Source organism: Canis lupus, chromosome 1 (genome assembly GCF_048164855.1).
Source record: "Canis lupus baileyi chromosome 1, mCanLup2.hap1, whole genome shotgun sequence".
NCBI lineage: Eukaryota > Metazoa > Chordata > Mammalia > Carnivora > Canidae > Canis > Canis lupus.
Window position 1 is genome coordinate 110,972,793 of NC_132838.1, and position 108,091 is coordinate 111,080,883.

General features: G+C 55.4%; 8 protein-coding genes and 1 long non-coding RNA gene across 22 annotated transcripts; 1 reads left to right on the forward strand and 8 right to left on the reverse strand.

Annotated features, from left to right (window-relative positions):
* Positions 1 to 1,485: 1,485 nt before the first annotated feature.
* Positions 1,486 to 3,672, reverse strand: APOC2 (apolipoprotein C2). 2 transcript variants are annotated; one of them, XM_072830290.1, is made up of 4 exons: positions 3,561 to 3,672; positions 2,483 to 2,567; positions 2,158 to 2,317; positions 1,486 to 1,724 (listed from the first exon to the last, which is right to left on the reverse strand). In XM_072830290.1, exons 1-4 carry the CDS (start codon positions 3,636 to 3,638, stop codon positions 1,634 to 1,636), a joined length of 414 nt encoding a protein of 137 aa, XP_072686391.1. In that variant the 5' UTR covers positions 3,639 to 3,672; the 3' UTR covers positions 1,486 to 1,633. The 2 variants fall into 2 exon arrangements, with proteins under 2 accessions (XP_072686391.1, XP_072686481.1); XM_072830380.1 differs by lacking the exon at positions 3,561 to 3,672 and adding an exon at positions 2,959 to 3,084.
* Positions 3,673 to 4,131: 459 nt separating this feature from the next.
* APOC4 (apolipoprotein C4) lies at positions 4,132 to 10,510 on the reverse strand. The gene is made up of 4 exons (XM_072830807.1): positions 10,417 to 10,510; positions 6,024 to 6,150; positions 4,714 to 4,843; positions 4,132 to 4,337 (listed from the first exon to the last, which is right to left on the reverse strand). Exons 2-4 carry the CDS (start codon positions 6,097 to 6,099, stop codon positions 4,178 to 4,180), a joined length of 366 nt encoding a protein of 121 aa, XP_072686908.1. The 5' UTR covers positions 6,100 to 6,150; positions 10,417 to 10,510; the 3' UTR covers positions 4,132 to 4,177.
* A 6,217-nt stretch (positions 10,511 to 16,727) lies between these two features.
* APOC1 (apolipoprotein C1) lies at positions 16,728 to 20,667 on the reverse strand. Of its 3 annotated transcripts, none has more exons than XM_072831557.1 (4): positions 20,557 to 20,667; positions 18,878 to 18,955; positions 18,235 to 18,382; positions 16,728 to 16,928 (listed from the first exon to the last, which is right to left on the reverse strand). In XM_072831557.1, exons 2-4 carry the CDS (start codon positions 18,933 to 18,935, stop codon positions 16,868 to 16,870), a joined length of 267 nt encoding a protein of 88 aa, XP_072687658.1. In that variant the 5' UTR covers positions 18,936 to 18,955; positions 20,557 to 20,667; the 3' UTR covers positions 16,728 to 16,867. The 3 variants fall into 3 exon arrangements, with proteins under 3 accessions (XP_072687658.1, XP_072687625.1, XP_072687548.1); XM_072831524.1 differs by lacking the exon at positions 20,557 to 20,667 and adding an exon at positions 19,735 to 19,803; XM_072831447.1 differs by lacking the exon at positions 20,557 to 20,667 and adding an exon at positions 19,092 to 19,157.
* Positions 20,668 to 22,266: 1,599 nt separating this feature from the next.
* APOE (apolipoprotein E) lies at positions 22,267 to 25,066 on the reverse strand. 5 transcript variants are annotated; one of them, XM_072831066.1, is made up of 4 exons: positions 24,961 to 25,066; positions 24,150 to 24,200; positions 23,445 to 23,655; positions 22,267 to 23,132 (listed from the first exon to the last, which is right to left on the reverse strand). In XM_072831066.1, the coding sequence occupies exons 2-4, from the start codon at positions 24,190 to 24,192 to the stop codon at positions 22,415 to 22,417; spliced, it is 972 nt and encodes a 323-aa protein (XP_072687167.1). In that variant the 5' UTR covers positions 24,193 to 24,200; positions 24,961 to 25,066; the 3' UTR covers positions 22,267 to 22,414. The 5 variants fall into 5 exon arrangements, with proteins under 5 accessions (XP_072687167.1, XP_072687106.1, XP_072687227.1 ...); XM_072831005.1 differs by having other exon boundaries at positions 24,150 to 24,211; positions 24,961 to 25,050; XM_072831126.1 differs by having other exon boundaries at positions 24,895 to 25,024.
* Positions 25,067 to 26,782: 1,716 nt separating this feature from the next.
* On the reverse strand, positions 26,783 to 37,609 carry TOMM40 (translocase of outer mitochondrial membrane 40). The gene is made up of 10 exons (XM_072831326.1): positions 37,520 to 37,609; positions 37,144 to 37,423; positions 36,333 to 36,400; positions 35,765 to 35,857; positions 34,790 to 34,891; positions 34,604 to 34,709; positions 28,921 to 29,043; positions 28,732 to 28,808; positions 28,508 to 28,610; positions 26,783 to 27,453 (listed from the first exon to the last, which is right to left on the reverse strand). Exons 2-10 carry the CDS (start codon positions 37,415 to 37,417, stop codon positions 27,314 to 27,316), a joined length of 1,086 nt encoding a protein of 361 aa, XP_072687427.1. The 5' UTR covers positions 37,418 to 37,423; positions 37,520 to 37,609; the 3' UTR covers positions 26,783 to 27,313.
* Positions 37,610 to 39,737: 2,128 nt separating this feature from the next.
* On the reverse strand, positions 39,738 to 65,944 carry NECTIN2 (nectin cell adhesion molecule 2). 3 transcript variants are annotated; one of them, XM_072831623.1, is made up of 9 exons: positions 65,639 to 65,944; positions 54,975 to 55,370; positions 52,101 to 52,397; positions 51,210 to 51,327; positions 50,659 to 50,807; positions 43,962 to 44,115; positions 41,015 to 41,078; positions 40,788 to 40,874; positions 39,738 to 40,128 (listed from the first exon to the last, which is right to left on the reverse strand). In XM_072831623.1, exons 1-9 carry the CDS (start codon positions 65,733 to 65,735, stop codon positions 39,865 to 39,867), a joined length of 1,626 nt encoding a protein of 541 aa, XP_072687724.1. In that variant the 5' UTR covers positions 65,736 to 65,944; the 3' UTR covers positions 39,738 to 39,864. The 3 variants fall into 3 exon arrangements, with proteins under 3 accessions (XP_072687724.1, XP_072687677.1, XP_072687689.1); XM_072831576.1 differs by lacking the exon at positions 65,639 to 65,944 and adding an exon at positions 61,383 to 62,811; XM_072831588.1 differs by lacking the exons at positions 39,738 to 40,128; positions 40,788 to 40,874; positions 41,015 to 41,078; positions 43,962 to 44,115 and adding an exon at positions 46,433 to 47,162 and having other exon boundaries at positions 65,639 to 65,927.
* Positions 65,945 to 72,713: 6,769 nt separating this feature from the next.
* Positions 72,714 to 82,087, reverse strand: BCAM (basal cell adhesion molecule (Lutheran blood group)). The gene is made up of 15 exons (XM_072774777.1): positions 81,934 to 82,087; positions 79,888 to 80,009; positions 79,188 to 79,416; positions 79,038 to 79,108; positions 78,748 to 78,844; positions 78,477 to 78,659; positions 77,913 to 78,049; positions 77,393 to 77,549; positions 75,365 to 75,480; positions 75,127 to 75,268; positions 74,844 to 74,980; positions 74,509 to 74,653; positions 74,261 to 74,405; positions 73,306 to 73,423; positions 72,714 to 73,203 (listed from the first exon to the last, which is right to left on the reverse strand). The coding sequence occupies exons 1-15, from the start codon at positions 82,013 to 82,015 to the stop codon at positions 73,198 to 73,200; spliced, it is 1,887 nt and encodes a 628-aa protein (XP_072630878.1). The 5' UTR covers positions 82,016 to 82,087; the 3' UTR covers positions 72,714 to 73,197.
* A 3,879-nt stretch (positions 82,088 to 85,966) lies between these two features.
* LOC140636630 (uncharacterized) lies at positions 85,967 to 90,059 on the forward strand. The gene is made up of 4 exons (XR_012033869.1): positions 85,967 to 86,400; positions 86,872 to 87,052; positions 88,563 to 88,629; positions 89,844 to 90,059. It is a non-coding gene; the product is annotated as an uncharacterized lncRNA (long non-coding RNA).
* Positions 87,527 to 104,312, reverse strand: CBLC (Cbl proto-oncogene C). Of its 5 annotated transcripts, none has more exons than XM_072831698.1 (11): positions 103,917 to 104,310; positions 99,732 to 99,941; positions 99,338 to 99,494; positions 98,948 to 99,069; positions 97,386 to 97,523; positions 94,301 to 94,388; positions 93,493 to 93,624; positions 91,458 to 91,619; positions 91,012 to 91,080; positions 87,916 to 88,031; positions 87,527 to 87,792 (listed from the first exon to the last, which is right to left on the reverse strand). In XM_072831698.1, the coding sequence occupies exons 1-11, from the start codon at positions 104,267 to 104,269 to the stop codon at positions 87,783 to 87,785; spliced, it is 1,557 nt and encodes a 518-aa protein (XP_072687799.1). In that variant the 5' UTR covers positions 104,270 to 104,310; the 3' UTR covers positions 87,527 to 87,782. The 5 variants fall into 5 exon arrangements, with proteins under 5 accessions (XP_072687799.1, XP_072687868.1, XP_072688006.1 ...); XM_072831767.1 differs by having other exon boundaries at positions 99,732 to 99,878; positions 103,917 to 104,308; XM_072831905.1 differs by having other exon boundaries at positions 99,732 to 100,054; positions 103,917 to 104,047.
* Between the last annotated feature and the right edge of the window lie 3,779 nt (positions 104,313 to 108,091).

Below are 108,091 nucleotides of genomic sequence, written 5' to 3' on the forward strand. Positions count from 1 at the left end.
ACAACCTCCCCCAAGGTCCCTGTTTTCTACTAGACTCACAGCTCCCCATCCTCAAGACCTGGGAAAGCTGCCCCAAGAACGCTGAAAGGCTGGCTGGAAGTTAATGCCAGGCAGATTAGGAGAAACACAGGCCCTGCATCCTCAGGGGCCAACAGCCCCACCCCTAGGACTTGGGGGTCCAGACCACCCTCTGCTCCCTCAGGACCCAGAAGTCCAGGTCCCCAGCCATCTACCCAGGGACCCCAGCACTGTTCTCTCTGACTGCATCACCTCTGTTCTTACTTGCTCATCCTGTGCTTTTTTTTTTTTTTTAAGATTTATTTATTTATTTATTTATGATAGACTGAGAGAGAGAGAGAGAGGCAGAGACACAGGAGGAAGGAGAAGCAGGCTCCATGCCTGGACCCTGATGTGGGACTCGATCCCGGGACTCCAGGATCACGCCCTGGGCCAAAGGCAGGCGCCAAACCGCTGAGCCACCCAGGGATCCCCTCATCCTGTGCTTTTTGCCTGCAATTCCCCACTGCCCAGATACCATTTCCCAACCACTAATCGCCCGTTGTGGACCTGGGGACCAAGAGAGTGGGCCCCCACTTTCCAGCAACAAAAGCCTTAACCACACTGCTCTGTGATGCATCCTCTGTGGACAGCCCAGCCAGGTTTTCTAGGGGACCCTCCCCCAGCCTAGGGGACTGTACCCAGGCCTTCAACTCTACACTTCTTCTTTTCGTTATTGCACAAATTGCTGCCTGAAGTCATCTCCTCCCTTGGTCAGCTTGCTCATCCTCAGCCTCACCGCCCCCCCTTCCCCCAGCCCCTCTGTTTGTGACCTCAAGACAGAATAGAGCTCCCGATTCCTGAATGGGAGCTCAGAAGATGTTACTACTATTGCTAATAAGGAGAGAACAGCTAACAAAACAGAGCACAAAGCCATAGTCACTAAAACTGTGTGGAATTGGGCCAGGGCCCAATCAATAGCTTTTTGAGGGGGCACAGAAACAAAATTCTCTGTCTTTCCCTTGCAGTGTCCCCTGGGCCTAGTAGGGTCTCAATAAATACATGTTGGACAAGTGTATAGGCATTATCACAGGGCACAGCTTTTGCAGATCCATCCCCTTGGGTCCCAGAAAACCTGGACACTGATTTTTTTTTATACTCCATAGTGACTCTGGGCACCAGCGTCCCCTCTATCACAGGACTATGGGACACCTCCCTGTGATGCATGTTCAAAGTATCTATCCAGGGCCTGGATACTGCCAGAGGCCACTGGAAGCTAGCTGTGTTCCTGGTTTGTCATTTTACATATGAGAAAGGCCAACCTCGGTGAAGGACAATCTTTAATTTTGTTGTTATGATTCTCAACTGTTATTCGCCTCTTTTATTCCCACTGACCAAGTTACGGCTACATGCATCCAATGAGCACTGTTGGATGGACGGCTCCATTCCCTGAGATCTTAGAAAGACAACCACATGAAAGAAAAGAAATGGCTTTTTAAATGTATTTATTTATAAGAAGACAGACTAGCACTGGGAGCAAGATGCTGACAGGTGCTGAGAAGTGGGGGGTTGGTCAGAGGAGCCAAGGGGTTGTGGGGTCTGGACTCTCCCCTCCCCCACGATCGGGGCTCAGCTGTTACGAGTCTCCCTTCAGCATAGAAAGTAGCTGGTCAGTGAAAATCCCTGCGTAAGTGCTCACAGCTGCTGTGCTTTTGCTGTATATGTCCCTGGAGAAAAAGGACAGAAGCTCTGAGCAGCGGGGGGAGGCTGGGAGGACCCCAAGTCTGAGGGAGGAACAGGCTGGGGGCCCAGAGTCATGTGTCCTGTGGGGAAAGGTGGATGGAACCCAAACTCTTGGATCCCTAGGGAGGACAGGGCTGGGATCTCAGAATCCAGGGTTCAGACAGGACCGGGGGGCCGGGACTCCTGATTCCCAGTGGCAGTGGGTTGATACCTGATTTTCTTTTTCTTTTTTTTTTTCTAAAGATTTTATTTGTTTATTCATGAGAGACACAGAGAGAGAGAGGCAGAGACATAGGCAGAGGGAGAAACAGGCTCCCTGAGGGGAGCCCAGTGCAGGACTCAATCCCGGGACCCCGGGATCATGACCTGAGCCAAAGGCAGATGCTCAACCATTGAGCCACCCAGGTGCCCTGATACCTGATTTTCTCATCCATGGTAGTTGGGTATGCCTTCTTGTACAGGTCCTCGGCAGCCGATCTGGCTGTGCCCCAGTAACTGTAGAGTGATTCCTGCATCTGGGTGAGCAGGGCGGAGCTGGTGGTTTCATCTTGCTGGGACTCATGGGCCCCCTGGACCTCTGCAGGGGTAGAATGCGTTAGGAGAGCTGAGGAGCATGTGGCAGGGGACAATGAAGCAAGGACGGAGGGGGACGGGTAGGGCCAGGTAAGAACTGGGCTGGGAAGATGCTGGGGGCTCATCTCATCCCCCTCACAGACCCTCCTCCCCGGCCGACCACACTCACCAAATCCCAATACCAGGAGGACAAGCAACAGAACCAGGAGGTATCGGGTACCCATGGCTTCGGAAGACCTGGACCACTGAGAAAGCTGTAGGGCAGGGTCACTGGTGACATCTATCCTGCTCTGCTCCCCCCGGCCCCCACCCTGTCCTGTCCTGTCTACTACCCCCCAAACTCAAGAGGAGGGTGCTGGGCTTCCCTCTCCCCCCCTCCTTCCCTGCTGATCCAGTTGCTGATGCACTGGCTTGGGCCTCATTGTCTAACATTTTATGATTCTACTCTGGATTTTAAGAACTTAGTTCTAGGGGCATCTGGGTGGCTCAGTGATTGAGCATCTGCCTTTGGCTCAGGTCGTGATCCCGGGGTCCTGGGATCGAGTTCTGCATTGGGCTTCCCTCAGGGAGCCTGCTTCTCCCTCTGCCTATGTCTCTGCCTCTCTCTCTGTGTCTCTTATGAATAAATTAAAAAAAAAAAAAGACCTTAGTTCTAATATCCATTCATTCTCTCAAGAAGCATTTCTTGAGCATGGAACTGTGCACCGATCCCAGTTCTGGGCGCAGCTGTGAACGCAGGCAGCAGCCCTGCCCTTACAGAGCCCACGTGAGAGAGAAATACAATCAACTATATTACATGAGGAAATCTGCAGCGTGTCACTGGGGAATAAGTACTCTGGCGGGGGGAGGGCGTGTCTCATAGCCTGGGAAAGCCTTGGCAGAGGGTGACACTTCTAATAGGACCCAGTCTGTACAGGGATGCATCCCCACAGACTCAGGGACAACCTGCAGAGGGAAGAGCATGGGATGAGTGCATTTCAGATGCTCCGAGTTCTGTTCTGCATTCATTCTGTCTGTCTTCACCCCAACCCTGTGACAGAGGTCCTCAGGCCCTACTGTCACCTGTAATTTGGAGATGAGGCTGAGATCCCACCCCAAGGGGCGTCGGCACGGGGAAACAGTCTAGGATTCTAAATTCCCCCCATTCCAGCGGAGGAACCTAAAGGGACTCTTACAGTTTCAGACTTCATCATCTTTGCCCCCTCCCCGCTGCCCCTTCCCCGTTTCCACTGGGGACCCTCTCTTACCCGACTCTGGCAGGCTGTCCTCCCCAGCTCCACACGGGCAGAGAAAGGCTTTATAGCTCTTGAGATCCACCTCCCCATCCACAGCTACCACCCCCACCTTGTCCCCTAGTCCAAAGTCCTAGCCAACAGGACCGCTGAGGGGGTGGTGCGGGCAGAGAGGACAGGGACTGTCCCCAAGGTCAAGCCACAGAGAGCCCCTACTCTGAAAATTTGCTCCTGAGAGGGCCAGGCTGGGCAGGGACTGTGAAGAGGTGGGGGGTCCTGGGCACCCAGCAGGAAGAGGTCTGGGGTTTCCCTCACGTGGGTAGCAAAGGCCAAGCTCTGAGTGAGGGGTCATTGGGAGAACCTGCTGACCCCACCTGCTCCCCCGCCTTCACCTTCCCGTCCCAAACTCAGTTGCCTGATGTCTCCTTCCCGCCACCAGCCCGTAGTGGTGGGTCCCAGGGGGCAGGGGGTCATCCCCCTGACTCCTTCCTCTCAGGGTCCCCCATTGTCCCTCCCTTGCCAGGTGTCGCTTCCTCAATTCATTAACTGCTGGGGGTGGCCACATTGGAAGGGATTGGGACAGGGACACAGAGAAGCATTTCTTTATTGTGGTGGCTGCAGAAACTTTAATCCTAATCACTGTCCCCACAGAAGAGCCGGGGGCACAGGCTGTGGGCCTGGTTCACAAGGCTGTCTTTGGAGCTGCGGAGCCAGGCCCGGGTACGGAGAGTCAGGTCCTTCAAGTGGTCATCGTAGTAGGTCTGCACAAAGCCCTGGAAGGCCTCCGGTCCCCTGTAGAAGAGGGGACAGAAGAGTTGAGACCCCAGCTATCCATAAGGCTTCTGCCCCTTTCATCAGTCCCTCCACCCTCCGACTTGGGAGTGACTGCTCTCAACTCTTACCCTCTGCTCTTCTCAGACCCAGCCTTATCCCACTCAGAACCCAAGAGTTCAAGCCCTGCCCCCCTCCCTCTGACCCAGGGGTCCAGGCCCTCAGCCCCCTCCTCCCTCAGACCCAGGGGTCCAGGTCCCCAGCCCCCTCTTCCCTCAGACCCAGGGATCCAGGCCTCCAGGTTCCTCCTCCCTCAGACCCAGGGGTCCAGGCCCCCAGGCTCCTCCTCCTCCTCAGACCCAGGGGTCCACCCCCCAGCACTGCTGCACACACTGACCAGAACCACTGCCACTTCTCTCTGGTCCTGGTCACCACCTCCTTCACCTTGTTGGGCACCAGGCTCCAAGGACTACTCACCAGCCTCGGTGGGGGGCTCGGGGATTCTGTGGGCGCTGCTTGCTGCCGTGCTAGGTGGGACCAGAGGGCAACATGGGTGGGCTGGGACCTGAGAATCCTTCCTCCTCCCTTTCCCTCCATGCTCACCATTGCCATCACTCCCGGGGTACGAGGGCAACCGCCTGACACCGTCCCTGCTGGCCTTCACCTCGTATGTCCCTTTGACCACTTGTCCCCCCTTTCCATCACCAGTCAATTTCTTGTAACCTTCTGTGCCCACGGCCCCTCCTGTCACTCCTCAGTTTCCCCCCTCAGTTTGTGACCCCACCTCCTTGCCCCCACCTCCCTCCTGATGCCTCCTTCTCTACCTGATCTCACTGCCTCCCCCCCTTCTCCTGTGACTCCCCCCAGAACCACCTCCACAGGTGGGGGAGGGTGCAGGAAGACTTTGTACCCCTCGGGATGGAGGTTAGCAGGGCTGTGCTGGTCATTCCTCCCAGGGGCTGGGGGTACCACTTCCAATCCCACTTCATCTCCTCGTTCCCACCTGCCTGTCCAGCACTCACACTCACACACCTGGGCAGAGCCTCACCCACAGATCCTTGGCTTCACACAGGCACATATGTGTTCATGCATGTACAGAAGCACGTGTGTGCCCTGCAGTGTGCCTTACCCAGTGACCAAACCTCTTCTATACTCAGTTTTCCCTTCTGTAGAATGGGTTGGTGATAGGCCCTGCACCAGGAATACTGTGAGAACCCAGAGTTAACACGCCTGAGGCACTGGCGATGGCACCCTGCACCGTGTAAGTGTTAAAACTTGAAATGCCCGTGCAGAATTCACACAGGCTCACAACCCAGCACGTACAGCCCCCCTCAGTGTCCACACACTCAAATCTTCTGCAGTGCCCCCAAATCTTTCTGCATGAAACCCCCATAAAGACACATGAGTGCACACACACATATACGTGTATGTTCACAGACACACGTTTGCCACGACGTCATATTCTTGTATGAATCCACACACCAACACACCTACACGACCACTGTCATTCTTGCCAACTCCCACGTTACCCGCCTCCCACGGGGCCACCGCTGACACGTTCTCACAGGAACGTGCACACATTGGTGTACGACAAAACACACAAACTCCACACCCGCATGTGTGCAAACTTGCGCACCACACAGACGGTCACACTCACAGCCCACAGCACCGCAGGGGCCCCACACCCGCCCGTCCACTCCTCCTCACCCACAACACAGGCCAGGACCAGAATGCAGAGGCAGAGGGAGGGCAGGGCCTGGGGCCTGAGTCCAGGAGGCAGCATCTCTGGGGGCTCTCCTTCCTTCCTCCTTTCCTCCGCGTTCAGCTCTCCTGGCTGGGGGAGGGGGGCAGATGGCTCAGAGCAGGGCCCTCCCCTGGCGGCCTCCCCACGCCCCTTGGCAGGGACTTCAGAGAGAGGGACCCAGGTAACAGTGACAAGCAAAGACCTTGCCCGCCCCTGCTGGCCTCCCTCCTTCCTACCCTGCCGGCACTCTGGCCCAACAGAAGACAGAAGCTCTCTGGCCCTCCTACGATGACAGGTGTTCAGATCCTGCCTCCACTTCACCTGCTGGCTCCTCTTTCTAACCTCAGTTGCCTTCTCTGACAAATGGGCCTACAATCCATACTTCAGCAGGACTTTAATGGAATGAAACCACACAGGAAAACATCTTAACAAGCTCCCTGGTAACGGTGGTGCTCGCAGATCGTGACTGTTTCTGTTTTTTAAATATATGTGTTTTTTAAATTTTTATTTATTTATTCACAAGAGACACAGAGAGAGAGGCAGATACATAGGCAGAGGGAGGGAGAGGCAGGCTACCTGCTAAGCAGAGACCCCAACACAGGACTCAATCCCAGGACCCTGAGATCATGACTTGACCCGAAGGCAGATACTTAACCAACTGAGCTACCCAGGTGCCCCAATTATGGATGCTTTTGGTTATTTTCTTTCTAAGATCCCTTGGGCACTGGACTACAGGCCAGACACCCTCTCACCATGTGACCTGGGCAATTACCACTCCTTCCCTGGGCCTCAATGTTCTCTTCTGTAAGATGGGGATGCTCATAAGTGCCTGCCTCCCAGAATGTGATGCACCATGTGATTTCACCCATGTGAAAGCTGGGTGAGGCTCCGTGAGAGAAAATTCCAGGTGCACCTAGTAGGAAGTTGTCACTATCAGGCTCAGGCCCAACACTAGACAGAAAGAAAATGAGCCTTTTTCTCCTGGAGGACCCAGCCTAGAGCCAGAGCACACATCTTGGTCAGCGGACCATGGACTGGATTCCTTAGTCTAGGGTTGCCAGATAAAATACAGGATTCCCATTTGAATTCAGACAAATAATAAGGTTTTTTAAAAGGTTTTATTTATTTGTTCATGAGAGACACAGAATGAGAGAGAGGCACAGACTCAGGGAGAAGCAGGCTCTGTGCACAGAGCCCGACGTGGGACTCGATCCCCAGTCTCCAGGACTAGGCTCTGGGCCAAAGGTGGTGCTAAACCGCTGAGCCATCCAGGCTGCCCAAGTTTTTCTTTTAGTATAAGTACGTACCATGCACTATTTGGGAAGTATCCTAAAAATTGTTTGTTATTCATCTGAAATTCAAACCCGATCAGGATCCTGTATTTTTATGTGGTGAATCTGACAACCCCACTTTGCTGGCCATAGCCTGAGCAACTTATACAGTAGTTCCCCCACCTTTAAAAATTATTTATTTATTTATTTGAGGGAGGTTGCAGGCATGAGCTGGGGAAGGGACAGAGGGAGAGGGAGAAACAGACTCCCTGCTGAGCAGGGAGCCCTAACGTGGGGCTAGACCCCAGGGCCCCGAGATCACTATCTGAGCCAAAGGCAGACGCTTAACCAAGTGAGCCACCCTGGCGCCCCTAGTATCCCCTGTTTATCCAAAGTTTCAGTTACCCAAGGTCAACCAAGGCTTGGAAGCAGATAATCTGACAATATGCCAGCAGGCTGGTCATCACTAAATACTATGTCACAGTGCCTATGTCATTCCCCTCACAGGGGCATTTTATCATTTCACATCAGCACACAAAAAGGGGTGAGTACAGTTCAACAAGATATTTAGGGGCAGAGGGGCGCCTCGGTGGCTCAGTCAGTTAAGCCTTTGGCTCTGCCTTCGGCTCAGGTCCTAATCCCAGGGTCCTGGGATCAAGCCCCACAAAGGCTCCCTGCTTGGTGAGGAATCTGCTTCTCCCTCTCCTTCAGCTTCTGCTTCTGCCCTTGCTTGTGCTCTTGCTCTCTCTCTCAAACAAATAAAATCTTAAAAGAAAAAAAAAAAAGATATTTAGGGAAAGAGGGAGACCACACTCACATAACTTTTATTATAGGATATTATTATAATTGTACTAGTTCAGTATTATTCGTTGTTTTTATTAGTATTATATTTTTTCTTTTCTTTTTTTAAAAGATTTTATTTATTTATGAGAGACACGGAGAGAGAGGCAAAGACAGGCAGAGGGAGAAGCAGACTCCCTGTGGGGAGCCCGATGGGGGACTCATCCAAGGACCTTGGGATCACCACCTGAGCCAAAGGCAGATGCTCAACCACTGAGCCACCCAGATGCCCCCTTTTCTTCCTTCTTCCTTCCTTCCTTCCTTCCTTCCTTCCTTCCTTCCTTCCTTCCTTCCTCCCTCCCTCCCTCCCTCCCTCCTTTCTTTCTCTTTCTTTCTTTCTTTCTTTCTTTCTTTCTTTCTTTCTTTCTTTCTTTCTTTCTTTCTTTTTCTTTCTTTCTTTCTTTCTTTCTTTCTTTCTTTCTTTCTTTCTTGATTTATTTATTTATTCATGAGAGACACAGAGAGACAGGAAGAGAAACAGAGATCCAGGCAGAGGGAGAAGCAGGCCCCTTGTAAGAACCCAATGCAGGACTCGATCTGGATCCCAGGATCACGACCTGAGCCAAAGGCAGCCACCCAACTGCTGAGCCACCCAGGCATCCCCCTCTTTTATTTTTTAATTTAAATTCAGTTTTCCAACATACAGTATAACACCCAATACTCAACACATCAAGTGCCCTCCTTAATGCCTGTCACCTAGCTACCCCATTCCCCCCAACCCCTCCCCTAGTCATTGTTGTTAATCTCTTACTGTGTCTAATTTATAAGTTAAACTTTATCATCGGTATATAGGGAGAGGAAAACACGGTAGATCCAAATCTGTGGTTTCAGCCATCCGCTGAGGGTCTTGGAATGCATCTCCCATTGATAAGGGGCGGCTACTGGTTTGGTGCTAACCCAGAGGCTTCCAGCAGAATGCTGCTCACTCCAGGGGCCCCAGTGTGGGCTCCCACACACAGTAGGTGCACAACAAATGTGCCCTGCAGGGCCAGGCTAGCAATAATTGGTAAAATGAAACCTCCTGGAGCTTCTCTTTTGGATGGCGAGAAGTTCCGGAAATGGATGGTGGTGATGGTTGCACAATTTGTGAATATACCCAATGTCACTGAAGTGCACCCCTAAAATGGCTAATGTGGTAGATTTTATGTTATGTATTTGACCAAAAGAGAAAAGAAAAAAGAGACACCTGGGTGGCTCAGTGGTTGAGTGTCTTGCCTTTGGCTCAGGTTGTAATCCCAGGGTCTCTGGATCGAGTCCTGCATTGGGTTCCCCACAGGGAGCCTGCTTCTCCCTCTGCCTATGTCTCTGCTCTCTGTGTCTCTCATGAATAAATAAATAAAATATTTTTTTAAATAAAAAAAGAAAGAAAGAAAAGAAAATCCTGCCATATATGGTGGGCAGGCATGAGATGGGGTTCAGAACCTGACTGTACATCTGCCCTACTGTGTGACCTGGTGCAAATTGCTTAACCTCTCTGGGCCTATTTCTTCATTGATGACTGGGAGTCAGGGACTACCTACCCTGGAGAGTAGAGGAGACTATTTATGTAAATTGCCAGTGCCAGATACAGCGCAGAGGTGCTCGGTCAAGGTCAGAGGCTATTTATTAAGCTTGTGTTTTCTGGCACTATGAAGTGGGGCATCTTTATCATTCCCATTTACAGATGAGAAAACTGAGGCTTGGGGGTGGAAGTGAGGCCACTTAGCTAACGGCTCCTCAACCAGCAGGTGGTGAATTTGAACTCGGCTCTCTCTCATCTCACTAAGCCAGGACAACCCCTGCGGTTCCTCCCCACCTGAGTCCTAGAGATCAAGAGGGAGGTTAAATCAGACCCGCAGTGGGGTGGGCCTGGGAGAGGTTTCTGACCCCTGCTCTGGCTCCAAGGTCAGTGTAGGGCTGTTTACTGTTTGCTGCTTGCAATGTTTGCCCATCTTGGGGACAGGAACAGGCTAAAGGTCATTCAGGGTGGACCTCAGAATCAGCTCAATAACAACTGGGAGCAGGGTGATGAGAGGGAGAGAAAGAGGTCACAAGAGGGAGGGGGGAGTGGGAGCAGTGGGAACAGTGGGAGCAGTGGACCCTGAGAACGGAGAGCATGTGTCTGGAGGCAGAGAGCATCTCTGAGCCTGCAGCTTTGTGTCAGAGAGACCACCAGGCACCCAAATCCCTCTCCCCCTGCCCAGACCCCATCCCCTCACTCCTGAATCCCAGAACCCACCTCCCCGCCAGCACTCCTGGTGCTCACCTCCCTCCTCTGCGACCCTGGCTTATGTCAGGGAAATCTGGAGCCAAAGAGATGTGGAAATGTTCCTTCCTTGATCTCTACTTTCTGCCTTCTGTCTGAGAGTTCTGCTTTCCTTTGTTGTTAAAAACAGAGATATTGGGGCGCCTGGGTGGATCAGTTGGTTAAGCCCGTCTGACTCTTGATCTCAGACTATTGAATTAGAGCTGCCCTCCAGCGTGGAGCCTACTTAAAACAACAGAGATATTCACATACCATAAAATTTATCCTTTTTTTCTTTAAGATTTTATTTATTTATTTGACAGGGAGAGGGAAAGAGAGTACAAGCTGGGGGTAGCAGGTGGAGGTGGAGGGAAAAGCAGATTCCTCACTGTGGGGCTCGATCCCAGGACCCCGGGATCATGATATGAGCCAAAGGCAGATGCTTAACCAACGGAGCCACCCAGGTGCCCAGAATTCATCTTTTTAAAGCATACAATTTGGGGCACCTGGGTGGCTCTGTTGGTTAAGCATCTGCCTTTGGCCCATCATGATCCTGGAGTCCTGGAATCGAGTCCCGCATTGGGGTCCCTGCAGGGAGCCTGCTTCTCTGTGTGTGTGTCTCTCATGAATAAATAAAATCTTAAAAAAAAAAACAAAACATTGAATTGTATGCTGTATTTTCTTTTAAGATTTTGTTTATTCATGAGAGACAGAATGAGAGAGAGAGAGTGGGGGGGGGGTGGGCAGAGACACAGGCAGAGGGAGAAACAGGCTCCCTGCAGGGACCCTGAGGTGGGACTCGAACCCAGGACTCTGGGATCATGACCTGGGCCACAGGCAGATGCTCAAAACGCTGAGCCACCCAGGCATCCCTAATTCAATGGTTTTTTAGCATATTTGCAAAGTTGTGTAACCATCACCACCATCTAATTCCAGAACATTTTCACCACCCTGAAAAGGAACCCCCATACCCGTTAGCCCATTGGGGTCACTCCCATTACCTTCTTCCCCCGGCCCAGTAGGGCCACCACTGATCAACTTTCTGTTCTATGGATTTTTCTATTCTGGACGTCATGTGATTGGAATCATACACTGCACGGCCTTCTGTGGTTGGCTTCTTTCACTGAGCATCGGGTTTTCGGGCTCATCCGTGTTGTGGTGTGTGTCAGTGCTTCCTTTTTATGGCAGAGTAATATTCACTGGGTGGGCTTCCATATGCACACACTATGTGGCTTTATCTGTTCATCAGCTGTTGGGCATTTGGATTGTTTCCACTTTTTGGTTGTCAGGAACAATACTGCCACGAGCATGCGTGCACACGTTTTGGTGTGAACCTGTGTGCAGTTCTTTGGGTAAGATGCCTAGTAATGGAGTTGCTGGATCACATGATAGCTCTGTTGAACAATTTGAGGAGCTACTAAACTGTTTTCCAAAGGGGCACTGTTCATTTGTGGCTTTTTTTTTTAAAGATTTTATTTATTTATTCATGAGAGACACAGAGAGACAGAGAGAGAGGCAGAGGGAGAAGCAGGCTCCACACAAGGAGCTGGATGTGGGACTCCATCCTGGGACCCCAGGATCACACCTTGAGCTGAAGGCAGACTCTCAGCCACTGAGCCACCCACTCAGGCATCCCTCATTCATTTTATCTATCTATCTATCTATCTATCTATCTATCTATCTATCTATCCATCATCTATCTATCTTTTATTTTTAAAATATTTATTTACTTATTTGTGTGTGTGAGAGAGAGAGAGAGAGAGAGAGGTAGAGACACAGGCAGAGGGAGAAGCAGGCTCTATGCCAGGAACCCGATGCAGGACTCGATTCTGGGACTCCAGGACCGCACCCTGGGCCAAAGGCAGGTGCCAAACCACTGAGCCACCCAGGGATCCCCTCCTCATTCGTTTTCATATTCAGTTTTTCATTCCGGTGGTTGTTGATGACCATTTCATGGGGACAAAATTGTGTTGCTTGTCATGCACTCCCCTACTTCTCTTTGATGACTTCTGAATTGTCTTTTGGGTTTCAGGTGCCGTGTCCACTCCTGCAGGGAGCCCTCCCTGACCAGCTACACTGAGTCTGGTGCCCACTGGAGTCCCCCATCCCCGCCCTCCCCGCTGTGTGGAGTGTGTGCCATGGGTGGGGCTGTCTGAATGTGCCATCTCTACTCCCTGAGTGTGAACATTTCTACTTGGATGTCTGGAGTTCTCCAAGTGTTTTTGTTCCTGGTGAGATCAGGGCTCTTTGCTCTCTGAGGTCTCTCTCTTTTTTATAATATTTTATTTATTTATTCATGATAGACATAGAGAGAAAGGCAGAGACACAGGCAGAGGGAGAAGCAGGCTCCATGCCGGGAGCCCGACACAGAACTCAATCCCAGGACTCCAGGATCACGCCCTGGGCCAAAGGCAGGCGCTGAACTGCTGAGCCACCCAGGGATCCCTGCTCTCTGAGGACTTGAAGGTAAGTTTGTAACCCTGAGAAGAACAAACGTATTGGCTCTAAATATAAAGTGTTAAAAGAGCCTCGGGGGCTCAGTGGTTGAGCGTCTGCCTTTGGCTCAGGTCCTGATCCTGGGGTCCTGGGATCAAATCCTGCTTTGGGCTCCCCGTAGGGAGCCTGCTTCTCCCTCTGCCTATGTCTCTGCCTCTCTCTCTCTGAATAAATAAATACAGTGTAAAAAGAAAATCTTAGAATGAGTGAGTTCATGAGTGGATAATGAATGGGAACCACGCATGTATATGTAAGCTGGTCCGTGGAATGCAAATGTTCATTCACTGATTCAGTAAGTATTGCCTGAGCGCTCACTGTGTGCTAGGCACTGTTCTGGGGACTTGGGGCCACTGCAGGAGACAAGACAGCATCCATGAACTTGAGGTCCCAGCAGCAGGAGACAGTGAACAAGTAAGCAAATAGATATATATTAGAGGGTAGCAAATACTGGAAATAAAGGTAGATGAGGGGCATTCCCGGTGGTGCAGCGGTTTAGCGCCGCCTGCAGCCCGGGGTCTGATCCTGGAGACCCAGGATCGAGTCCCGCGTCGGGCTCCCTGCATGGAGCCCGCTTCTCCCTCTGCCTGTGTCTCTGCCTCTCAGTCTCTCTCTCTCTCTGAATAAATAAATAAATAAAAAATACTTATTAAAAAAAAAAAGAAACGTAGATGAGGAGATGGGAGAGTGATGGGAGAGCAGTATGAGGGGAGCACAACAGGGAGGTGAGTGTTAAACAGAGACCCAAAGGAGGTGAGGGACGAGCAGGGCAGATATCTGGACATCTGCGGGAAGGACATTCCAAATGCAAAGGCCCTGCGGTAGAAGCCTGCCCAGTGTGTCAGAGGAGCCTGAGGAGTTGCAGGTGAGGGAGGGGGAGAGGCACAGGGCAGGAAGCACAGGGGTGACCAGGCCAGGTAGTGTGGAGCTGGAGACTTGAGTTGGTGGACTCTGATACAATCTTTGGGTTTTCCTCTGAGGGTAGAGGGAGGGTTGTGAGCAGAGGAAGGGTGTGACGTGACTTGTGTTCTAACAGGATCCCTCTGGCTGCCAAGTGGGAAGGGAGCGTAGCAGCTTGGAGGGCTGATTGGCTGGGGCGGGGGGCACTGAGTACACACACTTATATTTATTTATTTCCCACCTTTGTTCTCTACCCTCGTTCCTCAGATGTGCTTGGAGTTGTCCTCAGACAGGAAAGAACTCAAACCCACAAGGTGCAAGGTTCCATGTGTGTATGTTCTTTTTTTCTTTTCTAAGATTTTATTTATTTATTTGAGAGAGAGGGAGAGAGAGCATGAGCAGGGGAGGAGGGGCAGAGGAAGAGGAAGAAGCTGACTTTCCGCTGAGCAGGGAACCCCACACTGGGCTCGATCCCAGGACCCGGGGATCATGACCTGAGCCAAAGGCAGACTGAGCCTCCCAGGCGCCCCTATGTGCCTATGTTCTAATTTTACAACAATGGCACCACCCTGTGCGTCTTTTCCTGTTTCTTTCTTTTATGTTTATTTTTTTAAGACTTTATTTATTTATTCATGGGAGACACAGAGAGAGAGAGAGAGAGGCAGAGACACAAGCAGAGGGAGAAGCAGCTCCATGCAGGGAACCTGACGTGGGACTCGATCCTGGGACTCCAGGATCACACCCTGAGCAGAAGGCAGGGGCTCAACTACTGAGCCAGCCTGGTGTCCCTGTTTCTTTCTTTTAAATATTATTTATTTAGGGGATCCCTGGGTGGCTCAGCGGTTTAGCGCCTGCCTTCAGCCCAGGGCGTGATCCTGGAGTCCCGGGATCGAGTCCCACGTTGGGTCCCCTGCAGGGACCCTGCTTCTCCCTCTGCCTGTGTCTCTGTCTCTGAGTGTGTGTGTGTGTCATGAATAAATAAATAAAAATCTTTTTAAAAAAATATTATTTATTTATTTATTTGACAGACAGAGAGGAAGAAGCAGACTCCCTGCTGAGCAGGAAGCCCAGTGTGATGTGGGACTTGATCCCAGGACCCCAGGATCATGTCCCGAGCCAAAGGCAGACACACTTGACCAACTGAGCCACCCAGGCACCCCTCTCCTGTTTCTTTTTCACTCAGTGCTACACTGTTAGATCTCTCCAAGTTGTTGCATGAACATTTAGCTCATTTTTCTGCAGTTGCATGGAGTTGCACATTTTCTTTTTTTTATTCCCCTAGCGATCGATTGCTAGGTTGCTTGCAGCTTCCATCCCCACAAATAACACCGCAATGAGCAGCCTTGTCCGTGTTCCCAGATGCTTTTCTGGCCCCCGCACCGGGATTCGGGATCGCTGGGGTGGACACGGGGCACACAAATACTTAATGTCCCTAGAAACTGCCAGGTTGCTCTTCATTGTAGAGATCCAGTCAGTCCACTCTCCTGGGGAGGGTGTGCTGCTTCTCAGGTACCCATGTCCTCACCGGCCCCTGGTATTTTCCAATCTTCTTGCTGCCAGATGATGGGAAGCAGGCTGGTGTCTTTTGGTTGTTTTCGTCTTATTTTTAAAAATTGTATTTATTTATTCATAAGAGACAGAGAGAGAGAGAGAGAGAGAGAGGCAGAGACATAGGCAGAGGGAGAAGCAGGCTCCCTGCGGGGAACCCAATGCAGGACTCGATCCCAGGACCCTGGGATCATGACCTGAGCCAAAAGCAGATGCTCAACCGCTGGGCCACCCAGGTTCCCTGGTTGTTTTCATCTTACTGCCCCTGAGTTTAAGCCTCTCTTCCAAAGCGAAGGGCATACTCCATGAACTGTCCATCTTCTCTGTCTCTGCACCTCTCCAACCTGAGAGCTGTCCAGAGGGGTTGGGAAGAGTGCTTGAAAAATAAATTGGCCCCCAAATGCTGGAAATATGGCCAAGATGACTAATTGATTAAATCTGTACAGACTATACCTTTTTGCCAACTAGCCACCTGCAAGATGACTGCTTGTTTGAATTTTATCTGATGAGGGGTATGGGTGCATTTTAATATGCTGGGGATGATGCAGGCGAGGCCCTGGGCCAGGCTGTGTGTGTGTGTGTGTGTGTGTGTGTGTGTGTGTGTGTGTGGCTGCAGCCGGCTTGTCTGGCAGAGTGTCCCAGGAACCAGGAAAGCAGAGTGAGGAGGTGACCCTTGAACCACCCCCACCCCCACCTGCCCAGCCTCCATTCAAATCCCAGCCCTACCCATTTTTGGCTGCATAACATCACGTAAGTGATTTTAGACTTCTGTCTCAGTTTCTTCCTCTGTAAAATAGGGGCAGAGACAGCACCCACCTACGGGGAGTTTTGTGAAAAGGTAATGTTTAGGGTTTTTGTTTGTTTGTTTCGGATTGTGAATAATTATTCCACCAAGTATTACTGAGCGCCTACACCATGCCCAGTCCTGTGTGGGACTATGCCTGGGGACAGTGGTGATGACGTCCTGGCCCAGTCCTCCTGGGCTCACAATCCAGTAGGAAAGACAGACCCATTACTAGGCAGTGATGACCCAGCCTGAGGTCTAAGAAGGGCTTCCTGGAGGAGGGGCATCATCCATTTTAAGTATAATAAAGACCTACTGTTCATGGTGTTGAACCAACCCGGTCCCTCATCTTGGGCAGCCCAGTCGGGAAAGAATATAGCAGAGAAACAGCTCTCCCATTCCTGACAAGTGACTTCACCTCTGTGGGCCCCCATGCCCTCGTGGAATTAACAGGGCCCCTGCTCCCGAGGTTCTTGTGAGGATTTTTTTGAGACCATGAAGTTCAAAGTCCTTGGCACAGGTCAAGTAGACAACGTTCAATACATTTGAATCCTTGCCTCCTCAAAAGATGCAGCCCCCTCTCCCCCCCAGCAAAAGACCACTCAGATTTCTCTATAGGATTTTTATTGGAGGTTGGGGGTAGACATGAACATCATGAAGTCCTTGGCAAGGAGCCAGGGGATGGGAAATTTCAGAGCCCCCTCCTGGGGCACACAGGCCAGAGTAGAGGGGCGGCTCTCCTGGTGTTCAGGAGAAGGCAGTTTTGAGATGCTCCTTCACTTTCTTGAAAGCCTCAGAAAACCAGTTTCTGCAGGGAGAGATGGGGGAGGAGTCACTGAGTTTGGTGTTTCAGGGCAGGTCAGAGGGCCCAAATCCTGCCTCCTACCTGCCTCCCCCATCTTCCCTTTTCCCTTCCCCCAAGGACAGAGCATGGTTCCCTGTGGAACTGGGAGGAGCCCTGGGCTGGATTTCCCAGATGGGCCAGAGCCCTTTGAAGTCAGAACACTCCACCCTGGGCACAACTTTCAAGGCTTGCTATCTCTTGCTACCAAGCCTGCTCTTGGCACGCTGTCCCCTAGTTATTCAGGGGCACTCTTCAGCCTTCTTGTTTTTTGCCCAGGCTGTGTCCCTGGCCTGGATTATGTTCATATCTTCCTGGCTCAGGGCCTTTGCACTCACCCTCCACAGGAACATTCTTCCCATGTTTCTAGGCCTGGCTGGATTTTCCTAATCACTCAGATCTCTCTCTCTCTCTCTCTCTCTCTCGTTCTCTCTCTCTCTCTCTCTTTTAAAGTAAGACAGCCAGGCTTCATGTAGGTTTGAACTCACCACCCTGAGATCAAGACTGGAACTGAGATCAAGAGTCTGAAGCTTAACCTACTGAGCCACCCAGGCGCCCTGAAGCAATAACACTTTAAATTGAGATATGAAAAGGGGAGTCTGGCTGGCTCAGGAGGTATTATATACAACTCTTGATCTCAGGGTCATGAGTTCAAGCCCCACACTGGTTGTCTACATCCACCCTGTTTATTGTCTTCTCAGTATTTAGCCCCATCTGGGCTGACCTGCTGGAAATTCACTGGTTTACAATCTGTTCCCTGTGGGCTGGGACTTTATCTCATTCATCACTATTATTCCCCACACTGGAACAATCCTGGACATTTAGCAGATGCCCAATAAATACTTGTTCATGAATGAATGATCCTCTAATCTAAGTGGCCAAATGGAGTCACTGTTGGTTAAAAAGCATACTGAGCATTTACCATGTGTCAGGCACTATGCAAATCCCCTAGTTTACTTCTCCTCAGAACCATCCATGTAACAGAGGAGGAAGAAGGCTCATCCAGATCTATTCTGGAATCACACAAAGAGAACTGAGTCTTTGCTAGCCTGTGGACCTGGGGTGACTCGACACCCAAGCTCGGCCTTTTACCACCACACAGGACCACTTCTACACTGTGGCCTAGGTAGGAGTCAGGAACCTGTCCCCCACATCTGGGCACCCTGCGATCCAGCCATGACCACATGGAAGCTGTCAGCCTCTCCAGGTCTCAGTTTCCCCAATCTGTTAATGATATACCCCAGCCCTCCCAAACCCTGAGAAGGTTCCTAACCGGGTCTTTGCAGGAATGTCGCTCTTCTTGATGCTCTCAATGGCTGCCCGGGCCTTGTCTTCCAGGGTGTTACCAAACTCCTTCAGCTTATCCGGGATGCGCTCAAAAGTGCTGGAGATTTCTCCGGCCGCCTGGGCGGGGGCTGGACCTGCCCAGAGACGGGCAGGGGTACAAAAATGTCAGTATTGGGAAGCCTCAGGCTGAGATTCTGGGGACGGGAAAGGAGATCTTTAAATGATTCTTGGAGGTCATGGCTTTAGGCTGGGAAGGGGAGGGGGGAAGATGGACTAAGGCGACCAGATGGAGCTCAAGCTGCCGGGAATTAGCTTACTGTCAGGCCTCCCTCCTCCCCCTCCCCTTTCCAGGTTGTAAAAGCAGGACAGCCAATCCTGGAGGGGCAAGTCAATACATCATCTGTTGCTAGGGCTTCCTGAGGTAGACTTGCCACCTGCCGGCCCTCCCCTTAGAGCACCCTCACCCACCTTGCCCGGTTGGGGGTGGGGTGATTGGTGAGAGATAGGAAAACCAGGGCACAGAAGGGGCCCCAGAGCTCTCAAGCGTCCTCCAAGCTTGGAGCCCAGGCACGTAGGCAGCTTCAAGCTTCCAAATCTCAAACCCCCAGATTCTTCTATCCCGCTTTTACCTTCCAAAACCATCGACAGAACCACCACCAAAACCGGGAGCGACAGAATGAGCCTCATGGCGGGGCCGGAGGGGCTCTCTGGAAGCAGAAGCAGGGGTGGGAGCGATCAGTGACACCCCTCCTCCCTCCCCGGAGTTCCCTCCACCCCTTTTCTAGTGTTCTTGGAGGGGCAGCCCTCCCGGGGCATCAGGGGCATCAGGTATCGAGCACCAACCTGGAGCGGTCTCGGAAAGCGCAGGTGGGAGGTCCTGGCCTGGCCCAGGCCTTTATCGGGCTGGGGTGGAGGCGGGGCAGGTTAATCCCTCCCCTTAAGCCTCCGGGCCGCTGGCCTCCCCCCACTCCCGTGCCCACCCACCATTTCCTCTTCCCTGCCTGGCTGGTGGGCTGCGGGGGTCAGGTGGGCCTGGGCACATCCCTTGTCCCTTAAGCCACTTGCTGTTCAGCACCTGCACCTCTAAATCTCCCTGTTGGTGGATCTCAGCCTGCCATAGTCCCTTCCCTACATGTGAGGGCTGGGGGCGTGTTTCTCCTGCTGAACTCAAGGGTCTCTCTGTCACCGAGCATCTCTGTAATTTGCTGGAACTCTCCAGGCCTCCTCTTCCATCCCCTTTCTCTTCTTAGCAAGCCTCTTCAGCGCAAGCAACTCCCAACTCCATGACTCCAGGGTCACCCAGTCTACCCCCACATTCCTAGACCCTGGCCACTTCCAGTCTCACTTGCAGACCAGCCCTCAAGCCCCCCACCTCTCTGCATCTGGGAGCATCCCAGACCTCCACGGATGTGCTCTGAGGTCTTCATTCCACAGCCCCCTCCCCTGCCCCATGCACATCGATCTTTGGGGCAGGAATCTTTGCAACCTGTCTCAACTGCAAAACCCCAGCTGCAAGGATCCCAGGGTGTGCGCCTCCATCCATTCCACCAGGCCCCTCCTAGCCCTTTGCTCTCCCACTCTGCGAGCTTCCGGGCCCCCTGGTAAACAGTGCATCTGCCCTTGCCCCTTCGGGCCCCTCCTGGCACCAAGCTCTCCCCCCCTCCCCTGTCTCTCCTCCCACCACATCCGTCCCTCAGGGCTGGAGTCCAATGCTTCCCCCCTTCCTCTGGCTGCCTTTGACCGCCAGTGATCCCTGGCAGCTGTGGGGAGGGTGGCCCTGGCCTCAGACTTGAGGTTGGCTGGCCTTGTGCCCCCACAACCACGTGTCAGCCTGGGGGTGGTGGTGGGAGGGGACGGTTATGAAAGGGACGCACAGACATGACCCTGGCAGGATTGCGACAACCCCTTGGCTGGCTCAGTGCATCCAGACCCTGTCAGCCCTCCAGCTGCCTTCCCAGACATCTGCTTCCCCTGCGAGCCTAGCATTCCCCAGACATCCACCCAGAGGTCTCTTCTCCTTCCTTCCCCACCCCACCGGAATAGAAGAATGACTTGGCTTTTCCAGTCTCCTCCTCCTCATGCTAGCTACAGGGGTTTCCATTTACAGATGGGGAAACCGAGGCACAGCCAAGAACATTCAATGGCTCAGCACCATTGGGGCGAAGGGAGGGGTGGCTCTCTGTCTGTCCCCTTTCTGGACTTCAGGCTGCCCCTCTGAATCTCTGAGGGGGATCAGCTTCTGCCCCACAGCACCCCCTGCCAGGCTCTGTTCCCCAAAACTTCTCCAGCCCTGGTGCCATCTCTAGACCTGACTGCTGTCTTCATCCATGAGAACCCAAGATTCAGTTCTTCAAGGGGGAGACACGGTTGATCCCAGGCCGTGCATTGACAGCTGTGGCTCAGAGGGCTTGGCCCCAGCTCCAGGGCATACAGTGAATCAGCAGCACACTTGGCTGGAACTAGTCCCCCTGCCTCTAAGCCCACTGGCCCTTTGCTCACCAAGCCTAGGGTGAGTCATCTGGGGGGGTGGGGAGGACAGCCTGCCCCCAGAAGGGCACTCAGGGCAGCTGGTGAAAGCTCGGAGTTCAGAATGTGCAGGAGCCACGTGGAATAGTGCAGCTGGGCCTAGGAGTTACAAGCTCAAGCCCTGGCCTGTCCTCTGGGCTGGAACCCTGCTCCCCTCCTCTGGGAATTGAGGGGGTGGGAGTGAATGCCAGCAGGTGGCCCCAGGCTCCTGGCTTCAGTCTGCACCACTCTGAAGGTCAGCTCCCAGCTGTCTCCCAGACCTGGACCCCAGTTCTTCATGGGGGCGTGGCACCCCCTCCTGGGGGTGGGGTGGGGGAAGGGCAGCTTCCTCCTCTCCAGCCAGGACCCAGCACCCAGTAGGCTTGTTGGGAGAGACCAGAGGTCAGCAACCCAACTGGAGGGTAGAGGAGAGGATGAGGGCAGGGGGCAGGGAAGATCAGATGAAGAGATCTGCGGATCCAGAGGGAACTGGAGAGGCAGAGAGGGCCCAAGTGCAACAGAATGGTGGAGAGGACCAACCCAGAGGGCAGGAGAAGAGAAACAAGAAACAAGCAGGACCAGAAGGTGTGTGTGTGGGGGAAACAGGAGGAGAAAGAGATAAAAGATAGAGGTGGAGGAAAACAGGAAGCAAGAAAAATGAAGCCTCTCACTCACCCAGAGGAGGCGGGAGGCCAGGAGGCAGAATCAGATAAGGCCGGGGAATGCCAAGAAGGGCTTAACCAGGGAGGCCTGGGTGGTTCAGTCCGCTAAGCACCCATGCCTTGGGCAGCTCTGGTCATAATCCCAGGGCCCTGGGATCGAGCCCTGCATCTGGCTCTCTGCTCAGTGGGGAGCCTGTTTCTCCCTCTGCTGTGCTCTCTTTCAAATAAATAAAATCTTTCTTTTAGGGACGCCTGGGTGGCTCAGCGGTTGAGCATCTTGCTTTCATCTCGGGGCATGATCCCGGGGTCCTGGGATGAGTTCTGTATCAGGCTCCCTGATACAGCCTTCTTCTCCCTCTGCCTATGTCTCTGCCTCTCTCTGTGTGTCTCTCATGAATAAATAAATTAAATATTTTAAAAAATAAAAATTAAAAGGGGGAACTTAATCATAATTGCAGTGGTGTCAGGTCTTTGGGGTCACAACTCCATGAAGCCAGTATCCTGAAGCTGAGCAAGCTCAGGCTGAGAGGTTGCTTCCCCTATCCCTCTGCCCACCACCTCCCCGGGCATAGTCAGGGGCAACTGCAGGATTCACCCTAGGGGTGGATCTATTCCAGAACCTTGTCTCAGAGCCAGAAGGGACAGGGAGGCAGGGAAGAGAGAGATTGAGTACTGCTGAGCAGAGACAGAGCAAGAAGGGAGACTCTGAAAGGAACAGAGGGAGGGATCAGAAGGGACCAAAAACCAGACACACAAGCAGAGGGGACCGGACAGAGTGGTGTGGCCAGTGTGGGGAAGAAAAGAGAAACTGAGGCAGAGCCGGGAGTAATCACACACAGAAGTCCAGCAGCTGCTGTGGAGCTTGGTGAATCTTTATTAAGCTAGGGCCCTTTCAGGAGGACAGCTGGGGGCAGGGGCAGGCCTCCTGGAGGCCGGTGGGAGCAGGCAGGGGGCACGGGAAGGAGTTGGGGGAGGCCCAGCAGGTGGCATGCGGGGCGCTCATGGTTCCTCCACAGGCTTAGAGGTGGGGATGGTGGCCACGGCCGCCTGCACCTTCTCCACCAGCCCGTCCCACTGGCGCTGCATGTCTTCCAGCAGGGGCTCGAACCAGCTCTTGAGGCGCGCCTGGAAGGCCTCGGCCTTTTGGCGTATCTGGTCGGCCTGCTCCTCCATCTTCACCCGCACCTCCTGTATCTGCTCGCGCATCTCCTCCAGGTGGCCGCGGGCCCGGCTGCTCATCTCCTCCAGCTGCCCGCGCAGCTGCTGGCCCAGGGCGTCGGCCCGCTCGAGCAGCGGCTGCGTGGCCAGGGCGCCCACCTTGGCGTTGCGCTCGCGGGCCTGCTCCAGCAGCGGCCAGAGGCGCTCGCGGATGCTGCTCACGCTGCGCTCGGCACCCTCGCGCACGCCGGCCTTGTAGACGGCCAGGCGCCTCTGCAGGTCCTCGGCGTCCCGCAGCACCCGCTTGCGCAGCTTGCGCATGTGGGAGGCGAAGCGCGCCCGCAGCTCCTCGCTGCTCTGGCCCAGCATGGCCTGCAGCTCGCCGCGGTACTGCGTCAGGCGGTTGCGCACGTCCTCCATGTCCGAGCGCAGCCGGGCCTGCGCCGCCTGCAGCTCCTTGGCCACGCGGGCCTGCGTCTCCGAGGTCATGGGGCCCAGCTGCTCGTCCAGCTCCGCCTTGTAGGCCTTCACCTCCTTCATGGTCTCATCCATCAGCGCCCTGGGGTCCGAGAGGGCGGGAGCATGTGTGTGCAGAGCTGGGGGGGGGGGCGGGGAACAGGGAGAAAACCCCGTGGTGCGGGAGGGCATGGTGGGGGCAGGGACGGCCAGACGCGGGGATGAAAGGGAAGGGTGCGAGGGATTGAGCTAGCCTGACGGAGGGGTGGCCAGGGGCAGGAGGAGCTGAGAGAGTCAGAGGGGTCCATAGCCAGGAGCTTGAGATGGAAAGAGGGATCGAGACATGGGCAGAGATGCCCAGACTGGCGGACGCTCCAGGAGGAACTGCCCAGCGGGAGTGTCAGGGGGCACTCACGTCAGTTCCTGGGTGACCTGGGTGTTGAGCACGCCCTCTTGCACCTGGTCAGACAGCGTCTGCACCCAGCGCAGGTAATCCCAGAAGCGGGCCAGCGCCGCCTCCCAGGGCTGGCCAGTCTGCCACCCGGCCTCTGGCTCCAGCTCCTGCTGGACCTTCGGCTCCAGCTCGCGCTCCAGCTCCGGCTCCGGCTGCACATCGGCCCAGCATCCTGCACAGAGCAAGTTCGCGGCGGTCAGCCTCCCGGCCCGCTCCAGGCCCGCAGTGCCTCGTATACAGCAGGTGCTCCACATATGCTCCCGCGCTTGCTTTAGAGCACTGGCCGTCAGGGAGCCGGTGGGGGGATGCCCAGTTCACCTGACAGGCACATGTGGAGCATCTGTGTCTGCTCCGTGCAGGGCCGTGTTGCCGTGAGGAATAAACCTACTCACGGCAGACACGAATCTAAGGCTCGCTACCTGCCTGACAACAATGCATTAGGAACTGTTGTTAACTCCCGGTTTAAGGATGGGGAAACTGAGGCCCAGAGAGAGTAAAACAACTGCTCAGAGCCAGTGGATGGGAGGCCTCAGACCTGGGCCTCCCCTCAAGGGGAAGACAGATCAGCTGAAGGTGGGACCCAGGGATGAGAGAAGGGCCCACCCCGGGGTGCAGGTGAGGATGCGAGGAAGGGGCAGGGAACCTGAGCAAGCCCCGCCCACCTACCTGCCAGGAGCGTGACCACCAGCGCAGCCCACAGAACCTTCATCTTCCAGCCTGCGATTGGTCAGTACGAGAGAGGGAGAAATGTCAATCTGGGCAGCCAGTGGGGACCCCTCCCACCCGGAGCCCCGCCCCACCCGCTCGCGGCCCACCGAGTCTTGCCCGCGCCCCCAAGTCTGCATCGGGCCGAATCCAATCACAAACATTTACCGAGCGGTCCCTCCGTTGTTGATTTAACTCCCTCATTGTCTCCTCCTATCTCCCCATCACCAGGTCGGCCTCCGCCGCCCAAATTCCATCCCCCTCTCCCAGGGGTTCAAATTCCACTCACTCTGCCCCGAGTTGCATGAGAGCCCCGACCGTGGCTTCTAAGTTCCAACCTCGCATTCCTCGTCCTCCCTTCACATTCTAAGCCCCAGCTTCACATCTAAACGTCATGTTCCACCCATGAGCTAACTTAATTCTCATTGACAAGTCCTCCGGTGAGCGCTCTGGCCACCTCGCGCCGCCCCTGGGCCTCCAAGCCCTGGAGATCTGAGGGGTCACCCGGGAAGCGCTCAAGGAATGGCAGTGACAATTCGTGGCCTGGCTCATCCGGTTCTTCGAGAGGTCCAGCTGCTCCCCCCGCCCCACCTTCCAGCCAGGACGGGATGCTCTTGCGGCCCACTCCTCCTCCTAGGTCCGACCCCTGCGTGCATCCTCTTCCCCGGCTGCTGCCTTTGCCCCGGTCCTCGCGTCTGACAGTCACCTCGCCCCAGCCCGTCGCTCCCGGGAGCCCTGAGCTGGTCTCTGTGCCCTCAACTCGGTTTCTCACCGGCTCCCGGGAATCCTCCTCCTTCGCCTCCGCTCGGGCTGAGTAGGACTCAGGGATACCAGACTCGTCCAATTATAATGTTCCCCCTGCCCCGCCCACTCCTCCCCGGCCCGGGAGCTGGGCCGGCCCCCAGTCACGAGGTGGGCTGTTCTCCCCCACCCCTTCCCACACCCGGCAGGGGGAAGGAGGGGGGTGGTTGGAGGCCCTGTGATGCCCCTCCACCCCACCCTGGCCCCCACGAAGGGAGGTGACATCTCAGTAACTCAGGCCCCCTCCTCCGCTCGGAGGGGCTAGGCACGCCAGGGAAGGAGCTGTGGCAGACCCCGGCACCCCTTCGCGCCCCTTCTTTTCTCTGATGGATGAATCAAATTTGGAAGAGGGGGCTGGGGGCTGAAATCCTGGGGCAGAGGCGAAGAGAAGGCTGGGGTTTTGGATTCCTGGGTTCCAAGGGGAGGTGGCTGGGGGTGCTGCCTAGACTCCTGGGACTCAGGGAGAGCAGGACCAGAGGCCCAGACCCAGAAGGGATGGGGGGGCACTGTGTAAACCTGGGTTTTAATCCTAGCTTCCCCTTTGGCTGTGACCTCGGGCACAGGCGAGCACCTCTCTGAGTCCCGCTTCGCATTTCCAAAATGCAGATCCAGCCCTCCTCCCTAGGAGGAACATTGTAGGTCCCGGCGCGCCCCCGCAGGATGCCCTCCGCGGGGCTATGGAGCCCTCCGGCTGCCGGGTTAGGACTGCGGACTCTGGGCCGAAACCGGGTTCCTGCCAGCTGCATGACCTTGGGCAAGCGATCGAGCTTCTCTCACCACCCTACTCCTTGCTCCACAAAACCAGGAAAATGGTCCCACTTACACCACCGTTCGGTGATGCAAGCTGCTGAGTGCACGAAATCCCGAGAACTGTTCCTGGGGCAGACGGGGCCAGCTGCTCTGATTGGCCACGTCGAGACCCGTCACCTTGCTAGCAGCCCGCTTGGAGTCCTGGCTGTTCCCCAGAGAAGCCCAGGTTGAGGTGGGTGAGGCCACACGGCAAAGTAGGGCCGAGCTTCATGCCTGCTGCCTCAAGGGTGCGTGAACACTGGGTGCCGTGGGGTCCATGGAGGCCCAAAGACTGGTCCCAGGACAGCAGCCAGGCCTGGGCCTGTTTGCTTTGGCCTCAAAGGGCGCCGGCAGGAAATGAGCAGGGGTGGCTTCCCTGGGTGATGAGGGGTCATCTCTGCTCAATGGCCTCCCTCTCCAAAGCCCATTATGTGTGTGGTTTCAGTTCCGGTCTGGAGAGGTCAGGAGTGTGAGTTTACTGGAACCTGAGGTGGGCACAAGCCACACCTCTATGTCCTCCCCGTCTCCGTGCCAAGGAGGCATCTGGAGCCAGCCTGGAGTCAGACTCCAGCGTCCCCCCACCCCAGGCCCAGAAGCCCTTTGCCCCCTGAGGAGTAGCTAATGGATTCTGAAGTCTTTCCAGGTGCTGGAATCCTTCAGAAGCTTCTGAAAGCTCCAACCCTCCAGTCACGAAGAGGTCCCCCGCACATCAGCGCCCCCCCACCCCCAGCCATCAGTCCACTGCTTCAGGCAGCAGCCACTGGGGCGGGGCCAGGCTGGGGTGAGCGACCACAGACCCGGCCCTGCCGGTGAGGGAAGGCCTGTGATGTCCCAGCAGAAGTCACAAGTCACGGGGAGGATGTGTGATCTCTGGCCAGGCCGACTCCCTGGCGGTTAGGAAGCCTTCCGGGCTCCGCCCCGCAGCGCCCCCTCCTGGCCACCGAGAGGTCGGTCTGGACGGGCTGGCAGGAGGGGCTACAAATAGCAAATCAGACGCCTCCTGGTTCCTTTTTTTTTCCACGTGTATTTTTTGTTGGTTTTTTTTTTTTTCTGTAAAATGTCCCGGTTCTTCCATAACTTATAAACATGATTTATACTGAGGGCTGGGTGGGAAGGAGGGCGCGGGCTGACTGACCGGGGACGGGGAAGCTCCTCTTCTTGCGGACCCCTCAGGGCCAGGCCCAGGGCCCTTTGGGGGGAGACGGGGATGCCCCAACACCTCCCTGAGGTTGTCTGGCCACCTCTGCCCCTGGTGCTCAGAATCTGGCGTGCCCCTCGATTCTGGAATCCCTGCTGGGACTCCAGGCCCACTGGGCAACCCTGCCCCTAGTGCTCCGAATCCTGAAGCGCCTGTGGTTCCAGAATCCCCCCCCTCAGCTGCTTGGGTGATGGGTCCCCTCCTTTCCACTGCCCCCCTGGCCCCCAAGGAGGGAGGGAAGGGAGGGGGAGGAGGGCTCAGGTCTCCCCTCCACGGCAGGGGGACAGGGAGGTGGGATCTGGAGGAGGAAGGGTGGAAGGCGGGGGCCAGGAGGGGCTCAGCCGATGGTGAGGCCAAAGCCACATTGGAACTTATTCTTCCGGTGATTCAGGAAAGCCCCGAGGGCCAACGTCAGGGGCAGGGGCGGGAGCTTCTTCTCCAGAGTGGCACCCACAATCCAGTTGCTGTCCACGGACCCTGCAGGTAAACGGCTAAGTTGAGACCCAGCTTCCCGCCCTGTCCCTGTGGAGTCACACTCCAGGCCGCCTCAGACACCAGCAACCAGACTGCCGGCTTCTAGACCTCTGACGGTACTGTTCCTTCTACCTGGAAACCTCTTCCTGAACCTCCAGGTTTTGGGCCCCGGGAGCCAACCAGCTCAGTTGTCCTCTCCGCCCCTCCCCTGCCTCAGGTTAATGACCCCTTTCCTGCCAGAAGCCCCCTCCCACACCATGGGCCCCCCCCATCCCAATCCCATCCACACCAGGTCTTCACTCTCTGGGAATGGGTGGGTCACATCCCCAGCTGTGAGCCTTGTGAGGACAGAGCCCGGCAGCTACTTTATTCCCAACATCCCGGCACGAAGGCTGGGCACAGAGCAGGTGCTCAGTAGCTGCTGAAGGAAGACCAAAACCTTCCCTCGGAGTTGTGCACCAGAACCCTCCTGGTGTGCGAGTGTGGGGGGACCGTCCCCACACCAAAGAAAGGGCCGATCATCACTCATCTCATGGGAGCAGAGGAACAGCAGAGCTGGAACCCACACCCAGCCTCCGACACCAGGCTGAGTGCAGAGAGAGGGGTCAAGAGGCAGGCACAGGAGGTCGGCTTCAGAGGCAAACAAGTCCTAGGCCTCATCGCCGCCTGGAGAAGCCCTGCCTGAAGCCTGGACGCCAACCTGAGAACCACTGAGGTCCGAGAAGAAAGACTCCAGACTTAACATAAGGACCCGAGTTGGCCCAGAAAGAGGCTCTGGATTGGGCTGTGACGGCACTCACCAGGCAGAGCCTGGCCCCTCCTGTCCGATGAGCAGGGTGGCCCAGATGCGCTCCAAGTTGCCTCCCACTTATCAGAAAGGAGGAGCAAGAGGGGGTGGGGAGCAGGCGTGGTGGGTGCCTCCAGACCCAGGGCCGGGCATCTGGCTTCTTAACGAGCGTCTCCAGGGAACTTGGGGGCCCACAGAAGTGCGCGCAAGCCACCCCCCACCAACTCCTTTGGCCGACGTGTCTACAAGTAGGGAAACTGAGGCCCGTACCTTTGAAGAGGAGGTTGGCCTTGGGCAGGTCCAGCTGGTACCCGAAGGAGACACTGGTGTCCTGCATCCTCGTGCTGGCTTCGAACTCCACGCCTACCTGCAGCTGAAGGGGCCAGGGCAACATGCACGAGTCAGCTTCCCGGCCGGAGCCCCCGGGCACACCGGCCCCCCGCCACCCACGCCTGCAGAGCGTGCCCTCACAGCCGCTCCCCGGCCCAGCGCACCTGCTCACTGGCTTTGTGGTAGTACGTCGCGTGCATGCCTGCCTGGCCCAATGTCACCGTCGCCAACCAGTTGTTCACTGTAAGAGAGCAGGGTGGCGTTAGGTGCGTGTGGAAGCCAGGTCCCTCTCCTCCCCCAGACCTGGAACCCTGGGCCCAGCCCCGTACCCTGCCCTCAGGCCCCGGGCTCACATGTGTATTTCCCAGCTAGAGACATGACGGTGCCTTCCTCCCCGGGCCGTCGGTGGTAGACAAGCTCTCCACCCAGGGCCAGACACGGCGTGATGCTCTGGAGGTAGTGGGCCACGAGGATTCCTGTGGGTGAGACAGGGGGTGGGGGGTGTCAGGGAAGGGGTCACCTTGGCTTGGTGGTTGGTTTCTGTCAGGCCAGACTCCTGCTCCAGGCAGCCTTCCAGGTTTGCCCCTGCTGGAGGCTCAAGGCCTGCCCCTGAGGCCTCCAGCACTGGCTCCTTGCTTAACAGTTCAGAGGAGTGAGGTCAGCCTCTCGGGCCGTGAGGCAGGCATTCATTTGCCACTGTTTAGAGTCCACGGAGGCTAGGGGAGTGATTCACTGATCTGCAGTCACAAGACATGTCAGGGGCAGAAATCTGGGCTTCTTCTGCCTCTCAGGGGTTCTGAACCCCTTTGCTGCTGGGAGAGGCAGGAGGGTAGGGCTGGTAGGAGCACGCCTCTGGGGGCCAGACAGCCTGGGTTCAAATCCTAGCCCTGCCACTTGCCGGGGGAGTAATAGCAGGCCACTGGTGTCACTTCTCTGGGAACAGGACTACCTCTTGAAGTTGTACTAAAGTCTCAAGGAGTAAATGAGGCACAGTGCAGTGTCCAGTGCTGGACTGGTCATGCTGAGGTCGCCATCTGGCTCCCCCCTGCCTCTTGGCAGTGGGGACAGCCCTGAGCCCCCTGGGAGTGGCTAACAAGCAACTGTCCACTGCTGGGTTGGATTTCTGGAGCCCAAGGGCTGACGCATTCATGCCTGTCTTTGGAGCCTAGGCGAGCAGACACGGAACAGGGTGGGGCGCGGGGAGAAGAGTCGGGAGACAGAGTGATGGTGAAGGAGAAAATAGGACATCTACATGGAGAAACGGAAACAGAATCAGAAAGGGGGGGGAGAGGGATGGAAGACTCCCAGGGGAGACTAAGCAGATGCAGTTGGGCTGGGAGGTCACGACCCAGCGAGGAAGAGGATTGGGGGTAGGGGGAAGGCAGGGACAGAGGGACATGGGGAGAGCCAGGAAGGTAGGACAGGGACAGGACAGAACAGGGATGAGCACACAGGGTCAGGGACCTGTCCCATTTGTGAGCACAGCTGGTGAGGGCCGCCAGCGGGGCTGGGGAGGCTCACGGCCTTGGCTCTGGTGCAGGGTCTTCTGTGGAGGGTGTGGTCAGGGGTAGGCTGAGTGGGGCCCTTTGGGCTCATGTGGGCCACAGTGTGCATCCCTTCCCCACTAGGGCAGGAGACTTGGGGTCAGCCCCCACTGCCAGTGCACCCCTGGCTGGGTTTGCCCTCATGCAATGAGGAGGAAACTGTGGCCCCAGAGGGAAAACTAAAGGTGGTCAGAGAGGCTGGCACTTCAACTCAGAGTCTCTGGTCTCTCAGCTCTGGCACCTATGTGGCCTCAGGGCTGGGGGACCCCTGAACTTGCCTCCCATCTCCTGGCCTGCCTTGCCCTCTCCAACTAATTATACCTGCAGCACAGAGGGATCTAATTCATGCACACACCTAACCTTATTCTCTTGCTCAGAACTTGACATAGCTCTAGTGCCCAGGAGACTCAGCAGCAGGGTCCTGCATGGCTGGGCCCCAGCTTCAAAACTGAGCCCCTCCCTCTTCCCAAGACACAGCCACCACCGTCCCTGCAGGCAGCATGAATACGTGGAGCATGCTCTTCCCCATGCACATCCTCCCCTGCTTAGTCTCCCCAACTACACATTCGCCCCTAAAGTGTTTCCTGGATTGGGGTACTTTTCTCTAGCACGCCCTGTGACTGGAGCCAGGGTCACCATGGGATCGAGGCCCTCACCCTGCCCCAGGCTCCCTGCTTTTACCTTCCCCGCCCCTGCAGTTGGTGGGGGGGGGGGGGTGGATATAAAAGCCACTGGGAGTCTGAGGACTAGGATCAGAACATGCTCTCTGCCACTTGTCTTTCTTGTTCCCCATGGAACCTGGCTTGTTCGCCCCATCCTTCCTGCTCGAAGATCCTGACTCCTCCTTGTACCTAGAACCCAGTCTGTCCTTCCCACCTTGTGTCCAGACCTAGTTCCCCAAAGGAACAGGGGCTCCTTGAGGCAGGACCTCTGTCAGGACCAGGGGTGCCCAAGTGGGGGCCATCCTGCGGCGTCTAGAGCAGCCGGGAAGCGGGAAGAAAAGAAAGTGAGTGGGGTCTGTGAGCAGAGAGGTGGCCTTGGGCAACTGGCAGAGCCAGGCAACCTGGTTAAGTTGTACCTCCAGGTCCACCTCCCAAACCTGCTGGGCAGGTAGCAGGAGACAAAGATGGGGCAGCAGGAAGGTTTGGGCCCACTCACTCCCCCTGGCCTTTTCCCTGCTTGTCTGGGCCCCACACCAGGAGTCCTCGGCCCCAGCCAGATGGGACAACCTTCTGCTGTTCATGTGCTGTGCCCCACGGGCCTTAGGAGTGCCCTCCTCACCCTCCTTTGACCAGACACCAGTTTTTGAGAAGCTGTCCCTGTCGCTCTAGGCGAAATGGTGTGTGTGTATGTAGTAGGGCAGCGGTAGTTATAAGCTCTCCTGGCAGTCTGAACTTTTCCCGGGTAGGATTTTTCACGTTATAGAAGTCACCCCATGATCATTTGTTTAAAAGCAAATATCCTGGGGCGCTTGGGTGGCTCAGTTGGTTAAGCACCTGCCTTCAGCTCACGTCATGATGCCAGGGTTGGGGGATCCAATCCCATGTTGGGCTCCCTGCTCCGTGGGGAGTCTGCTTCTCCCTCGCCCTTTGTCCCTGCCCCGGCTTATGCTCTCTCATTCTTGCTCGCAAATAAATAAAATTTAAGGAAAACAAATAAATAAAAGCAAAGGTGCCCCCCCTGCACTGGGCTGGGAGCCCCGTAATAGGATGGTGCTGTCACTGCTGCATCCTGGCACTGCCCTGCTGAGGGCCGGGCATATGCGAGGCTTTCCTGGGCTCCAGGGAAGAAGCCGAAGCCACAGAGAGGGCATGGAGAAGGAATACAGACCCTCGCGTTAGACCACAATTCAAATCCCAGCTTCTCGGTTTCCTGGCAGTGAGCCCCCAGGCCCCTGCTCTCACCCCTGGGCCTCTATTTTCCTCACCTGTGAAACAAGGGGTCAGAGGAACAGTGACATCCCCCTGCCTGCTGCAGGACAACACGCAGCCCCAACACAGACGGAAGCCCAACTGCACCTGGCCTCTTCCTCCCTAAATCATTCACCCAGAGGTGATCACCGTTTTGGTGCCCTTGTGACAGATGACGTCACAACTGTTGCTAGATGGGACGAAAAGAACTAAGAGACGAAGGGTGTCCCACGGCCTTGGGCTCCAGGGCAGAGGGACCCAGAAGCTAGCGCCAGGAAGCACAGGACGATGCCAGTGAGAGCGCACAGGGGGTGTGCCTGGCACCATAGAGGAGCACCTGGGTTCTGGACGTTGACCCGCTATGTGTCCTTGGGAAGCGCTTCCCCTTTCCAGCTCTCAGGATAGTGGCAGTACCACACGGGGCATGCCGCTACTGCCACTTGCTCCCTGTTCAGTATTTTCTGAGTGTTTACTCTGTTCCTGGCATGGTTCCAGGCACACAGTGGCAAGGGAGATGAGCAGGTTCCTGCCCTGAGAGGGCTGCCACCCTAGTGGGCAAGGCGGCTGATCAGAACAAGGAGATCCCAGGGCACCTGGGTGGCTCAGTGGTTGAGTGTCTGCCTTTGGCCCAGGGCATGATCCAGGGGTCCCGGGATCGAGTCCCACGTCGGGCTCCCTGCATGGAGCCTGCTTCTCCCTCTGCCTGTGTCTCTGCCTCTCTTTCTCTCTCTGGGTCTCTCATGAATAAATAAATAAGTCTTAAAAAAAAAAAAAAAAAAAAAAGCCCAGAGAGAACTTTAAGCAATGGAGATAGCATGTGAAAGGGTCATAGGGTAGAAAGAATGTGGCAGCTCCAAAAAGTCTCAGCAAAGCTCCTGTGGCCCAGCTGGAGGGAGCACATGAACAGAGCCAGGTGATGATGTCAAGAGGTCAGCAGGGGACACGTTTCTTCTTCCGAGGTCCCTCTATCCCCTGGACTTGGCGGGATGGCCCTCCCCTCTCTCCTCACCCCTTCCCACTGCTCCCGGCCTCCCTTCTGGGGTGGCCCCTGCCCTTCCTTGGGGAGCTCGGGCACCACCTCCTCTGAGGAGGCTCTCTGGCCCCCCAGCAGGCAGAAACGAGGGCTCTCCCCAGGATTCTGGCTTCCTGCCTTCACAAAGCCACTCGATGTCTAAGAGCCAATGACTCTCCAAGACCAAGCAAATGGCAGAGCGACAGATACAAATGTTGGAACCCACACTCCCATCCTTCCGGTAATTCAAGCCCAAACCTATGGAGTCATCCCGACTCTTCTCGCTCACCTCCCACACCCAAGGCCAACCCCGTGGGCTCCACTTTCAAAGTACATCAGGCCTGACCATTCCTCACCTCTCCACTGCCCCTAGGGGAGAGCCCCTCATAGGCTGCTCTCCATGGGGCAGCATGGCGGGTCCCATTAGAAGCTACATCAGCTCCTGTCCCTGTTGTGCTTACAAACCTTTGGTGTGGCCCCTGACTCATTCAGAGTGAAGGCTAAAGTTTTACTACAAAGCCTCAGCTGACTTGGCCCCTTCCTTGACCTTCTGACTTCTAGCTCTCTCTCCCCACCCATTATAGCCCCCCCTCCACCTTCTGGTGTGGCAGTAAAGCATCCTCCTGCCTCAGGGCCTTTGCACTTGCTGTTGCCAAGGGCCCAAGAGCTCTTTCCCCACAGATCTGCATGGCACCTTCCCTCAAGTCCTTAATCTTTAATCAAAGAGCACCTAGGTAAAAAGGCTTTCTCCAAGGACCCCACCCACCCTTCCAAAGGTGCTAATCTTTCCAACCCCCTCCCCATCACCTGACATTTTTTTTCTTTTTGTGACGCTTTCCTTGTGTCTAAGTCCTCTGGAATGGAAGATCCCAGAGGACAAACCTAATCCTCCTTTGCTTGCCACACCTTATCTTCAGGGCCTGGAATGTAGGCAATACACACCCAAGACACTCCTGATGAACGGTCAAGTAGAGAAATTGAAGACAATACCCAGTAGACAAAAAAAAAAGGGAACCAAGAACAGACTAGACACGCACGAGTTATGCGGTTGTTGCCCACACCCACCCAGACAGGAACTTTCCTTGTCAGCTTCTGTCTCAGATTCAGACTACCTGCCCCCACCCAACCATCGCTGCCTCCCGAATTGCACATGGACCCACCCACGCTGGGATCTCTGCCTCAAAACCACCCCAGAGCCCCACCAAGTAATAAGAGCAGCCCACATCTCTCTGGGACCCGTTATGTGCCCCACGCCACTTGAAGTGTTTCACACGAAAGAACTTAAATAACCTCTTCAACCGCCCTGTGAGGTAGCCCAATGATAACAGAGGAGAAAAGAGGCCCACGGGGGGTGAAGGAACTTGCCTACAGTTGCAGTGTAGCCAGTGGCAGAGCTGGGGGTTTGAACCTACTTGCTTGTGCCTGATGCTACATTGCCAGATGTTTCAAAAATCACTCCTGGCCCCTGACTATTTCTAGACAGTGGAAAAGGAGATCCAGAGGAAGGAATGGATTTGCCGGGAAAGCTGGGACTGAGATTTGACTGCCCTCCAAGCCCTGTGCCTCTTACCTGAACCCACCAGGACATCTGGGTTCCCCAGGGTGACGGCTGCTGTGAAGTCAGAACCCCGGTACTCCCCATCCACCTGCCAGTTCACAAACTTCGACTGCTGGGTCTGTAGGGTGAAGAGACAGTGTAGAGGGTAGTCGAGTGCTCAGGGAGGTTCGGGGAACAGCTGACTTGGCTTCCACTCACCTGGATGGCCATCTTGGACCGGAGGCCAGGGCCCAGCTGGTGAATGACCTGAGCATTGAGGCTGCCACTGTTGTCCATGTCACCCACCAGCACGGGGAATGCCTGTGGTGCAGAGGGCAAGGTCAGAGGTCAGAGGTCTAGCATTATGGAAATACATGCATGGTGAGCCTATGTGAGAACCCTAGCGTCAGAAAACCTCAGATTGAGGTCCCCTCCTCCAGGACGTCCTCCCTGACCACCTAGGCTGTTAGGTGTCCCTCTGGGCTGCACCCATCCCCCACCCCTGGCATTTCAGTCCTGCCTACCTCGGACTGTCACTCTCTGGGGACAGGTCTGTTCTCTTTTTCTACTAGACTGTGAATTCTGTGGCCATTTCAGTCACTGCTCTGTCCCCAGCACCATCCAGCACAGGGCTGGGCACCGAATGCAGTACAATGAAGATATGCTGAATAAATGAATTTACTGAATGGCAACAGCTGATAGAAGCAGAGACCTAATTCAGGCCCTCACCTCCACCTGCATCTTGCCCAGCCTCCTACCAGGCCTCTAGTTTCACCCCCATTCCTTCAACTCTGCCTCTGCATGGCTGCCTGAGGGACAGCCCTAAAGCCTAAACCTGACCATGTCTTTCCCAGTCCAAATATTTCCGTGGCTCTCCACTGCCCCCTAGAGCAAGTTCAAATGCCTTGTTTGGCATTCAAGGCCCTGTATGATCTCCAGTTCAGCCCTGCCTACTCTGGGTCCTCACAATCTGGTGACCCCAAGCCAGCACAGGGCTGGCCGAGGGCAGGGCCAAATGGGATGAAGGAGGGACCATATTCCAAAGCACCTTGGAGAGGCAGTCCCCCCACCTGCCAAGACCCTCTGAGCTCCCTGGGCAGCTCAGGCCTCCTACTGACAGAGCCTTCTTTGCAGGATACTTGGCTACATGCTGGTTAGAAAAAAGATACAATGAAAAGACAAAAGGAACCTCACCTCTGTAGGACTCAGCTGCTTTGTTCCCACATACGTGACCCCGAAGTGGTAGTTGGACTCCCCAACTGTGCTGAGGGCTACTGTGTGGTTCACCTGGGAGAACATGGAAGGCCGCAGGGATAAGCCCGTAGGCCACCCCCTCCCCAATAAACCCAGCCGAACCTACCCCCAGCAAAGCTCCCTTCCAGCCTGGGATGGGATACTTGCCAGTCTGGCTTCCCCACCATGGAGGAAAAGACGAGCGGCTCTGGGTTAGGGCAGGGGATGGGGACTGGGAGGTTCGGCCTGACTACTTAGACGCCCAGAGAAAAGACAAGCTGGAGATGCGACTACGTACCCGGTCCTTCACTCCTGCCTGGATGTTAAGGGTGGTGGGGCGTCCCCGGGTTCTGGGTCCCTAAACACTTCCACTGGGACCCAATGAGCAGTCAGCCTGGCACTGTGTCTCTGAGTCTTTTCAGGTGCCAAGGAGCCTAGCCCTTTAGGGGGGAGCGAGGGGGTTGCATGTGTAGGTGCAGGGGGATGGTTGGGATGACCTCAGGGGAGTAAGGGCACCAGGAAGGCTCACCTGGAAATGGTTACTCAACCCTTTGTTGACTGTGAGCTTGACACCTTCCATCTGAATGGGAAATAGCTCTGAAGAAGAGACTCGCTGTCACCCTCCACACACATACACACACCCCTACGCAAACACACCGACTCTCATCCCTTCCTTCCCTACCATCCCAGCTCTCCCACCCACAAGCACAGCATCACAAAAGTACCCCAACCAATAAAGAGCCAGTCTAACCAAATCAGGGGCCAGGACCAGGCCTTTCTTTGCCTGCACCCAAATCCCAGTGCCACTGTTTACTACCCATGTGACCCAAGGCAAGTCACTTTAAGTCTCTGTGTCAAGCTTGTCACCTGTAAGATGTCATCTGTAAGCTCACCACGTGGAGACATTGCAGGGATTTAATGAATTAACTAACGTACACTGAATGCCAGTCAGTCAGCGCCACTTTTGCTATCCTAACTCGTCCAAGCCCAGTTCCAGAAGACTTGGGTTCCACCCCCACTGGACCCTTGTTGACACTGTGACCTTGGGCCTCAGTTTCCTTCCCGATCACGTAAGAAGGCTGGCCTGACGGAACCCCGGGGCTCCTTGAGCTCCCTAAGCCTTTTCTCCACCGCTCTGGCATTTCGTCCCGAGGTTCCACCATTCGATCCCATCGTTCTATGCCCCAAGTCCAATGTTCCACCATTCGATCCTAACGTCAACTCCTAACGCTCTGTTAAATGTTTCCAATGGTCGGTGCCAATTCCCAAGGTCCTCGGAGCGCCCCCCCTCCCCCCGAGATCCGGGCCCTCACACCCCCGCCGGGTCCGTCGCCCCTCACCCTTGCACTTCCGGTGGCACTCCTCGAACGTGCCCGGGTTGGGCAGGCAGCCGCAGGCCCCATCGTCCGCGGTCCCTGCGGCGCTGCCGGCGGCAGCACCGGGGGTCCGTTCCGAACCTCGACCCGCACCGGCCCCAGCGCCCAGACCGCCCCCGAGCGGCGGCAGCGTGAAGCCGGGAGGAGAGGGCGGAGGCGGCGGCAGTCCCACGAGGGCGGGCGCAGGCGGCGGCGGCGGCCCTGCGGGCGGCGAGCTAGCGGCCAAGACGTTCCCCATGGTCGCCTGCAAGGGGAAAGGTCAGAGGGCGAAGGTCAGGGCCCGTGCGCTCGGGGTCCAGTCCCAGCCAAACCCCGCTCTGCTCCGGGCCCCGGTTCTCACTGGCGGCGGCGCCTGCACCCGGCCTGGGCTCCGCTCCCACCCCGTGCGCCACGCGCAACCGAACCCGCTGCCGCCGCCGCCAGCACCGTCGCCCCGCCCCACCTAGCCCATTGGTTCAGCATGCCCTGGGATCCGCCCACCAGCTTCAAGGCCTGGCCGTGCAATTGGAGTCAGGGCTGGGAGTCCCACCCACCTCTTTGGGACGTCCTTTTCTATTGGCTCCCACTCACAGGCAGGTCAAGGCACACACCCCCGCCTCTCCCATTGGCCCGCGGAGACCGCATCTATTGGCTCGCAACGCCGCGGGTTCCGGTGTTCGGCTGCCATTGGTCTGCGCTGCGTACTTTGAAACGCCCACTGACTCGCCGCCTCCGCCCCTTTCCAGAGGGCGCCCTTCTTTCGACTCCGCCCCGCGGCGAAATTGCCACTGTAACTGGCCGGCTTTGGCCCTCGAAGCATCCTGATTGGCTCTCGTGGGTACAGGAGGCCGATCCTGGTGACGTAATCGGTCTGGTACGTTCATTGGCTAACGTGCCAGGGTCGAGGGACACGGGTAAAGGTGCGTTGCGCGGCAGAGGCTGCTAGGCAGCAAGGTCAGGCCTCTAGTCCCACCAGGCACCGCGGCAGCGGGGCAGCGCCGGAGTCCAGAGCCGGCGACCGAAAACCGGAAGTGCTGGCCCTTCCCACAGTGCCTCGGGAGAATCCTAACCGGTTATGTGAACCCAGTCAGGCTGCTTCTTACCCACAATGCCCCTTAGGTGTTTAACGCGACAGTTGCCGTAGACCCACCCCTTTTGTTACCCATCATGCCTTCTGTTCCCCGCCCCCCCTTGCGTCACTGCGGCTTCTATCTTTGGCCCATTCATTGCCGTCCCATTACCCAGCATGCCTCTGCCCCATTCATTTCGGCTTCATTTCCTGCACTACCTTTAGCCGGTTTCTGCCTGTTTGCTTCCATCATCCTTCTAGCGCTTCTTTAATTAGCCGTCGCGTTCTTGGGTCCACTACCCATCATGCCTGCCGGCCCTATTCCTCTATTATCCCTCTGCCTTTGGCTCATTCATTCAGTTCCATTACCCACAATGCCCCGAGCTCCTATTATTCGCAATTTTGCTTTTGGTCTCACCTTACTTGCCATTTATCCTTTAAACCGGAGTCCTGCAGCCTGAATTACTGCCATTTCGGTCTCTGTTCCGTTTATTTCCGTCCATTGCCCATTCGACTGTCGTTCCTTGTCATTAACCACCGTGCCCTGGACTCCTCCCCCTTTCCTTCCATTATCCATCATTGTTTTTGGTTTATGAATTTTTAATTCATTATCCCCTCACTTAATTTAAAAAAAATATCTTTGGCCCTTTTGCTTTTTGCCTGTAACCCACCTTGGCTTCTAGCCTGCCGATTTCCTACAGCTCCAGACGCCCGATTGGTCTCCCATCGTGTCCCCACCCCCACCCCCTTCACATCCCACAGAACACACAAGTTGACATCCGGTCAAAGTATAAACTCAGTTTTTTGTAGGAAATGCTATATTACAAAAGAGTATTGTGTCCCCAGCCTCCAACCCCCCCCCCCCCCCCCCCCGCGAGATGTTTGGGTTGCATCCCACAGGGCAGGAGTAAAAGGACTCAGTAGTCTTCAAAGTAACAGCAAATTCTTCCTCCAGGGCTGGGGCCGGCAAGGCATACTGCATGAGGCTTACCCCTTCTCATCCTGGGCTAGGGCTTAATTCCCTGTAGACAGGAATTGGGGTAGTGGGGGCTCAGGGAAGGGTCTGGACCCTGAGACTCCTGCCTGCAGGAGGGAGAAGATGGGGAAGCTCTGCCTCAGGCTGGGGTATCCCTTCCCTCTTGCCTTTGGGGAACAGACAGGGTGAGGAGGGGGCTCTGCTGCCTGGAGGGCTCAGGTCTGAGCAGCAGGGTACCCCCAACACCTACCCCAGCAGAACTATTGAGATTTTACTGCCTGAGGACAACTTGGAGGTTTGGGGTCTTTGGGGGGATTTGGGGGGAGTCCGGAGATGACGGCACATGAGAGGTATGATCTAAAGATCACAGATCTTTAGGAATCCTTGGATCAGATGTTGTGCAGGAACATACTCCACCCTCACGTGAGATATGGTTATCAGGTTTCTGTTGTCATGGCTGGTTTCTCTGGGTCAGAGATCATGGATTAGAGGTCATAGTGGAGTCACCAAGGTAGAAGTCACAGATGAGACACATTTTGTTGTTTTTTTTTTTTTGTCTGTTAACTGACGGTGGCCTGGCCAGAGGTCAGGGGGCACTAGATCCCTGGCAGAGAGTTGAAGGATCAAAAAGTGAGAGCTGAGAGGCTAGAGCCATCGCAGCTCACACATACATGGCTCGGGACATGACAAAGCCTTTGCTCTGGTAGGAATCAGAGGGGCTGGAGTAGGACAGGGCATCATAGATGGGGCTGATCTTATCTATATAGTCTTCCTCCTCCTCCTCATCTTCCAAGTCTAGGGAAACCCCTTCCATAGCAGGTGGCCCCGGAGACACCAGCATGGGGGGCCCAAGGCCTGTGGCCCCCAGGAGCAGAGGCCCTGACCGCTCTTCCAGGGTGGGCAACTCATGATATCGAGGCATATCCTAGGGACAGGAAAGGAAAAAGAGCCCAAGGTCATCTCCTGTGCACGATACAGAATCCCGGTCTGCCCCCTTGATCCCCACATCTTGATCATCTCCTTATGCCAACCAGACCTGACCTCATCCCTTGTTGGCCTGGGTGGAAATTACACTGGAGCAATCATACGGCTTGTCCCCAACTCTAAGCCCAGAGCCTGCCAGTCCTGGGCCTCTCCTTTGTCTTTTGATCCCTGACCACAAGCCTTTCTCCATCCACCTCTGGCTTCAATCTTGACTTCCAACTACTTAACTTTAAGCCCTAAAGAGCTCCATGAACCTTGATTTGTCTTAACTTCAATATCTGACCCCTGACATCCAATAGACCACTGAGGGGAATGACAGTTGGTTTTGTCTCAGCTCCAGGCAGGGTATCTGGCAGATGTAGATGTTTAACCCATCTTCACTAAGTGACTGTAAACTCTAACCATATGTCCTTGGACTTTCTCAACCACGATCTCCCCCTACTGAATCCTAAATACATCTCGATGTTCTCCCCTCTGATCAGAGATACAGCGTTGACTTGGAGTTGTGACCTTTAGGGTTTGACCTTTTATGTCTAGAGCTGATCCCTGACCCTTAAACCCAAACCCCAAACCCACCCCTACCCTCCCCTGAGCTCCTACCTGCTCAGCACACGGGATGCCAGCATCAAAGTAGGGGGTCTTGAGTGGGCTGTGCTCTGAGGGCCCAAGAGTGAAGAGCTGAGAGGGCTACAGGGAAGGAAGAGGCAGGTCAGGACCCTCTCACAGTTGGCCTCTCCCCGAGAGTCCCCCCCCTCCTAGCCCCAGCCTCAGTGGGGAAAGGTGGGTGTGTAGGTGGGGGCAGCCCGGGCTCCAGGGGAAGTGCTTACCATCTCTGGCTCCTCCAGCTTCGCCTTGGGGGCTGGTGGCTTGTATGAGGGAGGCCCCTCCAGACTGTTGGGTAGGAGGTAGGTCAAGTGGAGGCTCAGACTGGAGAAACCCTCCTAGCCCAGGACCACTGCACATGCTCTTCCTTCTGCCTGATTTCCCTTTCCACTGCCCCCCCCAACCCCCAGCCATGCCCCCTTGCACAACTAACTCCTATTCATCCCATGAATTTCTCTTCCAGGAAGCCTCCCTGATTCTCCAGGAGGTTTAGGGATTCCTGATATCTGCTTATATCTAACTGTTCTTCCCTCTCAGACCCTTACTGAGTTTATATTTGAAACATTATTTCTGGGCAGCCTGGGTGGCTCAGCGGTTTAGCGTCGCCTTCAGCCCAGGGCCTGATCCTGGAGACCCGGGATTGAGTCCCACGTCAAGCTCCCTGCATGGAGCCTGCTTCTCCCTCTGCCTGTGTCTCTGCCTCTCTCTGCCTCTCTCTCTCATGAATAAATAAAATCTTAAAAAAAAAAAAGAAACATTATTTCTGATATCAGTTCAATAACTATCACATGTGGTGAGCAATGTGAGGGGAAAAAATGAGATCTGTGTCCTCAACAGTGTTTTCAGGACTCACTACGCGGGAGTCAGCAAGTATTTGTTTAAAAAATGAACAAGGGGCGGGCGTCTGGGTGGTGCTGTTGGTTGAGCGTCTGACTCTTGGTTTTGGCTCCGGCAGTGATCTCGGGATCATGGGATTGAGCCTCATGTGGGGCTCCACGCTCGTGTGGAGTCTGCTTGGGATTTTCTCTCTCCCTTTGCCACTCCCACTAGTGCGCACGTGCTCTCTCTCTCTCTCTCTCTCAAATAAATAAATCTTTGTAAAAAAAAAAAAAAAGAAATAGAATGAATAAAGGAAATGCTTTCCTGGCCTCCAAACTATGTTAATGCTTTCCTGGCCTCCAAACTATGTTAAAATTCTCTTGTTATACATACCCACAGACCAGAGCATCCCGTATATATCACGATGAGTGTTTGCTATGCCTCCAATCACCAGCTCAGATGTTGCCTCTCCCAGAAAGCCCCACTTGACCCTCCAGGCCTCCTCTGCCCTCTCACAGCTACATCAGCTTTTCTAGCCCATCCTTGGCCAACTGGACTGCCATTATCTAGGGATGGGTCTATATCCTCCAGACTGTGAGCCCCAGGAGGGCAGGGCCAGGGCCATCTCAGGCACCACTAGCTCTCAGCACTGGGCTGGGCATAGGAGAGAGTGACAGCAAGTTGTTGGTTTAAATTGATTAGATGTGGGATGCCTAGGTGGCTCAGCAGTTGGGCATGTGCCTTGGGCTCAGGGCGTGATCCCGGGTCGACGGATCAAGTTCCGCATCGGGCTCCCTGTGGGGAGCCTGCTTCTCCATCTTTCTGTGTCTCTGCCTCTCTCTTTCTGTGTCTCTCATGAGTAAATAAATAAATAAATCTTTAAAAAATATTTTTTAAAAAGTAAAAAATAAATAAATTGACTAGATGTTTAAGACAGTGGGTCAGAAAGTTCCTTGTGCATCAGAGTAACTCAGTGAGCTTATTAGAAGTACAGATTCCAAGCATGTCTTTTTTTATTTATTTACTCATGAGAGACACAGAGAGAGAAAGAGGCAGAGGGAGAAGCAGGCTCCATGCAGGGAGTCTGACATGGGATTAGATCCGGGGTCTCCAGGATCACACCCTGGACTGAAGGTGGCGCTAAACCGCTGAGCCACCTGGGCTGCCCCCAAGCATGTCTTGTAAAAGTTCTGATTCAGTAGGTTTGGTGTAAGCTCAGGAATCTGCATTTTTAACAAATGTCCCTACCTATCCATGCCCCCTCCACACACACACACACACACACACACACACACACACACGTTGCCAAAATGCTCACTTGATGGATGAATTTCAGCAAGTGATTTCAGCTCTCTGAACCTGTTTCCTCTTTGATGAAATGGGTATCACTAGGTCTTTCTATGATGTATTTACGTGTACAAACACTTTAAAAATGTTTGTCTCATCATTGTATTCCTAACATCTAGTGCCTGGCCATAAATGGCTCGCTCTTTCTTTCTTTTCTTTTCTTTTTTTTAAAGATTTTATTTATTCATTTGAGAGAGAGAGAGCAAGAGTCAGAGGAGAGGCAGAGGGAGAGGGAAAGGGAGAAGCAGACTCCTCACTGAGAAGGGAGCCAGATCCAGGGCTCCATCCTAGAGCCCAGAGATCACAACCTGAACCTAAAGCAGAAGCTCAACCATTTGAGCCACCTGGGCGCCCTCTTAGTATTTTCTAAATACTCCTTGAATCAATGAATGGATGGCTTCATCAAGGTCATACATGTAAAATGCATTTCAACAAGCCTGGCATTGAACAAGTGCTCTACACAGATAAGTCTGGCTAGTGCTCACCCCACCCCCCCTTCCTTCTTTCTCATGTGAGATTTTAGCTGGGTATGTGGCTGCCCAGACTAAAGACTACATTTCCCAGCTTTCCCTGTAGTTGGTGCACCATGTGACCAGGTTCTGGCCAATGCGAAGTAAAGGGAAGTTATGGGTTCCTTTTCAGGGCAGCTCACTGCCCTATATTTGTCTCTCCCCTCTCCCCATGGAAGGAATGGGGGCTTTGAGGCCACAACGGATGTATCTGGTGGTCAAGGAAGTAGACAGTGCTAGAAGAGTGGGGAGCCATCTTGGAATTTGAGAGAAGTGAAAGTTGAGCAACAAGGTAGCAGGAGCCTGGGCTCTGATGGCTTCACAGAGCATCACTATCATACCCGCACTTTACAGGAGACAGAAATAAACTCTCCTCTCCACCCCATTTAAGTCATAGTTATTTAGGGTCGGGCCCCTCCCCCCCGTTTCTCCCACCCCTTGAGCTCCCCAATTCTGGGACTCCTCCTCCACCCACTCCTCGGGACCCATCACTCACTCATCCTCCTCCTCTGCCCCCTGAAGCCTCTGCTCTTTCCGCTGCTGCCGACAGATGAGGATCCCTGTGGCGACCACAGCGGTAGCAATGATGGCAGCGATGATGCCTCCAATGATGCCACCCGTGGCTCCTGCTCCTGCTGTGTTGGGGGTCTCTGCAAGAAGAGGGACAATGTAAGGGGGTCTCCAGGAGGAAGCTCCTTACCCAGGCGCCCTCCTCCCTAAGCCATCTCCCACCTGCCTACCTCCTCTCCCTAGTCCTTACTGAGCATTTGTTCGGTGCCGGTGGTTAACGAAACATACAGAAGTCCCCACTGCCATGGAACACCTGTCCTAGCCGGGCAAGGAGAACAGCAGCACAGATGTGAATACAATAGCTAATGTACCAGGTGGCAGTAGGGATAGAGGGTTAAAACAGCGTGGGGAGGGTAGCAAGGAAATGAGAGAGCCAGGGACCCCAAGGGTCATCAGAGAGAGACTTACTATGACGTGACATTTGAGCAAAGACCTGAAGAAGCTGTAGGGGGTGAGCCATGAGGAAATGAGAGCATTCCAGGCAGAGGGAACAGCCAGTGCAAAAGCCCTGAGGAGGAAGCCTTGTGTTACTTTGAAGGAACAGCAAGGAGACCATGTGGCCAGAGAAGAAGGGAAAACAGGGGTGGGGGATGGGGAGGGGAGGGAGGTGACGGGGCAGAGCTAAGAGGCACAGAACCGTGGATATTCTGGAATCGGGATCAGAACCCTTCACGCATTACAGGGAATGGAGTCATCCTGGGCAGAGGATGTAGCTCGTCCAACCTAACAGGAAAAGGAATTGAGAGAAGCTACAGCCCCCTGGGCCTCTCGGTTGTAGCCCTTCTCACTCCCTGAGGTCACCTGTCTACTTGCCAATTTCCACACTACACTGCGAGCTCCAAGGGGCAGGGTCTGGCACATGGTCGCTGTTTGCCAGATGTGGAGGGGGGCGCCCAGCGTGGGTGCTCAAGGACCTACCCTATGCCAGACTGTCAAAATTCCACCCCCCACCCCCCGCCTGCTGGTGCTTCCTTCCCATTTTGGGGAGGAGGGATGGGGGACCCAAGGGGGTGACAAGACAATAAACAACCAGAGGAAACCACACGTGTGCAAAAGCCCCACCCACAGGTTCCACCCTCCGTTGGCCCCATTGCTCATATGGGGAGATAAAGTTGCCCAGAGGAATAATGTCTGCGTCCCTGGTTTCCAGAACTTCCTGCTCCACAGCCTGGCATCCTCGGGAAGGCTCCAGGGTTGGGGGAATAACAGTAGCTGCTGCTGACTCCGTCCACACCTAGCCATCCTGAAAGTACTGTTATTCTTGTTTTTGTTGACTGCATGCCCAGAGGGGGACGGGGCTACATCTGTCTGAGTCACCTCCGAGTCCCTGGCAGAGTAAGTGGAAGTCGATACTGGTGGGAAATGCACTCCCCAAGCCTCACCTGGCTGCTCAGGGGGGGCATTCGGGGCACACCCTCTCGGTGCCCCGCAGCAGCTGCTGGAGCAGAGGCAGCTCCACCTGCGTCTTAGAGAGGTGGCCACGGTGGGCGCAGGACAGCAGAGGTGACTGGCACGGAACCCTGCCCCTCCCATCCTACCCCCCACCATATTCCTGGGCCTGGGTTTCAGAGATTTCCTAATTAGTTAGGGGCCAGGGAGGGACGCTTGGGTGGCTCAGCGGTTTAGCCCCTGCCTTTAGCCCAGGGCATGTTCCTGGAGTCCCCAGATCGGGTCCACATCAGGCTTCCTGCAGGGAGCCTCTGCTCCCTCTGCCTGTGTCTCTGCCTCTCTCTGTGTGTCTGAGTAAATAAATAAAATCTTAAAAAAAAATAGTAGAGGCCAGGGAGGAGGGGGATACAGAGTTGCAGCCCCTCCCTTTGCATCACTGAAAACCCGCTTGGGACCAGGGCAAGGAAAGAGGAAGGAGACTGAGTAAGGCCACTGCCCACTGTCATCCAGGTGAGACTTTTCTGGTTCCTTAATACCTCCACCCGCCCTGTATCTTCAGCTCCCCCCCCCCAAGAGAACACAGAGGGTGGCCTCCCTCCCTCCCTCCCAAGATCCTCAGCAACCTCAGAAGCTCAAGTTTGAGCTTCGCCCCCTCCCCAAAAGGGCCCAGGAGTTCCGGTTCTCTGTTCCATTCTGGGGAGCTCTGCGCTCTCACCAGTCTGGTTATTCCACATGGAAAGGTAGCCTCGGTCCCCCCGCCCCCCCAAGTCCAAGCTTCCCAGCCTCTAAGCCCAGAAGCCAGCCACCCACCTCCTGGGGGCACTGGCCTCAGGGGTCTCAGGCATGCAGTATGTCCTTGAATGATCCAAGTAGTCAGATCCCCCTACCTACCCCCCACAGCCCCAGCCTCCCAAGTCTAGCCCCCATCAGGCTCCCACCCCCTGGGACCTAGCAGTCCCTGTCCCGCCCCCCAGTGAGGGGGTCTGATGTATTACAAGACACCCCCGATGTTTTCCTCCAAGGCGTTTATTAACTCCTGAGTGTCATGGGGTTGGGGCAGGCCAGAGCCAAAAACCAGTTCTCTGGGGGGTCCTCTCCGGGTCCCCATTACCGAGCTCCCCTGGGGCCTCCCCTTCCCCATGCAGCCCTGGAGACAGAAGTCCAGTGTGTGTGATTCCAGCTCCCTCCCAATTCCAGGGAAGTGGGAGGTAGCATTTGAGCTCCAGTGTCGTCCAGAAAAACGAGTCCAACCAGTCTGGAACCCTTGGCTGGCGTGGCTGGCTCTGTTTCTGTCTCTGTCTATCTCGGGGTCACACATAAATCGCCCGCCGTGAAATGAGGGAGCCATCCAGCTGGGACTCCATGTCGTCCTCGAGAGCCTTGGGTGGAGGCAACATGAGACCTTCCTCTGCCTTCTCCTCCTCTTCCTCTTCATCTTCCTCATCCTTGCCGTCTGGCTTCAGGGGACCAGGGGCGGTTGGTGTCCAGAAGACTGGGCCCCCATTCCCAAACACCTGAGTTTTTGGATCGTAGGATCCTCCTCCACTGTTGTCTCCTCCTCCTCCTCCTCCTCCTCCTCCTCCTCCTCCTCCTCCTCCAGGGCTCTTCCTTTTCCTCCTCACCCTCAGCAAGATGAAGGCCAAGGACCCCCCAGCAAGAAGCAGCAGCACCAGCAGTGTCCCCCCCACGGCCCCCCATACCACTGGACCCACGTCTCGGGGCGAGGCCCGGGGTGTGTCTGAGGAGAGAGAAGGAGGGGTGAGAGAAAGGGAGACACGAGGTCAAGAGGACACATCTGGGGGGATACATAGGACACAACAGGGGTAGTGATGGGAAAACAGGGGAGGTGACTCTGGGCAGAAGGTAGAGGAGGGGGAGGGGAGGGAGAACCCATTTGCTCTGCGCTACACACTGGGCACTTTGTATGGGGCTCAGGGGGTGTTGGCGTTGCCAACTGGTGGCCCCCAGATGTGCTTCCTTAGACCTGCACGGGGTTTTTCAAAAATCAAACTTGCTAACATTTCAAAAGCCAGGCAATTTCACCAAAAAAAAAAAAAAAAAAAAAAAAAAAAAAACCCAAAACAAAACCCCCCACAACAACAAACACAAAACAAAAAGCTCACAAAACCACCCCAGACTTTTTTTTGGAAAAAGAAACTCGGATTAGGCAACACCAATCTCTCATCTCCCACCTGGCAATAGGCAGTAGCCGGGTATAGGCTGGCTGCTTGGGGTGGAACAGGGTTCCACACCTGGTCACCTGGTCACTTGCCAGGACCCTGGAGGCATCTGAGTTTGTGACCCACTCGGGATGTGCCGGGCGGTGGGCGGGGGGTGGGGGGATCTTTGCAAAAGCTCTGAGGTTAGAGTCATGGATGGAGTCTTGCCCAGGAAGAGGCAGCTGGATTTGGGCTTAAGATTGTCAGATTCCAAAGTGCTCCAGGCTTGAGAGAAGGGGGGAAGGGTGATGGGGGAGGAAGGTATCCTCCTCCCGCCTTGGGAGTGGCTGGGAGCACCTGGGCCAGGTGAGGTGGCCTGCCTCCCCTGTCTGGGCCATGTCCCCAGCATGGAAAATGGGGCTCCTGAAGCCCACTGCCCGACCTCTGCTAGTGCTCCTGGCAGTGGCCCAGCAGCTGGGAGGGGAGGGGTCTGGGGGAGATGGAGAAGGAAGTCAGGGGGTGCTAAGGATGCAAGGGGCTGGAGAGATGAAGGAGGGGGAGCAGTCTGGGCCCCACACCAGGACTAGACATCGATGCAGGTGGAACCTGGAACCGTTTTATACATGCCCTTCCCCCACCCCTGCATGCGAGCCCTGATGGGGAGAAGGGGATCCATTTACACCTAAACCCTTCCTCCCCACACCCTGTATTTGGGAGGGACTCCTGAGGACACCTGCTTCTCCAGGCGCTTCTTTTAAGCGCTTTTTTGCAAATAGAGCCACGACCCCATGGGCTCTCAAATCAATTTAGTGATTCACAAGGAGCAGTAAAAATAAAAAAATTAAAAAATAAAGAACAGAAAAAGCGTATCTCAAGGATGAAGGGTAAGTGCTATTTTGTGGAACTTTTTTTTTTCCTGGAATATACATCTATGTCCATAAACCTGGTTAGGGGCGTGAAAAAGTTTTCTTACTGTGAATCCCAGCAAGAACATCTGGGAACCTGTTGCAGCACATGTCGGAATGTTTATCTGTGTTTCTGGAGGTGGTTATTTTAGAGACGGTGGGTGTGTTCAGGAGCCTGTGGGTGAAAAGTTCTCCAGTCTCCCTGAGGCGATGTCTAGCCTGTGGCACCATCTGTATACCTATGGTTTGCACTAATGTGAACCTCAAACTACTGGTCTATGACCGCATGTCTGGGCTATGTCTTGGGTGCATGTGGGAACGTGACGTGTCTCAGAGACCCCTGGGACGTGACTCAAGACATGTGAGTCTTGTGTCTGGGGGAGGCTCTGCGGGGGCACCCACCTCCCTCACTGGGTGTCTAGGGTCCTCAGAGCACAGGCCCCCTTCTCTTGGTGTCCCTCTGGAGGTGTGTGCCGTTGCCCAGATGTGACTCTGTGGCTACCTTTGGGGGAGTTTGGGAGGAGGGGGCCTTTTCAGTGAGCTGAGTCTCTCAATCAGGGGTGTGACCCTGTGTGCACTACTCCCCTCTGCCCCCCACCACACCCCAATTCCTGACACTGAATATGTATCTTACAGGGCGAATATTGATGGAGGGCTTAACTTTGAAGCTGGTGTGTTCCTCTCTGGAGCGGGGAGGTTTCCGGAGGGGGGATATCCCTGGGATTTCTGTGTGTTTTAAGGGGTTTTAGGGGGTGTCCATGGTTTTGCGGTCATGTGTTCCCCTGATGAACCTCAGGTATGACGGCATCTGTGTTCTGCGGGCTCCACCCGTCGCAGGTGCCTCCTGACCAAGCATGGACGGGGAGACGAGTTTGCTGGGTGTGTATCTGGGGTAGAGGTTCAGGGGATGTATTTCCAGTTGGGCGTCCTGCTGGGGTGGGTGGAGCTGACCATCCTCTGGGTGTGTCTTCGAGGGCAGGGACTGTGTCTCTGTGCACCATTGTATCCCTAACATCGAGGACAGAGTGCTTGGCAAAGAGGAACCCTCGACAAATATTTGTCAGATGACGATATGTTGAAAGAAACTGGGTTTCTGGAGAGTTTCGGAGGGCGTGCACCTCTGAGAATGTCCTTGAGTAATTCTTTCTCAGCATCTGTGCGTGAGTTGACGGTTTCTGCGTGTGGCAGCGTTGGTGTCTGGGGTCTCCCCGCTGTCGGCCTGTCTGCATGCTGGTGTCTCCCTCCAGAGGTGTGTGTTTGGCACCTGAGTGTGTCAGCCTTGCTGAGGGCAGGCCAACTGTCTCTCTGGACAGGTGTCACCTGGCTTTGTCCAGCATGTGTCCCTGTCCTCTTGGGGGCCGTGTCTTGGTGACAGTGGGTCTGAGTGCATGGGTTGTTAGGGGTGAGTTTCTGTTTTGATTTCAATGCCATCTCAAAGCACAGAATATGTCTCTGCAGATGTGGGTCACGCTGGCTGTGACATGGAAGGGACTCTGTCTCCTGCCCTGGGGTCCACGTGTCTGTGAATCGGGGCACATGGCCTTGTAACATTCCTTGCCTCCCTCTAGGTGCATGGGTGTACAGTTGTGGGATTTCGACCCTATTTCCATCAGCCGGTGCCACAGGCCTAGTTTTTTTCCTCTTCTGTCTTGGGGCCTATTTGGGTTTGAGTTCCTATCAGGGAGACTCAGAGAACTTTTGGCCCATCGACACCTCAGCCGCCATTTCCAAAATACCCCCTCTAAGAACACAAATGTGTTCCAACACACACTAAAAACAATTTCCTAACGTTACTTGACCAGCACTCACTGTAAGAAATCAGTATGCAAATGTGTTTTGTGTCTGTCTAGCTGCCTGATGGGTCTCTCCAACTGGAGCCTGGGGCACTGTTCCTCGGTCTCTTCCTGGACACCCTTTCCAGGCCTCTAGTTTCTAGAAAGCCCTCAGCAGAGGCCTCATCCTCCTGGTTCTTCTGCCCAGGCCTACCCTGTCATCCCAATCCAGATCCCACAGGAGGCAGGAGAGAAAAACCACGCTGACCTCCTTTCTCATCGGAGAGGCGGGTCTGAACCCCTCCCCAGGCCGGCGGCACAGCCTCCCCCAACACAGCCCCAGAACCCAGAAGGGAGGAACACTTGGGGAGCTGACCCAATCTCCAAGACCCGCTCACCTCGAACGAGGACCACCTGCTCAGCACGCCCCGTGCCCACAGCGTTGGTGACCGTGCAGATGAACGTGGTGTTGACCAGTCTGTCCACAGAGTGGATGATCAGCTGGGGGCCCTGGGCGACTGCTGAAGCTGGGAAGACGCCTGCTGTCCTGGAAGGGGAGGGTCCATAGGGGGGACGCATCAGGGTCCGTAGGGGACACAGGCCTAGTCATTCATGACACAGCCATCACAGTCCAAGCTCCAGGGACATAAAACTCAATGCTCAAGACCTTATATTGCCAGCTCTTTCCTTCTGGAGGACTCATGGATTCAGGTCCCTGCTGCAACTCCCTCAGACCCAGGGGTCCAGGCCCCCAGCCCCTCCTCCCTCAGACCCAGGAGTCCAGGCCCCCAGCCCCTCCTCCCTCAGAACCAAGGGTCCAGGCCCCCAGCACCTCCTTCCTCAGACCCAGATGTCCAGGTCCTCAGCCCCTCCTCCCTCAGACCCAGGTCTCCAGCCCCCAGCCCCCTCCTTCCTCAGACCTGGGAGTCCAGGTCCACCCAAGACTCACGTGCTCCAGTCATAGCCTGTGGGCTCTGGTTTGCTGCGGACATCGCAGCTCAGTGTGGCCTCACTGCGGCCAAGGTACCAGTTGTCATCATAGCCAGAGATGGAGACCTCAGGAGGGTCTGGGGGAAATGGGGGAACGAGCTTAGAGACAGGGAGAGTCCCAGAAGGGCTGATACATCAGCAGAGACATGAGAATCCTAAAGAAATGAGGTGGGTTGACAGGAAGCAGACCCATGGAACCTGGCAGAAATCAGTTCGAGCTACTTCTGCAGGGGTGAGCACAGACACTGTCCAGGCATGCTGCCTGGATGATTTTGAGGAGGTTATTGTTCAATGCAGGCAGTGTCTGAGGGAGCCGCAGAGGGAATTGGTTTAACCAAAGGCACTGCCTGGGGAGCTAGTGTAGAAAGTGCTGAGTTGGGGGCTAGGCTGTGTTTGGACAGGGTGAAGAAGAGCTGGTCAAGTTACTCTCTGGCAGGGTCCACAGGGAGAGCGGCGGGGGAGCCTCTCGGGGTAATACTGGGGGTGTCGATATAGGCAGTTTTTGGGTGTTTGCCAATTTCCTTGCTGTAAATACTCCCCAATGGTCGATTTCAAGCTGTCAATGTCACTTCGCTGAATGTGGGATCGGGACAAGATGTCTAAAATTGGTCCTTGCAAACCCATCCCAGCTCACCACCGCCTGGCAGGAAGGAGGGAGCCTAGCAAAGCCAGCGTAGGCAATGAGAGGGCAGGGTGTAGATGCTGCCCAGGGAAGCCAGTATAGACAATAGGCAGGAAGGCGGTGCAGAATTTGGCTAATGCAGACAACACGCAAGCATAGTGTAGACAGTGCCCTAGAGAAGCCAGTGTAGACAACACTGGGGATGCGGTCGCATCCTGATACACTCACAGCGCACGGAGAGGGTAACAGGCAGTAGGATGGGCTCCTCAAAGCTCTCGTGCTCCACTTTGCAGGTGACCTTGACCCCATCTACTCGGCTCAAGGGCACCAAGGTGAATCGGCTGGTGACAGTGACTGTGCCAGGCACAGGCCCTGATATCTGGCTCTCTTTGGCCTCCCCGTCCAGGGGCGAGAACCAGGAGATTCGGGCGGGAGGGCGGCCCCCCTCGGAGACGCAGCGAGCCACGGGCACAGGGTCCAGGCTGAGCGTGACCTCCTGTGTTTCGGCGTGATTCTGGGGCTGTGCTGGGGAGAGCAACAGAAGGGGTACGTCACTCCTCACCTGCGACCCTTCGACGGACACCTCACCCATGGAAGTGAGCAGTTAAAGCCCCGACAGCCCGGGCTCAGATCCCATTCTGCTTCTTAGCAGCTGTATGGCTTTGAGCAAGCCATTTCTCAGCTCAGTTTCCCCTTTTATAAAATGGGGAGAATTAAAATGCCCACCCCCGAGGGTTTGTCAGGCAGATTAAACAAATTGGTATATAAAGCCCTTTGGACGGGACCTGGCACTCCCTGTGGCTAAGTGGGTGCCATATTATTCTGTCCCGCTCTGTCACAAAAGTAGAAACAGTGTCCAAAAGCCTGGAAGAGGCTGAGATTTTTTTTTTTTTTTCCAAAAAGCCAAAGCAGAATAATGGGGTTCAAAGGTCCAGCTCAGAAGGCCTTCCACTTCTTTCCTGTAATCACCACTAGATTGTGGTGCCGGAAGTGGGATAAAGGTTGTGGAGATTCCCAAAGCTGGAAATTTTTTGCCCTTTTCACCCATCTTCCTGGAAAACATGGAAAGACATTGGGTGGGAAACAATAGTAAAATGTCCAGGAGGAATAATCCGCAGTTATAGCTGGACTGTGTCGGGTTCTGCCTCAAAGCTCTGGCTGCCTTGGGGACCTCTCTGGGTTTCTCCTGAGCTCATCATGTTCCTCCTCACATCCTCTCTGGTCACCTGGCCATCTGTCCTCTGATGGCTCCAGGCACCCGCCCCATGCCCCCTTGGGCCCCTGCTCCCACCCACTGCAAGATCTTGGTGACCATGTGCCTGGAATGCTCTGGCCTCCCTTCTCCTTGGCTTGCTCTTTCTCCTCCTCCAGATCCGGGCTTCACTTCCACAAGGGAACTTCCCTGACATCTGGCTCTCCGTTTAGGGGCATTCACGTCGCCTGCTCCTCCTTGAAAGCTAAGGTTTGGCTGTTCTGTGTTCCTGCCCCAGGAGTTCCCCTGGTGTGAAACAGCTGCTTTCTGCATACCTTTGTGAGGGGTAGTGCAGTGAATATCTGCTCTGAATTATGCAAAACAACTGTGGTCTCAGGCTCCTTTAAAAAAAAAAAGGAAGCCTTTTCCCTTAGAAAAGGTAGACTTTCACACCCTCTGGGGCTGAGAGAAGGAAAATTGTGTCCAGAGTGATGTGGCTTCTGGGTCCCAGAAGCTGGGACCCCAGGCAAATGCCCAAGATTTAGCAAGAAATAGCATCATCCAGGAAAAAAAAAAAAAAAGCCCTCCCTAAGTCTTCCCCATTGTGTCAAGCGGCTGTGCTGGTCACCCACCCTCCTGCTGGAGCCAGGTTTTATCCCACACGGGTCCTCCCCATCCCCACTGCATCTGCCTTCGATGAAGTCCAGCCACCTCGCCTCTCTGCCCAGGAGGCCCATGCAATCTGGCCCTGTTGGTTTTCCTGTCCCTTTGAGGGCCACTCAAGCCCTGGCCACCAGTCTCCTTTCCGTTCCTGGAACATGACAAGCTCGCTCCCGCATCCTGACTCTTCCATTTGCTGTTCCCTCTATGTGTGCACCCATTCCTCTGCTTGAGGGCATATGTCCGAGGGTGACTCCTTATACTTCAGGACTTGACTAAGAGGCTTTCCCTGACCAGTCTGTCTAAAGGGGACCCCCGGGTCCCTTACTCTCAGTATCACAACATCCTGGTGTTCCCTTTGTTTACTAATTTGATTATTCCCGGCGTTATCTCTAACATATTTCCAAATCCTACTGCTTCTTGCTACCCCAATCGCCTCCCCTTGCTCTAGTTGCCATGACCTCTCACCCTGTAGTCCCTGGGCTTCCACCCTTGTTCCCAACATGCAGCCAGAAGGAGCCTGTGAAAACCAAAGCCAGATCACACCTGTCCCCCGCTCAGAACTTCCTAGAATTCTTATTCTTTCAGGGCAAAAGCCGAAGTCTTCATGTGGTCCGTGAGGTTGCCTGTGACCTGTGTCCCCCATCATCTTCTTGACCTTGTCTCCTCCTACTTTCCCTTTATTCACAAGCCTCTGGCCACACTGACTTCCTTGCTCTTCCTCAAATGCACCCTGCCTCAGGGCCTTGGCATTTGCTGTTCCCTCTACCTAGAATTCTCTTCCCTTAGATAGCCCTACAGGGCTCCCTCATCTCCTTCTAGCTTTTGTTCGGATTTCACCAGGCCTCCCTGCCCCCCAAAACTGTAACCTGCCCCCCTCCGGCATCCATAGCACCCATAACCACTTGACCCACTCCTATTTTTCTTACTGATGCTATTTGTGCTCCGGCACCCCTTTATTGAAGGGTAACCCCAGTAGGGCAGGGAGCTCTGTCTTACTGCTTTATTCCTAGAGCCTAGAAGAGTGCCTGGCACATAGAAGGTGCTCAATATCAATTTTTGAATGCCTTGCGGCCTGTCGTAGCCTCCACGTGCAGAACAGCATCAGCCATGCAGTAGGTGCTTCATGGATATTTGCTAATTGACTGAAGACCACAGGGAAAGTCAATACTACAGCTGAAGCAGAGAGAGAAACAGATCCACAAGGGGGGCTTTCCCTCATTGCGCCTCTCCCACCCTGCCCTGCTCACCTATGGCTCTGAGCCAGGTCACCCCCCGACTGGTGCCACTGGGGAAGGTGGCAAACTCGCAGGTATAGTTGCCCTCATCCTCCACTGTCAGTCCCTGGAGGGCCAGGGTGGCATCTCGCAGCTCCATCTCTGTGCCCTGCCTGGTCCCGGTGCTCTGCCCAGCAGTGACAAAGGACAGCCGTTCTTTGCCAGGCTGTGGGCTGCGGAAGCTGGGACCATACGAAGGGTGGAAGGCGGCCACACTCCTGCTGGCTCCAGTTGCATCCACGTGCAGCCACGTCACCTGTGAGACTCGGACTTCAGGTCCTGTAGGCAGCAGGTGGCACGGCAACTGCACGGTGCCCCCCAGGTAGCCCCGCACCTCGGATGGGACTCGAACTTGCACATCCTGGGCTCCTGGAGAGAAAGGAGAGAGAGAGAGAGATAGGTAGGTGGGGGAAGGACCCGGACACCTCCAGGCCAGGCGGGGCCTGAAATGCCACACCGAAGCCTTCGTGAGGTCCTAATTCCAAAAAGGCCATCCAGAAAACATATTTTGAGGAAAACTAGGGATACAGAAGTCTGGACTAGATTATGTGCAATTTTGGAATTTTCATTACTATTAAGCATGGCGATTAAATTGTAGCCATGCAGCATTCCTGTTTCTTAGGAGATACAGGGTTGAACGGTCATGTTTGCAACTCCCAAATGGGTCAGCAAAACCAAGACAAGCTATAGAGAAAGCCATGAAGACAATGTGACAAAATGTAGCCCACTGTCAAGTCTAGCGGGAGGAGGGGAGGGAGGCTCCTGAGCTGGTCTTCCAACTGACCCCTATCTCTATGTTTGAAAATTTCCATTGTAAAATGTGTAAAGAGGGGCACCTGGGTGGCTCAATGGCTGAGCATATCTGCCTTTGGCTTGGTCGCGGGGAGCCTGCTTCTCCTTCTGCTTATGTCTCTGTGTGTCTCATGAATAAATAAATAAATAAAATCTTTTTTTTTTTTAAATAAAATCTTAAACATAAAATGTTTGAAGAAAAAAAAGAATCTCCTTCAAAAAAAAAAAATCTCCTTCAAAAATAAATCAATAAAAAAGAAGCCTCTCACAAAATAAATTCCTAAATTTTTAAAGGACAACCTTCACTTTTTTCTGCATTGAATTATATATACTTTCTCTCACCTTTCTAGAAAACCTATAGCCCTCTTGGCCCATCCTTTTTTTTTTTTTTTTTAAGATTTTATTTACGTATTCGTGAGAGACACAGAGAGGCAGAGACATGGGCAGAGGGAGAAGCAGGCTTCCCACGGGGAGCCCAATGTGGGACTCGATCCAAGGACCCTGGGATCATGACCTGAGCTGAAGCAGACGTTCAACCAGTGAGCCACCCAGGTGTCCCCCCCCCACCCCTTTAAGCTTTATTTCCCTGACAGAGAGAGAACATGAGTAGCAGGAGAGGGAAAAGCAGCTCCCCACTGAGCAGGGAGCCTGATGCGGGGCTCGATCCTAGCATCCTGGGATCACCATTGGAACCGAAGGCAGACGCCCAATGAACTGAGTCAGCCAGGGGGCCCCTAGACTTTTCATATAAACGGAATCATACACTATGTGGCCTCTATGACTAGCTTCCTTCACTTAGCATCATGTTTTCAAGGTTTATCCGTATTATAGCATGTGTCAGTGCTTTGTTCTTTTTTATGGCCAAATAATATTCCACTGTCTGGATGCAACATGTTCCATTGATCTGCTCATCAGTTGGGACACTGGGGTTGTTTCCCATTCTTTCTCACTTATCTGTTTTTTCTCACCTTGTTTAAAAGAACATGATTTATTTATGAGAGAAAGAAAGCATCTGAGAGCAAGAGGAAGGGCAGAGGGGGATGGAGAGGGGCAGAGAATCTCAAGCAGACTCCACACTGAGCACAGAGGCTGACACAGGGCTCGATCCCACAACCCTGAGATCAGGACCTGAGCCAAAACCAAGAGTTGGACGCTTAACTGACTGAGACATCCAGGTGCCCCTTCTTTTCTCACTTTTTTTTTTTTTTTTAAGATTTTATTTATTCGTGAGAGACACAGAAAGAGACAGAGACACAGACAGAGGGAAAAGCAAGCTCCCTATAGGGAGCATCATGTGGGACTCAATCCCAGGACCCCAGGATCACAACCTGAGCCGAAGGCAGACACTCAACCACTGAGCCACCCATGTACCCCTCTCACTTTTAATAAATACCAGGATAAAGGGGAATATCACTCTGTTGTGCAAGGCAGGACGGCCTGGTCATTGAGGGTAGGTTGCCTGGGTTCAAATCCTGGCTCTGCCACGCGCTGCCTATGTGACTTTGGGCAAGTCATTTCACCTCTCTGTGCCTTGGTTTCCTCAGCTGTAAAATGAGGATAATCATAGGGCCTACCTCCTAGGGGTTGTTATAAAGATTAAAGAATATTTGTGGAACACTTAGCACAGGGCCACAGGAAACAGGAGATGTTTGTCAAATAAACACGGGCCAGGTAAGTAATTACAAGTGGTCCTTGACACTCAGCCTTGAGGCAAGGCCAAGGACACAAGACCTGTCTCAGGAGAGGCAATGGCTGCCCCACCGTCTTCGACCAAGAAGGGGGGTGGGAAGCATGTGCAGCCACTGGCCTCAAACAGAAACCCAGGCAATGTAAACAAGAGACCCTAATGAGAGAGTCCCCCTGGAAGAAGGTAGTCCCACAAGCAGGGCCAGTCCCAAATACTTCTGGAAAGAAGCCAACCGTCAAGACCACTGTGTAATAGAGGGGTGCCTGGGTGGCTCAGCGGTTGAGCATCTGCCTTCTGCTCAGGGCATGATCCTGGAATCCCACAGTCCTGGGATTGAGTCCCACATCGGGCTCCCTGCAAGAAGCCTTCCTTTCCCTCTGCCTGTGTCTCTGCCCCTCTCTCTCTCTTTCACAAATAAATAAGTAAAATCTTAAAAAAGAAATAAAAAGACCACTGCATAATAGATATATCATCTCATGGAATCTGCATGTGTATCCCCAAATAGTCCAAGAGCAACATTTTGGGAAAGGGGCATTCCCCCTTTGGACAGGCCACACTAGAGTGGGGGACCCCTAAGCAGGCTGCCCAGGGATTTCCTGCTGGCTCAGTCCCTTTCCAGGGGGGCGACCATATTTCTGAGCCTAAATTCCTCCATCTATAGAATGAGGATGTTCAAGCTACCCTCCCACAGGGTCCCCTGTGACGATCCCAGGCAACGATCTGTTTCCATCAGTGCTCTGCAGGGCCTGGCACGGGTGAGTCAAACAGAGGCCGTCAGCCGCCCGCCGTAGGCCAAGTCTGGCTTCACTTGTATTTACTTTTGGCCCACACAGCATTGTTTCAAACATGAACTAGAATCATCTACTAGCGGGCCAAAGGGTCTGGTGATTAAATGTCAAAATCCAGACAAAAATCAGGATATGGGGCTCCTGGGGGGGAGGGAAGGTGGGTCACTACTTGGGCAGAGCCGAGGAAAGGCTGCTTCTTCCTTCGGGTGCCAGCACCCCTCACCCACCTGGCCTCCAAAGGCACTGAGTGTGGGACAAGTGTTCCCAAAGGCTCTGCCCCGTTCTAGCTGGGTGAGGGGGGACGGGCACTCTGTCAGGAAAAACCATCCGACCTCGGGAGCTCTGAGAGAGCCAAGGAGGCTGGGGCCAAGGAGTTAGGCCCTCTCCTTTGAGGTGAGAGGGAGCCACTGAGTGCAGGGCAGGAGGCTGACCCCTTGAGGGGGCCTTAGAACTGGAAGGGATTTAGTGTTGGGGGCTGCTGGGGACGAACTGGAATTGGCTCCCATCCCATGCAAGTCCATGCAATAGCAACTCAGCAAAGAGGTGCTGGGGGCTGGAGAGTCAGCCCCTGGGGAAGAGGTGCCGGTCTTGTTCCCTGTTGTATCCCCACAGCCTCTGCCAGGGCCTGGCATGTAGTAGGCGCTCAATAAATACCACCAAGTGGGTGCACCTGTGTGGCTCATCAGTTTAAACATCCAACTTGATTTTGACTCAGGTCATGATCTTAGAGTCATGAGGCTGAGCCCCAGGTGGGCTCAGCCCTAAACCCTCAGCAAGGAAATGGCTTGAGAGTTTTCCCTCTGCCCCTTCCACTGCTCATGCATGTGCTCTCTCTGCCCCCATCTCAGATAAATAAATAAATCTTAAAAAAAAAAATCACCACCAAATTAACATCTGGTTCTGTGCTGGGTATGGGTACTGCAGGAGAGACAGGACAAGGCAGGTTCTTGTTCTTCAAGAGTTGACAGTGTGGTGGGGAGACAAATGTCACACCAATTGGCATCATCAAGGATGCCAGGAAGACTGAAGGGGATGGGGTGTGGGGGAAGAACCCAGAACCGAGGCCTGACCCTACCGAGGCAGGCTGGGAGGGCTCCGAAGGAGACTTAATTCCTTTTCAAGGGAAACTGAGCTCAGGTCCAGAGAACCCCACCCCCACGCCCACCCTTGGGTCCCATAGGACTCAGATTTCTCATTCTAAGGGAGTCCTTATGATCGCATGTTGCCTGTATCTTCTGAGGGAGGTGGTCCTCCCAGATCTAGGGTAGTGTCTCAGCACTGCCCACTTCAGAGGATTAAAAAAACTCACTCTTAGCTTCTTGTGGGGTAGGCTCCTCAGGCAGACCTTCCATCCCCAACATTCTGCCCCAGAGGGCCCCGCGCCCCTCCCCCTGCTCCCCATCTCCTCTGCAGAGCACTTCTCATCTTCACCCTGGATTTTCACGACTCCCTAGAGCTTCACCGGGGCGGAGATTCTTTGCCCAGTTAGGCTCACAAGCTATGTCCTCAGTATCTACAACAGACACTGGCTCCTAGTGGATGCTCAATATTCGCTGAATGAAGGAGGTTCTAAAATCCTCTGGCTTGGGGCGCCTGCGTGGTTTAGTCGGTCAAGCATCTGCCTTTGGCTCAAGTCATGATCCTGGGGTCCTGGGATGGAGCCCAACGTCAGGCTCTCTGCTCAGCAGGGAACCTGCTTCTCCCTCTCCCTCTGCCTGCAGCTCACCCTGCTTGTGCTCTCTCTCTCAAAAATGAAATAAATCTTCAAAAAAAAAAAAATGAGTAGGATGATTTAAAAAAACAAATTCTATGGCTTGAAGATCCATAGCATCCAGGGGCTCCCCTCACTCAGGAAAGAAACTCAAACCTTTTTACTGGTCCACAAGGCCCTGCATGATCTTTGCACATCCTCACCTCCCACCCTGTCCCCTGGGTTCACCCTGCTTCAGCCACACCAGCCCCCCCACTACTCCTCAAACATGTCAGGCAAGCTCCACCTCAGGGCCTTTGCACCTGTTGTTCCCTCACCCTAAAGTGCTTTACCCCACTTGTCCCCACAGCTCCCCCCTCACTGCCTTCAGGTCTTTGCTCAGCTGAGCACCATAATGATGATCACAAAAACCCCCTTGGCCCTGCTTCATTTTTCTCAAGGCACCTGACATGTCTTCCCCACGAGAACATCAGGGCCCAGGGCTAGAGGTCTTTGTTCACTAATGTAGCTCCGGAGTTGAGAATGGTGCCTGGCACACAGTAGGAGCTCCATAAATATGATGAGTGAATGAATGAATGAGATGAAGGTGGGGTATCAGTGGTGTGCCAGATTACACAGGCTGAGGCTAAATTATGAGTTTGGGCTTTTTCCTGAGGTCACTGGGAAGCAGGGAGAGTTACACCCAATAACACGGTTGGGTGTGTGCTGCTGCTGCTTCTTCTACCCAGGTACCTTGAGGTGTGTGCTTCTCAAAGAGCCCTTAGAATGGGATGGGGCAGGGACACGGGAGTTGGGACTAGGAGGAAGGATAAGCCAGATTGGAAACAAGTTCAGAAGGTTGGAAGGAGGGATCCCTGGGTGGCGCAGCGGTTTGGCGCCTGCCTTTGGCCCAGGGCGCGATCCTGGAGACCGGGGATCAAATCCCACATCGGGCTCCCGGTGCATGGAGCCTGCTTCTCCCACTGCCTATGTCTCTGCCTCTCTCTCTCTCTGTGACTATCAAAAATAAATAAAAATTTAACAAAAAAAAAAAAAAAAAAAAAGAAGGTTGGAAGGAGGGACATCTGGGTGGCTCAGTGGTTAAGTGTCTGCCTTTGGCTCAGGGCATGATCCTGGGGTCCTGGGATCGAGTCCCACATCGGGCTCCCTGCGTGGAGTCGGCTTCTTCCTCTGCCTATGTTTCTGCCTCTCTCTTTCTCTCTCTCTGTGTCTCTCATGAATAAATAAAGGTGGGAAGGTTGGGACACAAGGCTGATAGGCTATGGGAGTTAGGGGCACAGGGGTGGGCCGATGCCTAGATGTTCTAGGTGCTAGGTGTAGGGAATTGAAGCCAGGAGGATGGCTGGCCTGGAATTAGAATCCTAGTTACCAGCATGCTGCTGGGCGGGTGCCGGTGCCCTGACCTTGGCTGGGACGTAGCTGGCATCGCAGTGGGGGAGAGCATGGCCCTGTGAACATGGACCTCCCTCCGCTTCCCTCATCAGCAAGCCAGACTGGCGACAGCTTCAATGAGGAATCAGCTGGGTCCCCAGACACGCTTCCTCTCCCTGTGGCCTGGGCCTGAAGGCTTTCTGGTAGCAGAGTGGTGGCAGCCCCTAGGTACTGTGCGAGCCCAGGAGAAAACTGTGAGGGACAGAGACACAGAGCCTGAGACCCTGAGATCTGCAGAAGGATTGATCAAGGCACAGAGTGTGCATAGGGACTTGCGGCATCCCGGAGGAGTAGGGGGCTGGGGGCTTGGGCTCCTGCCTGGCTGGCTCCCCAGGGCTTGGCTCACCTCCTCCTGACCCATAAACACTGTGACTTGCCCTGTAGGGCGCGGCAGGACTCCAGCAGGCCCTTGAAGGCCAGCGTGCTCTGGGCACTGGCTTCAGCTGCTGCCTCAGCCACCTTGCTAATTAATTAATTGCATTAATCACAGTGCCCACCCCCACAGCGGACATCCGGGAGCCGGTTTTGGTTGGGGGGGGGGGGTTGAGCAGTAGCAGCATCCAGGATATGGGACTCTCTGGCTGTGCCCAGGATTTCTGCACCTGCCTCCCTGCCTCCACATCATCTCTCAGTGGTTATCACTCCCTCCCAGGCTAAGATTTCCCTGCCTTTCTGCAGGGGCTCAACCACCCTGAAGACCTCCCCTGTGGGGTCTATTATTTCTGGGGGTGAATCTCTAGGACTGCTCTTCCTGGCTGAGCCCCTCAGACAGAAAGAAGCACCTCTGCCCAGTCAACATGTACCCCAAAATGTTTCTGGCCACGAGACTCTGGCCACAGGCTCTTGTAGGTCATGGCATTGATCTCTTGTGTCTCTCTCTGCATCTGGTTCCTGGGCCCTAAATCTGTCCCTACTTGTCTGACTCCTGGGGTCTCTGGTCTCTCTGTGTCTCTCATATTCTCTCCAACAGGTTTACTGAGACATAATTTCCATACCACCCAATCTGCCCGTTCGAGGCAGAGTTCAGCGGTGTTAGTATATTCATATGCTACATATTCAGTGGCAGCATGTTCACAGGCTGGGGTCTCCATCACTCTGCAGCCCATCTCAACATTTTCACCAGCCCAAGAAGATCGCCCACATCCTTAGCTGTTCTCGTATCCTCTTTCCTCATGTCTGACACCTGAGAGCCCAGGCTTTCTGGTCTGGGTCTCCTCATCTCCGGAATCCGGCTCCCTGCATAGACTCCTGGGGTCTCTAATCTCTCGAGGTTTCCGGAGGTACATCTCTCAGGGTCTCTGACCCCGGTACCTCCCTACTTCCTAGGTCTCCCCATCTCTGCCCATCTCTTCACTCTCTAACACCCTTTCCCTATGCTGGGGCCATCTCGCTGGGTCTCTCTCCTCCTCCCCCTCCTGCTCCATTTCTCAGCATCGTTGGGACATTAAAAATGTAACAGCATCCCTGGCGGGGCGGAGGAGCTGGTCCGCATGCCTGACTCCCTGTCCCTCCTATGTCCACCACTCCCTGTGGCCCCCACACACCGCTGGCCTTGAGGCTCGCCTGTGCCCTGACCTCCCTGGGTCGTGGCATCTCCATCACTGACAGCTGGGATCCCCAGCAGGTCACCAAACCTCTAGGTCTCTCTCCTTAGGCTGTTCTTGCCCTGATCCTGGTGTCTCTGTCCAGCTCCCTCCCCCTCCCTTTCTCTATCCCACCCCTGTGGGCTGTAATTCCTTCTCCCCATCTCCCGGTTCCATTCTCCTGTTTGTCTCTGACCTCATCCCTAAATTTGTTTCAGATGCACGCTCCATCGGCTTCTGTCCCCATCTCTGTATCTCTATCCTCTCCGCGCATTCCCTTCCCCCCCACCCCTCCTCCCTGCCTGTGAGCAGACCCACCCCCACTTTGCTGTCCAGTCCCCCTGCTCTAACAAGAAGAGACAGCAGGCCCGCCATCCCCTCTCCTCCCATCCCCCTCCACTACTGTGGGGCCGCAGGGCTGACAAGGATAAGCAGTGAAAGCTGGGGAGGACCCAGCTGGAGGCCCAGGTGGTGCCCCCTCCATCCACAGAGGCCAAGGAGGGGGAAAGCAGAGGAGCTAGAGACAGGTAAAGAGAGAAGGATGGAAAGGAAAGCGGGGAAGAGCTCTGTGAGAGCCAAGAGAGCCAGAGGAGCAGAGAGAGAGGTGAGAAATGAGGAGGGGAGAGACAGAGAGAGAGAGAGAGAGAGGGGAAGGGAGGGAGGCAGAGAGAAAAGCAGGGAGTGTAGGCTCTAGGAAGAGAGGTCAGGAAGGGGGAAGGCCCCCCTCCCCCAGGTGCTAAGAGCTTTCACACGGGATCAGCAGGACCTCTGAATCCTCTCAATGGCCCTGCAGGGAAGGGGTTACTATCTCCTTTTTTTTTTTTTTTTTTACAAAGGAGGAAATGGAGGCTCGGAGGCACCCGGTGGAGCAGAGCCAAGAAAGGCTCTGAAGTCTGCAGTCCGGCTTCCTGGGGACTGGCTGCGGACCCTGGGAAAGAGGCTTGCCCTTTTGAAGCCTCTGTGTCACCATCTGAAAAATGGGAACAGGAACAGGATGGGTCTCCCAGGGAGATCTACAATCCCGCACGAGATCTTGCATCCACGTCAAAGCCTGGCTCAAGGTCAGGTGGGTTCTCGGCATTCCTCCAGAAGTGGCAGGTTCTGACCTCATCTCCCTATCTCTGACACCAAGGGAAAGGCAGCTCTGGATGAAGGCTGGGATACAACTCAGACATGCTGGGGAAAATGAAGTCAAGGGGTAACCAGAGTTCCCCCCGGCCCCCTCCCCCCCACGCTCCCAGGCCCCCGCCTACACTTTCTGGGCAAACCCTTGGGAAACTCCAATATCCAGAGTTGGGAATAAACAGCCCGGTCACCTGCAAGGGGCGGGGCCGGAGCCTCCTTTACCTGTTTCCTCCCAGCCCCTCCCTCCCCTGAGAGCTGCGCCCTCCCTCAAGGGGTCTGAGGGGAACGGGAGGGGGTTGGTGGGCTGAGCAGAGGGAGAAGCGGGGGATTAGGGCGGTGGCTCCGCGCGCCCACCCCCTCCCTCCGCCCCTCCCCGCGGCGGCTCCGAAGGTTAGGTCGCGACCAGAGGAAAGATAAGGTCCCGAAACCCGGGAGTCCGGAACCGGGAGCCTGGAGAGCGCCCGCCCCTCCCGCCCGGGTTCAGCTAAAGCGAAACCGGTAAACTTCCCCAGGGACGTCCCAGCCAATGGCTCACAGGGCAAGGGAAAGGTCCCAGCCTGCGGGACCCGGCCTTTCTTTCCGCCTGGGACACCCCTGACCGAGCTCCAGCTTCCACATAGAGCCTGTGGCCCTTGATTACGTCTAGTAGCCAGGAACGGGGTCCCCCGCCCACATTTATATCTGGATTTCAGGAGACATTTCAATGCTCACAATTAAATCCGACGTCCACCGGCCCCCCGACTTTACCCGGGACCCAGGAGACAGAGGCCCCCGCTCACAATCTGGAACCAAGTTTGAGCCCTGCCTGCCCCCCCGATCTGACCAGGACCCTAGCCTTCATTCCGCCTGGGACACAGAAGACAGAGCCCCCCAGGTCCTAATTTCTCCGGGGCCCAGGAGCCAGGCCCCAGCCCCTTGTTTTCTGGGTCCCAAGAGTCAGAGCCTTCAGCTCCCCGAGGCCCAGGGTTGGAGTCGTCAGGCCCTTCCCCAGGTCGCCCTCCAAGGGACCCAAAGTCCGAGCTCCCGGCCCCCTTCTAGAGGACCTGGGCACCTGGCCCCCTGCCCTCAATTCTCGCAAGGCCGGAGACGCCCAACCCTGGGAGGAGGAGGATGGGGATGGTCCTGCCTCCACGCCGCGACCCTCCCGCTGGGGGAGGGCGGGCAGGAATTCCCCACATGCCTGAGGGGGTAAGCGGAGACTACACCCCAGATCCGGCTGACGGCGTGCTGCGAGGTGGGGAGGGGTCGCGAGACTGGGATTTAACCCTTCGGGTGTTAGAATCTGAGGAAGGGGGAGGGGGCGGCGAGAAGTCCGGCGTAGGCTGGGGAGTTGAAATAAAGGAGGGTGATGGGGGGCGAGGCTTGCAGAGAGAAACCGGTCGGAGTCGGTAGGGGCCAGCCTGGAAGAGGGCTCGAGAGAGGGGGCCCGTGAACTGGGAGTGGAGCGGGGAAGACGCTCGGAAGGTGGGAGGGGATGGGGTCCGCGCGGGCGGTGGGCGGCTGCCCAACCGGTTTCTCACCGGTTTCCCGGAGCAGCAGCAGCAGCAGCAGCAGCGGCGGCAAGAGCGGCAGCGGCGGCGACGATCTCGACGGCGGGAGGGCTGCGGCCCGGGCCATGGGGGGGCCCCGGGAGGGACTGGGCCCGGGCGGGGGCCTGCGGGCCACTCCGTGAGCGCCGATCGCTGGGCGGTCGAGCAGGTGCCTGAGGGGCTCCGGCTCCCGGCCGCTTCCCGCCCGCTCTACTCTCGCCGCTCTCTGCTCTCGGGGCCGGGCTCTCCCCGCTCGGCGCCCCCGGCCCCAGGCTTCTCTCCGGCAGCTCGGACTCGGTGACGTCACAGGACCCACCCCTTCCCTCCCCCCCCGCGGAGCCGACCTTGGGCTTCGGCCCCACTGGCTCACGCCTGTCCCGCCCCCTCTGAGATTCCACGCTGGACCTCCCCAGATTCTACTCCCGCCCCGCCCCGCCCCGCCCCGCGCTCTGCCGCCGCCCCCTCCCAGGGTGCTACACCTGCCGCTCCCCGGGATTCGACGTCGCCCCTCCCCTAGGATCCTATCTCCGCCTCTCCCGGCGCTCCAGCCCCGCCCCCTCGGCCCTCCGGGCGGCCTCCCGCGCCCCGCCCCCCGTCCCTGGCTGGCTCGGCGCCGTTCCGCCACGCCCTCCCCGGGCTCCCGGGGTCTCCGCCCCCGAGGCCCCGCCCCCGAGGCCCCGCCCCTGCGGCCCCGCCCCCCGCTCTCCCGGCCGCGGTCCAGCCTCTTCCCGGGAACTCCGTGCAGCCCGGTCTCGGCCCCGCGCGAAGTTCTAGCCCCGCCCCTTCAGCATTAGCTGAGGCCTCGTCGTCACACCTTCGTGAGGCACGTGGGTGCCCCTAGGCCCGCCCCCCTTGGAGCCCCGCCCCCAGGCTGAGACCACCTGCCCCCACCCCGATCCCCGCCACGAGGCTTTCCTGGTTCCCGCCCCCTGGCCCAGGGCCTGTGTCACATCTGGGTGCTCTCGGCTAATCCTGCCTCATTCCAATCTCTGCCTCGGGCTCGGGGCGTCGCTGCCTCGTTCCTGCCCAGATGTCTCTGTCTCATGATCTCTGACTTCGTCCCTTTATTTCTCTATCTCTGGATCCTTCAGTCCTCACGTCTCGGTGTCGCGTTGTGTTTCTGCTCTTTTTGTCTTTCTCCCACCGTCCCGATGTCACTTGGTTCTCGCGTCTCTTTCCATCCCTTTGACTCTGTGTCTGTCTCTCTGAGTGTCTCTGTCGATGTCTCTGTTCTCTGTGCCTCTCCCGCTCCCCGCCTCCCGGGTCCCCTCCGGCATCAGGTCCGCACCTGCTTTTGTCCGCGGCCTCCCGCTAGGGGGCGCCACAGACCGGCCCCCGCGCTCCGCGGGCCCTGCCGGGCTGGGCTAGGGTCCGGCCTCTGGACTCCGACGGTCCCTCCCCTTGTCCTTGTCCCACTTCTCCTATCTTCCCAGCCTCCTCGCGTCTTTGTGTCTCTAGTTCTGACTCGGCCCCTTTGTCTCTCCCCGGCGGCGCCTGCTCCTCCCCACCCCCACCTACCTCTTCACATTCCTAGGGCTGACGGGGGGAGCTGGTGAGGCCGCCCAGTGTGTTGGGGTGAGGGCGGGAAGCGGGCGGCTGGGGGGGGCGGGGATGCCACTGAGCGCCTGAAGTCCCTCCGTTCCAGTTCCTCCGGGGCGAGGGGGCGAGGGTGCCGATCAACCCGCGGCAGACGCTTGAGAGGGTCTCGCCCCAGCCAGAGGACCGCCCTCCCCCATGGCCCTCCCTTCCCACTCACCGCACACCTGAGCTTTCCTCCCCACAGGGCAAGGTCTCAGGTGGTAGGGATTCTTACTGGCCTGCCTTCAAGTCTTGGTAATAATACTATTAATAAATATATTTATTTATTGTGTGCCGGGTACACATCTAAATGCACTATAAGTATTTGTCATCAATACCTATAGTGAGATCAATACCCATAAGTATTGATCTCAAATACTTATACCCACCCAGGACCCTATAAGAGAACTGAGGCTCAGAGAGATGGAGTGACTTGGCCCAACAGAGTCACAAAATGGCAAATCTGGGACCAATGTATCTTAGTTTATTCCTCACAGGAATCCAATGGGGGAGGGGCACCTGAGTGGCTCAGTCACTTAAATGTCTGCCTTGGGCTCAGGTCACCATCTCAGCGTCGTCGTCGTGGGCTCAAGCCCCGCATCAGGCTCCCTGCTCAACCAGGGAGTCTGCTTCTCCCTCTCCCTCTACTGCACCGCCTGCTTGTGCTGTCAAATAAACAAACAAATAAAATATTTTAAAAAATAAAAAAGAATCCAATGGAGGAGACATTATGATCCCTTTTCAATGCTGAAAAGTACATTGAGGGTCATTTGCCCCAAGCTACCCAGCAAGAAGGTAGCAAGCAGCGATCTGAACCCAGGCAATCCGAGCTCTTACCCTTTCTACCCTACATGTCTTCCAGATAATGTGTTTTCAGGCTTCCCACAAGCCTGGTATTAGCCCAGTTGGGCAAATAGGTGCATAATAAATGTGATCTCTTTGTTCTTTCCCCAGCCTGGGGCCAGACTAGATGGCCAGCATGTCTGGGTTTCAGTGCCGCTTTGCTACTAATTTGCTTTGTAAAATCGTTGCCTCCCGCCTCCCCTCCCCGCCACACACATACACCCCTTTCTCCCCTGAACAGAATGCCCAGTCCCCAGGGAGATTTCTTCTAGGAAGGCCCCCTAGCACCTGCTCCTTTCTGGGCCCTGTTGGTGAGTGAGCTCAGCCTCCCTGGCTATTTTTCGTGGAGCCCACGAAAGAAGCCCTGGGAGGGTAAGCCGGAGTTTAACGCCCCCTTCACATGAAGAAGGGGACATGCATCTGGCTGTGCACTGCCATGTTTGTTGACAAATGCCTGGGTGGGTCTCATGCCTGAGAAGCCGGCTTTCATTGTAGACAAGCCCCAAGGCACTTCACTGAAGAGCCATAACCACCGGGAGGAACAGGCACAAGGCCAAAGTCTTCCTGACGGTGCTTTGGAGTTGGTGCCAAGTATTTACCTGCCTGGCAACCTATAACCTCTTTTCCTTCTTCCAGCAGTGCCCTCATCCCACCCCACCACCAAATTTCCCTGCACAGAATCCCCTACTGAGAGTCCTTATGGTGGGAGTGAGCCTCTCCCTGTCCTGGCCAATCAGAGTATTTGATCCCCCAACCACCACCAGGATTGGTTCAGGGATGGGGGTGGGACCCATTCCTGTCCAATGGGAATTAGCTCTGGGACTCTCTCTTGATTAAATAGGAAAAGGATACACTCTTTTTTTTTTTTTTTTTAAATTTAAGATTTTATTTATCTATTCATGAGAGACACACAGAGAGAGGCAGAGATACAGGCATAGGGAGAAGTAGGCTCCCCACGGGGACCCCGATATAGGACTTACCTGAGCCAAAGGCAGATGCTCAACCACTGAGCCACCCAGGCACCCCAAGATTTTATTTTTTAATTAAACTCTACACCCAACCTATCACCTTGATATCAAGGGTCACATGCTGTGCCGAATGAGCCAGCCAGGGACCCCGGGATACACTCTTTTAATGGGGGTTGCTAAGCTGGTAGGGCGGAAATCTGGCACGAGGGTGACACTTGAGAAAAGAGTGCTTGGAGGACAGCAGAGCTGTGAAATGGAAGAGGAGAGCTTTTTTTTTTTTTTTTTTTTTTTTTAAGATTTTATTTATTTATTCATGAGACACACAAAGAGAGAGAGAGGCAGGCTCCATGCAGGGAGCCTGACATGAGGACTCAATCCTGGATCTCCGGGATCAGGCCCTGGGCTGAAGGCAGGGCTAAACCTCTGAGCCACCTGGGCTGCCCTGACAAGAGCTTTCTAATGAGACTATTTGAACTCCTGGATCCAGCTATGCCTGAAAGTAGTCATCCTAATTATATGAGTGAATAATTTTCCTTTTCACTTACACAAATTTTTTTTACTATCCGTCCCCCACCCCCGCTTTTTTCTTTTTCTTTCTTTCTTTCTTTCTTTCTTTCTTTCTTTCTTTCTTTCTTTCTTTCTTTCTTTTTTTTTTTTTTTTTTTTTTGTCATTTGCAACCAAAGTCATGGAATCTATAAGAGTCCAGAAGAGGCACAGATTCTTGTAAAGTTCCCAGGGCAGGGAAAGGAGAGTGAAAACTTTTCAGAATCCTTCAAGATGTCCAGGCTTGGAAGGACAGGTGAGCTTTGTGACAATGGGGGAGGACATTCTGGGAATAGTAAAGTCATGAAGGCATCAGGCAGGGGCATGTGTGAGGGGGGAGCAGTGGGTTGTGAGTGAGAGGCAACACTGTAGGTCCCAAATGGCAGGTGAAGTGTGGCTCATGCTCTTGAGAGCAACAGGGAGCCACAGAAGGTTGATAAACAAGGGTAGTTTACTCCAAACTTGCTTTTACTTCTTGGGGATCCAGAAGTGGGGGATCCCCCATTTCCATTCCCCCAGACCCTTGGCCAAGGTAGGAGGGGTCAGATTGAGAGCACAGGCTACCATCTGTATGCAAATTGCCTGGGATGCCATGCAGAAGAGGGACCTTAAGCAAATGCATGCCCTCCTGGGAGGCAGGCCAGGACCCTCCCCTCATTAACTTGGGGACCAGGTGCTGAGCATAGAGAACCCCTTCCTCCCCGGGGTCCCCCTCCATCCCCTCCCCCAGCCATCTGTTCACTCCCCCTCTAGCTCCCCAGAATCCCCCCTCACTGATGTCTGTTCTTACAGTGGTATCTCTCTCCACCTGATCCCTTCCCTGGACCAAGGGACCCTATTTTGCTTTTCTCTCTGTCCCTCCATTTCCTTGGATGATGATACTACTAATAATAAACATGTACTTGTACTAAAAACATACTCTGTGCCAGGCTTTGTATAAACACTTTCCATGGTTATCTTATCAAATTCTCTCAACGGCTCTCTTGTGTCTGCTGTATTTTTAAAAAAAGGATAGTCACTTCTGCCGTACAGAAAACAAGAAAGCCACACACATGAGCAGATAGAAGAAACAAAGAATGAGTTTTTAAGAAGTGACCCACGGGGCCTGGTAGACATATTAAGAATGAGGGACACCTGGGTGCTCAGTGGTTGAGTGTCTGCCTGTGGCTCAGGTCATGGTCCCGGGGTCCCGGGATCGAGTCCCACATTGGGCTCCCCGCAGGGAGCCTGCCTCTCCCTCTGCCTCTCTCTGTGTCTCTTAAAAAAGATTTTATTTATTTATTCATGAGAGATATATAGAGAGAGGCAGAGGGAGAGAGGCAGAGACACAGGCAGAGGGAGAAGCAGGCTCCCTGCAGGGAGCCTGACATGGGACTCAATCCTGGGACTCCAGGATCATGCCCTGGGCTGAAGGCGGCACTAAACCGCTGAGCCACAGGGGCTGCCCCCTAAATAAAAATCTTAAAACAAAAAGGATGTATTAAGAATGATTTAAACATAGGTGGGAAGGATGAAAGGAACGAGTAAGCCCCATGTGTCCATGTGTCAGCGAGGGGGCTCCCTGCTGGTGACTCCAGCTCTGTTCCCGGAGTCCTGTGCCCAAGCCATGTAGGTAAAAGCCGTGGCTGCCAAGCACGTTTTCAGACCTATAGTGTGGCCAGGAGCATTTGCCCTCACGTGGGTCTGGCACCTCGAGGGTTCAAAAGCCACTGGTTCACCCTCCTCTGTGGGCATCAGAGCCACACCATGCTGAGATAGGACTCGGGAGCCATGTGTACCCCAAAACTCAGGTGGTGGGGACCTTGATCACTTGACCTAGGTGTGTTAACCCCTCCAACTCTTTTCTCTGGCTTCTCTCATGTGTTTTAAACTGATTCAATGGGGGCGCTTGGGTGGCTCGGTCCCTTGAGCATCAGCCTTCAGCTCAGGCCATGATCCCAGCATCCTGGGACCCAGCCTGCATCATGGGGCTCCCTGCTCAGCGGGGAGCCTGCTTCTCCCTCTCCCTGCCACTGCCCCTGCTTGTGCTCTCTCTTTATATCAAATAAATAGATAAAACCTTAAAATAAAAAAAAAATAATTCAATAAACAGTGGGATTTGAGTATCTTTTTTAATTTTTTTTTGAGTATCTTAATTAGTCCGGTGAACTCTTCTGCTCCAGGGACCCTGGGCATGCTGCCTAGTCCCCCTACCAGGCAGCTCCTATAGCAGCTCACCACTTTCCGGGGGGTAACAGATCCCACTTTGTCCATTTTGTGGATGAGCACACCGAGGACAGAGAAGCAGAGTCACTTGCCAGAGACCCGAGGTCTGAGCAGAGACCTCCAGGTGCACGTGTGCCTTACGCAGCCCTTCGCTGCCCAAGAGTGGTTGGGCTCAGGGAGGTGGCCACCATTTGGCCAAAGTCACACTTGCCTCCCCTCCCACCACCTTCCCCCTGCTTCTCAGCTGCTTTCAACCTTTTTTCTTTCCCTTGCTGACTGTAACGATCTTTGAGTCCCAGTTGTGTTTCTCTTTGTCCCAATTTCTCTGTCCCTGCCTCACTCTCCCCAAATCTGTATCTGACTCTAGCTAGGGCTCTCCCATCTCTGAGCTTCTGCAGTCCATCCCCCCATCTCCCCATCTTTCCATCCCTCTCTCAAGTCGCTCTTCCTTGACCTCAGTAAGTCTCTCTAACTGGCCTCACTGTTTCTACTGTCTTGCTTTTCCACCCCGAAACCCTTTTGCGGGTTCCTCCAAGCCACCCCTCCTTCCCTAGGGAATCGTCAGTGGCAGGCACCATGCCTTTCTCAGAGGGAGCGGCTCCATCCCTAATTCCATCCACTCCGTAGCTCACAGAAAGCTTTCCTTCTGGCCTGCAGCTTCAATTCCCTCTTGGGCTCTGCAAGAGAGGCTGAGAATTTTACTTAAGGGAACAGCACCCCCACCCCCACCCCAGCACGCACTGGTTCTCACCACCCTCTGGACCTTGGCACCTCTCTCTTCCACCCTTGGCCAGCTGAGTCTCTCTCTGCTCTCTCTTATTTATTTCTCTATGACATCAGACTTCTCCCAGGTCTTGCAGGGGGGGATGGGAGCATCACCTGCACCCCCTTCTCTCATCCTCCGGAGGAGGCTCTGGCCACAGCATGGTGTGATGTGACAGACAGCTTTTATTCTAGACTCCAGTGTCCACAGATGATGGGGTGGAGGTGGGGGCAGGGATGGGGATCCAGTGTCAGACTATGCAATAGGACGTCAGGTGGGGCAGGGGACCAGCAATGCAGGCAGGAGGTAAAAAATCGCCCTGGCCCGCCGACCCTCAGAGCCTTGGAGCCTCGGAGCCTCGGAGCCTCGTCCTGTCCCGGGCCAGGCCCTGGGCTTGGGTCCAGGAGCTATTCTGGGGCCTGAGAGTCACATTCCCTGGAGGAAGGTCCCCTCCTACCCACCCTCCCTCCCTCCCTCCCCGCAGCAGTGGCTGCTCTAGGTCCCTGCCCAAGCCTGCAGAGGAAGGAAGGGAAGGGAGGGCCCAGAGGGAAGAGGGAAGGTGGGGGCGGCAGCCGTGTGAAGAGGGCTGGTTATCTGATGCTGATTCTTTGATGTCAGGTCCAGTAGAGCCTCTTGGAGGTCCTCAGGCTCAGCACTGGGAGAAGATGGAGAGGTCAGTCTGTGGCTGTGCCCCCAGAGGCTGTCCTGCCCCCACCCCCCAGTCCCACCACCATGGGGTGACAGGGCCCTTACCCACCTCATCTCCAAAGCCCCCGCTGCCATGCCTGGCTCCTCCAGAGGCACCTCCCATAAGAAGGCCCGTCTGCTCAGGCCGCTCTGACCCTGAGTGGCTCAGCTCTGGCTCCCCAGCTGGCCTAGGGAGGGGAAGCAGTATGTTGAAGGAAGTCATGCCTGGGGAAGGGACTGGGGATGGGGTTGTTTGGGATGAGGATGGCCTTGGGGGATGTGGTGGGAGTGGTGATGGCATGGGGTGAGGGATGGGTGGGTCGGATGCTGTGGGAGTTGGAGATGGGGACTTAGTTGGGGGTCAGCTCCAGGGATAGTGGGTGGAGGAGGGGAGGGTGGCCACGTGATCAGGCTCGGAGAGGTTAGATGGAGACAACGGGACTGGAGTTGGGAATGGGAATGAGATGGGGATGGAGGGGTCCTGGGGCTGGGGTTGCAGTTGAGGGAGACACCGGGGTTCAGGAAGAGCTTAGGGGTGTGTTTGGGATTGGTGTTGAGGATAGAGATATGGTCAGGGTTGGAGAGGTTGGATGCAGACAGGTCTGAGGCGGGCTATAAACTGGAGTTGGGGTTGGGGACGAGGATGAGATTGGGGTTACAGAGGAGACCGGAACTGCAGATGGGGTGCAGATGGGCCTGGGGATGGGGTCTGGGGATGGTTATGGGCTGGGTGGGGTGGTTGGGGATGAGGGTGGCTATGGACCAGGTTTGAGGTTGGAGATGGGACTGCATTTCATTCGGCGATGGGGTTGGGGCTGGGATGTATTTGGGTTTGGGGCTGAGGATGGGATGCAGTCGGGGTTGGGCTTGGGGCTGGGGATGTGTCTGGGTTTGGGGTTGGGGACAGGAAGCAGTTGGGGTTGGTCATGGGCTAGGCTTAGGGCTGAGGTTGGAGGTGAAGTCAGAGTTGGGGGTAGGGGTGGAGGGGCCTATGGAGGTCAATTTCAAGGTTGCAGGCCACTCACGGAGTCCCCTTCTCCCCCCGCCGGCAGCAGCCAGGGCGACCCTTGCGTCTCATGCAATAGAAGGCAGCAACCACGAGGAGCAGGAGGCCCACGCTGACGGCCACGGCCATGACAGCCACTCCGGCCTGGGCGGTCTGGGGGGTCACTGCAGGGACAGGATGGAGGGACAGGATGGAGGAGGAGGGGTCAGCCAGCAGCGCCCCATCTGCTCCACGCCAGGCTCCTCTCCCAGCCCTGCAGCTCCTCACCAGAGCCGAAGTGGAAGACGTGCTGCTTCTTCCCGTGGGGGTTGGAGGCCTCGCAGGAAACACCGTCTCGGCTCAGGGCACTGGTCACTTTCAGGGTCAGGGAGCTGCTCACCCAGCCCTGTCCTTGGAGGGCCGGCTCTGCTGGCTGTGGAGGCTTGGGTTAGCCCCCGCCCATGGGATCACGGGCTGGGGTGAGGGCTGAGGTGAAGGCACCCAGTCCCCCAGGAGGCGGAGGGGCACAATTCTCAGATCAGTGAGGGGGCAGGGTCCCCGAAGGGGCTTTGGGGAGGGGGCTGGGTCCCACAGGGCTCAGGGTGGAGAGGACTGTCCCTTACACTGCCGCCCAATTGGCTCCAACTGAGTTTGGGCTCCGGGTAACCGCGGGCAGAGCAGACCAGCCTGACTTCTTCTCCTTCCATCCAGCTGCCCTCTGTCTTGGGCTGAGTCTCTTCTGCCCTCAATTGAGGTGGCCCTGAAGGTGGTGGGGAAGGAAGAGGAGGAGGTACATCGGAGAAGGGGAAGCAGGGGGAGGGAAAGAGGAATAGCAGGCGGAGGGGCCAGCCATTTGTCCCGGCGCCCCACCCCACTGTCCCCATCCAGACCTGCCCCAGCCCGAACCTTGGACCAGCAGCCTGAAGCTCTGGGTGCGGCTGAGGAGGGGGACGGTGGGCATGGAGGCCTCACAGATGTAGGTGCCCGCGGCGTCGAAGGTGATGGAGCTCAGCGAGAGTGTGGGGCCGGTCCCCAGCGGGACGGAGTCCTGGCAGGGAGAGGAGGGCGAGGCAGGGCGGGTGTGAGGGTGGGGTGGAGGGAAGGGAGCCAGTTCCAGAGGCTCGGGGACCCCTTTTCTTCTCACCTTGGTCCAGCGCAGGGCAGGGGTGGGCAGACCTTGCACGGAGCAGTTCACGGCTGTGCTGTTGCCCAGGTGTAAGGAAAGCTCCTCCCCGGTGCTGAGCTCAAGGGGGTCCAGGTCTGGAGAGGGGTACAGACTGTCACCTTCCCCGGACCCTCACCCATGTGGTTAGGGGCTCTCCAGGGCTGTTGGGGTGCAGATGTGAATGCACAACCGTAAGCAGAGCATGTCAGTGTTCCTCCTCGTTCTCCCCGCCCCCAAGAACTTTCCATGCTCCCATCCCAGCCAAGTCTTGAGCCCAAATCTAACTCAAAACGCATAGCCCACTTAACCATGTTCCTCCAGGGCGGCTGTCTGGGCCCACAGGTCCCGGGAGGGGTGAGGTGTTCCTTCACTGACTTACCACCCAAACCCCACTACCCAGCCTTTCATCCAGCTTTGTCTGCTCTGTCTCCGAACCAGACCGTCCCACTTTTCTCTGACCTCCAGGACCAACTGCCTTGACCCCTGCAGCCACCTCCCCACTGGTCTCCCTACTGGCCAGGGTTCTCAACCCCTCCAGTCTATCCCCCCGCCCTACCTCCGAGCTGCCAAAGGGATCTTTTCAAAACACACCCTGGTCAGTTCTGCCCTTGTGCAAAATCTCACAGGGGTTCCCTAATAACCTTGGCCCAGAGGCCAGAGTCCTTGACGGAGCCTAGAGGATCCTGTCTGGTCTCACCTCTGCCTACCTCCTCAACCTCACCTCTCATCCCCCCACCTTTTATCCTGAGCTCCAGCTACCCTACTCTCTTGCCGTGTTTCTCCAGTATGCCATGCTGGGTTCTGCCTCAGGGCCTTTGCACTTGCTGATCCCTCTTCCTCAAAGCTCCTCTTCAGGCTCTTCGTATTTCTGATTCCATTCTTTGGTGTCCTACCCAAATGGCCCCTTCTCAGAGGGGCCTCTCTGCCCCACCCCCATTATGGACACTCATATTTCCCCTCCAGGACTAAAGGATCTATTCTCCCAGCTGTTGAGAAGGATGTCAGCTGTCAGCCCTCAGCTGTCAGCCTTCTCTGGGAACTGCCTCAGCTGCAGAGAGCCCCTCGCTCAAGGTCATGTCCCCTTTCTCAGGCAGCCCACATGCAATGACTGGTTGATGTGGGGCATAAAGCCCAGCCCCTTGCCCCAACTGGGGACGAATAGGAGAGGCCATCCCAGCGTCTCAGTGCCCTGTCTTCTGCCTCTGCCCAATCCTATCTCCTTCCCCTTCCCAGCCTCCGTAGATGATCTCAAGGCCCTTCCCCCCAAACTTCCTGCCTACAGATCTCCGAATCAGAATTGGCTTCCCGGGATGGATGAGACATCCTCCGATCTAAAATAGTCCCCGCTCTACTCGCCAATCCCGTCAGTCTGGGATAGGCCCTATAGATGCTCCATCATACTCAAAGCCTCCTGTCTCCCCTACTGGACTCTGCGAAGGTGGGGGCTGTGCCGCCTAATTCAAGATGCCTCCCCAGCACCAGCCACAGGGTCTAGCCCCAGGAAAGCAGGCAGAGGAGTGCCAAGGAGGAACAGCCTTTGCGTGGGGCTCGGGGGCAAGCAGACTGGAAAGGTTTTCTAGAAGGCCCGGACCCTGGAGACTGGCTAAAAGTGGATGATAGAAAGCAAGGGAGTTAACCTAGGAATGAGAGGAGCTTGGCTGGGATGAGGAGAAGGTCTTGGTGGGGAGGAGAGTCAGCCAGAGGTGAAGCCAGCCAGGTGGGTCTTGAAGGCCGGGGTGGATCATGTGGCCTTTTTCCCCAGGGCGCTGGGGAGCCATGGCAGGTTCAGAGCAGGGGAGGCCAGGTTTGTGCTTTGGAATGAGCTCTCTGGCTGCCTTGTGTGGGAGACTGGAGAGGGCGGGAGCAGGCACCTGGGGGTGGAGGGGCCATCTGGACCAAGAAGGACCACAGAAATGGAGAGAAAGGGTTGGCGGCAGGGCTGCGGGGGTGAGGGCAAGGGGGCCGCTGGTGCCAGGGCCCCCCTGCCCGTTCTCCCGGGACGCTCACAGGCCACGCGCAGCTCCAGGGTTTTGGAGAGCTCCGCATCATCAGCAGCATCGTAGTCCTCCACCCTGCAGCCGTAGGTCCCGCTCTGGCCCCGCTGAACCCCCTCCAGGGTCAAGTTCCCCTCAAGATTTGTTTTCAGCACGTCCTCCTGCTTGTCCTGGGTGACCAGGGATGAGGAACCCGGCTCAGGAGCTGCCCTGGTCCCACGGGGTCAGGCTGGGCTGGGGCCACCCGGGTCAGAGTCAGGCATCTTGTAGGTCGGGGTCACCAAGTTAGCATCATCCTAGCTCAGAGCCCCCTCGAGTAACAGGGCAGAGGTCCTGCTAGGCCAGGGGTCAGGTATCACGCTAAGTTAGGACTCTCTCAAATCAGGGCTCAGAGGTCCCGTTAGCTCCTGGGTCACCAGTATAGTCGCCTTGCTAAGCCAGGGGCCACCCAGGTGAAAGGTCAGGAGTTGGTGGAGGCCAATGTCACAGAGGTCAGGGGCCGGGACTGCCAAAGGAACGATGGGGTGAGTCACCTGAAGGCGGAAAAATGTGTATTCTGGACTGGGGCTGCCGTCCCCCCGGCAAAACAGCTGGACAGAGTCACCCTCGCGCACCCAGCCCTCGGTGGTAGACGGGCTGCCCACCCAGAACTGCACACGCTCCGTGGGATCTAAGGGAAAGCACAAGAGGGAGCAGGTCAGGGCAGACTCATGATCATGGTCAAGGGTAGGTCAGATCAAGGGTAAAAGGCAGAGCTGGGTTCGGGGAAAGAGATCAGTGCCACAGCAAAGGGGCAGGCTAGGGTTGGCCAAAGGACAGAGGTCCCATCTTTCACAGCTCAGATTCACACTTATTCTGAGATCAGAGGTCAGAGGTTGAGCTGTGCTGAGAGTACAGGTCAAGGGTCAGAGGTCAGCAGGGTGACTGGTCACTGTGAGATTCCAGGGCCCAATGTGGTGTGAGAGCATGTGGAGCGTGTTTAGTGGGGAAACTCCATGGGGTTCAGAACACTGGGGGGAGGGTCAGGAGTCAGGGCGAGGCCACCGGACAGCTTGGAGGGTCGGAGGTCGGGGCGGTGGGGACCAGCAGGGACTCACAGTGCAGGGTGAGGTGGAAGGCCGGGCTGTCCAGGCGGCCGTGCTGGCCCGTGGGCAGGTGGTAACGGACCGAGCAGTGGAAGCTGGCATCCCGGTCGGCCTTGTGGAGCCGCAGGTAGAGGGTGCTGGTGAGAGACTGCAGGCCCGAGGCCTCCCGGACGGTGCGGATGGTCATGTAGCCCTCTGGGAGACGGGGGGAGGCCAGGCGGTCAGCCTGCCGGGCCACCGCCTGGCTGCATCCCACGCCGAGCTGGGGTCCTGCGCCGCTCACCTGTGTTCACCTCCAAGGGCACCTCTAGCGGCTGCCCGTTCCGATACCACGTGATCTGGGGGGCCGGGTTCCCATTGCGGCTGTTGCAGGTGGCGATCTGAGGTGGACACAGGTGTGGCTGTGGGCTCTGACGCAGGACCCGAAGCCTGGGCCCCTCTTTCCTCAGGACTTCTCACTCAGATACAGCAGTCCGGGCCCCCCAGGATGCTGGAGTGCAAACCTCCCGGCCCCCTCGTCCCCACCCCCGCCCCCATGCAGGACCCTGGGATCAAGGTCCGGCCCCGAGGTACCTCCTGGGCAGAGTCATCCACCACAGACAGGATCCCTCTGTTGGGGGAGACCTCCGTGGCCTCTGGTTTTGCTGTGGGGGAGACGGGGAGTCAGGAGCCCCTCTCCCGGGCTCCCCCCTGCCCTCCCCTGCCGAGGTGCCCCGCACTCACCGAACATTTGGAGCCGCGTGGTGGCCTCGGCGGTGCCCGCCGCGCCCGCCCTCACCACGCACACGTAGTTCTGCTCATCACCCACCTGCGCCTCCGTCAGCACCAGGCGGCCGCGCGAGTCCAGCTGGTACGGGGGGCTGCGGCCCCGGGAGTCGAGCACCCGACCCTGCAGCTCGGAGCCCTGCAGCTCGGCCGAGGCCAGGCGGTGGCGGACCCCAGAGCGGTCTGCCTGTGGGCGGGGAGGGCCTCAGCTCCGGGCTGCCTGGCCTGCCCACCGCTGTCCCTTTGTGCCCCTCCCCTGACCACCACCTCTCTGATTGTCACCTCCCTCTGGTCTGTGTGGCAGGGGTTTCCTCTCCCTAAGGGTCCCTCATTCTCCACCCTGCTCTGCTCCCGTCTCTCCTCCTCACGCACCCTGTCCCTTGGTCTCTTATCTCCTGGCTATGTCTATCTCTGAACGTTCTCTCTCCGAAGGGGGCCTCCTCCTTCCAGTCTCAGCTGTGCTCAGATACCCGGGGACCTTGGAGAGTCCTTCCCCCTGGCTGGGCCTCAACTCCCCCACCTGTACAAGGGAAAGGCAGTGGGATGCAGCTCTTTGGTCCTTTGGGGCGCTGATGAGGGAATGAATATTTGCAGCCCCTGCGGCACCCTGACTCCCAGCTCCCTGGCCATCCTCTGGCCCCCAGCCTGAGGCACTCACCAGGAACCATTCCAGCACAAAATGGTCGTGGGTCCCCAAGGGGGTGCAGTTCAGGGCGACGGGCTCCCCCTTCATCACCTCCACCAGGGAGGGCACAGACAAGCGCACCTCAGCTTGGGCACCTGCAGGAGAGCCATTGAGCTCTCTCTGCCTCTGAGCCCCTCCTCCCCCACACCCAGGGGTCCAGACCCCCAGCCCCTCCTCCCTCAGACCCAGGGGTCCAGACCCCCAGCCCCATCCTCTCTCAGACCCAGGGGTCCAGACCCCCAGCCCCTCCTCCCTCAGACCCAGGAGTCCGGGCCCCCAGCCCCTCCTCCCTCAGACCCAGGGGTCCAGACCCCCAGCCCCTCCTCCCTCAGACCCAGGGGTCCAGACCCCCAGCCCCATCCTCTCTCAGACCCAGGGGTCCAGACCCCCAGCCCCTCCTCCCTCAGACCCAGGAGTCCGGGCCCCCAGCCCCTCCTCCCTCAGACCCAGGGGTCCAGACCCCCAGCACCTCCTCCCTCCATTTCTCCTGTCTGCATCTCTGAGCTTACAAACCCATCAGCATTTCTCTCCATCTCTCTCTTCACAGAACTAAGGGCTCCTCCCCCCCTGGGCCACACAGGGCCCTCTGTCCAATCCTCCTGGGGGGTAAAACTGCACCTGTCCTTGTTCTTCCCACCAGGCCAGCCGCCCCTCCAGGGCAGTGCCAGTACTGGCTCATCCCTTGGCCTCCAGCACCCTGCGCAGGGCCTGGCACAGGGCCAGAGACAGCTGTCTCTCCATCTCTGCCTGTGTGTCTCTCACTCTGGGTTTCCATCTCTGGTCCACAGTCCCTGCCTCTCCAGCAGCCTGGCACTGCCTCCATCTCTCTCAGCCCCTGGGTCCCTCGTCACGAGTCAGGGGGCTGGGGCTGGGCCTGCAGCTGAGGTAGGATGGGTGTGTGGGGGCGGTCAGGGGGGACAGGGCTGGGCAGGTTTCAGGAATGTGGGAGGGACAGGCTGGCCCAGACCTGCCCGGCCTGGCGCCAGAGCCCCCTACCCGCCCCCTGGCCCCTCAGCCTCTTTGATGGAGCAAGGAAGCGGGTGAGGTGCATTCCCTCGGAGTAGAAGAGGGGCGAGGCCCAGGATTCTGGGTCCGGAGGCATAAGAGAGCTGAGGGGGCCTGGACTCCCATCCTAGGATCCTGGCAGATACAGCTGTTCCAATAGGGGAAACCATGCTCTCTCACCCTCTGGGCTGGCATCCTGGCATCAGCGCTCACTTCTTAGAACCTCCCTTCCCTTCCCTTCCCCGCCCAGCTTGACCCAGCCCTGCCCCTGGGGACCCACTATTTGCCATGCTTGTGCCGGGGGCCTGGATTCCCAGGCACCCACCTCTGGCCCAGGCGGGTCCCAGGAGAGGGGGTGTGGGGCCAGACTGGTGCCTGGGGTTCGTCTGAGCAACGACAGGAGGACAGATGGAGAGATCTCTGCCCTCCGTTGCCAGCCCCTGGGCCTCCTCCCCTCCGCCGCCACACAGGTGTGTGGATTTGTCTGGGGCCCCAGGCAGGCGGCCCTGGCACTGGCCCTCGGAAACACTTTCCCCACGGCCGCTGCCTAGGGAGCTGGGTTCTTTAGAGCCTGGGCTCAGAAACCAGGTTGGGGGAACCCTCCAAAGCATGTGACTCGCTCGGTTCTAGCCACAGGGTCCCTGACCCTTGCAGAGCTCGGGAACCTTTGGGGGGAAACCTGGGGGTTTGCGTCTCCTGTGTCTTGGGGGAAGCCACTGGAGGCCTGGACCCCCGGGTCTGAGGGAGCAGGAGCCCCGGGACCCAGATTCCGGGGGCCGAGGGCGGAGGGGGCTGATTCCCAGGTGCTGTCTAATCCACCGCTGTGGGATGCCCAGCCCCTTGTCTGGCTGTCCCCAGGCCCCGCATCGGGAGGGGTGTCCCCCACGCCCCCGTCTCCCTCTCCCTCGGGGTCCCCGGGTTTGGCCTCCTGGGGTCCATGGAAGCCCCTTCCCCGTTCCTTTCCCGGGGTCCCCAGCGCCCCCCCCAGCGCCCTGCCCCCTGCCCGGGCCATACCTGGGTGCGCCCCCAGCAGGAGCGCGAGCACCAGGAGCCGCGGGGCCCTGCGCGCCCGGGCCCGGCCGTCCCGGGGCTCCATGTTCGCGGCGGCGGCGGCGACTGCCCGGGCTGCAGCTCGGCGGCCCCGGGGCTGGGAGCGACCAGGCCCCGCCCCTGGCAGCCCCGCCCCGCCCCGCCCCGCCCTCCGGCCCCCCGCCTCCCCCCAAACCCGGGCGCCCCGCCAGGACCTCCCACTGCCCGGAGTGGACCTCCCAGCGCACGGCCCGGAGCGGGGCTCCCTCTGCCCCCGAGCGGGCTGCCCGGTGCCCGCGGGGGTGGCCTGACCGACCAGTCTGACCAGTGTCCTGAGCTGGGACCTCAGCACTCCGCCCTGGACCCTCTCCCCCTCATTCTGCCCGGGGACCCTTAGGGCACGCACTGGCCTCTCCCAGTGTAACCGGTGGTTCTCGGCATGACCAGTGGCTTGCACTGTCCTCTCCCAGTACAACCAGTGGTGGCCAGCTTGATCGGTGGCCTGGAACAGCTTCTCCCAGTATGCCTTGTGAGGCCCTCCCCTGTAGCCAGTGCTCTCGACTGCTTTCCTGTCTGCCCAGTGGCCTGGAACCCATCATTCCAATCTCTTAAATTTAATGGTCTTCAAACCTCAGTTCAGCCCTGGACTCTGTGATGAGGGTGGGGGGTGGGGAGCGCGGTGGGGTGCTCTTTCCTAGACTCTCCTCCCTAGAGCCCTCCCTCTCTTACCCTCATCCAGGGAATCCCAGGAATGCCACCCCCCTTCCTCCCTTCCTCTCCCCTTCACACCCTCCCAACCTTGGGGGGGAGGGGAGGAGACTCAGGCTGGAGGGAGCAGGTGAGTGGGGGAGGGGAGCAGGCTAGGGCACCTGAGGGGCGTGGGGAGGAGCAGAGCCAAGGGTCAGAAGGAAGGGTCACAGGTCAGATAGGTCAGATGAGGAGGGGGCTCACAGATCTGACGGCTCAGGCTTCTCACCAGCCAGGTCTGACTAGGACAAAATCCCCTGGGGAGGGGGGGGATATGTCACCGGTTATAGGGAGTAGCTAGCCCTGGACACTGGCCAGAACAGGGGTCACTGTTGGGCTTTGCCCATCAGACACAGAAGGAAGGCTTAGATCACAGGTCAGCTTGGGAGTTATTGTTAGACCGGTCAAGGCTACTTTATTCCTCGGTGATACAGGAAAGCAACTGTTCTACTGGGAGAGGAGACCTTTTAGTATTAGCCGCACCATCACCTCCTCCAGGATGCCTTCCCTGCTCCCCCCGCTAGGTCAAGCGCCCCCTCTAGGGTCCCACAACCCCCTGAACTCCCCCCACCCAGTCCTGTACATTCTGGGCCATCCTATCTGGGGATTAATCTGTCCCCCCACTAGACTGTGGCTCCATGCGGGCAGAGCTGGCAGTGTCTCTGTTGGTCACTGCTGTGTCCCCAGCAGAAGGCCAGACACAGAGCAGGTGCTCAGGGAAGGTTTGCAGGGCTCAAGAGTCAGGAGCCCCCAGGCTCACTGGATCATCGCAGGACACGTGATACAAACTCACTCGTGGACAAAAGTGTTCCCGGGGCAAGCTCACACGCTGCGACCCCGGACACCCACTCCCCAGCTCCTCTGGCTCCCACTCGTGCACCTACTTGGTCCAAGCCTGGGCTGGACTCTGGTAAGCACCCTCTTATCAGCCACTCCCACTTCCACTTTCCTCAAGAATCCAACCGCCAAGGCTCCAGGCGAAGGGGAAGGACCTAATGGAGCGTGTAGGAAGGAGAAGAGGCACGAATACCAGCCACAGCCCCTCGCAGACTTGCAGAAACTAGTACCTTAACGTCATCTGCCCTTGTCCCCTACAATTTATTCCACAAAACAGCCAGAGGGATCCCGTTAAAATGTGAGTCAACCCACATCACTCTTCTGCTCAGAATCCTTTCAGGGCTCCTCCCAGTAAGAGCAAAAATCCACTCCACGGCTCGCGAGGTCTTCGATTTGGTCCTCATTACCTCCCCGATTCCATCTTTCTTTCTCTTCCCCCTTGCTGGCCCTGTTCTTGCCACCTTGGTCTCTTTGCTTCCTGCAATGCCAGGCATGTTCCGGCCTCAGGACCCTTGCACTTGCTCTTCCCTCTGCTGGGACATTCTTCCCCACGGAGCTCCATCCCTTACTTGCTTCAAATCTCTTCTCCAACACCACCTCATCAGTTCCCCCTGACTGTCTTATCTAAAATAGCAATTCCTGCTATCCCGGCCATTCCTATTTCCCTTATCTTACTATATTGCTCCTCTAGGACACTTATCGATGCCACATATTTATTTTTTATTGTTTGTCTTGTGTAGAACATAAGTGCTAAGAGGATGGAAACTTTGTTTTGCTTTCCACCGTATCTCCAGCGCCTACAACGGTGCTTGGTTTGAGAAGTGGCGTCAACATCTGTGTAATAAATGAATTTCCCAATCCCAGCCTTCTTGTCTCATGTGTATACACTGTCACATTTTAATTAGCGAGCCTTATTTTTCATCTATGGCAGCCCTGCTATCTGCGGTTTCACTTTCCATGGTTTGTTACCTTCGGTCAACAGTCTGGAGGCAGATGATCCTCCTGCCAATGTATGTTTCAGAAGGACAAGAGTAGCCTAGGGTTACGTCACAATGCATGTGTCATTCCCCTCACTTCATCTTTCACACAGGCATTTATTGTCTCACATCATCGCAAGAAGGGTGAGTACAGTACAGTAAGAAATTTTGAGAAGGAGACCACCTTCACATAACTCTAATTACAGGATATTGTTATAACTGTTCTATTTTGTTATTAGCTATTGTTAATCTCTTACTGTACCTAACCGGTAAATTAAACTTAACCACTATGTACAGATGTCCAAGTACTAAGTCCCTAGTCAATAAATACAGTGCAGCGAGGGGTGGATACTGTCTGTGGTTTCAAGCATCCGGTGGGGGTCTTGGAAAGTTCCTCTTGAGGATAAGAGGGGGGACTATTATACCTTAAGCCCATTATTTTACAGTGTGTGATGGTTGACTTTAAAACTAGTGCACGCGGGCAGCCCGGGTGGCTCAGTGGTTTAGCACCGCCTTTGGTCCAGGGCCTGATCCTGGACACCCAGGATCGAGTCCCACATCAGGCTCCCTGCATGGAGTCTGCTTCTCCCTCTGCCTTTGTGTCTTTGCCTCTCTCTCTCTCTCTCTCTCTCTCTCTGTGTCTCTCATGAATGAGTAAATAAAATCTTAATAAAAAATATATAAAAATAGCCTTAAAAAAAAAAAAAAAAAACTAGTGCATGCTTGGGATGTTTGGGTGGTTCAGTGGTTGGGCATCTGCATTTTGCTCAGGTCATGATCCCAGAGTCCGGGATTGAGTCCCGCAGTGGGGTCCCTGCATGGAGCCTGCTTCTCCCTCTGCCTGTGTCTCTGCCTCTTTCTTTATGAGCCTCTCAGGAATAAATAAAAATCTTTAAAAAACAAACAAAACAAAACCCTGTGCATGGTTTGTGGAATACGGGATCATGACACACCAGGAGGGGAATGGTGATTCCCTAGTCATTCTAGATTCGCATCTGGACAACGTAACTACTAAAAGTCTGTGATGTCTTGGAGGGCAGCGTGAATGCGTTCTGAGTTGGACAACAACAGTTAATCGTGCAGGAAAGGTTTAGATAAGAACTTTTTTTAATTTAAGTTTTCTATTTTTAAGTCATCTCCACACCCCATGCAGGGCTCGAACTGATGACCTCGAGGTCAAGAATCACATGCTCTTCCGACTGAGCCAGGCAGGCACCCCTAAGTCCTGCTATACTTTGAATCAGGACCTCCTAATGCCAGAGAAGCAGGGCCTGGTTGGTCTACTCCCTTGCGAAGCTGGGACACATTCTATTTTCCAAAAATGGCTGCAACAGTATCTCTCATTCTTTTTTTTTTTTTTTAAGATTTTATTTATTCATTCATTCAGAGAGAGCGAAGAGAGAGGCAGAGACACAGGCAGAGGGAGAAGCAGGCTCCATGTACCAGGAGCCCGATGTGGGACTCGATCCCGGGTCTCCAGGATCACACCCCAGGCTGCAGGCGGCGCTAAACCACTGTGCCACCGGGGCTGCCCAGTATCTCTCATTCTGTATGCAATTCTGACAATCTGATCTTGACACTCCCCTGAGAAGGGGGGACCTAAGTCCTTTCCTCTTTTATATCTGTGCAGTTTTGTGACTCACGCGTAAACAAGAGAATGTGGCAGAGGCGATGCTGCAGGACTTCCAAGATTAGGCAGAAAGGGCCACCCAGTTTCTGCCTGGGTCACTGGAAGACTCTCCACGACGCCTTCAGCCACCACTCAAGCAGTCAGGCTACCTTAGGCCACCATGCTGTGGGGAAGCCCAAACTAGCAAGTGTGGTGACCACATGGAGGGGTCTGACTCCAGAGAGATGTCTGTTCAGCCCCCCAGATGCCCTGATTGCCCAGGTACCCCCTGATTGCAGCCTGAGCTAGGACCACCCACCTGAGCCCCCCCCCAGATCCTGGCCCGCAGCTACCACGATGCTGGTGTCCACCACTCAGTGTCTGTTATTTGTTCCGGTAACAGCTAGTGAGAGCAGCAGCCACGGCCAGTTGCTGGGGTGGCAGAGGCAGTGAGGTGACAAGTGTCCATTGGTCATCGGGGTGCCAGTGTATGTATCCTCATCAGACCAGTTCTGTGGCGTGATCGGGGCTGGGCTACGGTTGGAGCCCGCTGCTACTGGTTCCTTTCCCTTTCACAGCTTACTTTCCTGTCCTGGTTCTCTAATCACTTCCGGGATTCTGTGAGAGACCCCAAGTTCTCTCAATGAATTCCCTTTCTGCCCCCAGAGGTGACTTCTGCTGCTTGGGACAAATCTCTGGTGTGTGCATCTATGCTCCCTTTATACCAGGATACCTTTTCCTCTTCTTTTCCAGCTCAGCTTGGATGCCTCCTCCTAGAGGCCCTCCCTGACCTCCCAGGGTGGCTCAGCTGCCCACTCTGGGCTTCCGTGGTCGTCCTCTGTTTCTCCCATTCCCCCCAGCCCCGCCCACTCTGGGGTGTCACTATCTGTCACCCATTGACTGTGAGCCACCAGGAGGCAGTGACTGATTGCTGGTAAGTGTACCCAGCCTCATGCAGCCCAGGGCTGGGAACAGGACAGGGCTCAGGGGGTGCAGACTAGATCCCTACAAGATTAGTGGTGAAGTGGGGAGACACTTCTTCAGTTTAATTTGGACTGGAATTCACTCCCAGAGTGGAATGGAGGAAAGAGAGGGATAGGAACATTGGGGCAACACCAGGTGCATAAGTCTTAAAGAAATTTAAGGTCCTTTTGATTAGGGACTTAGTACTTAGATATCTGGATCTAGTTCCAGAAATTCCTTTGCATTAATGGGGAAAGAGTTGGCTGCCTGATTCCCTGAGAACTTGGGACTCTGAACTCCTGGGTCTGAGGGGAGGGGCCGGGGATGGGGCCCTGGACTCCTGGATCCTCCCACTTGCCCCTCCAGACCCCTGGGGTTAATCTTGTGGGTGACCCCCATTCCCAATGTCAAGCTGCCCTCTGGTGGCCTGCATTTTCTCCACATATAAGAGGACAGCCAGGCTTGGCAATTTATTATTCACAAACTCCTTCCAGCCCCTGGGGTTCCCTTTAGCAGCACATTTAGTACCCTGAGAGGCAGAAAGAGAGGTTAGATAGAATCACAGCCAGGTTGGGCGACAGGGCAGGGCCAGGCCAGGGGAAGGAACCTGCCTGGGGCTCAGATGGAGTAGATTAACCAGCCCCCATGGCTGGGCGGTGATCATGGGCCCCACAAGGACAGCCAGAGGGGTGATTTTGCCTTTAGGAGTTTCTGCAATGGAGAGAGTTTGAAGAAGGGTTGTCTATCTCATAGGATCAGTGTTTCCCTTATGCACCCCCATCCCATCTTCCCGCATACCTGGGAGTCCTGGACCCCAGCTGCCTCTCCACTTACCCTGTGGCTCCCTCCCTGGCCTGAGGGCTAGAGGTGATTTGCCACGGAGCTAAGGCCACAGTCTTAATTCTTGGCAAGGGAATAGGGCCCTGCAGTCTGGGGAGGGCTGGAGGTACCTGGAGGGGAAGAGATTAAGAGATGTCACAGCTGAACTACAGCTATCTTTCATTTCACAGTCCCAAACAGCAGTAACACATTGGTGGCTGGGGGGCGGGGGGGAGGTGGGAGAGACAATATGACAGTCTTGTCCCTGGTCCATGCTTTTTTTTCCTTAGCACCTCTGGCTTGAGTAGAAAGTTTTGTTTGTCCACCCATCCCTCCATCTGTCCAACCATCCATCCATCCACCATCACCCATTCACCCACCTATCTACTCATCTACCCCTCCATCCACCCATCCCTCCATCTATCCAATCATCCATCCACCCATCCATCCACCATCATCCATTCACCCACCGATCCATCCATCCATCCTTCCATCCATCCATCCGTCCGTCCGTCCGTCCATCCATCCATCCATCCATCCATCCGTCCATCCATCCATCCATCTCACAAACATTCCCTGAGCATCTACAGTGTGTCAGGCACTATTCTAGGTTCTGAAGAGACAGCTATGAATAAAACACACAAATCTCTGTCCTCATGCAGCTGATGATCTACTAAGCAAGAGACTTACCACGAATAAACAGTGCATGGACAAGGAAATATCCAGAGAGTGAGTAATCAGTGCACAATACCATGAGTAATCAGTGCATGAGCAAGAAAATATCCCGAGAGTGTTAGATGTTCTTCAGGGAACTGAAACGGGCATTGGGAGAGTAGGGGTCAACTCATAAATGGCTGGAGAAGACCTCTTGGAAGGGGGTGGACTTGAACAGAAGGGCCGAATGGAAGAAGGGTGTAGGCAGAGGTCCTATGATGGGTAGTGGGCTGGGTGGCTTGTTAGAACACAGCAGGGGTCCACTGTTGCTGAAGAGGAGTTGGGGGGATGGTAAGAGGTCAGAGAGGTTGGGAGGGGTCAGATTCCTCCAGGCCTTGTGGGCTGCAGAGAGTATGTTGGCTTTTTCTCGGAGCCCTGGGGAGCTAATAGGGTCTTCTAAGAGGCTAGGACGGGGTGTGACCCAGGTCATACACACTCAGTCTTGCCCACTTCATCAGAACCCGTGGGGCCCAGCCCAGGTTTATTGCTATTCTCCACATGGAGAGAGTGAGGAGGTGAGAGGTCCCCAGTGGCCAGCGAGGTGCCAGGGTCCCACTGAATGAGTCTTGCTGCCTAGAGGTGGATTTCTCAGATGGAGAACAGCAGGGTAGGAGCAGCAGATGCAAACCACAACCGCACTGACACAGCCCCCTTTGCCCCGTGCCCACAGCAGCCCAACCCCTCGCCCCCATGCGGCAGCGACTGGCATGATGCCCATTTCACAGACAAGGGAACAGAGGCCCAAGGGAGTGGAGGATGGAGTCTGGAGTCTACAGCCAGGGGCCTGGGGGCCAGTCCTGACTCTTTCACCTTGAGCTAGTGACCTCACATCTCACTCTGCATGATAGGGATCCCAACAGGACCTACTTCACTGGGTTGTCATGACAATTAAATCAATACATTAAAAGCAGTGCCAGGCATATGGCAAGTTATACACACGTTAACTGTTCTCATATGGTGGTCGCTTTGCTGGGAAGCGGCGCCCCCAGGCCGCCTCTCTTGCAGCATGTTTTGAAGGATGAAGGGGTAGGAGTTGACTGGGATTTGAACTGGGCTGGGTCTGGGGAGAAGAGGAAAGGGCATGCCAGGCGGAGGGCCCAGCCGAGGCAAAGGTGTGCCCATGTGGCCGGAGGTGCCCCATCGGCCTGCCGTTCTGGCTGTGTCCCCCTCATTGTCCTCAGGGAGCAGGCTGAGTGCCTCCTAATGTTTCCATTTGCTTTTGGCTGCAGGTCTGGATCTGTTTTTAGCTTCCCTGGCTGGTGTCACCGCCACCCCCCTTCCTGCTGGCTCACTTGTTTGCTGCGGTCGAATAATGTTCCCGGACTTCCTGAGCTGTTTGTTTGAAGACAGCCCTGTATTGATTGAATCTAGTGTGTGCTCAGCCTGAGATGCTAAGAGAGACTGGCCCCTCCCCAGCAGGCCAGGGGCTTGGAAAATCCTGAGGTAGGAAGTGAGGGGTGTGGGGGGAAAGAAGGCTGGGGCTTGGGGCACCTGGGTGGCTCAGTGGTTGAGTGTCTGCCTTTGGCTCAGGGCATGATCCCAGGGTCATGGGATCGAGTCCCGCATTGGGCTCCCTACAAGGAGCCTGCTTCTCCCTCTGCCTGTGTCTCTGCCTCTCTCTCTGTGTCTCTCATGAACAAATAAACAAAATCTTAAAAAAGAAGAAGGAGAAGGAGAAGAAGAAAGCTGGGGCTTGCTTAGAAAATAAGCAGAGGATTTTAGGGGTTTCTAAGACCACCCCCTCCTAACCACTAGATTCTCTTGTATCACATTTTGAGGTTTTGGCAAGTGCAGTCACCTTTCTGAGCCCTTTTCCTCTGAAAAATGAAGAGGGGAACAGCTTTGACTTTGTAGGGCTGCTGGGAAGACCCAGTTCACTGTATCCATTCAAAGGCTGTCCACTGAATACCTGCGATATGTCAGGCACTGCTCTAGACTCTGGAGACATAGCAGAGAAGACAAAGTCCCAATCTCTGGGAGGGCTACAACCTGCTGACTGGGATAGAAACAGACTGTACCCTCTGCTAGGTGGTGAAAAGAACTATGGAAGTCAGCAGAGAAGAGGCTTGGAGGGAGGGGGGTTCCTTTTATCAATAAGATAGGCTGGTCAGGGAAGTCTCCCTGAGAAGGAGATGAGAAAGCAAGCCTGGAGAAAGGAGATCCAGGCAGAGGGAATAGCTCGTGCAAAGGCCCTGGGGTTAGACATGCCTGGGATGCTGGAAGGAGAGGCAGAAAGCCAGCAAGGGGGATGAGTAAGGAGGAGAATGAGAGAGTATAGAGGATCGCCTAGCGCCTTGTCATTGGGTACAGAGGGTAAGTGCTGGGCCTGGAGTCCCTGAGGGAGCCCGGGGCTGAACGAGACCTGAGCTGCCCACCTCACACCAGTATCTGACTCACCACTTTCAGCCAGTCTTTAGCTGCGGACACATTCAGCTGAGGGGGTTGTGGGGGGGCTGAGGAAGCCACCTAGGAGAGACACAGGGTGGGGAGGGGATTGTAAGCTGTCATATTCCCCCTACGTGTCCTTCTGCCTAGAGTCCCAGCACTCTTCTAGGCTTTGGAGATGGAATGGAGAATAAGGCAAAGTCCTAACCCTGGGGAGAGTTACAGCTAGAGGAAGTCAGAGCCTCAGACCCTTGGGGAAACAAAGGTCTAGGTCCCTAGGAACCCTAGGTCACCAGCTCCCTCAGACCCAGGGGTCCAAACCCCAGTCCCCTCCTCCCTCAGACCCAGGGGTCTAGACCCCAGTCCCCTCCTCCCTCAGACCCAGGGGTCTAGACCCCAGTCCCCTTCTCCCTCAGACCCAGGAGTTTCAGTTTCAGCTCCTGCCTGGCCCTGCTTACCTGCCCCAGCTCCTCCTCTCCATCTGCTTGGTCTCTGTTCTCTCTCTGGTCCTCAGCAGCGGCCCTGGCTTCCGCTGGCCTCACTTGGATTTGATGGACACTCACAGCCTCATGGCCCTTGATCTCTGTGCGGCAGAAGGGGCAGGTCTGGCTGTCGGAGTTCTGGTGGGGGGAAGGATAGGGTCAGGGTCTCCCTGGTCTCCTCCATGTCCCTTGGGACCACAGGGCCTTCCTCCCTAACAGAGCGACATGCTGAGGCCAGATGGAGGAAACAGAGAGAGGGAGAGGAGTTGGGAAGGGGGGGAATGAGGGGATGCAGGATGGGAAGGGGGACACGGGAGCAGAGCGTGAGGTCAGGAGGGGCACCCAAGCAGGGAGCCCAGCGGGCGGAGCCAGGGTGTTGTGTGGGGGGAGGGGCAGGGCTCAGCTGTCCTGGGATGCTGTCACCTCGGAATGCCTGATGCACTTGCTTGGGCCTGTACTAATCGTGGTGAGCCCCACAGACATCTGTCTCACAATCACCACTGGGGCCACTGTTGGGGCTCAGCTGGTCCCTGCGGTGCTTATGATCATAGGACACACCTTAGCAGCAACTGCCAGTGAGCTCTCAAAAACAAGACTGAGGGGCGCCTGCGTGGCTCAGTGGTTGGCCATGTGCCTTTGGCTCAAGATATGGTCCCGGGGCCCTGGGATTGAGTCCCTCATCGGGCTCCCCGCAAGGAGCCTGCTTCTCTCTCTGCCTGTGTCTCTGTCTCTCTCTCTGTGTCTCTCATGAATAAATAAATAAAATCTTTAAAAAAAAAAAAACCAAGATTGATTACTCACAGGTCCCGGGGGATACGTTGCATGCTGGCTCCTCACAGTGAGTCCCAGGTGGACAGAGAGAGAAGATGCATGCACCCAGGGCTCTGCCTTTATTGGGCGCTGAGTGTGGTATCTACGGATTTGCAGGTTTACTCTTCATTGGCGAATTTAAGGCATTAGGGCATGGGAAGGGAAAAGTGGGGTCACTTAAGGGGTCTGCTATCTGACTAGTTACCCCGGGTTTTCTAAAGGGGAACTTCATGAGAGGGGTGGCCTGGTTCCTTATTCTGTCGTTTTGCTAGGAGCTGTGTCCTACAGCTGGCAATATGTGTATTCAAGATGAATGAATGCCTTTGGAATGCATGCCTCAGCCATCAAAAACATGTAACGGGCACCTGAGTGGCTGAGCGTCTGCCTTTGGCTCAGGTCATGATCCTGGAGTCCCAGGATCGAGTCCGCCATTGGGCACCTGGTGGGGAGCCTGCTTCTCCCTCTGCCTGTGTCTCTGCCTCTCTCATGAATAAATAAATATTATCTTAAAAAAAATAGTGTGTCGGGATCCCTGGGTGGCGCAGCGGTTTGGTGCCTGACTTTGGCCCGGGGCGCGATCCTGGAGACCCGGGATCGAATCCCACATCGGGCTCTCGGTGCATGGAGCCTGCTTCTCCCTCTGCCTGTGTCTCTGCCTCTCTCTCTCTCTGTGACTATCATGAATAAATAAATAAAATTAAAAAAAAAAATAGTGTGTCAAACACCTCCAATTACCATCAAAAAGCTTAATATCAGGCACCTACGGTACACAGGGGCAACAGCCCCAGTTTCCCAGGGACCTTTGCAGAGGGCTTTGTGGGCTTCACCATAGCCCTTGAGAAGTTACTACCATCAGCTCCCCCTTCTCCAGGGCAGGAAGTCAAGGCTCAGAGAGGGGAAGCCACCGGCCCCAGATCACCCAGCCAGGGAACAAGGAGCCCTTTCTGCTAATAATAACGCAGCTGGAGAAGGAGGAGCGGAGATGAGAGATGCAGAGCAAGATAGAGACAGAGGCACATAGAGAGGTGGGCTCCCGCTCATCACTCCTGAGTGACCCCAAGCAAATCCCTGCTCTCCCTGGGCCTCACTTTCTCCATCTGATCCATGAGGCCTGTGGGAAATCCTTCCAGGACTTTTAACATAAAGGGGGCTGGGGTTGGGGTGGGGAGACTAGGCAGGAAGGCAGGGCGGTCAGACCCACCTGCCAGGCGGCCAGGCAGCGGCTACAGAGCAGGTGCCCACAAGGCTTGATTTTCACGTCCTTGTTGCCCTCAGCGCAGATCTTGCAGAGCTCGAACGTGGAGTTCATGGCCCAGTATAGCTGTAGCTGTTCCTAGCAGGGGAGAAGATGGGGAGGATGGGAAGGGAGGTGTTAGCCATGGGGATACAAGTCAGGCCACGGGAAGAAAGTCCCAAACCTCTGTGCTAGCCCTGAACCCTCCTAAGTTGAGGGCCGTGTGTCCAGCGGCCTCTTCCATGTACTTTATTATGAAACTCAGTCTCTGGGGTGGTCTATACTCAGCGTTGCCAGATTTAGCAACTAAAAATATGAAAAATGCCCTGTTAAATTTGATTTTTAGGTAAATAATGCATAATGTTTTAGGTCTGAGTATATCCCAAATACTGTGTGGGATATACTTATACCAAAAGATTTCATTTGCTGTTCCTCTCTCACCCGTGGGGTGGCTGTGAAGACTAGGAACTGGTCCAGGGGCTATCACTGGGGGAAGTTCAAGTACATCAGCCATTCTGATCATCTCAGCAGTATTGTTTCCTGGTTTAATCCCCACAAAAACCGCTGGGGAAGAGGTACGAGGAACCGTGTTTTCCAGAGAAGGAACAGAGGCAGAGAGAGGCCAAGTGATTTACCCCGTCACATGGTCACCACACAGCCACAAAAACCCAAGGCCTGAGTCTGCGGGAGAGACTTCCGGAGTAGAGGCACAGTGGGGGTGGGGTGGGGCAGGAAGCAGGGATGGAGGGGTGGGAGGCACAGGCCTGGGCCTCACCTCTGACACGTGGATGTACTGATGGGGTTCCATCTGGTAGAGTTCAGTCAGGTCTGGATTGTGGCTCCTCCCATTTGGGTAGAGGTAGCTGGGGAAGAGAGGCAGACCGAGGGCCGTCTAGCAATCCGCACCCCAGAGGAGCAAGGACTCCCCCTGACTCTGCCATGGGCCCAGGGCCTCTGTGAGCATTTCTCCCAGACCCATCATTGGCCTGGGGATCTTCTCTCTTCTTTCTCACCACACTGGGACTTTTCAGGGCAGGGCCGTGTCCCCTCAGACCCCCCAAAAAGGCCACATTAGACCTGAGTGTCTCAAGCTCTAGAAACACAAATCAGCTCAACAAGAACCAGGAAACTGGAATGCTTGGGTGGCTCAGTGGTTGAGTGTCTGCCTTTGGCTCAGGTTGTGATCCTGGGGTCCTGGGATTAAGTCCCGCGTTAGGCTCCCCGCAAAGAGCCTGCTTCTCTGTCTGCCTATGTCTCTGCCTCTCTCTGTGTGTCTCTCATGAATAAATAAATAAAATCTTTAAAACAAAAAAAGAACCAGGAAACTGACCGAGTCCCAGGCTTCACCCTCCCAGAGCACCCCCATTCTTGAGGGTTCAGGCCCAAGTATAAGAACATCTCAGAAAAAAAAAAAAAAAAAAGAACATCTCAGGTCACACATTGCTAGACTGACCCAATCCTGGTATTAGACTAGCAGAATTAGAAGGACCCTTCTAGATCATCTGCACTCCTCATTTTACATATAGTTACTGAGGTTCAGAGTAGGAAAGGCCGCTGCTGGAAGCCACACAGGGGTCTAGAGGGATGCAGGACCTGGGCTGTGGGTGCGCTCTGACCACCAGGCTCCAGAGCAGCCGAGAAGAAGTCTCCTAAATCTCTGGGTCACTGGTGCCCCCTGAGACCAACAGTGGGGCCACAGCTCCACTGAGGCTGGTGGCTCTGTCTGGCCAGCCCAGTAGAGCAGGGCAAGTGCCCGTGCCTGGTTCCCAGAGCAGCTCTCCCACATACACTGTGTACCCTGGGCTGGGCAGCTCTACCTCCCTGCACTCAGTTTTCCTTTCTGTAAAATGAACATAATCATGCCAGGGGCAAAGACTGGTGGCACCCATAAAACATGTGCAGTATCCTTTCCCCAGACCTAAACGCCCCCAGAGGGAACTGCTCTGATCAATTTTATTATTTATTTATTTTTAAAAAATATTTTATTTATTTATTCATGAGACACACAGAGAGAGGCAGAGACGTAGGCAGAGGGAGAAGCAGGCTCCTTGCAAAGAACCCAATGCGGGACTCGATCCTGGGACCCTGGGATCACAACCTGAGTCGAAGGTCGACACTCAACCGCTGAGCCACCCAGGCATCCCTGCTGTGATCAACTTTAGACCTAGAAAGCCACCTCACTGTGGGGTTGAAGAGACTCACTGAGTCTCTTCTCCCCTTTCAGGGCCTTTATCTTCCTGTCTTTATAATGGTGGTGGGGTATGTGTGCGAGGCAGGTGCAGGGGGTGGGGGTTCAACCAGATTGATGGTGTGTTCACACTTATTTTATCTCTAGAATCCTTTTCTCCAATGAAGTCTGACTGGGAACTCAAGACATTACGGTGGGTGAGGGTCCATGTACTGAGCCTGGCTTCAAAACCTAGCCGATGAGCTCAGCAGCTGCGTGACCCCGGCAAGTAGCTCCGTGTCTCTGGACCTCAGTCTTTCTCGGTTGTCGGATAGGGATATAATAAATAGTATAACCAAGAGAGCTTCTTTATTCTTGGATTCTGGATCTGCAAATGTTTCTACCTGCTAAAATGTCTGTCACCCCCAAATCAATAGTCATGGCACTTGGGTGATCATTCGTTGACTATACAGAGTGGCAAAAAATTTGAGTCACCTGATGCATTTCTGAGCGAGGTTGGAGAAGGCGACACTCTGCCTTCTGGTTTCAGCTCCTTGCTCTGTAAACAAATATCCTTATCAGTGGATTTAGTGCCACTGTTTTTTTGTACTTTAGCGCTTCTTGTTGGTGATTTCGCCATCTTAAATGACCCCCAGATAGTGCTGGGGTGCTGTCCAGCATTCCTAAGTGTAAGGCTGGGATGCATCTTATGGAGAAAGCACAGGTGTTAGAGGAGCTTCCTTCAGAAGTGAGTTATAGTGCTGTTGGCCGGGAGGTCACTGTGAGAGAATCGACTACATATTAAATACGGTGTCGTTCGGCAGAAAAACACATAAAGGTAACTACTGGTTACCAATAAGGCAGCAATTGGTTGACAAAAATGTGACCAGATGGGACGCCTGGCTGGTGCAGTCGGTAAGGCATGTGATTCTCAATCTCGGGGGAGTGAGTTCAAATTGCATATTGGGTGTGGAGCCCACTTAAAATTTAAAAAGGGGCACCTGGGTGGCTCAGTGGCTGAGCGTCTGCCTTTGTCTCAGGTCATTATCCCGGGGTCCTGGGATCGAGTCCCGCATCACGCTCCCTGCAGGGAGCCTGCTTCTCCCTCTGCCTATATCCCTGCCTCTCTCATGAACAAATAAATAAAATCTTTTAAAAAGTCCACAACAGTCTAGATTCTAGAACAGGCTATGGTTATCTAGAAGGAAAAGCTTTTCAGCAGAATTCCCAGGAATGGAACCAGTGGAACCACTCCCCACACGCGTCCCCCAGCCACTTGCTAGCCCACATGGCAGCTTTCTGTGAACTAAAAAAGGCGCCCTTGGGGGGTGGCTCAGTGGGTTAGGCTTCCGACTCTTGATTTTGGCTGAGGTCCTGATGTCAGAGTTGTGAGATCAAGGCTGGTGTCGGGCTCCAAGCTCAGCACGGAGCCTCCAGGAGCTTCTCTTTCTACCTGCCTCCCTGCCCCGCCCCTCTCTACAATAAACAAATAAAATCTTTTAAAAAAGAAGAGAAGGCACCCCTTGCTCAAGACCCTCGTCTGCCACCTACTGGAACACTATGGTACTGCAAATGTGCAGCGTTTGCCGAGCAACCCGCGAGCCCCCAGAGTGATCTTGGGCAGTGCTCAACGCACACCACCTTTCCAAGTGCGTTCTGCTGACACCCTCCCCCTGCCAGGATGGTGACTCACAAGCCTTCCTTTTGTCCGTCCAGGAGTGCTTGGAACAGGGGTTTGTTGAGAGGGATGGTCTGCAGGATGCTGCCGTCTGAGCTCACGTATCCGATGGCCCAGTGACCCAGGCGAGTGCAGCTGGGACGGAAGATGTAGCTGGAGGAAGAGGTTGGTAGGATGGGGTGAGGGAGTGTCAGCCCTGGCTCATCTGGGACTTCACAGCTCCCCATTCTGTTCAGGACCCAGGTGTCTAAGTTCCCTTAACCTTCCCACTTTTTAAGGCAATGAGCATTAAGATTTCTGTCTGCCACTGTAGGGGATATCCACGTTTTACCTGCTCAGCTCTCTCCCTTCACTGGGAGACTTTAGACAAGGCTAGTTCTACCTTGGCCAATCAGTGCATTGTAGGATCCCTGACCATAGTGATGGAAATCAGCTCTGAGATTTTTGCCAGAAGTATCAGGAACAAGGTACCCCATTTCTACAGAGGTTGCTAAGCTGGGAGGGTGTATGGCTGGAATTCTAGAAGTCATTTGCCACCATAAGGAAAGACCATGTCTGAGAATGAAGCAAAAACAGAGGAAAGTAGACACAGGGAAGAATAGGAACCCATTCCTTACAATAGCTTGTCAGCACCTAGATCCAGCTGCACCCGAAACCCCATACCTGGTCTTTTCAATTACGAGAATTAATCCATCCCTTTTTCTTTCCCTTTAAGCCAGTTTGAAGTGTACCCGGGAGAGTGCTAACACAGTTGCTGTCCTGAGGTTCTCATACCTTGGCCCTGCAAAGATTCATGAATGTGAACTATTCCCTTAACCTTTAGTGTTCCAGGTAGCTCAGCCTCTCAATCCTTAGCCCTCTGGGAGGACCCAACAGCTCAAAATTCCTGGCTTGAAATAATTTAAGGACTCAGGTATCGGGGATCCCTGGGTGGCTCAGCGGTTTGGCGTGCCTGCCTTTGGCCCAGGGTGCGATCCTGGAGTCCTGGGATCGAATTCCACATCGGGCTCCCTGCATGGAGCCTGCTTCTCCCTCTGCCTGTGTCTCTGCCTCTCTCTCTCTCTCTCTCTCTCTATGTCTATCATAAATAAATAAATAAATAAATCTTTAAAAAAAAAAAAGGACTCAGGTGTCTGGTCCCTAGTCTCCTACCCCAGCAGGTGTAGGAGGGTCATCTTAAAAGATTTTAATAGATAATACAGTATGAATTCCGATGTATCAGAAATGGATCTTATGCTGGGCCAAGGTCTTCAGGCCACGTATTATTCCTTTAGCTGCTGGACTGTGAGAAGGTGCATTGCAAGAGGGTGTCAGCGGAATTGCACTTCGGATGGTGGTGCATGTTGAGCACTGCTCAACATCATCAGGCTCCTCGGAGGTCCTAGAAGATGAGGCAGGATGGCAGGAGGCACTCAGCATCCTACCTCTTAGGTCTTGGCAGTCTGGGGGGTCACAGGTACCTCGGCCCTTCCATTCTTACTCTCCAAAGGCTGGCTGTGCTCCCACCACAGCCCAGCCCAGGCTCCAGACCCTGGAGCCCCCAGCAGCCTCCTCCTCCTGAGGCCGGGCCCTTTTACCTGCCTGGCTTGTCTCTGCAGGCCTGCAGACGCACTTGGACCTCATCGTATGTGAGGAAGGCCATGTAGCCCGGGTGGTTGACCGCCAGGAGCTGCCAGTTCTTGAGAAGCGTTGGCCATGGCTGGAGTGGGGCAACACTGGGGTCAGGGAGGGGCTGAGGAAGCAGCCCGAACCTCCTGCCTCCCTGGGTCTCAGAACATAGCCACTCAGCTTACATCCTTGGTGAGCCTAGGAACCTTACACAGAAGACCCCAGAACCTTCCCTTCCCCAGGAGCCATGAGTCTGGGATCCCAGCCTCTCTTCCCTCAGACCCAGGAGGCCATGTTCCCAACCTCTCCTTCCCCTCAGGACCCAAGATTCTGAGCTTCCAGCCTTGGCCTTCACTCACCTGAAAGAGCCTGGTGAAGATGTCAAACTCGAAGATGGACACGTGGCCACTGCAGGTGAGGTTAATGGTGGAGCGCAAGGCCAGGGCCGTGGCGCCTGATTCCACTGGGTGGCAGGTGCACAAGAGCAACTCAAACTCAGCCCAGGGCAGCATACACCTGGATGGAGGGGGGGTGGAGTATGCAGCTAAGGCCCCTGGGAACCTAGGATGGGAAGACCTCTAGGAAGGAGGCAGCTGAGGCCTGGACCCCTGGATCTGAGGGAGGAGGGGCTGGGGGCCTGGACTCCTGGGTCTGAGGGAGGAGGGGCTGGGGGCCTGGACTCCTGGGTCCCCAGGGCAGGGATAGGACGAGGGTCCAGGAGCTAAGCGGCCCTGGGGACAGGTGCTCACTCACCGGGCTCCGCAGTGCCTCCTCCAGAAGTTGTGGGCTGAGGCCTTGGTGAGCTTGTACGTGTGTCCACAGTACTCTCCCTTGGGGAAAAGCGCGCCCAGTTCCGCGTGCATGTAACTGAAGATGAGGGCCAGCTTGGCCAGCTGTCGCCTGTGGGGATGGGCTCTGAGGGCCTGGGCTGGACCTTGGGGCTCCCCCTGACACCTGCGCCCGCTGTGGGGAATATCCACGGCACCAGGCCCCCAGACGTCGTAACGTATCAGTGCAGGGCCAAAGTCCATTGACACCCTGCCACCTCTCCCCTCCGTGAACCTCGATTTCCTTGCCTGTGAAGGAAAGGGAGGTGCTGCCCAATATCCGAGTCATCCTCCAGCAAACAGATCCCAGCCTCCTCCTGCAGCCCACCGGGGCCGAAGGAGGAGCCCTGCGTTGTCAGAGATGGGCGCACCAGAGCTGAGGGCACTGGGAGTGGTCTGTGAGCAGGGGCTGGGCTGCTCGGAGCCTTCTTGGTTTCAGCCCCCCCGGTGGGGGGACCTCTGTGGACCTCTGTGCTTTCTCCTGCCAGCTGCCTCCCTAGGGTATGGGTCAGGATGTGGGGGGCAGCAAAGGGTAGCTCTGACTCTTAGCTGTGTCATTTTGGGGAGGTTCCTTTACCCCCCTTAAGACTGTTTCTTCAACTGTGAAATGGGCACAAGTGCAGGACATGCACAGCCCCTGTCTCCCAGGGGGATCAATACGGACTTTTCCATGTCTTTTTTTTTTTAAGGTTTTATTTATTTATTTATTTATTTATTTATTTATTTATTTATTTGAGAGAGAGAGAGAGAGAAGGAACAGGAGGAGCAGCAGAAGGAGAGGGAGGAGGGGACCCCCGGTTGAGCAGGGAGCCCGACCTGGGGCTCCATCCCAGGACTCCCGGATCACGACCTGAGCTGAAGGCAAACACTCAACCGCTGAGCCACGCAGGTGCTCCTTGTCCAGCGTTAGGAGCACAGAAAATGCCCAGGGTACGTGGCATACAGTCGGCACTCAGTGCATGTTAATTATTATCGTTTGTATTATCTTATATTAAGAGCCTCCTTGAGCCAGGTCTATAGGGTTCCTGGCACCTTATAGGGCTATCCCTGAGGTGCCTAAACATCTCCCCTTCCCAGAGTCGAGTACATAGCCACTACCAGCATGTGGCTGGTCCAAACGGACATGTGCTCAAAATGTGAAATACACAGCAGATTTCTGAAACTTAGTGGAAAAATTTTAAAAAGAATGTGAACTATCTTATTAATTATTGCTTTATACTGATTATAAGTTGAGATGATAATATTTTACATATTGTGAGTAAAATAAAGGGAAGGTTATTAAAACTCATTGCACTTGTTAAAATAAAATCTTTCTTGGGTGCCTCCCTGGCTCAGTCAGTGAAGCCGGTGACTCTTGATCCCGGGGGTGTGAGTTCAAGCCCCATGTTGGGTGTAGAGATTACTTAAAAATAAAATCTTAAAAAAAAACTTTCTGTAAAATGTCTACTAGAAAATAAAACTACACATGTGGGTTGCATTAGATTTTAAGTGGAGATTGCTGTTCTAGGATCTTCTTCAGAGAGTTGCTATGACACTAGTAACTCTAGAACACTCACTCAGGTACTCACTAAGCCTCTATGCTTCCTAGTTTTTGGAACAGTGATTCTCAGTGGAGTTACACCACTTTCTAAGGGGCTTCTAGAAATTAACTTGACATCGTGATTATGGTAGAGAGGCTAGATTGTGGGGGACAATCCCCCCACTAGCAAAATTTACCCACATTCCACTCCACTTTCCAATGTCCCATCAGACATCAGTGAAAGTGGAAAATCTATTTTAAATTATCTAAACCTAAAGCCCAATTTTGTTTTACAAAAGCATTTTAAAAAATATTTTATTTATGTATTTGAGAGAGAGTGAGAGAGCACAAGTAGGGGGAAGAGGGAGAAACAGACTCCCCGCTGAGCAGGGAGCCCTACACGGGACTCGATCCCAGGACCCCAGGATCACGACCTGAGCTGAAGGCAGACAATCAACTGAACCATCCATGCACACCTACAAAAGCATTTTTCTGTACACCTTAAATTTCTGCTGAATTTTACAGAAATTCAACTCTCCTATATATGGCAGGAAGACTGGTTCAGTGATAAAGGATCCTGCCTAGCGGTGCAAGTGTCTGACTAGCAAGTTTGCCTTTCCGAATAATTTTAATTGTGTCTTGGCATTTTCGTTTGGAACACAGATAATGTTATTATGAAGGGCAGTCTTTTTGTCATCCCTTATAATACATTTGGGATACTATGGTGATTTAAAAAAAATTATGGGTAGGTAGTTAGTTTAACCTATGCATTTCATTTCAGGATGAATTTAAGGAGACACTACAAAGTATTTGCCTGAGAGGGTTGAGAGCCACCCGTCCAGACTTTGTTTTGTTCCAGGCTCTAGACCCCAATCCTCATCTGCTCTGGTCACTCAGCAGCCCCTTCCCCAGAGTTCAGAAGAGGGGGCCCTAGAGATAAGCCCCAGGACCTGAGCTAGCTGTTCCTCAGGTGGCGCCAGGGGACGGGGGTGCTGTGCATCATCCCCCAAGTCAGGCGAGACGATGGGGATGTCAGTCCATCCCTCCTCATGTAACAAGCTCGCTGGGGTGCCCACATTCCCAGATTGTGTGTCTAGGCCTCTGGGAGAGGGGGGCAATTTGAAGCAGGGTGCTGGGTGGCTAAGAAAGAGGTGAAATGGGGAGTTGAGGACATCTAGTCCAAAGAAAAAACTGGATTGCTCAGTTTTCCAGCTTCTCTCAGGGAGAAGGGGTTGGGACTTGGACTCCTGGGTCTGAGGGAGCAGGGGACTAGGGCTCAGGACCCCTGGATCTGAGGGAGGAGGGGCTGGGGGGCCCCCTAAACTACTGGGTCTGAAGGAGGAGGAGGGTATGGGGGACCTGGACTCTTGGGTCTGAGGGAAGAGGGGCTGGGGGCCTGGACTCCTGGGTCTGAGGGAGGAGGGTCTGGGGGCCTGGATTCCTGGGTCTGAGGGAGGAGGGTCTGGGGGCCTGGACTCCTGGGTCTGAGGGAAGAGTGGCTGGGGGCCTGGACCCCCGGGTCTGAGGGAGGAGGGGCTGGGGGGCTGGAACCCTGGGTCTGAGGGAGGAGGGGGCTGGGGGGCTGGACCCCCCGGGTCTGAGGGAGGAGGGGGCTGGGGGCCTGGACCCTGAGTCTGAGAGAGGAGGGGGTGCTGGAGGCCTAGACCCATGGGTCTGAGGGAGGAGGGCGGTTGGGGGCCTGGACCCCTGGGTCTGAGGGAGGAGGGGCTGGGGGCCCGGACCCCCCAGTCTGAGGGAGGAGGGGGCTGGGGGCCTGGATCCCTGGGTCTGAGGGAGGAGGGGCTGGGGGCCTGGACCCCTGGGTCTGAGGGAGGAGGGGGCTGGGGTCCCGGATTCCTGGGTCTGAGGGAGGAGGGGGGCTGGGGGTCTGGACCCCTGGGTCTGAGGGAGGAGGGGACTGGGGTCCCGGATTCCTGGGTCTGAGGGAGGAGGGGCTGGGGGCCTGGACCCCTGGGTCTGAGGGAGGAGGGGGCTGGGGTCCCGGATTCCTGGGTCTGAGGGAGGAGGGGGGCTGGGGGCCTGGATCCCCCGGTCTGAGGGAGGAGGGGCTGGGGGCCTGGACCCCCGGTCTGAGGGAGGAGGGGCTGGGGCCTGGACCCCCCGGTCTGAGGGAGGAGGGGCTGGGGCCCGGACCCCCGGGTCTGAGGGAGGAGGGGCTGGGGCCTGGACACCCCGGTCTGAGGGAGGAGGGGCTGGGGCCCGGACTCCCGGGTCTGAGGGAGGAGGGGCTGGGGCCTGGACACCCCGGTCTGAGGGAGGAGGGGCTGGGGCCCGGACTCCCGGGTCTGAGGGAGGAGGGGCTGGGGCCCGGACTCCCGGGTCTGAGGGAGGAGGGGCTGGGGGCCCGGACCCCCGGGTCTGAGGGAGGAGGGGCTGGGGCCCGGACCCCCGGTCTGAGGGAGGAGGGGCTGGGGGCCCGGACCCCCGGTCTGAGGGAGGAGGGGCTGGGGGCCGGGACCCCCGGGTCTGAGGGAGGAGGGGCTGGGGCCTGGACACCCCGGTCTGAGGGCGGAGGGGCTGGGGCCCGGACTCCAGATCCCCTCTCTGTCCCGGGCGAGGGCGGCTGCTCACCTGAGTCTGGAGCCCTCCCGGAAGAGCTCGTCGTCCGCGCCCCTGTCGCCCCGGGATGGCAGCAGTGCCGCCACCTGCCTGCTCTTGGCCTCCAGGTTGTGAACGTAGACGATGAGAAAGTCCCTCGCACCCCCGGGGTCCTCGGGGCCGCCCCCCCCGGCCGCCTGCCGGGCGTGGGCCACGTCGCGCAGCAGCTGCGCGGTGCGGGGCAGCAGGTCTCGCAGCGAGGGGGGCCCGGAGGCCAGCCGGGGGTCCCCGCATTGCTCCTCCAGGCGCTGCAGCAGCCTCACCGCGCGGCGGAGCTCGCGGGCCTCTTCCCACCGCCGCCTCCGGGGTGCAGCCGCCGCGGCCATGGGGCCCTCGGGTGCCGGGGGAGGGAGGCGGGCGGCGGGCAAAGGTGCGGCCGGCGCGGCCCGGGGTGGGGGCGGGGCCCCGAGCGGAAGGCAGGGGGGGGCGGACCCTGGGGAAGCAGGCAGGGGACTGCAGGTACGGGGTCTGCAGCGGGCGGAGGCGCGGGGCGGGGGAGGGTCTGGTACCCGGCTTCCTAGAGATGGGGTGCGCAAGTCTGATCCCCTAAAGAGGGCCGGATGGGTGGAGATAGGGGAAGACTCTCAATGGGCGGGGATTGTAGGTAGGATACCTGGGCCGCATCTGAGACCTTCTGGAAACTGGGTCTCAAGGTAGCACCGGAGGAGGGTACCTGAGGCTTTTGGGGTCGGGGGTGGGGCTGGGAGTTTCTGTTTTTTAAAGTTTAAAAAAAATTTTTTTTTTTTTTTTATTTAAGAGAGACACAGAGAGCGAGGCAGAGACACAGGCAGAGGAAGAAGCAGGCTCCCTGCGGGGAGCCCCACATGGGACTCGATCCCGGAACCCCGGGATCGTGCCCTGAGCCGAAGGCAGACGCTCCGCCGCTGAGCCACCCAGGGACCCAGGAGGCTGGGGGCTTTATCCACCCTGCGGGGAGGTGGGGCTGGGACAGGGCATTCCTGGGGCTTTCGGATGCAGGTTTGGATCTTTAGCTGTAGCATGGGATTAAAGGTCAAAGAGCTGCAATTTCTAGAAGTCAGCGTCGGTGGAGATAGTGCGATCTCTTTGCCCCGGACAAGGAAAGCATAGCGCGACCAGACCAGACCCCCCTAGGTCCCCTAGTAGCAGGGCTGGGTGTCTGGGGGAGCAGGAATTTGGCAACATAATTCGTGAGTCCCCACGTGATGGGCGGGCGGGGTTGTGGGAAATCGGGCTAGAGCTGAGACACCCAGATTTCCAGAGGAGGTGGGCCCCTGGGTCCCCCAGGAGATGAGGCGGGAAGATGAGGTTCAAGAACGCAGAGGTCGAGACGCCTCTGGTAGGCTCCGCGCTGCAGGAGCGTGGTTTTCGCCCCAACCTGCGCACCTGCCCAGCTCTGGCTGTGCGCTGGGCGGCCACCCGGGGGCGCCGTGGACCGCGCCCTTCTTGCACCCCAGGCCCCCCCCCCCCTTTGAGGTGCGGGAAGGGGAAAGGGGTTTAGGATGAGAGTTGACCCGCTCATTCCAACACCCTTTCCTACTCAGGCCCTCATCCTCTCTTAGAACCCACGAATTCTTCACTTAGGGGATCTTCGACGTTGCATCTCAGACCGGGTCTTTGCATTCGGATGGCACGGTCTGTCTTCCAGCTCCTGGCATTTCTGCCCTGTCTCAGCCTGTTTCCTTTTCCAGAAACAGGATGAAAACCCAGTGGCCTGGCAAAAAGTCAAAATTTTTGACTATGGTAAGCGTTGATGGGGAGCTGTTGGAAGTGTGAATGAACAAATGAGTTGGAGAAGCCATTTGGCGGCATCCATCAGACCTTGGACAGGGCATGAGGGTTGTTGGCTGCATCGTCCTGGGCTGTGGCTCCTAAGCATGTTTGCTCATGTGGGGACATTACATACATACCCGAAACGGTTTCACAGGGTAATCCTTACCCAGACTATGTGCATGTGTTACAATAGCTTCTGTTCTATTTAATTCCATTTCATTAAAGGGAAAGTCGTGTTCGCCACCCACTAAATTGATTTCACAACCCACTAATGGATCTTGTTGGGCAGTTTGAAAATTACTGCCCTAAGAAACTCTAAGAGACAAGTTCAGAGATGTTAATTGCATTCTAGTCGGAAATGGAGAAAACTGGAAACAAGGTAAGGCCATCTACCAGCAGGAGGAGGGATGCATAAATTGCGGTATACTCTCACAGAGGCCTCCCACACTGCAGTTCAAGTGAATGAACTGGATACACATTCCAATAGTGTGAGTCCTAAAAACATAACGATGAGTGTACTGGGTTGAATAGTGAGCCCTGCCCCCAAATTCAAGTGCGCTAGAACCCTATTTAGAAATAGAATGTGACCTTATTTAGAAGTAGGGTTTTTGCCGTTGTCACCAAGATGAGGTCATACTGTTAGGGTGGGGTGTGAACCCAACATGATCGGAAATTTGGGCACAGACATAGGTATATACACGGAAGAAACCCACATGATGGGAGACACATGGAAGAAAGTCAGAGGCAGAGATTGGAGCCAAGGGATGTCAAGGATCACTGGCAAACCCCAGAAGCTAGGAAGAGGCAAAGAAGGATTCTCCTCTTGAGCCTTCAGGGAGAGCACAGCTCTGCCAGCACCATGATTTTGGGGTTCCTACTTTCCAGAAGTGGAAGGAAATAAATTTGTTGCTTTAAGCCACTCAGTTTGTGGTCTAAAGTGACAGCAGCCCTAGGAAACTAACATAAAAATAAAAAATAAAAAGCAAGTGCAGGGGTGCCTGGGTGGCTCAGTTGGTCACATTCAGCTCAGGTCTTGATCCTGGGGTCCTGGGATGGAGCCCCATGTCAGGCTCTCTGCTCAGTGGGGAGCCTGCTTCTCCCTCTCCCTCTGCCCCTCTGCCAGCTTGTGCTCTCTCTCTCTCATGAATAAATAAAATCTTTATTTTTTTAAAAGATTTATTTTTATTTATTTATGATAGACACAGAGAGAGAGAGAGAGAGAGAGAGAGAAGCAGAGACACAGGCAGAGGGAGAAGCAGGCTCCATGCCAGGAGCCTGATGCGGGACTCGATCCCGGGACTCCAGGATGGCGCCCAGGGCCAAAGGCAGGCGCGAAACCGCTGAGCCACCCAGGGATCCCCTAAATAAAATCTTAAAAAAAAAAGAAAAAGCAAAAGCAGAAGGATTACAAGATAATGACATTTATATCAGGTTTGAAAACCTGCAAAACCAATGCTGTAGATTATTTGGGGATGCATCTGTATGTGATAATAGTATGAAAACACGGGAGGTCGCGCTGAACATGACATGCAGGATGTGGGCAAGGATGGACTCTGAGAAGAGGACGTGCCGAGACATCAATGATGTCATTTATAGTTTAATTTGAAAGATCTGGATCAAATATGGCAAAGTAGCTAGAGTTCATCTAGCCCCAAAGAGGATCCAAAACCAGTGAATGATAAGAAAAGATCTGCAGCATCGTTTTCAGTCGGATGAAAATCAAAACCACAATGAGATACCACTTCACACCTGCTAGGGTGGCTGTAATGGAAAAGACAGATAATAAGTACTGGAACGGCTGTGGAGGAATTGGAACCTCCATACCCTGCTGGTAGGAATGTAAAACGGTGCAGCTGCTTTCGAAAACAATTTGGCAGCTCCTCAAAGCAGAGGAAATAAAGAGATTTTATCTATGGCAAAATAGAGTTACTGTATAACCCAGCAATTCCACTCCTGTGCATATACATATATATTCTGGACAACTGAAAACGTGCATCTACTCAAGTGTTTGTGGAGACCACCTAAACGTCCATCAGCTAGCTGATAAATGGGTAAATTAAAAGCAGTTACCTGGACAATGGAAGGTTTTTTTGACCAGTAAAAGGAATGAATGCTACAATGTAGATAAACCTCAAAAACATTATGCTAGAGGTGCCTGGGTGGCTCATTTTGTTCAGTGTTGGACTTTTGATCTCAGCTCAGATCTTTTTTTTTTTTTTTTAAGATTTTATTTATTTATTCATGAGAGACACTGGGAGAGAGGCAGAGACATAGGCAGAGGGAGAAGCAGGCTCCCTGCGGGGAGCCCGATGCGGGACTTGATCCTAGGATCCCGAGATCATGACCTCAGCTGAAGTTAGATGCTCAACCACTGAGCCACCCAGGTGCCCCATGAT

What these genes read in the sequence shown, in the direction of transcription:
- CBLC (XM_072831698.1), bottom strand. Translation starts at nt 104,269, where the DNA reads ATGGCCGCGGCGGCTGCACCCCGGAGGCGGCGGTGGGAAGAGGCCCGC. An exon ending in TCTTCACCAGGCTCTTTCAG is followed by an intron (nt 99,070 to 99,337) that starts GTGAGTGAAGGC and finishes GCCCCACTCCAG; the next exon opens with CCATGGCCAACGCTTCTCAA. An exon ending in GACGGACAAAAGGAAGGCTT is followed by an intron (nt 94,389 to 97,385) that starts GTGAGTCACCAT and finishes TCTCTTCCCCAG; the next exon opens with CTACCTCTACCCAAATGGGA.
- APOC4 (XM_072830807.1), bottom strand. Translation starts at nt 6,099, where the DNA reads ATGCTGCCTCCTGGACTCAGGCCCCAGGCCCTGCCCTCCCTCTGCCTC. An exon ending in GGTCCTGGCCTGTGTTGTGG is followed by an intron (nt 4,844 to 6,023) that starts GTGAGGAGGAGT and finishes GGTCCCACCTAG; the next exon opens with CACGGCAGCAAGCAGCGCCC. An exon ending in GAGAAGTGGCAGTGGTTCTG is followed by an intron (nt 4,338 to 4,713) that starts GTCAGTGTGTGC and finishes CCTCTTCTACAG; the next exon opens with GGGACCGGAGGCCTTCCAGG.
- APOC2 (XM_072830290.1), bottom strand. Translation starts at nt 3,638, where the DNA reads ATGGGGAGGTGGATCTCAAGAGCTATAAAGCCTTTCTCTGCCCGTGTG. An exon ending in GGACAGCCTGCCAGAGTCGG is followed by an intron (nt 2,568 to 3,560) that starts GTAAGAGAGGGT and finishes CCTGCCCTACAG; the next exon opens with CTTTCTCAGTGGTCCAGGTC. An exon ending in CCTCCTGGTATTGGGATTTG is followed by an intron (nt 2,318 to 2,482) that starts GTGAGTGTGGTC and finishes CTACCCCTGCAG; the next exon opens with AGGTCCAGGGGGCCCATGAG.
- TOMM40 (XM_072831326.1), bottom strand. Translation starts at nt 37,417, where the DNA reads ATGGGGAACGTCTTGGCCGCTAGCTCGCCGCCCGCAGGGCCGCCGCCG. An exon ending in GGTTGAGTAACCATTTCCAG is followed by an intron (nt 35,858 to 36,332) that starts GTGAGCCTTCCT and finishes ATGTTCTCCCAG; the next exon opens with GTGAACCACACAGTAGCCCT. An exon ending in AGATGTCCTGGTGGGTTCAG is followed by an intron (nt 29,044 to 34,603) that starts GTAAGAGGCACA and finishes TCTCACCCACAG; the next exon opens with GAATCCTCGTGGCCCACTAC.
- APOC1 (XM_072831557.1), bottom strand. Translation starts at nt 18,935, where the DNA reads ATGAGGCTCATTCTGTCGCTCCCGGTTTTGGTGGTGGTTCTGTCGATG. An exon ending in TCTGTCGATGGTTTTGGAAG is followed by an intron (nt 18,383 to 18,877) that starts GTAAAAGCGGGA and finishes GTCTCTGGGCAG; the next exon opens with GTCCAGCCCCCGCCCAGGCG. An exon ending in GACATTCCTGCAAAGACCCG is followed by an intron (nt 16,929 to 18,234) that starts GTTAGGAACCTT and finishes CTCTCCCTGCAG; the next exon opens with AAACTGGTTTTCTGAGGCTT.
- APOE (XM_072831066.1), bottom strand. Translation starts at nt 24,192, where the DNA reads ATGAAGGTTCTGTGGGCTGCGCTGGTGGTCACGCTCCTGGCAG. An exon ending in GGTGGTCACGCTCCTGGCAG is followed by an intron (nt 23,656 to 24,149) that starts GTAGGTGGGCGG and finishes TGCTCTGTGCAG; the next exon opens with GATGCTGGGCCGATGTGCAG. An exon ending in CAGGTCACCCAGGAACTGAC is followed by an intron (nt 23,133 to 23,444) that starts GTGAGTGCCCCC and finishes CTCGGACCCCAG; the next exon opens with GGCGCTGATGGATGAGACCA.
- BCAM (XM_072774777.1), bottom strand. Translation starts at nt 82,015, where the DNA reads ATGGAGCCCCGGGACGGCCGGGCCCGGGCGCGCAGGGCCCCGCGGCTC. An exon ending in CACGCGGCTCCAAATGTTCG is followed by an intron (nt 79,109 to 79,187) that starts GTGAGTGCGGGG and finishes TCTCCCCCACAG; the next exon opens with CAAAACCAGAGGCCACGGAG. An exon ending in CCTGGAGCTGCGCGTGGCCT is followed by an intron (nt 75,481 to 77,392) that starts GTGAGCGTCCCG and finishes ACCCCTCTCCAG; the next exon opens with ACCTGGACCCCCTTGAGCTC.
- NECTIN2 (XM_072831623.1), bottom strand. Translation starts at nt 65,735, where the DNA reads ATGGCCCGGGCCGCAGCCCTCCCGCCGTCGAGATCGTCGCCGCCGCTG. An exon ending in GCAGGTGGTCCTCGTTCGAG is followed by an intron (nt 44,116 to 50,658) that starts GTGAGCGGGTCT and finishes CTCTTCTTGCAG; the next exon opens with AGACCCCCAACACAGCAGGA. An exon ending in GGGGCAGAGGAGGAGGATGA is followed by an intron (nt 41,079 to 43,961) that starts GTGAGTGATGGG and finishes CCTACCCAACAG; the next exon opens with TCTGGAGGGGCCTCCCTCAT.